Below are 144179 nucleotides of genomic sequence, written 5' to 3' on the forward strand. Positions count from 1 at the left end.
AGCGTAGAAATCTGACGAAAGAGTGGGCTGTGCCCTTGATTGGAGGGAGCTCTTACATTCTTCTGAATAACTACATTTGTAGTGCAGTACACAGCAGCAGCAACAGTGTGGTGCTCTGGGTCTCCAGCTCTGCCTGGCAGACAAATCTCCAGCTCGCTGAACATCTGCAAGACAAATTTTTCATGCTCTTCTGTAAATGAATGCTGCCTAACTGCACCAGGAAAATGGGCACAGGGGATTATCTCTGCATTGCTATGAGTGGAGGGGCGCCTTGGGGCTTTAGATTGCAAGGTGGCAAGGAGCAAAAGCAGCCTTTGCAAATCGCCAAGGTAGGATCATGAGAGAAACATGTTATTGGTGTTTTGTGAACACGAGTGAAGAGAGTAGTTTGTTTAAATATATGCTGCTTCCAGTGAAATGGTTGGTGTGGACCTTATTGTGATGCTTGTTTGAATTTGCTAACGTTTTGCAGAGATTCTACAGGTGCTGATTATGTTTGTTTCAATAAAAAGGAATGATTACTTTCTGGTTAGCTTGCAAGTATTGCAAACATTTTCTTACATGTTAAAGGTTTGAAATTGTGAAATGATGTGTGCCTTTCAGCTCCTGTTTGATTCGCTTATGGTTTTGAATGCACTCAGCATATCGCAAAACTGAATCTCAGATTAGGAAATGCTGTTTCAGGCTTCTATTTATGATACTTTTTCTACTCTAGGCATAGAATAAATACAGCTTTATCATGAGAAAATGTTCTTACTATTTTGGGAATCCTGGAAAGCATTACACTGAGTTATCTCTGGTTTTGGAAAGTTATCCAGTCTTAGAAGCAGCTTTAATAGATGCCAAACATTCCCTCTTATATTTCATGAGCAACACTGAAAATTAATGGACTTTTCATAAATTACCTTCATGTATAAAATGAGAGCAAAGCAGACAGTAGACATTCAGAGTAAATAAAAAATGAGAATTGGTAACCTCAAGTTGCAAAAATAATAGTTAAAAAGTAGTTTTGTTAAAAATCAGTGCTCACTCCATTGCAACAGCTTCTCCACGGGGGCAACAATGAAGATTTGTCGTGATTATTAAGGCTTATGTAACTGCATGGGGCTGCATTCTGTTCTCCTAGACAAGAGGGACAAATTTTGTCCAGAGCTCCGAGGTCAGCAAAATACCACTGGTTGAAACGATACTGGGACTGATCATCATACAATGAATTCAGCCTTGTTAAACTGAGGGAGAGAGATTAAAACGTATCTTACCACCTCTTAGTATCTTGGTAATTTGGTACATTGAGTGTTAAGTTTTTTGTACTTTGATATAGTATTTTAGATCAGTAGTTTAGCTATTTAAGCTCTAACTTTCTTAAGCTGTCAATATATTTATTAATTAGTTACATTTAATTTACTGGATCAGTTAACTTTTCCACAAATCGCAGAAGCAGTAAGTCTACCTCATTTTATAAAAGAAGGTCCTTTTAGTTCCTCTGTCAAGAAAAGAACATCTTTCCCTTATTTTCAATGATTTCCAGCCCATCATATTAATCATATTCAGTAATAGAGCTATGATTTATTCAATGTATGTATCATCTTTTCTCATTACTGTTAAGGTTTTTGTTTGTTTTTATATTTTGAAAAACTTGAACATGTTTAAATTTTTTTCCTACCGATGGGCAACTGCTGCTTTGCAAGTAAAGCCACTGATAAGAGATGACAGTGGAATCCTGCCATCTAGTGAAAACTTGTAGCTAGAACTTAAAAAATTGTAAGTAACGGTAACAGGCAAGTGGCCTGGATTACATAAAACCAAAAGTAAAAAGCACAGTAGTTTGAACACAAGATTCTGATTAAGCTTTATTTTCCCTGATAAAAATGGGCTATTGGTTTGGTTTTTTTTTCATATTCGCATCCTAGACTGTGGCATCTAAGTCTGCGCTCTGTTTTACCACTAAAATTTGGGACTTGAGAACTAGATACATGGTAACAGTTTTGCCTTACTTCTAATGGGAAAATCCACCAGTAAAATAGCTCTAAATTCAGAAAAATAATAATATGTATTTTTTGGAAAAAATCAAAGAATCATGAGTTTGTTTTCTTGCAAATGAACCCAATCAAAAGGCCACGTAATACAATAGTTCAGAACACCCTTGGTAAGAGTACACGTGTATCAGCATATATAAGTGTTACAAGGATGGTGGATTGGGTGCGTTATGAGTTCCAGATCATTCACTTCTCCACGCTTAAGAGTTGGTCAGGATCAGTGAGATGTGAAAATTGACACTAGTATCTGGCTGAAAACCTGCAACTTAAGAGTTGACAGACCACAGCTTGCTTTGGGACTCACTTCTGTCGGCAGGCTTCGCCGTCCTCCCCGGGGAGCCTGGGCTCTCAGAGGCGCGCAGACGTGGGTCTCCAGGTCAGGCACCACCGGCAGGTTGAGGCACGGCGAGGTGGGGGGTCTGCAGCTACACTGTGTGTGACCTTTTCTGGGGAGAGGCAATGTTTTCAGCTTTTATTCTGTTATCTGTGAAAACTGAATCTAATAACTCATGAAAGAATGAAGAATTACCCAACTAGTGCATAGTAATTTTCCTACTGGCTCCAAAATCCAAAGGTTGTGTTTCCTAAACACAATAAAAAATCGCTTTGTTTTGTTTTGTTTTCAGTTCAAGGTTCACTTTTTCCACTGGTGCATACTAATGTACCTCCACGGAACCAGTGGGTTGTTGCCAATTTACACCAACCAAGATTTTGTCTGAAGTGTGTATTTCTGGTTTTGGTGTCTCTGCTCGCAGGAGCTGGGAAAGCTGCAGAGGGGTTGCTCGCCTGGTTGCCGACACAACCTGAGCACGGTGCACCCCTGGACTGCTGCAGAGGGAAGCGCACTCAGGCCCCGGTCGTGCGCAGAGCAGTGGTTGTGATACAGATCTAAAGGGGAGAGGGATGTGAAATGGAGGGAAATGAGATAATCCATGAAAATGTGGCAGGATACAAAAATCCCAAATTCACACTTCTCTACCCTTTTGATAAAGGAAACATACCGGTTTTAAAGCCAATGAAATCAGTCACTGCAGTTCACTGCCAGAAGCAACTTTTACCAGTTTGCTTTATGCTTTTTAAAATACTGTTTTACTACATTTATAAAAAAAATACGTAAAACCTCCCCCCATTGTTTGTTGCCTAGCTCTTAAAGCATATGTGCAAGTAGCATCCCCACTAAAATCAGTGAGAGTTTTGCCTGTAGTATGAAGTTTTGTCTTTCATTATCATGCAAAGTGTTAACAGAGAGATAGAGACAAATCTTTTGCCTTCCCAAGAAATATCTTGGTATTTTTTCTCACCAGCACATAAAATAGGAAACTTTCATCAGCAAATAATTTTACAACCATTAAATTAGAATCAAGACATTTCAGTAATTTGTTAGATGTGAGATTGCAACAAATGGATTTTTTTTTAAAGTATCATGAAGTATCATTTTGTCCATTTTTAACTCCTATTCAAAACATAAATTTTGAAAACATTTGACTCATTTTCTGTGGAGGCAAACAAACTGTTTAACACCCCTCCTCCTCCCAACCCTGGCTCCATACATGAACTTACTTTGTTATGTCCATTAACATAAAGATTTCATAAAAATGTATTTTAAGTTTAAAATAATTTGCATATTCTATATACTATTTGCATATTCTATATACTATCCACATATACCATAATGACTTTAAAAAAATCTACTTTAAATACTGTGTCAAAAGACATATTGTGCTAAGAAGGATATCCAATAAATGAACGTTATTTTTAAAAAAAAGATAATCAGGAGTATAAAGCTAAGGAAAACCGTGGTTGTATCAGTTGTGCTGTGTATGCACCATGACACTAAACCATGTCAGTATCGCACTGTAGGATAGCTTTCCCAAAGGAGGAGACGGTTGGGAAATCTCAGCACAGCGGTGACCCTAGATGGCTAAGAATTCAAGATATATAAGAGCAAAGTGACACGTGATGTCCTTTCTGTTTCCACTGTGAGATATATGAAAGAATGCTTTTTTAATGAGTATCATAGATTTTTCTCTTGTAAATCTCTTTGCAGTTTTTAATTTAAAATATATAAAAACTGTATGTACAAAATAATGAATGATTTTCTGGACCAGCATTTGAAAGAAAGTCCTGTGAGTTTTTGTACTAATACTTAACAATACGAGCTATGTTATATATAATGAAGCTATATGCTTTAAGAAGCATCTCTTCTGCAACAGGTAATTTCATGGAGTTGAACTACAGATGATTTAAATTTGTAATTCAACCATGATGTAACTCCATTAAATTATCTGGTTGCGATAGAGGCACATTATTCTCAGCATATTTGTTACCTACACCAAACAGCAATTTGATGAATTCATTGTTTGTATCCATCCAAGTCTTGCTAATTTAAGTTTGGGAACTTAAGCAAATAGTTCTAGTATTCAAGGGTGGTAAGTTCCATGACTCAGACCTCTAAGCACTTCCAAGGAAATTCAGTCCTCTTTTTCCTATCAGTATCCTAGAAGTAAAAATGAACAGATGCTTAAAAATCCATATGATCAGTTGTGTTGTAGGTTTTCACACTTGAGACATTGGGGAAACTAATGTTATTGAGACAAGGTGCCTCACTTGTTACTGAATTCAGATGACATCAGTTCTGGAAGTACTCTGGTCTATATGTAGTATATACAGAGATATTTCCACATACATACACCTCAGTAAGAAAGATATCTTCAAAGGGGATCATGTTGTCCTATTTTACACGTATGAAAGCATTCATCCTGACCTCTCCCTGATTCATCAGTGGCAGAACAATATGTAGTTGCCTATAGAGAAACAAACAGCGATTTTTTTTTTTAAAGTGCTGACAGATTTTATGTACTTCTTCAGCAACTTTTTTCAACTAAATTTTTTAGAAAAATAAAATAGTAATGTTTCCCTTCCTTTAATTTCTACCATGCCAGTTTGCCAGTGCATAACTACAATTACAATGCCTATCCTCTAAAATGTCAAGTTATTTGAAAGAACTTAATGGATATTTTGAAACTCTTAACAATGTGGTTTTGCACACTGAAAATTCTGCTCTACTACAGACATTTTCTTATGTCCAAACATGCCAAATATAATGCAATTTGCCATTGTTTTGTAAATGTTAACTATAGTGCTAATTAATCCTATGAAATACTTTGGTAATTCAGGGTTCAAATCCAAAGGCCTCAACTAGGCTTCATGCAAAACTTATACAGTTTGTGACTATTTTGCCAATTTCTGAAATAGATTGCTGCTGCTGCTGCACAGATAGTAGTTCTACCTTTGGCTCAGTAATGACATGTGACAACTGGCTGCCCGGTCATTTTAGACTTGTGCACTTGTCCATCAAAATGCTCAGATTTCAACTCAAGTCTCAGTTTCATCATTTTGGATTCATTGGAACCTGAAACTGAAAGTGAAACTCAAAGACTTGGGAACAACCTGAACCAACAGTGTGAAAAGTTGATGTCTGAATATGATTACTTAATGCTGGATGTATACAGAAGTGGGCTCTGTTGTGGTAGTTTGACTTTCTCCCTGCATTTATCTGAAATACTTGACACATGCAGAACAACCCCAAGCGGCCTTCATCAAGTTGACCTTTACACTTGGTCTAGTAGAAAAAATATAAAGGATAAGACATGTTAGCACAGTTGTGCTTTTGATCCTGAGGTAAGGCAAAGCATGTCACTGTCACATATAGGAGAGGTACGTTAGCACACCGTCGGTCCATCCGCAAAGTACATCAAAGCTGCTGGGTTTAAGGAAACTTTTTCAAGTTCCCGTCATTCTCTTACATTGTCACCATTGGCAAATGCTCACACTTCCAGGCAGAAAAACTAGGTTAGTAAAAGCTGAGATTCTGGTCACTACGTTCTAGTTGAGACATGATAAATATAGCTGTGTTATACCTGTGCTCCTAGCCCATTTCAGTGCTAAGTCACACAGATGAGTATAACCCATCAGTTGCTGAAGCAGTGGTTTTTTGCTCCCCTGCTTGCCTCTGCACTGATGGCCTAGGAGCACCATCCTCCCAGTAAGATGAAGGTAAGACACCATTCTGTGTTACCGATCATCTCCAGATGACATTAAAAGTCATCTTGGAGTTGGAGTTGGTGCTTTGGTGCTGTCTGCTTCTGAAAATACACTCATTAATGCATAGTGAAGTAGGACTAGGATCTTACTACACACTACTGTGTTTGAAATGAAGATGCTCAGCATGCTGTGTAAAGGCTCCATACTGAGCTAACATGACCCTGCTGGTATTTCCTTATTTGTATCAACTGACATTTTAAACAGAATTTGAATCCAACTTTATGCACTAGCAGTAGACAGAGCAAGCCATGTTTAAAACATGCTAGTTGAACTTTGGCAGCAAAGGAGGGGAGTCTAGAGTTAACCTACATGATTTAAACACAGCTTGCCTTACTTGGACTGCATTTAAAACTGTTTGTTTAAATTTGCGAGCTAATACATTTCCAAACATAGTTTGTCTTTGCAGCCTGGACAAACTCTTATTCTCAAATTCACTATTCAGACCATCTGACACAGCCAGTACTTGCTGATATTCAGAAAACCCTGTAAGGCGCATGTACGTATTCTTTCACATAAGGAGTTATGTGGAAAAATGTGGTTTTATCTATCTTTTCTGGAGATGATTTTGATTCCGTTATGAGCCTTGACCCAATTAACCATAACCATAACCAATACATTTTTGCACGTGTTTAGATGACATAGTTCAGCTTACTATTCTAAGTAAATGACAAAACTTCCATTGACAAACTGGGAAGAAGCCGGCCTTGTAGAGGTTAGGTTAATTTATTTTGCAAAACAAAGGAACAAGTGAAAGTTCCCAAAATCTACCTAAAATAGACCACTGCTAAATAACTTTGTTCCTGAAAATCTGCCATTGCTAGTTAGAAAAATAATGAGGAAAAAAAATTCATACACCTTTACCAGCAACGGTTTATATGTACTTCCAAAGGTGAGGGGTCCGCGTTTTCTAGTTTCAAACTTTTGCATTCCAGCTATTGTGCCAGTGGAAACGTTTAGTACTAAAGTCCCTTCTATTTGTTTAAAAACTGCAGGCTGAACTAGCACATGATTGTATACCCTGTTTTGGATGTACAGAACTACATACCAAGCTGGTTTTGGCATGCTTTCCACAGTATTTAGGCAAATACAAGCACGCTTTGGATACATGGTAGTATTCATTTGTGCTTGTTTCCAATAGATACTTTTTCCAACTCTCATGCTAGGAGAGTTTTCAATGGAACAGAATGAGCAACATAATTCACACTGATTTAAAATAAACAAACTAAAAAAACCGAACAGTGTATTCCTACTAAATTAGATTAGCTGCTTTGTATAGAGTGTTGCTTCATTTTTTAGTTTCTTTGCTAGAAACATTTAAAATACACTGCATGACATTATTATGTTTCATTGTTCTGTATTTTCTGCCATTGCATTCTTATTGTGAATGTGAATGTAATATTAAGACTTTTGGCCAAGTTCACATTAAAATATCACAACAGGAAATGTTGTTTACAAAGCCCTTTAGGATTGTGGCAGATCGTTTGAGAGGATACAGCTAGCAATTTATATGTATCATGGCTAAATACAGAACTCGGTGTTCTTCGTATTTACAGCCAAAATATTTAGAGCAGAAATTACTTTAAGGGACCATATTTCATGGGTTAAATGCTTAGCACTCTATAAAACGAGACTGATTTGCAGAGATAGCTTTAAGACGAACAGTTCTGTGCATGGAATTAACTGTGGACAAAAATGATAACATTTAGATTGCAACCAGTACTTACGAGCACTGATCGTTGGCTGGAACAAAACTGGCAGTAAAAAAACCCCCTGGATATCAGCTTGAAGGTTTTAAATTTCAGACCTAATGTACACAAGTTACACAGTGGATTTCTTTTTCCTTTTCTGTAATTTTTCCCATCTGTCCCATTTCATTAGAATCTGCAGTCCATAGTCAGTGTGGATGTTAGGATGAGACTAACACACATTTAGACTGAAACACTTCAGCGTGTACCAAAATCAAAGTGCTATTTTTTGGTTACCTGCCAATACAACATGGTGTTGAGCATGAAAGCCAAAAATCTTCAAAACACCTCAGCACCTTGCTCTCAGTGGGGTGCTAAGAACAGTGAAGAAGTGGCTGCTTTATTTGTTGCTTATGTGGAAGGTAAATTATTACAAAAACGTAGCCCTAAGCTCTCCAGAGCCAAGGGGCTTATACCCTGAGCTCTCTCTCATGTGCTGCAGTCTTGGGCACATCACAGAATCTTCTTTTCTCATTTAGCAGGGAAACGCTGTCTACAAGCCTTCTTTCTACTTCGACATAAATGTTATTTTGAATCCTTGAAGTTTCCTTCTTTGTTGATATCTCCTTCCTACATCTGGGATGGGGCGTCAAATGCATGGGTAACCTTTTGGTTCAAACGAGTTACATCATCCTCGACTGCAGAGCTGTAGGATCATTATTTTATAAACTTGCCTTTTTGTAAGTGTATTTCAGAAATACAGTCTCATTTGGGAAGCTGGATGCTTTGGTTTTTGTAAGCATGTTTTATATTACAATTGGTGAACTGGTGATGGTTCAAAACTATGAAGAAAGTAGATAAACTATGGTTTTCTATACTGCTGGTTTCATTTGATACGTTCTCTATAGCATAAACATGCCACGTATGGCATAAATTGCTATAATATTGAATTTCAAGAAAGTTTCTAAAATAAAGATAATGCAAGACAATCATATAACCATTGTGGCACTTTACAGTAACAGAAAGAAAAACAAATGGAATGACAGGGGAACTTTATTTCCCCTTCCTAGTACTCTCTGTCTAAAAGAAGGAGTATCAGGAACTGCTTGTTGTCTGCAGGCCAAGGTGACAAAGCCAAATCTTTGTTTTAAAAACCTAACAGTTGAAATTGCTACAAAGGAAGCCTTAACAAAGGAGTTACATTTTTTCCCATCAGTTCAATGGGAGCTTTGCCATTGACTTCAAAGGGCAAAGGACTGGACCTTAGTATGTATAATATAGTGCAGTTATTTAATTAGAAGCAGATATCATGAATAAAAATCCTCATTGGGAAGGGTGTAGCAGTTTTTGCTAGGGATCTACTTACTACAATTTTCTGTGTCTAGCAGAAGTCATTCCCATCAAAGGAACAAAAAAACCTTAGACTTTGGGGTATTCTGATAACACTGTTAAATACTGTAACTTTTTTCAAGTTATTTGGTCATTGCACATTTCATTTCCAATCTGTCTAGGAAGTCTTTGTAAGGACAAAGATACTTACTTGAAGACAATCAGTTTGCATATTTATAAGAGAGTGAAATGATTGCTAATAATAGGTACTAGACTGACATTACTAGAAACTAGAGGCCATTTATTACAAGACTGATAATGTATCAGTGTAAGCTAAGCAGAAAACGTAGACTGTGGACATATCTCTCAGTTGCAAATGTTTACTGGTTGAAGGGACTACTTGTAACTGCCCTCTTGCTTTCAACTCTGCAAACAGACAGGCTTGTGTTGGTTGAAATGAGCAGGTATTTCTTAAACAATTTTGATACCAGGGCTTTGCTAGTTCACCTCATTTTGCCGGAGAGCTCAGGGAACAATCATACAAGCAGCTCATCTATAGAAGATTTGAAGTGTAGTAACCTCCAGGTTAGGATAGGGAGGAGGAAAGAGAGAGGAGTGCCAAGCAGCTGTGGGTGGCAACCTTTGCAGCAGGCACAGCTGTGGCTGGACAAGTCAGACAGTAACTCCTTGTGTTGGCACACCCCTCTTCTTGTAGACGCATCTCCAACAGTTCAACTGACATCACTTTGGAAAGGCTCTAAGGGTCCTGCAAAAAAACCTGCTTTTCTTCCAGAAGAAAAGCATCTACATGGAGAATTGTGCAACAGTAATTACAATGGTTGTCTGTACCTGCATAATATCAGGTGTTTCCAAGATGTACTGCAATCAGCCATGAGTTTTATTAGCTTTACTCAACCACCACCACTAGTGCCCCTGAAGAGATCATCTCTCCATCTCTCTAAATCCTTGTCTTCTCTGCCAGAAATTCCTGCTCTGCTTTCTCTTATCATTCTCTTGGTAGTACTTTTATTTAAATACACAAGTCCAGCTACTTATTTAAGCATCACTTTCTGTGAATTCACTGAAAACGGGCGAACAATGCCTCAGACTTCAAACCCTGTTACTTTAGAACAGTGCCCATCACTTCCAGTGAACTTCCTTTGGACTGAAAGAAATACAGGAAACTTTCTGCTTTGCATGAACTCTCTCATTACAGAAATCTCTGAACTCCTAGAGCTTAACAGATGTGGCTGGAATAGACTGATCAGCATTTTGTTCCACAAATTACGTTTTCCTATTTTGCAGAGATCACTTCAAAGACTAGCTGCCATAAGCCACTGATTTAACTACAGAGGATGCATATGGAAATAATCTGAAAGGGATAAACAGCTTTATATATTATCATATATTCACAATGATCTTCCCACACACTGAAATAATACTTGCAGTATGGATAGTGTAAGACCTGCTTATAAAATTCTTCAAATTAGAAGAAAAATATCATTAAGCGTGGATGTTTTAAGCAAATTCTAACATGTAATACTATTTAATGCCTAAGGTCCTTACAGAGGAGCAGCTGTTTGATATCCTTCACTGAGAAAAGCCCAAAGTTTCAGAATTGTTGGCTTTCCAAAACACTTGATAAGTAGGAAATTAGAATGGTTTCACCTAAATCCTCAGTCAGTGGAATAAGTATGTTATGCTAGTCACTCTAAAACAAGCCATTCACAAACTTGGAGTGTTTTGTTACAATAATACATAATAAAATTATACTATTGTTTTATGAAACAAAATGTTAGTTTCAAAGTGTTATCTCATGGTATCCATCCTGACAGCCAAAGTTAGTCTTTAGATGTGCTGTGCATGTTTAGGAGTATCTAGGGGAAGATACTAGTCATTAAACTGAACTGGAAATCACAAGTAGAACACTGGTTCCTTTCAAGCTCGCAAATCCCTTTGCTAAGTGAATTAGCAGTGTGCTTTTAAGTCCAGACTGAATAATCACCTTTTCATGATACTGACATATTGATTATCACCCGGTGGTGTTCTTATTCACAATCCCCAAAATCATAGGTAAGTGAATGTAGACAGTTACACCTGTGGAGAAATTTTGGTTGCTAGCTTTAATGTTTTCTTATTGAAGCTGCTAAGTATTGTTCAGCTCAGTACCTCCCAGACCAAATAATTTCCAAGTGTAGAATTAATGCCTTCAAGATAAATATGTATATAAAACAAGTCAAGAATCACATAATATCAAATTAATCAAAATCATAGTATCAAAGTAATCATTCCAAATCTTCCTTTCACTTCTATTTATTATTCCCTGCATACAAATAGAATGTAATCCCCTTAAGGAGGGCTCCATAAATTTATACTAGGGTTTGATTTGTGGTTTTATAACACTATAATTAGGACACATTTTGATCTTTAAAAAACTAAGTAAAAAGGAGTATTTCAGAAGGCCTTAAGAAAGAGGCAGTCATAATCCTTTAAAGAGAAAACAGAAAAATATTTCTGCACCTATTTTACACCGTATTATGAACATTCAGTAGTAATATTACACATGACTATTGAATACAGGTAGTGAAATAATAATAAAAAAGAGCATAAAAACCCATTATATCAGACCTCAGCTTCTTCCAGCCCAATCTGACAATAGCCAGAGCAGACAGGACTGGGAGCCCTGGAGATACAAGAAGTCTCCCAGGTCTTGTATCCAATTTAAACCAAATTTTGAGCTATATTAAAATGATGTTTTTTCTAAATTCCTTATTATCCTGCTTTTCCTTTCTCCGCCCTCACTTTCAGTCATGACTTCAGTCAGTAATATTAGCTCTTCTAAAACCAGGTTATTTTACTAATCTGATGAAGGATAGAGTCCCATGAAATACACCAAAACCAAATCCAAGAATGCATCCTTGAACAGCTCGGGTGTTGGAAAGCTACCTGAGTTCTGCAGCTTGAGCCCATTTTCACTCGAATAATTTTAAATTAACAGATCAGTACAGGTGTGATCCAACTCATTTTTCCATGACTGAATCTTTAGTTGAAAGGCCTTGATTCATTTTCCGGATCAGCAGGATAATGTTACCAAAAGATTTCTGATTTCATGGCACAATTTGTGACTATAAAAAGGATTTGACTTTAAAACCTCTTGTCATTCTACAAAAGCAAAAATTTCCCAAACTCTCAGAGTGACAGTTTTGTTCCTCTACATTTACAGGAACAGTGACAACCAATCCAGTGAATCTAAATGTAGTGAGAGGACCATGAATGCCTCTTTTTCTACACTGGCAAGAACAGTACAAAGGGTACGATAATTAAGCCCGAGGAGATAGTTATCTTTGCGGCCTGTCATTTTTTTTAGTGTTGCTACATGAACAAACGGAGCACTGAAATGCATGGCCTGAGAACAATGGTGCCCAACCCCGTACCAGCCTTCTGGGTCATTCACTTCTTGTTTGCTTCCAGGCCTGATTTGCATAAGAGGCCTGGAAAAGTTGCAGAGACTGGGAATTAGCACAAAGTGATATTGGGCACTAATTGACTCAAGCAAAAACTAAAGATGCATTGGTCTGTTCAAATCGGGCTTGAATTCAGGCCTTCTGGATTGCTGCATCATCCAGCTCTGAAGAATTAAACCCTGGCATGGTTCATCAGCCGCTGGGTCGTGGGATAAAAATAGGAAGGCAGCAATGGGATCATGTTTTAGCACAGTCTTAGCTGAAACTGAAAAGGGTGGGAAAGAACCCTTCCTCTTATGAAAAATATTTTCTTTCCAGGTAATCTAGGCAACAGCATGGCAATCGAGCTCACCTAAAATGACAGCCAAACCAAGTCTTTCCCCAAAACCTTTTACTGCTCTAGACGCAAACATTTTTTTTTTTTTTTAAAGGCTGGAAAATATTCATTGTTCCATGTTTATGCGCAGGTGTGTTCTGTCAAGAACAAGGAACACAAATTATTTCAGTGACTGGATCAATCATGCTGGATGCACCCACAGTGACAATCATAGCTGTGGGAGTTACCTATGGCTTCAGTCCTGTTGCAGTGCCTCTTGCCTGTCTGTTAGCCAACTAAAAAGCTTCTTCCAACAGGTTTCCATCAGGTCATTATGAATAAGCCTTCAAATGAGACTTGTGCTGTCTGGCATCAACAGTTTCCGATGAGCATAATATTTTTAGTAATCCACGGATTGTGGGACTGAGTTTAATATCTGGAGAAGATCTCTGGTCCGCACGTGGTTGAAATACTGTGTGAATAGGTTTCTTTGTGATTGCCAGTCCCTTTTATATTGTAGGACTCTTGTATATTGTTCTCCTTACTGGGAGAGGAAACGATACGCTACAAAGTCCTCTCTGGTTTTATAGTTTCGTGGTATTATGGAAAGCAGCATTCTCCCTTGGGGATTCACATAATCTCATGTTATACCTGTATGTCACTTAAAGCAAAACTTACACATTGGCCCAAGTGAGTTTAGTTTCATTTAAAAGCTTCCTTGAACTTTTTTGATTTCTTTAGTTTTACATTTGTAAGATACTCTCAGGCCAGATGGTATTTACGGGTTTCATTCTGGCTATTTCACTTGGCTCCCTTAGCCCTTGTGTACCTCTTGTACCTCCATCATTTTAACACAGTCAGTCACAATCGAAACCAGTATCTCAAATACAGGTCCTGCCACAACTGCACTTGACTGGTCAGAAATATATCTGTATGACTGCTTTGCTTGGACTGAACACACAGCTAAGGAGCATTTAAGGCAAAATCCTCTCAGCAGCAAGCCCCAACTCCATCCGTCAGCTAATATTGGTTATTGTGAAGCAAGTATGTGTCTGGTGTCTGTCAGATCTGCTGAGGTTGTCCTTGTTGAAACATCCCTTCCATCTCTGGACCCCTCTTCTTTTTAATGCAGAAAGCTTTGCTGCACTCCTGTGGTGTCGGTCACGGATCAACACTTTCGCAGAGTAAAATACCCATGCAATGCGTGTGGAATACGGGGTGGGGGGCACGAGGGGAGAAGTTGGCCTTGGTCTCCTCTTTCTTCTCACAAATTACAGTAATCTCTGGCATCAAGGCTTCTTTCTTCAGGCACAGAGGATGAGAGAAAGTTTACTTCAATGTGCAGATTTCTGGTTTCTTCCATGCAAAAAGAAAAGAACTGGAAAGCAATCCCCTCTGATACAGTGACATTAAAATGCTCTTGCTCTGTGTTTTCTTTAAATTAATTATTAGGCTTAAGTTAATAAGAAAAAGGTAAGTTTCAGGGCAAAATAATATAGAGAAAAGGAAACTGGACACTGATTCTGACACTGAATTTAATTTATGAAGGTGCTGACCTGTGACATCTGTTTAAAGACTACGCAATCCTTAAAAAGTGTGCTTCCCAGCGAAACTTGAGAAGATACTAGCAGTTCGTATAACAGGACCTCTCCCTCAAAATTATATTAGTAAGAGAGGTGTCAGCAAAGTTTAAATCTTCTGAGGCAATCTGAGACAGATTATCTTCTTTTAGTGAAAAGAAGCACTGTACATTTCTACATTCAGTTGCTTAAAATGCCACTCTTGATCTTCAGTTGATTTTTAAATGACTTCTTACATCACAAGTATGCTGAAATTTGTGTTTGACTGTAAAGGTTTCTTAAACAGACAGCTATAAACAGTGCCATGAGACAAGGAGCTACACCACCCATCAATTTCCAATGTATATAGTAATGTGAATCATAGGGAAGCACTTGCTCGGGAAACAAATACAAAATCACAGAACTGATCCATATAAATGTCTTTTCAGTTCATAGCTGTGCCTTCACAAGTTCCTCCTAGCCTCTACTCCCTTTATTTGGTGCTTGGCATTTGGAAGAGTGCCACAGCTCAGGGCTGACTTTGCCATGACCACAGGTTTCCTGACACTCGGTCGAACAATCGTTCATGAATACCATGCTGTCATATTGTCAGATCTTCCTTCCGATTATTTTTTCTTTCATGAATAAGCTCTGAAAGCAGCACAATGCACACGAAAGGAGAGGACGGAGTGATTTCCATTTCCTCCTCTGCTCACGTCTCATGTTTTTAAGCTAGTATTTGACCTTTTTTGGGAGTTGACGCACTTTCCATAGATCTAAAGGGAAATACTACATGGAGGATTTTGGTTTTGTAGCTGCCAGAGCCTTAATTGCAGAAGTACTTACAAAAAGTGCCTCTTAACTCTGTACAAGCTACAGTTGTTTGTTGCTTTCTCATGTCGTAAAGGCAGTGCTCACTCTAAAAATCAAGTAACGAAGATCTGGCACAGTTTTGGATTTATACATACTAAGGTTACTGGGAGGTTCCATATGGCCATAACAATGCAACCGAGTTAGACGCATCATTTAATAGTTGAAAAATATGCAGGATATCTTGTAGCAAAGTTGGAGCAACAGTAGCCACACAAAATGAAAAGGAATGCTCTTGTCCTAAACTAATATAACTAGGGCTGTCAAAAACTTTCTATGACTATGTTGGGGTGAAATGTTCTGATGGCAAGTAGGTATTTTATAGCCACATGTTAATCTTCTTGAATGGGATGAGTTATTAAATTAAATCCTTAAAATGAATAGCCCTTTTATGTGCGCTTATATTTTCCAGATGTTTGATACAGTCAAGATTATCCTGTTCATTTGCATGTGCTTGTTTCTTTTGTTGTTATTTTTAGAAAATTCTTTAAAACTTACTATTATTCTAACATCTGAATAAGATTTGAAAATCTTTTTTTAGTCCCATAGCATTTTTGAATTATCTTTCTTAATCCTTATTTCTATTATTAATAGTTTTGGAAGAAGAGACAAAAGAACAGAAGCCTATCATGACTTCAGGTTCTAACATTTATTTCAATAACACTGTATAGAATAGGCCATACCTCTGTGGCATAACTTTCCAGAAGCTGATGGAGCTATGCTGGAAGAACTAGTGCATTTTCAGCAATGCTCAGGGGGAACAGAAAAAGGTTACATGGAAGAACATGACTGTAATTTGGGGTAACACAGTATTCTTCGGAACTATCATACTCTCATAGAGGGTTTCAGATCTTTAAGTTTACAAAATATGAAAGTTTGATAGCAGCAAAATCCAGGACTTAATTTCAACTAATTAAGCCAGTAGGATTTTGTCCTAGGTTTTGTCCCTGCTAATTGACTTTAACATTTACATGGAAGTTTAGTGAAATTATAATGCACAGTAACTATGACGTCTTTAAAAAACACAAAGCTTTTTACGTGTCCTCTTCCAATATAAAAATATCTAAGGTACCAACGCTTTCACACTTCAGTTCCTTGTCTTCAGGAAATGGAGATGTACCCATACATCTACCATGTGTGACTAGCTGATTGGTAGACCACAGCTGACTGACATACCGCATTTGTGAGCTATGCATCACTTAATGGAATTAGCAACAGCGGTGATACTTGTCTGTCATAATTTAGTAGTCCGTTTTTATAAAAATTACATCTATGCTAAAACTGAAAACTGTGCATCAAATGTAAATAATACCACTTTAAATTGTGATTTCGTTTTTCAAGGCCCTTCCTTCTTGACAGAAAGTTAATGCTGTGCGTTCAGTATGTGGCCATGTCCCTGCTGAGTCAGCCCCTGACTAATCCTAGCAAGAAATGTGTACCTGGGAGTTCTGACCACTTGCAGTAATTTCACTTTTTAAAAATCCCTTTGCAGAAGAGAGACTACTTCTAGTGTCCCAACCAAATTCCAACTTGTGCCTACGGTCTGATCACATTAGTTACCCTGTATCCCTTTCCTCTTTGAAAGTTTTGTTAGGAAAATATTACTTTATCTCCTAGAAGGCACACATAGGGGTGCTCTTGCTATAGGATTGCTGCATTTCATGAATGTGTGGGCTGCTGCCTTCTGGGTATATAACTGCATCCTTGACTTAGCCAACATGACTTAAAGGTGGCACAGATTTTGGCCAAAGGTCATTAAAGTACTTCAGAATCTATCTGGGATGAGAGATGCCATATTATGCTTGGGTTAGCACATAATAATAATACTGCAGAGGAAGATAATTAAATAAAATCATAGAAAATGTATGCCAAAGATCTGCTTGAAACAATACTCGTTTCTTATATTAAGAATTGTTAAAAATGGCAGCATTAAAAAACAACTGGCTCTTTCCCAAGCTATGTGCCATTTGGATTTCCTTAAAAATTCAATCTTTACAGCTTCTGAATAATGCAACCATTGTAATTCAAGGACGCTCCCCTGCTGGTTTTGATTAATTTATTTTAACAACACAGAAGAGGTCTTCTGTAGCTCCTCTGGTAATATAAATCCGTGTTACAAAGAATTCTGTTGTCTCCACCTCTCTAATAAACTATAGTGTCAGGGGTTCAGAGCTAAATGGATGGCAATACAACTTAAACAATTCATCTCTGCTTTTGCATCTGAATTTAGTATCAGGGGTTTTTCCCCTTCAACCCTTAGCTAGTGTATAACTATTCTTATTTCCCATCTAAGTAACACATCCAGTGAAATATTTTGATTTGTATGCAATAACACCCATTTTACACATTTAAAATTAGTATCTTGAAAAAAACTTACCTATAGTTGGGTATCTTAAAAAAAACCATAAAATAACCATGGCTATCTGGCCAACTTTTTAAAATTAATTGTGAGTCTCATGACATGCTATTTTCCTTACAGTACCAGATACTTAAATCTGGTTCTTACCTGAGTTACAGCTTTCATTAAAATTAGAATATGTTTCTGGATATTCTGGATTGCAAAGTGATCCTACCCACAGGAGGAAAAAAACAAGTAATTCCAAGTTTTTAATCTTTAAATCTTTTTTCATGTGGTACTAGAGAAATTGTTACTTACTAGTTGCAGGGCTAATGGAAGAAGCTTGGAAGGCCCGCAGTCTGAGAACAAAAAGGAGAGTGAGGGCACCTAAATACCTATTACAGTTTCTATGGACGGAAATTAAAACAACAGTGGTTTTCAGAGGTTACAGAAATTGTCACAGTGATGTGTGACATGTAGGTATTTTCCCAAATTCTAAGAACATGTGAATACTCTAGCATTCAAGCAGTACGATGAATTTTGGGAATCATACAGCACTTTAATAGAAATTGCTGTGTTAGCTCACATACAATTACATACTCTTGAACTGTTTTCATTCCACATAAATATTAAATACTTCTTTGTTTAAACTAATTTATTTAAAATATTGAGTAAAATGAAGTTAAACCATTTCCAAGCTGTTTCTTACAGATTTCTGGTAAACTAGCTGCTTGTTTGATGTCACATGTAATTTCAACACTACCCCTATGCGTGAGTGTATATACAGATGCTTTAGGCTAACATTAAACAATGTTCTATAGCTATGAATGTTTTTGTACTCCAAATAAAGTAGGTAGTGTTTTTATAACTATCAATTCTTGGGTTATGGAGAATGTCTTCAAATAGAAATGGAAAGAGGTTTATCATTACAAACAGGTCTCATTCCCTTAAAAGGAAGTTGTTTCTTTTTTCTTCTGCTTCTTTGGAGAACTGGCTACAAACTGGGAATGGTTATTGTATGACTCATTTGAGAAGAATAGCTACAGTGTAAAAAGTTCAGAAAGGATTTTAATAAAACCAAACCCAATTATCTTCTTTTTTGGGCACAATAAGGATAGTTTTAAAGAGAAAAATATCAATTTTTTCAGAATGCTGTAAATCAACATAATACCATAGTGTTTTAAAGGGAAGGGGGAAAAGGTCAGGAAAGAATAAAACATTTACCCCTCGTTTCAGTTCTATAGAAAAGACAGAAGTCTCCTTTCATAAGCAAACTTTACATTTCCTTTATTCTGGTCTGGCCTGGAAGTGAGCTCCTGCACCCACCAGTGCAAATCACTGACTGCCAAAAACACACAACAAACTTGGGAATCATCACTCACTTAGCTACGCACAGATAACGTGACTTTTCTACTGCACCCCATGTACTTCAGCTACTTGGGAATTCCTCAGAACCCCAACACTGTAAGTCAAACTGTTCACAATAATAAAATTATTTCAAATAAAACAACATTAATGACATAAGCAGCCATGCTGTGGCCATTAGAGACTGCAAACGCTACAAGTAAATATTACTGTATTATTCCCTGTGTCGCTTTCCCCACAATGGCTTAAAGGATACAGTAGGAAAGGTAGGACAGAAAAAGGCCCTTTCCAACTTGAATTTCTGTTATTGTTTATGATTCAGCATTTGAAACTTCTGGCATAACATAAGGACCTAAAAGAGCTTCTAGCTTTTGCTCACTGTGCCATTCAAAGGGGAGGCTGATCAGAAAGTAGGAGGCAGTATTCAGGTAATCATTGTATCCTTTCGTTACAACCCCTGTCTTAGTTTTTACAATGCTATATATGAAACCAGGTCTCCAACATGCCACTTAAAGTTCTGCTTTTCTGTGTGCTGCAACACTCAAGTGTCCTGTATTTCATTTACAGAAGGGAGAGAAGCCGGTGTTATGTCTCACAAAGCTAAGTTTTAATAGGGTTTATGATTGTTAGCATTAGGAATATGCATAGAAAAAGTGCATGCTAGCTGGGGTATGTATTTTCAAGATGCAGTAGCTGGGTGAGGGATGCTGACTGTTTAGCAAGTGTTCCATGCAAACGCAAATCTTTTTTAAGTTCAGCACTAGCTGTTTACATATTGCTACTCTAGCAAGAGAAGTTTGTACACAGCACCATGAACTATAAGAATCTGCTATGTAATCCTCCCTTTAAATAGCTAAGTGCTTAGATGTTTTTTTTATCTAAACCCCAAGCAATAGGGTCAGGATATTCTATTTATTGTGACAGTCAAACACAGTTTGATAGTTAAAGATCTGCTGAGCAGTCTGTAATAGTTTTTGTAAGAATATGTCTATTTAAAGTGTGTGAGATTAGAAGGGCAACCATGCTAATCATCGCATGTGGCTGCCAAAATTCTGTAGAAACCATCTGGAGGGAAACACAGTATACTGAAAAACATTATTTCGCCTTAAAGTTATAGGCCACCCTAAAGGAATAAAATTTCATGGGATAAGTAAGTAGCTTCAGATCAAGACACTTCTTCCTGTGCAGTCCAAAGAATACTATGCAGAAAGGATTTACAGTTATACCACTGTAAACAAAGACAATAATTCTTCTTCAGTCACAACACAAAGGTGTTAATATTTTTAAAGATTTTTATTTACTTTGTCCTTAGCGCACATATATTGTAAAGGAATTTGCTGCATTCATCACTTGTAGTCGAGGCATATTCTGTGTTCCCTTAAATATCAAACAACTATTATGTGGCTTCATTTTGATGTGAAAGTGCATGTCCAATATTGGCCATTTATATAAATTAAAGTCTCCAAAAGTGCTAGTAAGATTTTTTTTTTTTTTTTTAATTTCTCATGCTTGTAGCACTATGGAACTTTTCCCTGCGTGTTCCTCCTAAGACTGCTCCAACTGAGACTGAAGTTAATGGAAGGCGACCAAGTGATTTCAATGGGAGTTTCACATTTGGAAAGCAAAAACAGGACAGTATTTTGGCAAGACTGTCCATGTATCTGAATCCCTGTTCCTACGAAGTTTACAGGAAAATGCTGAACATTTCCAATTGTCATTAGACTAACTGCATTTGAATCTTCTTCTGAATATATGTAGAATATCCTGCAGTCTTCAAAGCTAAATTTTAAGAGAAAAAATGCTTCAGAGCCCTCTCCACCCTCCTTCTACGTTGCTAATGTTTGATCAGTTGAGAGTGTCCCGGCCAAACAAGGTTCACGGATGTATCACAAGCACTCAGCTTTTGCAAACCCAAGAATCTTGCATAACTTCAGGTGACTCTATGCTTTACAGTATAGCTCAGGCTTTACACTATACTGTAAAGGAGGACATGCACTGCTGATGCTTTATGATGTACCTTTGATGATGAGAGATTTACAGTTGCAGCCATAATTTACCATTGCAGTAGATTGTGGATAGACAGAATTTTAGAATTTGGATATTTTTAATGGATTTTTAAAAAATATATTTTGTAGATCTCTCATTTTAAAAAATGTTATGGGTGAAAGTGTTATTGCTGCCACTACTGTCCCACAGTGCTGTTCAGCGTGGGGACCTACTAAACATGTCGGGGCAATGAGGGCAATTGGGAGGGGAGGGCAAGGGGTCCTGCTGCTGGGAATGGGAGGTCAGGTGGGACAGGAGGCTCCTCTTTGCCTATCTAGTGCTCTGCCTGATAGCAAGGGGAGTGATATTGCAAAAGAGTGCAAAAGAGAGTCTGTGCTTCTTTTAAAGGCCTATCCTGGACCTGGTTGCCAGGGAGCTGCAGGAGGGAGAAGGCTGGCAGCAGACAGGGAAATCATTCAGTTGAATTCAATTACAGTGCATCAGTAGAACTAAGTGAACTATTAAAATAAACAGGCCCCCTAAATCAGAAATGGGTATGACCATACAAATTGGAGTCTTCACAGATTTGCTTTACAGTATATCGAGTTACTAGTGCTGTCTAACATGAGCCACTGCATTGCACAGTTGCAAACGTGCTCAGGACATGATTATGTTTAGGGTTGCACACGTGGCGTTGGCCCACCTTGGCCCCTCTGACATTGGTCATTTTTCAGGATCCATAGCAGGCAGCGATGCAGCAAGGCACTAATTTCCTACAGAGACTGAGGAGCTGCCACCTTAATTTGTGGATGAAAGGAAAACAGAAGCAACAACATGAGAGAATAGGACTGCGAGCAAAGCCTTCCTTCCCTCTTCTGCTGAGGACTCCTGCTGAACACCTGCAGAGAAGGCAATGGTTGCTCTAGAAGAGCAAAGACCAAACCATTGGCCAGGATATAACCCTAATTGAGCAGAAATAACCCAACAGTCTACTAATACCTTCAGATATCCTGGATCATTTTTCCTCTAAGTGGTAACTAATTGATTTAATGAGAAAGACTTCCTTGTTTAAAAGGAAGCATCCTCAGCATTTCCTGAAGACTGTAGATTTAATTTGTTCAGCAGTAGTACAGGTATTCATCAGCAAGTAAATACCTGATTTTAACTTAGAACAGGCATTGCACTTCATACTAAAGCCAGAGAAGGAAGAAACTGGGTATAAGTGACAAAGTACTGCTTGTAATTGAGACGAGTGGGTTTTATGAACAATGTAGGAGTATATTTTCCTTCTACTTAGACATCTTTTGTTTGACAGGAAATTTTGTAGATAGCTACATCTGAGTGAAAAATCACAGTGAAAAAATGTATTGATACATGAGAATAGTTAAGAGAAGGTCATGTATTGCAAGAGATTGGTACGTCATATATTCAGAATAATACAGTGTCCTACAGAGACAACATAGATACTTATTAGTGTTGAATAAAAATGTACCTTGTTTTTTGGGTGGTATTCTGGAATTACAATTTCCTGCTTAATAAAAAGAATAATAAATATAACGCAAGTGAATGAAGAGAACTGAAGGAAACAAGCTTCTCAAAAAGGTTCGCGCAGGAAGCAGCAAATATTTTATATCTGGAGAAGAAGACTCCAAAGAAAGTGCAGTGACAGTCTATAAAAAATGTTACCTCAAACTGTTCTGGAATTTGCAGTTGAGTTCCCCTTTCCTTCAAAGGTTCAAAATGACAAGTTTTTGCAAAGCAGAGTTCTCAAAATTTGTAAAAGGCTAATGGTTTGGTTTATAGTTTTCCCAGTGCAAAGCAAATGACTGGCAGAGGTCAAACATACAATTTGAAAGTTAAGTCCTATTCCCTAGTCCCTTTCCTGTTGCTGCCTCCTCTTAGTGCTCCATTCTACAGTTTTCTGAGTTCTCCTATGCATTATTTAGCAGCTTCAGCTCATAGCAACACAAAATTACACACAGCACCAGCAGAACTCCAACTTAACACTTCCATTTAGAAAAGTAATAAAAATGGTCCTAAGCTTTCAGTATGTATTTCAGGATGCTTGAGAACAAACTACAGGTGAGAATACTTCTGTTAGTTCAAATTAATAAATATAAATGTGCTCTTAAAACAGGTTCCATTCTAAAATGTGAATTTCTACACACAGGTTAACATCCTGCTGGGATTTAAACCAATCATTATGGAAGAAAACCTAACAGCTAATTCTGCTGGGGGAAAATATCCACACTTACAAGTTAGAATGTTCTTTTGCTTGCTTTTTTGCAATCATAAGCAGCAACTGAAAATGTTTGAAAGTTTTTTTTTTTTTTTTTTTTTCTCCAAGTAACCTTTTTTTGTTATGGACCCGTGGTGCTGACAAATACCTAATTCTTGCCAGGAGCCAAAATACTAAATGTCAATCTAGTCCATGTTTGACAGTACACGTGCAAGATATGGCCACATCTGTAAACCACCATTTTTTAGCATGCTCCTTAGAATTTCTCTAATTAAAACTGCAAGAGAAAGCGTGGCTAGTTTCAAACCTTATTGTATAACTCCAGTAATTACTTCTAAAAAAAATAGCCTGATATGTAGAACAAGAGTGACAATAGGTACTAATAATCAAAGTGTATGACAAGTTGTGTACCCCCAAAGAGCTAAAGATGGAGTCCAAACCAAAAAGTCAGAAATCATATTCAAGCTTCCTATCTCGATGCATTTCAGACTTTTGCAATATGGGTGGAATGCCTGTAAAATTTTGCAATTACAGATTTTGAGGTGTTTGGATGCCAAATTCTTAGCCTGGGCCCAGGACTGTTCCAGCAAACTCTTCTTAGAAACCTGTTTAGCTTTTGTATTGATGTGATCAGCAGAACTGATTCATGGCAATGGAGTTATGCTGAAGAGCTCCAGTGGAAGAGCTGGTTCCAGTGACTGTTGCAGCAGATAGAAAGAGCTGACGAGGGGTAGGGACAAGTTAAGAGTCCACACAGAATAGTCCCATTTAGCATTACAGTCCAGGATCTAAACTTATGAGTCAGATACAGCTTTTTCTGGAAATATCTATGAGCTTGGGTTTCCATCTACTGCTTTTTACCTGCACACCTGCCTTTCATCACATCTGAGATACTAAGCGGATCAGTTCTGAACACAATTTGCAGTCAGAGCCTCATCTAGTCTCTCACCTTTCCCTTGTCCCTCCCCAGGCTCTAACACCTGTAATATGCTGCTCCGATTTCCTTCTGCAGAGGGACATGAGCATACAACTTCTGTCCTTGAATAATCAACTTCTAAATAATCTTTGTCTAAAAATCTGTCTTCAAACATCTTGCATTGCTTAGGCTAAGCTACCTCCTGAAGTGGGTGTTCCCCTACTTTCTTCTACTCTCCCCTTGTCTTTTTGGTGCTTTTCCTCTATCCTTCCACATATACCAAATACCTGTGGTGTTAGGGTCCTCTTTTTGGCAATTTCTACGACGTGGAACAGCTCTATTGTGCTTCCCCCCTGTTTACTTTACTGGCATATACACACCTTTCCTAGCATTTCTCATTCCTTCATCTGTCACATGTTTTAAGGAAAATAACCGAACAGGCATATTTGAAAGAAAGTGTTCTGGGTAAAGGTACTAGAAGTCATGTTATGCGATGAAGACTACAGTTCTCTCTGGGATTGTAAGGATTATCAAACATGGAAGAACAGTAATTTAAATGTATTAACCTCCTTGCTACAAATACTGTGTGCACAAGAAGATATAAATGATAATGACAGTAGATTAAACTAGGTTCACAAGCCTTCAAACATACTCAGTATGACATTCTTTTTCATTTATGCAGCTGAGCAAGTTTACTTCAGCCAGCGGGTGGGGGGTCTAAGAAAACTATTTGGACTGCAAAACAAGAACACATCTGTACAGTTGAGATAGCTTTGAAGATATGCCAAATTTGTTTTGGGATTTTTGTGGTGTTTTTTTTTTTTTTTTTAATAAGCTTAAGGCTTTTCTAAAAGAAATCCAATATCAATTCTACCCCTCACACCAAAAATAAACCCCAAATGAAAACAGCATCAGGAACAGTCATGTAAGCATTTTTATGGCTCAATACATAAACTGCTTAACCATTCAAGTCACAAAATAGTACGGTCTATGCATGAAAAATTGAATGGAATTAGTTTATGCATTATGCATTCAAACAACCATCACCCAAACACATCTTTGAAAGCGTTGATATGAAATACAGAAGTATAGTTGCCAATTGCTAGCGAAAATCACCTATAGGTGTTTGCAAATAGCAATATCCAATTACAGTATGCTTCAGTATTTAACTAGGCTTGGCAGGGAGAAGTAAAAACAAAAACATACTCATACCCTGGCAATCTACAGCACGTTGAATTCTACAGCATTAACCGATGTAACCATCTTCTCCTATTTAGGAAATTTTTTTGTCTAGATTTCTTTGTTTGGGTCCGATAATGTAACTGCAAGCTGATCCAAAATGACAGTAAGCTTCATTCCAAGTGCAGTATGAGAATGCAGTCACAGATGCTACTTCACTGCTTGTCCATTAGGAAGATTGTAAAGGGCCTGTTAGACTCTTAAAAACAGCAGTCTATTGGCAGCTACCTGTCAGACAGAACTTGCTACTATTACTGATTTACTACATTTGTACACAAAATAGTAATGTACATAAATTTCAAGACAGTGACTCACATTCTCATACAACATACATGTTCTAAGCATGCAGTTTGGAAGGGCTGGATTGTATTCAATGCTCTGGGGGAAAAAAAGTTACAATTCCTCCCGTGCAGCTAATTTTGGAAACCAAGAGACCCCAGATGTGCTCTGCAGTGTTTTATACGCTTGTATCAAGAACATTACGCTACTTGGTACAAGTCAGGCCTGTGCTGTCCCATGACATAGGACACTGGCTTTCATACACCCAGAGCATCCATGGTGCACACTGAAGTGAAAACAGTTTAGACAAGATGCCTAGCACTAGCAGCGTCATTCCTACCAAAGAGCAAACACTCAGACATGGCTGGGGCTTCCTCAACAGTGTACATGATAGCCCCCTTACAATGGTAAATAAGTGGAAACACTGGGAAGATGTCTTCCACTTTCTTTCTATTTTCTCTGTGTCCCACATTACATAAATGTAAATGTTCGATTTTAAAATATTAGAGATTCAGATTCAAATGAACCTAAATGTGTCATTATCTTTTGGCCACATATAGATATTTGTTCTCCCTTCTCCCTTTTTCTGATCTTCTGCCTTCATCACAAAATCTTTCGTGTCAACAGAGCTAACTGGAAACTTCAGGCTTCCAGTTCTCTCTCAAAACTCGCATTTGAATCTCACAAGGATGCAATGGGTAAAGCACATAGAAATTTCTTTACGAAGACCCACTGGTAGCTCTGCTGTTAGTTCTCCCATGGTCACTGTAAGGGAGACTGCTCCTGTCCCTGTGGAACAATCCAACAATCCTCTTTCACAAGTAACTGGACACCGTAGAGTTTGGCGGAGGCATTACACGGAGGTCTGTCATATGTTATTGCAGTCTTATCTTTGAGCTTTTTTCCCTTGGATGAGTTTATTTTTTCAATCCTAACACAATTTTGATATAATTTTTGGCCAAAAAACAAGGCTAGTTTTATGCCAGAACAGCCTAGTATAATGTGTCAGAACCTATTTTCATCTGCTTATTTAAGTCTTCCAGAACAACATTTTAGCCCTTCCCACCGTACAGAACTATGCCTACCTTGAATGGTTTGTTTATTCATACCCAGGATAGCTAGGCAACAAGTTGGCAACAACTACCCATGACCTGGTAAAACTGCATTGTATTAAGCTGTACATGTCCAACGTTTTTTTATTTCAGAAGATGAAATTAAATGCAAAATCTAAACCAAACCCATGAATTTGGGGGTTCTAATGTTATCTTAATCTCTTTTTTCAAAAAATTAGTACCGCTACCACCCAGCATCACTGATGGAAACAATGGTAGCTTTAAGTTCTGATCCAAATCCTGCAGACCCTTGGCATACCTAACTCATATATGCTTCTTTTACTATCAACTGAAGATTCAGTTGTGATTAACCTTTTCTACTCCCTATTCGAATACATAGAGAGCAATGCACTATGACCTACCAGCCACCTAAAATGAGCTCTTTGCCAGTGGAAGTTTGTGGTACCCGATGAGCCATGGCTCTGCATAGGGGGTCTAGCATATTACAAAGCCAGGCACATCGTGGAGCCCCACAGTGTGAAGTCTGTCAGGCCGTGCAGTTCAGTGTAAGTTTGGTTCATCTGCCCCTGTATCACAGTCCTGGAACTGGGAGTACTGGGGAGCACAACGGAGGGATACAGGAGCCGCTCGGACACGTTGAGTTAGGTGGAACCAGATTCCTTAGCCCAAGCTCAGTGCTGTTGCTGCAGACAGCAGAGGCAAGGAGGACGCTGCAGCCAACTTCAGGAGCAGGGTGAAGTGGATATCACAGGGAACAGATCTTGCCAATTTTTTCAAGTATGGCTTGGCTACAGAACTGTTGGAAATCATTACCGTATAATATATTAGATGTGCTTGAACAAGTTAAATTTCTTGTTTTCTTGGACAATGAAATGATCTTCCTTCTTTAATGTACTATAAATTACTGTAAAATAGAAATTGAGATATTCTGTTGATATGTGGGTTCTCTTTCTGCTTTTGTTTGGTTTGGTTGTTATGCCTGGTTTCTAACAAAGCATAACTTTCAGCCCACATTCATGTCAGCAATGGCCTTATTTGAAACAGCAATTCTTCTCAAGGTGCCTCGCAGGGTGATGACCCTTAATTCCAGACATCCCAGATTTGATTAAAGCCACATGAAACGAGTTCATCTTTGTAACCCTGCACTAGGATATTGCCTGCTTTCCTCAAACACACAAAAAGACTTTACTAAGACAACACTAACTCATCTTTATGTTGGTCACATTTTCTTAAACTCTGTCTCTCTATCACAGTTCAAGCCCCAAACCAGGTACAGAATTGTGAAGTACACTAGCAGCTAGATCAAAAACAAGACCAAGAATGAAGTATGGAGCACCACATATATCCCTTCAAGAAACAGCCCTTTTGTGTGACATTTGTTCTATCTATATATGTATTCTATCTATACATTTTTTAAGAAAAACAGAAAAATCCTAGCATTTATAAATAAAGTGAGAGTCTCAGTGTCTCAGAAGTAGTGAATGTCCACTTTGCTCTTTCTTGGTTTACTTCATACATGAGACCATCCTACAGAGGAGACAGCATGGAGCCTGTGTAAAGCTTTGTCTGACTAGCGACTTGTGAGTTAGGCAAGAAGGAACCTTTCAGTGTCGTCTCTGTAAAAGCAGACATCTTCCTCTGCTCTCCCACAACATCAAAAATATGTGCTGTCAACAAGGACAATTATTACAATCACAAGCATTCCTCCCGAATGAGGAGCAGAGTCGTTTTTGTTTTAAATCCAAGAACAAACCCATCTTTTCCTATAAGATGAGATCTCCCGCTCTCTTCCTCTTCAGAATTAAACTGCCTTTTATCTTCCCTGGGGTTATAAGGAGATGAAATCATATACTTCAAGTCAGTGGCTATTCCTATACCTCACAAAAGTAGCTGGCTAGAAGGGAGAGGAGGGGAAAAAAAAAGGAATAGAGAATGCAAAAGCAAAACCACAGAGCTCTTTGGGGAATTGGACAAGTCATTAAAAAAAAAAAAAAAAAAAAAAAAACAAAAGAAAAAAAGAAGGCAACACAAAACTGCCACCACTATTAACTGTACAATCATTAAAGAGGAACTGTGGGAAACTACTCCGGATTTATTACCCATTTTAAGACAAGATCAACCAATATCATACAGGGCTGTTCAACATAAGACAACTATGGCCCTAGCCACATTATCATAGTGATACAGAGCACCTAAACCCAAACAAAACATGATCCTCTGTGAATTCTCTTTCCCTGGAGGTGAGCACTACCTTCATTACTGCTGTTTTCTTCTTGTTTAGAGGTCAAAAGAAATCTTGTTGGTTTGGTCCCTGTCTTGCTGTCTCAGGCTTTCACATATAGTTTATTAAAAGTTGGTAAGATCTTTAATGATCATAGTTTTGCAATTCCCATTTAAATTCCCAACCCCCTTTTCCTTCCTTCTAAAGCAGCTGCTCTGATCAAATACAGGCCCTGTATTGATTCACGTTTCTGAAATCCCACTGGAGATGACTCAATCCAATGGGATACTCATGAAAACTGATTAATAATGATAGCTTTACTTTTCATATCCACATTGACCTCTTTTTATCCATCTTTCCTCATCCTGGGGGAAAAAAAGTCCTACCTAGCACTTAACTTCTTACCAGATAAAGAAATCAAGCATTTTCAAAGTTCAAAGTGTCAGCAGATCCACAACTCCATCATAGAATTGTCACTGTTCAGTACTTTCAAGAAGATTCCAGAGTGAGTATAAAACATGTGCAAGTGATCCTCCAATATGATAATATCTAATTTATTATAGTTGCTCTTTCTGGCTTCTAGTTAGCAAACTAATGCTGAATGCTATTTTCTTACTTGAGAGGGCCACATACTGTCATGTGCTTTTCTGACTTTCACAGTAGATATCCATTGGTGATTACTTGCAATAATAATCCACTTCCAAACCAGTGTAGATTAATTACAGCATATAGAGTAAAATCTCAGGTTCTGAATGTATTAAGCACGGCCACAGAATTTATCTTAAACTCCACCCCGCCCCCCCCAACCTGTCAGACACGGAGGTCTTTTCTTTAAAGAAGAAGATGCAGAAAGAATTGATAAATTGATAAAACACAAACCAAAACAGAGATTTTCTGATTTATCTTCTGTCCATAAACAGGTGTATGTTTTCTCAAGGTTGTCAAGTGCTAATTATCCCCAAGGCTAAAAGCAAATTCGTCATATAACAAATCCTAAGTATAATGCGGCCACTACAGTTACAATACAGTGTATAAAATCAGTTGATCCTCTCATAGTTCAAATTCTAGCTGGAAAAACACTTCTGTTCATTGAATTATGAGCCAGGAACCGATTATGAGCCCTGCAAAGCAATTCAATCTTACTAGTTTTCCATCAGTGTAAAGAGCTTGCAACCTTGCCTGAATGTTAAATTCTAGATTTAAAAAAAAGTAAAAAACACTTTAAAACCAGAAAAGTAATTTAATACTGTTTTTAAAATTATGGTTTCACTTTCTGTAGGAAGCAAATGTTCCTGTGGGGATCACCTGAAGGAACACCAAATCCCCGTAATAGACTTTAGTACTGCATTTCATATAGTAGTGCAAACCTTTTCATAAATAAGCAAGCTAGGAGAACCTTAGCTCAGTCTCAAATGGGCCTGAAATTGCTTAGTTGTTTCTTCAGTTTTCATGTGGAACCAAGTGAAACAGAGAAATTTCAATTGAATTTTGCAAGGAGATTTGGTTTAGTTCATTCAAATTCAATGTGAATTTCCAAGCATATAAGCTGTTTACATGGTGTTGTGGTTTAGCCCCAGCCAGCGACTCAGCACCACGCAGCCGCTCGCTTACTCCCCCTACCCCGATGGGATGGGGAAGAGAATTGGAGGAGTAAGAGTGAGAAACACTCCTGGGTTGAGATAAGAACAGTTTAATAATTGAAATAAAGTTAAATAGTAATGATAATAATAACAATATAATAATGATAATAACAATAATAATATACAAAGCAAGTGATGCACAATGCAATTGCTCACCACCCGACGACCGATACCCAGACAGTCCCCGAGCAGCGATCGCTGCACCCCAGCCAACCCCCCCCCAGTTTCTATACTGAGTATGATGCCATATGGTATGGAATGGCCCTTTGGTCAGTTTGGATCAGCTATTCTGGCTGTGCCCCCTCCCAGTTTTCTTGTGTACCTGGCAGAGCATGGGAAGCTGAAAAGTCCTTGACTGGCATAAGCAGTACTTAGCAACAACTAAAAACATCAGCGTGTTATCAGCATTCTTCTCCTGCTAAATCCAAAACACAGCACTATGCCTGCTGCTAGGAAGAAAATTAACTCTATCCCAGCCGAAACCAGGACACATGGACATATACAGAGAAAGCAAAACTTAAGTTTTCGCAGCCGTGCCTGTGACTTTGAAGCATGAAAATATAAAAGCTATGTACTTAGGAGTTCATAATTAAATGAAGGACAAGTATCATATCTACCTTCCTCTTCTAAACATCTGTAGAAGATAGAGCTACTAGTATTAATTTATCATCATGCCTGATTTCTTAAACATTAGCATTAGTTATGTTTATAGAACAAGCATCTTTGCACAGCAAAATTCTACAACAGCAATTGTAGAATATAGATACAACAATATATGTGCATGTACTGTGGAAATATAAATAAGCAATCAACAAAACACAGAGTATTATGCTGTGCATATGTATATGAGAGACCAGGTTTCTCAAAAATTGGTGGAAGTTTTGTTTTTCAGATCTTTTGGGGCTGAATCTAGAACTCATACATACTGATTCCTATCTACCTTCTCAGCCAGAAGTAGCATATGGCATGCACTAACAATAGTCATAAGCCAGCAGAGTGCTCAAGCACAGAATTTGTATAAATATACAAGCACTAATTAACACAAAGGCTATCTGCTTAGAATTAGATTCATGCTGATATAGTTGGCTGAACCACAGCACATATAACTGTCAGCTAGTACACAATTACATTCCTGTGAACACAGTGAAACATAAAATAGAGCCAACAAAAGTCAAAATCTCTTTATATGGATTCTGTTGCCACAAAACTGAACGATTTCATATGACTATATGAGACCCTACAACTTAAAGCCAGCTGTATTTATTATACCAGTCCAAGGAGCACATCCTCTCAGCATCTAAAACACACGTCTCTTTTTTTGTCTTTTGCAAGAGAATCATAACTTGAGCTCTAAATTTATTCTGCTGAAGTGATTTCAAGTGTTAAACTTCCGTATACACTAAAGAAAGAACAGGACAGAATAAAAAGTACACAACCGCCTCACACAGACCATTGGGGAAATGCTGAGTCCCAGTGACAACAACGGAAAAGGCAGGTTTCTGCAGTTAAAATCTGGAGCCAGTCAGGTACAGATGCTTTGTTACCACTGCCATGAGTTTAGGTTTCAATTCATAGGATTTAGAAATGGAGATGTGGAAAAAATAAACCATAAAGAATCACAATGGTTATTTCACATAGAGTATTCATCAGAACAACAGCAGGAAGGCTGGATCATCTCTCTTTAATGTTCAGAGATGCATTCATGTACAGAGCTCCATGCCACAAAACAATATATTTCTTTAGGAGAGTGTGCAACTTAACATAACCTCAGCTGCTTCTCTCTCTCACTTTCAATTTACAGTTTCTTTAGGAAATTATAAGCTTACGTTTACTTTCTCCTGTCCTTCTGGGCCCAGTCCTGAAGTCTAAATTGGTCAGCTTAATGTGGCAACTTTTCATTTTGCATGTCCCACAGAACTTGCTAATCACCCAGACAGGTTCTAAACACCAAGTCCCTTGCAGTTTTGCCTGCAGAAGCATCTGGGGAAAAATCAGTGACTTACAAAGGAAGTTCTGAGAAGGTCAGAGGTGAATGAACATGCAGAATTGCAAAACTGTTCTTGTCTAGCAGCTAATTGGGGTCTAGAAAGGAAATTTATAATAGGGATTGCAGTTAGATCTAGGTGTTGACCCTCTTTTCCACCTGTGCATAAGCACTGAAGCAGATGATTGCATGGCATTACTACTTTCTCTGTGGGAACCACAACCTTTCTTTTGTCAATATAATATAGGATCGAGCCCTGGGTCATCTCACTCCTTCCTGTCTTCAGCAAAGGGGCAGTGACGTTGCTGATCTTTCTGGACTAGGAACCTCAAAGCAAGCCTTGCTTTTACCAGTACTAGGAGGCAGTAAACAGCCAGTAAATTTAGCAGAAGAGCTAAAGCAGAAGAGCTCTGCCCCCACAGCTATTTTAGCATAACTGTGCCAGTGGATATCTCCAAGTTTCTCTGTAGCACAGTGGCACCTTCTGTGAGGTGCTCAAACCATGCCACTGAAAGAAATTTTAGGACAGTACAGTGACATCTATATTGGGGTTTCCTAGTGTGCTTACTGCAAGGAGGAAACATGCTTTTTTTTTTTTTAGTAATCTTATCCAAAATGATTATGCCAGCAACATTTTTTGTGCAGACTTAGTCCAAGCTAGAATAAATCAACTACCTAGAGACTCCGTGCTCAGAGACCTGGCAGTCATTTTCTCCCACCTTCTAGACCACACGTAGACATGACTGTTTTCTTTTTTTGTTTCTAGGAGACATAGGTTAAAACAATTAAAAAAAGATAACATGTTGAATATGCAAACAGATAACAAGGTATCTTGGGAATGAATGTACCTACATAAAAGATAAACATGGAAAAAGAGGAAAATAGAGCTGAGTGAAGAACTTTCTAGCAGCAGGAGACTGTAGTGAGTAGGTAAAAATGATATAATGCTGCTAAAAGGGTAAGAGTTAATAACCTTAGCCTTGCACAGGGAACTGTGGTTCACCATCAGAGAAGAAGAGAGATAAAAAACCTGAGTCTCATTAAACTTTAAAAGTGTAATGTAGATGTAAAGCATTAAAAATTATTGCCTTAATCTTATACACGTATCACTTTCTACAGAGTTCAGCTAGTGATTTTACATCAAAGAGAACTAGAATCAAGCCTGCTGTCTGGCAGCCTGGTGTCTGGCTGAGTTTTAGTTCCTTGTGGATTTATATGAGTGCTACATCCCAGATCTGGGCCGGTATGGTCTGGTTGCCAATCATAAGTTTATCTTTTACAGTAGTGATGATGGAAACTCGAAGGCCTGGAGCCTGAGCTGAAGCTCAGAAGTCCCTTGCACACACAAACTGTCAGGCACTGCTGAGGATATAAATCTGCACAATCCCTTCAGAGGATCTTACAGCGCTGCTGTTTCTAATGCTGAATACCAAAAGGGCAGAGTTACATATGAAAATGCAGGCAACAAGTAATGTTAACTACAATTGTTTTAGCATAGAAAATTATGAGAATAGAAGCTTATACAAAAGTTTGGAAAGAAGAGTTTTTAGTCTCTAAACAGAATGTGAAACTGCTGTATACAGGGCGGATTCTGTTCCCATTGTAGCCACTGCAAGCTTTTGCCCATTTGCATGTTTATTGATATCTGATTTATCTGGAGAAGAAAAAAAAAAACCAACAAAAACTCACTAGTGAGCTAATGAGGACTTTTGTACACAACGACTTTCAAGTTTTCCAACTTGCTTTACTCCTTGACATGATTTACAGATTCACCTCCTGCTGTTTAGCTTTAGTGCACCACGAGGAACAAGGCTTCCAAACAACCCGAATCCCATTTGTTTGCATCATATTTAGACACCAGTTTCCTGGGAATCTTCTTTCTCTTGTCCAATTTCCCACTTCACTAAACGTTGTCCAAGTACTACTGAGATGCATCCAGTACAATTTTCCTACTGAAAAAATATTTTATCGGTTTGCACAACTATTTTCAATTTCTTGTGGAGAGTATTATGGATAGTAAACAGTAAGTCCCACTCTCTCACAGCAGAATATGAGTAATTCTGATTGGAATTAGTATGTATTTTTATAGCCAGCTTTGGAAGAATCAGCACTGAGTCAGGTCCAATTATAAGCAGATTTGTTGGAAGCATTTTCTTTTCAGCAACAATCATAGTCATCTGAAAATGTGCGTGGGTGTCCATGCATTTGTATTTTTCTATACTTACTTTGGAGAGGAACTCTCCCTGATAGCTTTAAGCAGTGATAAGCAGGCAAAAAAGTAAACAAATATCTTTATCATCAGGGTAAGTTGCCTATTTGAGACTAGGGAGATCCCAATGTGTTCCCTGATAACAGAATGACAAAGGACAGGTAGCGCTGCTAAGGCCATCCACTATAATTATAGAATTTTAAACTATGTATTCAATACCTAGTCTGTTTACACATAACAAAAGAAGGTATTTGAGGGCAAAATACAGTCTAAGGAAAAAATAACTAACTTCACCGTTAAATAAAAACAACAATCCAACCTGTTTAAAACAGCCAATGTAGGTTCACCTAAAAGGTGGTATCCCCATTCTTTGGGAAAAAGGAATAATCGGAAAAATGATCTGTTAAATCTATTTTATTTGGACATTCCAGGAAACGAAGAAATTCATATTAATAACATCCTTTGTAAAAAAGAAAAGCTACAGGCCATGAGGCACATGGGGTTGAAGTGACTGTAAGTTTATATTTTAGGATAATGCTCTCCAAAGACTTTTCGAACATTTCCTTGCTTGGCTTTTGTACAGTGAGTATGCTGTGAGATTTCAGGCTGACCTTTAGCTTTTGGAAATGCTAAAGTCTGTGCCTGCAGAACAAGCCTGCACATTTCAGCTAAACAGAAGCAGGAAAAACAGGGAGGAATGTTTTGTTATGGGGTTGGCTCATTTCTTTTAAACAGAGGAAATACTGCTGATTCAACAAAATATAGCTAGAGATGCCTTAAGTGGAAAGTAAGGGAAATGTTTGACTGGCAAGCAAAATCTAAGGAAAGGGACATTTTTCTATAGATGGTTGACAATGGTTGCCATTACACAGATGGTAAGCGAAAAGATATTTCTTTTGCTTTGCCTTTTCTTGGGTTTCTACATTGCATATAGCTTCCACAGCCAATGCCTCTTCCAGCTGCATCTCAAATCCAGCTTATTATCCTTTACATCCTAACACTCTGTCATAAATTCCTGATGAGGGAATGGGGTAAGAGGTCTCATTTACTTACTGGGTGCAATCTGCTATGGAGGAGCACATAACATGCAAGAAAACTGTCTGTAGGATCATCATGATGATTGCCAAGCTCCCTGCCGGAACTGCACTTGCAATTCGTCTCTCTCAGGCTGTACTGAGAGATAGAAAGGGACAATACGTGCCTTTTGCCCTTCTTTAATCATCTCCTTATCTGCAGAAAAGATGGTGGGATGTCTGCCAATGTCCTAATCAATATTAATCTTATCTAAGGAAAAAAAACCACAACTAACAGTCATTTCCATATGAGTAAGTAAGCAAGCTCAATCCTCTCTTGAGTTCTCACAAGTCTACTTAAAACTCTACTAAAATTAGAATTTGTCCTTTTTAATTCATCACAACCCCAATAGCTTAGGCTGAGACAATGCCAGTGGTTTTCAGACCTACTTTTCCCAGTAGACTGTTTTAAGGGACTTTCATACTGGGAAATATAACTAATGTCTTGTTTGTTCTCATATCTGGCTTGGGACAGCAGAGTTCCAAAAGAAACACATGAGTTATTTGTTTATGTTAAGATATAGCCCTGCTCTAAGATGTCATCTCGTTTCTGACTTCTCCCATAAATTTAGTTCACTCAGAACCAGATGCTTCTTATTCAGAGTGATTAATTTTAAGAAAACTTACTAACTGTGTTTAAGATTTCTCACTTCATCTGAGTGTGAAAACAGCCAAGAATGAGATGCAGAGCGCAAATGTTGTTCCAGAAGAAAATAGAATAATTTTTCAGTTCACAACCTGAAGAACTCACTCGCAGCTCTTCTAAGCTGTAGGGTACTGACTACTGTAGGGTAGTCAAAACTGGCTTGACTTCTCATATTTCCTTTGAACATTGCTGAAATAATTTATAATTAAAAATTCTTAATACTTTGAATGGAAAAGTTTCTGCATACCAAATTACTCCACGTTTGATGATAGGGTGACTGCTTTCATGACATGGCTCTTGTAACTTAATCATTTGCTTCTGCAAGGCTAGGATATGTGCGTGCTGCATGTAGGGATGGATGGAAAAAAAATGAGATGCCATTATCCTCATGCCTTCCCCATTTCCCACAGAAATAAAGAACAAAGCTAGCACCCTTTCCTACACCTTTAAAATTTTCCTCCACGGTGGAAAATCATTTCTAGAAGGAACTCCAGTGACAGCTATGCTAGGAACTGCAGAGTTACAGAGGGTATAGGCAACCTCTTTAGATAGTAATTGTTTTTTGTAATACACAGTGTTTGAGACTGGAATAATTTTCTGAGCTGAAGTTGAACAATAGGGTGTGGAGAGAGGAGCTTGAAAATCTCACCTAAATCATCTAGCCTAGAATTTGGTTTAAAAGCACTCCTCCCCTCCCCACCCCCCACGTTGCTGAGTAAAAACAGGTCTTGCAAAATGACTGAATAATTGCCATTTTGTACATAAGGGGAGGCTTGGCAAGAAACAAAGGTATTTGCAGAAAGTCAGGTGGCTGGCATGGGTCATCATGAATTTTGAGTTACAGAAAAATGAGCAGCAGGGGCATAGAAGAAACAAGTCTAAGGGCCTTGAACCTGATGGAGATCATTAACAGTAACAGTCAGAAGTAGCGAGCTCCAGTGCCTTGTGTGCGTTCAACTTAGTTGATGATTTCCTCATCTTCTTCAGAATGTGAATTTGAGCAGATGAACCTTATGAAGACTATGTAATCATACAGCATAGCATGTGTTCAGGTATTTCCTATTTTTGTAATGTACCATAAGGCAAGGAGTAATTCAGAATAATCACAGAGCAAGATGATTCTCTGATAAGGACAGATAATTAGGGTCTTCTGAAGGTGATACCACTGAATGCGAAGCTACTATCATGCCCAGAGGGAGAGAAGAAATTGCCTAGAAAGGGGAGAAAAAAAAAAAAAATGCTGTCAGAATTGTCCAGGAAACTGAGTTTCCATTCCAATACTTTTTTTTTTTTTTCTGTATCTTCAAGTGTGAGTAGTTTCAGCTTTTATGCATCATGTTTGAAACTGCTGCAGTCTTTGTAATGACAACTGACATAATTAAGCCAACTTCATCTAAGTAAGCTGGCTATCTAAGTAAGAATGATTTCTACTTGGTTTATTACAAGAGATTTTGAGAAGACATTTTAATAACAAATATCCAGCTGGACTACAAGCAGATGCTAAAAGACGGTGTGGTGCCTTGTAAGAATGTATCTTGTATGTAGCAAATTCTCCCCCTCCCTTGCTGTTATATGCTATGCTGCTTCTAAATACATGGATTCTGTTACTTTTCCCTAACAGGAGTTTAAGGAAAACTTGGAGAACAGAGCTGGATGAAGCATAAATCTCTACGTTAGTCGTAACTAATTGGAGGGAAAGAATTTAGCACTTCATGGTCCACAGGTATCTGTATATACTTGAGGCGCAGTACATAACATGCCCAAACTTACTCCTCAGAGCTGAAGCTATAGTTTATACAACGCAATGACTACCTACAAGTATCATTAGTCTTTTAGAAAATCTCATGCCATTTTGGTACTAGACAGTCTAAATAGGAAGCCGGTGCTGCTGTTGTGACACAATGCTTCTCAGAGCAAGTCTAGAGGCAGTAGCTGATCAAGTGAATAGACAGCAGTGCTAAATGAAATAGTTAATGACCTTGCATTACCCATGGCAGGAAGCATTTTGGTTACTTCTTACATCTCACTGCATAAATACAGTAACAAGAAGAGCCTTCCCAAAAGTTTTTTTGTGTGTGCCTGTTTTCTCCTCAATATTTCAGTCTTGATCTGCTCTTTTAGTGTGTAGGGCTTCTTCAATAGAGATGACTCATAATGCTGAAGTATTCTCCAAATGCAAGGTGAACAAGCATCTGCAGGGGATTAGGCTGACGTCAAAATCACTCCAGATTCTTTATATTAGATATGAACTTGGGTCAGGAAAGAAATGAAGCGCTTGCTCATTGAATCATTTTACCACTTAACTCATCTTAGCCATACTTTAGAAGGTAATTATATTCCCAATAGCAAAAGTGATCTGAAATCAATTTTGCTAGATGAGTCCAGATGAAAAGTACTGATAAAGGCACTGGGAGGTATGTGAGTCTTATTTTTCATAACCAGACCTTGTTATAGTCACCAACAGGCTTGCTAATGCAAGTGGAGTAATCTTGTCAAGATGACTGCAGAATCCTCTCTAGCACAGAATATAGCTTCCTGCATTGAACGAAAAAGAATGGGAGAGATCACACAATACACTTTCTTCTGTGGCTGCTGCCCTCTTCTGTAAAATCAGTCTGGACCTTACGGAGTCTAAGGAGCTCTGTGCTAAGTTATTCTAGAAAGGAATGCATTTATCTTGTTATGCTATTTTCTCAGACACAGAGGTAAAGTGGTCCTGCTTCGGCTGTCATTTTCAAGGATTCATGTTATAGGCACTCTTTCTCTCAAAAATATGTCTAAGACGAAACAAGGCTGTGTTTAGAGTGCAATTCAAGACATGTTTGTACAGGCCTTTTCAGTTAGTGTGGCACCTACAGATTGGGTAAGGTCCTGTAGATTATTTAGGTTATTTAGATGCTTGCTAACTAGATGTGTGGAGCTGCTTGCACCTTGAGAGATTACGTACTCCACTGATTTGAGCCAAAACCACCCCATATCTACCAACTACACTTATGACCTCTTGCAAGTGGATTTTGTCAAAGCCTCAGTCATCATGAACTAGGACTTGTAGCCACAGTAAAAATTCATTTGAGAACCACTGAAAACCAGCTTCTAGCTGGTTTTAGCCTACAAAAAAGAACAAACAATTGCACCGCCTTCTTTATAATAGTTTCCTGCTGTGAAGAGGTTAAGTCCTCCCTCCCATCTCTATAGTTGTTTCTTTTTATTTTTCCTCCAAAAGAGAAAGACTGAATACACTAAATTCCTCCACAGCTTCCTCATAGGTCATGCTTTCTAACTCTTTTAGCATACTTGCTGATCTCCTTTGGACCCTTTCCAACTTGCCCACATCTTTCTGAATTTGACAGAGTACCCACAGCACCAAATAAAGATGAATAATTACCTCCGATGTTCTACAGATTGAGCTATCCTATTAATATGTCCCAGGATCATGTTCCCCTCCGTCCTTAAGGAAAAAAACCGAACAGGCAACAATGTATTTTTTGTGTCCTCAGTACTACTTTCCCCAAGTTTTAATTTTGGCCTTATCTCCCTTTCTTTTTCCCTTTGTTTCTCTGTTCCCTTTTGCAACATAGCAAGACAATAGCTAAAAATTCATAGGATAGTTTTAAACTACATATGCAGGGTAGCAAACAGTACTCTGGTCTGCAAGTAACAGTTACTAAAAAAATAATCATAGTTTATCTAATTGTGCCTGTATTGGGTCTATTAAGTTAAAAAAATCATCATGATACCTACACAGATTTGTAACTTACTTTGCGTGTGCCCTACAGTGGCCATTTCTGATAGGGAACGACTAGGAAGTGTGATTGTAAGGAAAGAAAATAATAATTTTCCTATGATCAGACATTTTTATTTTTCTGTGTAGTGGACTCACTGCCCTCTACTGCTTGAGATGAGAGAAAAGCCATTAGGGAACAACTTAACTTCTCTCAACAAGCCAACCGTAACATAACCTGACTTGGAAAACCTGTAATAAGAAAATAGTCATCTCACCTGCTTCTTAAGGAGAATGAAACTTTGCACTAGCAGTAAAGCTTTCCATTAAAATAACACACAATTAGAGTGAAGGTCTTTGTTATTATCTCATTAAAGTAAAATGTTTGAACTACATTATACTGCTTTGTACAAAGGGCACAGTATGTGTGTGCACCCAAGCAACAGGAGTAAAAAAAATCAGTAATTATCAAGAAACTGAGACATGTAGAGTCTTGGATCTTCACTAACATTTAATGTTTAAAACCCCACCCTGGCTTCAGACCTAATAGTAAATTAAGATCTAGTCAATACATTCATTTGATGAAACATGGGTGTTTACTTAAGGTGCAATGTGTCATCTTTGACTGTAAGTTCTTCAAAACTCACTAAAATAGTGTAATATCTCACCTTACTATAAGGTAATATTACTTGAGGTTAAATGGCAATATCGAATTCCACCATCCTATTTTTAATACGTAAGGTAGCTTGTTCAAAGGCATATTTGGGCCTTCTGGTGGTGATCGACGTGATATATAGATCCAGATTTCAGAAGTGCAAGCAGCTTTTGAACTGTGTTTCGTATACAGGGGGATTGTCAGCACAGCATAGACTGTACTGAAAAAAACATGTGACATATAAATATTTGATGTATATGAGATGTAATGGCATAATGTAATGGTACTTAGGTGATTGAGCTCATGAGAAGTACAACAACAATAACAAGGGCAGTAACAAGGTGAAAATGGCAAGTATATTTTTATCTCAAGATAGCAGCTGGTGACAATATCATCACGCCTATTCCAATAGCTTAATTTCACATTGCAAATATGCAAATCCCAATTCAACAGCTTGTTGAGCACTTCTCGCTCAGTTCAAAATATACTAGTATCATGCTGCAGCTTGAGATGTTCTGGGGATCACAGTAACTTGCCAAGAGAAACTGATGAGGAAGAGAGGCAGCTAACACCAGCCAATTAATAATCCTCAGGAAGCACTCTACACTGAGAGTTGGTTTTGTGCATTTTTTGTGAAAAAATATTTCATTTTAAGCAACTATCATACACTGTATTCTATAAGAGTCCTCACTGATGCTACTTCTTAAGCAGCCACGTTCAGACTGTATTTGGAATACTGTCTTTACTTACTCAAATTGAATGCTCCCCATTCCCTGCTAGGTAGCTATCAGTCTTTCCTCCCTCTCCAGATACTGTTTTTACCATCTTAGTAAAATGCATGGCCTCTTTCCTAGACATTACTCTGTGTCTTAGCTGTACATGTGGCTGGTGAATGACAGTTTCAGCTGTTTTCATCATCACTATCAGCTACTCCAACTACTTTCTATTTTGACACAAGACCTCCTAAAGAGACCAGTCGAGATCAGTTCTTGTGCCCCGTCAGTTACAACATACATGTAGTTTGCATCCAGACCTCTAACACAGAAATCTATATACTGACACTTTAAAAAAAAAAAAAAAAATTATTATCATACACAGTGACCCTATTGTAGCCAAGGCCACCATGGCCATGATCACCTACACACAACCATTATTACTGTGGTGGTCTCAAAGACATATAGAGGAAACTCCCCACCCTGAGGGTTGTGCCACACAGACAGTAGCCAGCTACTTCTGCCGACACACTACTGAATGGTTTCTAACGTAGTTCTCAGAATAAAAAAGATCTTCCACAATGTGAGGAAATTTTGATGCCCTGTCCAAACATTTAGTATCTGCATGGCTGAACATGAACGTGAACTCTTCAGTAAAATCTCAGAGCAATGTCTCCTGTGTGTGTACAGTTCTGATGTTAGTTTTTCTTTAAAGGAATATGACCACCATATTAAAAAGAAAAGAATGGTTGCCATACTTAAAAAACCCACACCAACTTTATAAAGCTAGACATAAAAGTTAAGCTAGTTAAAGTACAATTTTAATAGTGTCAGCTATGGTTTTATATATATGCTTTATGATAATCCCATATAATTTTTATCATAATTTTTTCCATATCAGAGGAAAGCAAGAATAGTGGGGTGAAAGGCCAACAAATTCCCATGTTTACCTGGTGTTCATTATATATGATGTTTACACATACAGCTTTAATGACAAACACACATGATCACATACAAACACACATTACCAAAAGGAAGTCATTAACAGTAATATTGAAGTCAGACATTGGAGGGGAGACAGGTGGGGAAAAAATAATCCAGGATACAAACCCCAAAGACTCTTCTGCTCTTCTTGAAAGAAATTTTCATACTATTCAAGAAATTATCAGAAATCTTTATTCAGAAATCTTTATTTAGTCTGAGACAAGAATTTTGCAAGGACGAACACTTGGTAAGTGAAAGGGAGCTGTTACAGTCTGGTTGCAGCGAGGCTACCAAGTATAAGATGCTCGAGTAACACACTTATAAGGCTGGCCTCATAAAAACTGAGCAGTCTTCCTTGATACTGGGGCTAGCTAATTCAGAGCAACTGTGGAAAGTTTTGAGCTTCACCTTTCTGGGCAACAGGATATACACAACTCCTGCTGGGGACTGTATACTGACCACCACCCTTGGGGTTTTTTCCTTTTTTTTTTTTAAGTGCTTGTCTGCCCACATTACATTGTTCCCACCATTCTAGTATCTTAAATATCATAATATTGAATAAATAATAAAAGAATTATTAGCATTGCCTAGAGAGTTGCTTTTTCCAAACTTCGAAGTATTCTAACAGAAAAATAATTATTTAGCATTTTCCCGCAGTCTCATTTCTTTTACCCAGTTTGTTTCACTTCTTGTTTTGGACTCTCAGAACAAGCACTATGGCAAATATGTTTCTAAAACAGCTACACAAAAGGACTCCAGGGTTAGTAATATTTTTATAAATATTTTGGAAGTTAGTAGCTTTTCAAACAAATCTTTATCCCTAACTAAATTCAGGTTTATACACACACACTACACAGCTGTTTTCTGTAACGTTATGCATTTTGTGCTGCTGAGTTAACCTTCAGCTATTTAGAGGAGGCCTGATGAAATCATTGTACGATCACGACTTACAGACTGATGGTGTTTGTTTACAGCATAATGGTGTTGCTTAATCTTATTTGTCTCCTACAGCAGCATTTCAGTAAGAAGATGCTGCTTTTCTGAGAGTCTTAAAAAACAGCTTGGCCTTTCCACCACCCTCACTATATCCTTTAAAGACTTTTTTCCTTTTAATTTGCAGAATATGTTGTTGTCTGGCATGACTGGAGGATACTGTGCACTGAAAACAGAAGTATGCTTATCTAGAGGTGCATGAGATAGACATTAGAATTAAGTTAAAGAAGAAAATTGCAGAGTCCATTTCTAATGGTATTCAATCAAATTTTGAAGTTAACCTAAGATAAGAGTTTGCAAATAAAATAGAAAGATAAGCCAATTTGAATGATCAAATGTGTATCCTTGTACTCACCATTTTAGATGATCAATTGATGATGACTAAAATTTCAGGTCTGAAGTCATGTCTCCTTGGTTTTCAGCTCTTTCAACTCTTTTCTTCAACACACCCAGCCGATGTCAGGGAAAAAGCTCAAGTGATGCAAGTTTATATACCTTGCTGTAAACAAACAAAAAGAGAGCTTACCTCAATTAAGACTTCCCTTTCTCTGGTCCAAAAGTTAACCTTGGAGCTTATAGTCCTTTATTATTGCTTTGGACTAGACATCTGTATATTATTGTATTTGTATTTACATTTTACAGATGGAAACACTGTATGTAATAGATTTATGTCATTATTAAACAGTTAGTGTTGATCAAATAGAAGTTTTTACTTATTTAGCAGTTACCAGTTCTAATCTCCCCCTCTACAACAGCTAACAAAATGAAAACGAATGCAAGTGCAGAACAGTATCTTACAAGTAGAGCATGAAACTTGCAGTGGAAATCACACTGAGAAAGTTAACTGAGAATACATTAAGACAACTGACTGCCCAGATGTACAACATTTTAACAAATGTCTTTTCAATACCATAAAATTGCTATGTTTATTAATAAAACCAACAAGGATAAAGTTCATTGCCATCTGAATGCATAGCCAGGAAAAGTCAGAATTAACCTCTAAAACCTCAACCAGTTACTTGTTCAGGAAACAGCATAGAGATATGTTTAATCCCAGAAGGAAACTGTTCAGGAACCGGGGAGAGGCAGCCTGGGATTCCTGCCTGAGACAGCTGCAAAGTGGATCAAATTAGGAGCATGTCTTTGCTGCAGAGTAAACCAGCAGCATTGATGACATTTAGGAAGGAAGAGGGGACTGCCATGGGAAGATTTCTTGGGTGCTTTCTCAGTGAGGCAAGGGGAGGTATAGAGGCACTTCAAAGGAGAGAGGGAGAAGAAAGTTTCAGCTCAAAGCAGAGTTAGTTGCTTTGACACAGACTGGGAAGGATGAGGAGCTGTTTTTTGTGGTGCTACTCCAGGAATGAACATGACATTGCAAAAGGCCTTTAGCAGAACCATATTGTAGCATTGTGACCGAGTTCCTTAAGTTTATCATGACTAATCCCTTACAATTCCTGCAATTACCTTAAATATTTTTACAGCTGGTGTCCGGCTCCTAGATGTTCTAATGACAAAGTTAACAGCACACTGTTCTGGCACATTTACACCAAAAAAAGCACTCAAGTTCTTGCCCATTTGCCACTATGGGGCAGTGTTGCTTTGTTTAAAAGTGCGGGGAACTGGTACAGTTCACCTCCCCCTCTTCAGCTAACAGATCTCTTTCTAATTTATTTCCTTTAGGTGAAGTCCCTGTACTTACAACACAACAAATGCCCACAATGCCAGCAGTGCCATGCAATTGTTGTGTTCCTGCCCTATATTCAAAAGCAGTATAGTTAGTATATAAAGCTGATTTCACCAATAAGTCTGCAAAGGTACCCACGTGCACAATAGTTTGGCTAGAGCAGTAGTTCCCCAAAATACTCGAACTGCTTCTCGTACTTTTAATAATAAGCCAGGACTAGTCTGTCAGTATTCTAGTCAGACTAGTATTCAAAAGCATTCTAAATGCACATTTCAACGTCAAGAATTTTTTTTCTTCTGAATAACAAACATCAAAGTAGAGCGCATTATTTCTCCTGTTATTCCTGGTTCAGTGTGTTGGGTGGATGAAGGCATTTCCCTAGTTCAGACTATTTGGCAATTGCTGCCTGCGCTTCTGCTTTGCCACCAACTAGTCTGCCCTGTCTTATCTTCTGCAGGACACAAGACTGCTGTCTTTCCTTATATTACTGGAATGCAGACATCACTTCCAGTTGCTGTGTTTTTTCACCCCTAATCCAGATAGTCTAGCTGTTCATAATTTTATTCACCTGAAGCCAAACAGGTTATGTCACAGCTAGCTAGACAATATAAAAACAGAAGTAGAAACCAAAGACAAGTTAAGACCACCATCAGTCCAGTCCCACCTCCAATTTATAATTCATCGCAGGAGCTGTGTCAGACTACAGCAGAAACGGATCCAGTGTCCCTAATTTAGCTCTGTTACCTCATCTAGTCCTTACTCAAGCAAAACCATATTGGCTCCACCTGCTGTGCTAACACTGGCAACAGCTGCTAAAACCAACCTTACCTGAGCTGCCTCTGAAAGTTTGACCAGACCAGAAAGTCTCCCATGCTTCACAGACAAATTATTCCCTGGAAGCCAAACAGTTCCTCTTAAAACTGCAGAAGAATGACATTGAGAAAGTTAATTGAGAACACAGGTTTAACCAATTCTGTTCAGACCTTTTTCCTATCTATTCACACAAAAATAGGGATTAAGGGTAGCAGAGTTATGTCTTTGCTGGATGATTCTACGTGAGGAAAAAATAGGCTTCAGAAGAAGGCTCCCTAGCAAGCCAGCATTTCAGACACTTCTCTGTTCTTCTGCCATTAACTGTGAGGACTATTCTTAGCCCACCTGACCACTCTGTTTTTCTGCAGCACCCAACCAGTTTAGGTGCACTTTGTACTCTGGATAACTAAGAAAACTGTAATTGGAAAGACTGAATCTGTAACATCAAGTTTTACGTGGTTTCCCATGAAGGACATAACAGTAATTTGTTGGGTTTTCCCAGTGTTGTCACCTCTTAGGATACGAAGTTGTCTTTTGGCACCAGACTGCGCTTAGATCTCTTCCCTCTTGCATCATCACTTGTGATAAAGCGCCTTCTCTGATATTTTTAATAGCTAAAGCAATTGTTCCAAGGACTTGAGAGAAATTAGAACATTAAAAACCAAATACTGGGTATTCAGTTCTCATGTCAGTTCCCTCTCCCCCCAAAAGACATCCAAGTCAGAGTATCTTTGTGTTTTCCAGTTTTACGCAGAAATTTTCTCCCCCACTGAGTAACAAGTATTCTTATATATTATAAAAAAGTAATGGTCTCCCAGCACAGCCTTATATAGCTCTTTGAGTAGAATCTCTCTCTAAAAATAGAAATCTCTTTGACATTGAAGCTTCAGGCAGCATGGAAACTGTTGCATTTCAAGCTGAAGCTTTTGGAAAGTGCGCTCTGCATTTCCTTTACAAGTGTCCCACAAATGTGCAAAATGCACAACCTGTCCTGTCATGAACTTTGAGCAAAGGAGATTTTGTTTGCAGCCAGTGCTGTTGTAGCAATAGCTTCTTAGAAAGAAGCAATGAAAAAAGAATGCAGCACTAGCAAAAGGTGCCGGATTTTCAGCTTTGCAAAAATAACACCCTTTCTTTCCCCCCCCCGCCGCCCTTGTACATGACCGCCAGCCTTTCCCAGACTGCCTGACTGGGCAAGGTACTCCGAGTTAAGCCCAACACTTGCACGGAGGACAGAAGGACAGATGAAAACAAGCAAACAGAAATCTCGCACATCAGTTCTCAGGCAGACATTCCTCTTGGGAATACACAGAAAGGAAGGGGCAGGGGAAAACTGAAATCCTCTTGGTCCAGCTTTTGAAGATGCTGACAACTTGCTCTTACTAAAGTCAGGGACAGAAAAAAACCAGCTCTGCCAGTATGCCTGAATTGGAGACTGTAAGAATAGGAGGTCTAATTCTGCAGAGCACTAAGGCCAGGGGTATTAAACAGAGCTCAGCACCTCTGTGTCAGACTTGCTCAGACACAACTGCACACGGGAAACAGCCACAGATGGACTGCTGACATGGGAGCCAGAAATCTGGCTCAGCTTCCACAGCTACATCTGAGGAAAACAGCGTTTCCTCAGTGTTCTCACTACAACTATCCATTTGCTGTGCCAAAAAAGCTATTCTTCCATCACTGTAATACTCCCCGGCAGCACATTTAACATGAAATTGAAAGTGCTGTTATTTCCAAATTAACAAATACAAGTGAGTACTGATCTTAAAATCTGAATGAGGAGACGGGTATATGATTCTAGCCTACCTTGAGAGAGGATCTTTCAGCCTTGAGTTCCAGAGCAAGTCTCATGCTCTACTTGCAAGATACTTCATTTTTACTCTGGTTGGCCCCACACTGGAATTCTGATACATAGCCTTACACAGTATTTTATTTAAGAGCTGAAAGGCAGCTCATGAATACTAATCTCCATGTCAATTTTATGAAACACACACAAATTGACAAATGGGTTCAAGGATTGGCTACACAAGAAAGGATTGAGGGGGTGACAAAGTAAATCTTTGCAATAGACATGTTTATTCCTACTTATTTTATAATTATGTTTGGTTAAAGCCATTTCAGACTAAGCCACTGAAAAAGAAGGAAGAATTTTATGTGGCAGTTTGCAATCAATTCAACTATGACCATTTTAAAGCGTGAACAAATTAAACTAAGGTAAATTCTGAATATATTCTAAGCCTAAAAGAAATCAAGACTCAGATAAGGAAATCTCTATGGCAGATTATGGGCTTTAATTGTTTGATTAAAAGCACAGTTCTAAATAACTTGCTCAGTGTTGTTATCAGGAGAGTGGCAAAGACCACAGAGGGAATACTTTTGTCTCCTAGTTCCCTGAAGGCTTCGGAAACATCTCTTGAGAGTCTCCGGCCACCATTTTCGCCCTGATTAGGGCCTCCAGCACAAGCACAGAAACCTTGTCTCTTCTGTTGGGAGAGCAAACCAGAAGTAGACCACTGACATCCCCTGGTAGGCATGGTTATCCTTGGTGCACACCCACCCTCTAAGCCATCGTTGCTGCTTTCCTGGCCAGCTTTATTTGGGCCACCAGGGAGAGGTGAGGCTGCTGAACATCCAAATTCCCCGAGGAGTCACAAAAAAGGAGCTGTCCAGGACAGCAGCCAGGCAACACTGGAAGGCCTCTACGTGAACATACGTACTGGTGTTCACAAAACATTCAGCCGCTTTGGCAGAACTTCCTTTTCTAAACACTGAGATGGGTTGGCCTGATATTGCCCTCAGTTTTAAAAGGTTGTTTCAAAACATCACACCCTCAGCGTGAGGGATTCTAAGTAAATTAGCTGATATAGATTGAGTTTGCATGCTTTTTGTGCTTATTTGCTTGTTCAAATAGTGAGTCGTGGGAAATTTGTCTGAAACTCTGTTTCATGGATAAAGCCATTAGCCAATACAAATTTGTCCATAAACTGTCTAAGATAGAGGAATTGGGCAAGTAAAGAAATGTCAGGGAATAGTGAAATTTGGGTGAAACAGTGAAATAGCCAATTCTGAGATTTGGTCAGCAGAGAACTTTCCAGGGAAGTAGAGAAGCTTGAGTCTAGCTGACTTATTTTGAGAAGTGAAAGAAATAGAAATAGTTCAAAAGAGAACAATATGGTGGAGTTTAATGTGAAATCATGGTAAATAAAGCTACCGGGTTTCACAGACGAACATTTTCTTTAGCCTAACTATAAGTTTTGTCTAGTTGAACAGTGCAGCTAAAGATGACTGCAAGCAATGGGAGCTGGAACTCAGTCCCTGTACTGAGCTCTCAGCTGAGTTTGGGCCACTGTTTGATTTGTACTTCTCCAATGACTTGGAGCTTTGTGCTTTCCTTTGAAGATTAGGCATTGACCACTTTCTTTGTGAGTAATACAATAACTGTTTAATGTATACTATCTAGATGCTGCACTTACCAGATGTTTGTGTTATTTGGTTTCTTTGAACAATCCGATTCATTTGTGCTAATGCAGTCCCAAAAGCCCCGCTCCCCTGTAATTTGAGATCTGGCCTAATTGTGCTGAGCGTTGTACACACAGAAAGCTCTCATAATAAACACAGTGCCACTGCTTTCTCCATTGGAAGTGAGGCAAAGCTTCTAGTTACCTCTTCATGATCCTTCGGGTGTTGACTGAATTGCTGCCTCAGCAGTGAGGCAAGTAGCAAGAAATACATTGGGCACACATTTCAGTATAACCTTGACATCATTGACAGTGATAGCTACAGCCCTCACTGAAACAGAAACCTGCAAGACGGCATTTGTTTCTTCTTGCTGCCTTTGCTATTCCTTTTGAGAGGATGATCATATGCCATGCTTGTATATTTGCAAACTCATGACATAATGTTAAGGGATTGTCATAAACAATACCATTTCAGGGAATGGACTGAGGAGACTGAGTAACGATTTCATTTTAACTGTCACTGGAGTAGTTTTGCTCTAAGGATTAAATGTGTCTTCTCTTATCCAGATCTGTAACGAGAACCCTCCCTCCCTCCTTTCCCTCTCTGCCTGTTCCCCGTCCCCCCCACTTCAAGAGAATTTGGGCAGATGACCAATGGAGTGAAAATGAGACCGGGGAGCCACACAGGACAGAGTAATTGATACAGGATATGAAGCTAGGAATGAGTGGGTTTGACAAAGTGTACGCTACTAGCCGAGTGGCTCATTTGCCTGCTAGTAGGATGTATTTATAGCCTGCACGTCACTAATTAAGAAGCTAGCCACCCCCCACCCCCCCGCCACCCCAAGAAACCCCCACACCCCTTGTGTCGTTCCCCCCCCCTCCCCAAACATTGCTTAGTCTGAAAGGCAGGTCACAGGCCAAAATGTCAAACTACACAAACATGCTTTGGACTCAACTGAGGAAAGTACAAAGACCTCCAGCAAACTCTTTTCCTCCAAACTCACCACTCTCCCACCAAGACAGAAAGATTTTCACATCTCAGTACCGTCCTTATCACAGCGCTGGGTAACTTTCCAGCTGGTAATAGAGTCTATTCTCTTATTCAAACAGACTCTCCTCTCTCAGCAAGGGAGACACCAAAAGATGGTCTGAAGCTCCCAGTGATGTTCCGAGGATGATGCTCTGGTCTGTGCCGAAGGGCAGCCAAAAGTTGTCCTAGCAGAAAACTGTGAACTCGGCCTAATGGCTCTGCATGCTCTGTAACCAGTCACAGCTGGGACTTGCAAATCCGCCTCAAATGTCATTGATAAACAACTTCTCAGAAGTTAGTTAATCCTAGATTATGTAGCTTATTTTACAGACCTGAGGTACAGGAAAACTAGCTGCAGCTCAAACTCACAAGCCCGCCTCAGTTCTCCTGAAACAAACCTCAGGACAACTCCAAACTTCACAAAAGCCCAGAGCAGTCCAGGCAAAGCAAGGAACCACCTATTAAACTTGGGACCCATTTAATGATGGCTTGCTCAGTGTGAACACTGCTCTGCTCTCCTGTCCCTTTGCCCAGAATTATAGGAGTGAGAAGAAATGAGTAGCACCGAAACCCTCAAACTCCCCTCAAGTTAGAACTCAAACCAAACGAGTCCTTAACTTGGCAACAATTCTGCCTTAACCAGAGGCAGTTAGTCAGCCTCAGCATTGACCACAGTGTCTGTGCTAGTGCCAACAGCAGCCTTGGCTCTGGAGCCTATAACCCCATCTCCAGTCAAGACTGAGGGATTGCCCATCCAACCTCCAGCATGGATAAATAAGCCAGAGCAAATTTTATCCTAACTGATTTCACAGCTTAAAATTACAAATTATTAGCCAAAATAGCACAGCCTGGATCCACACACTTGTCCTCCCATTATCGTAGTTTCCACTATTGAAATGCAGCGAACAGTAAGCACGCTTACTAACCCCACATTAGGCCCTAGGGCTCTGCCAGTATAACCCACTCCAAGAATGGTGTTTATTTGCCAGCTGACGTCCTTACTCATCACAGCAAAAACGCCCGAGTTTGGGCTGTTCCTCCAAGCCTGGTCTGAGTCTGGAACCTCAGTTCCACACAGCCACCTGTAACTGAAAATGGTGTCCATATCAGCACCTTTCACACATGACAGTGCTGCAAAAGCAGTAAGAGCTTTTGCTCTTCAAGTTACATCAGCAAGTTTGGAAAGTGGTCTCAACAGGCATCTGCACAGCTAATGTTGATTTTCATTAAGTCAGAACATGGCGCTCTGCGTCAGAAGCCTAGAAAAGTCAAGCAACGTGTCAGTGTTTTGAAAGGATAAACACAAGTAATTCTATGTTCTGATATCAGCTCTGACTAAATTAATGGAAGAGTCAGTATGGTGACTCAAAGAATCAGGAATATGCAATTAATGATTACGGAATATTGCGTATTTGAGTTCTTTCCCAACAAGATTAACTCTGTCAGGGAAAATTGTAATCACATTGAAGTAACATGCTTTTTCTAAAGGACATGCTTTGGCACCACAGATTTTGTCTGAGAAATTTAAACCAGCTCATCCCTAAACCACTTAACAGTATGTATTCAGTTTGTTCTAGTTTACAGTTAAAGCCATATGAATGTATTTTACAGCTGAAGACAGTCTCCTGATTCCAGCACCCCACCCTCTGTTTCTGCCTCCTCTCTTTCCCTCCATTTGCCTCCAAGGACCTGCAACTCCTCTTCCTAGAGAATGGCAGTTGCTGGCATGGTTCAGGCATATCTGTTCAATATCTTCCTTATACAGTTATCCCACTTTCTAGTTCTGCAGCTAGCCCACACATCTTTGTTTTACAGCACTGCATGATGTGATACAAACTCAACAGAACGGACTAAAATATACTTCATATCATGTATCTCACAGTTAAACAAAGAGGAAGCATATGGCCACTTTTTCCTCCTTCCCTCTCATTTATAGGGAGGAACAGAAAAAGAACCCAGTCTTTTTTTTTTCTTTTCTTTTTAAGAAACAGAATTGCAGGTCTGAAAGTGCTTAAGTTTTTAGTTACTTCTCACATACCTGTGCTGCTTTCTACCAGCGGCCACAAGTCTAGGCTAGAAATGCTGTTCTCTTTGCAACAGTGTGCATATACCCTGTTATTATCTCAGCACCACCAGAAGATAAGTACTTCCAGATGGCAGTTTTTGCTTTTTACCTTTCACTTACCTGTCCTTTGATTGCAATTTTGGTATAAGAAATGTGCCACTTTTGCTACTGGAAACACCTAGCGCACGGTCTTAAGACTGTACTAATAGTGCAAGTATATAGCAGTTCCACTGCTGTATCAGTGACAAGATTTCAGCCCAAGATGAGGCAGTGGATATGCTTACCACAAGGACTGTCTATTGTAGTACTTCCAATGTTGCCTCAAACTGTTCAGTAGCAGATAATACAGACATTTTTATTTATTCTCCCTTAACCATCATAGAAATTCTTTTCTTCAGGCTGTAAGCTGTACTGTAGTTAAAAGACTTTTGATGTTACCTATATACGAAAGCACTCAGTAAAGATGCATTCTTTTCTCAATCCCAAAGAAGCATTGACAATTCAATTATCTCTCTGCACAGGGGGCAGTAGGACAGAAGAAATGAAAACGTAGCTACAATGTTCATGGCAAGATCAAAGTTGGTTAGGATTTAAAAATAAGCCAGGAAGCATAAAGCCAGTCACTATTCAAGCAGGGCAAGAAAAAAAGGGGAATGGAAATAGAGCAGACAATGCACAGCCACACTACTGAGAGGCAACAGCATCATTCCTCTCCTTGTTACATGTTCACCAATTCACCAGCAGCACTAGGAAAAAAGAATATTAGCACAACATTTTAGTTTTGACACATCAGCTACAAGTATGCAGTAGCACACCCCAAAAAGGATAATCCATAGCCAGGCTATACACTAGATGTGTGCACAATGAATAACACACTTTAAGTGCTGTACCCAAGCTCACTATTGGGAAATTTGCTGCATCGCCAGCATACCAGATCAATATTTCAGAGGTCATTATCTCATCCCTTCTTCAGCTGCTAACTTTGGATTTCTGCCAGAGAAAGGCAACCGCTAGCAAGATGATACACTAGTACATTAGGCAAAGCTTTTGGGAATTTGAGCAGGCTTTTCTTTTCACTGAGATCAGTCTGCTCTCTGGTTCCAAATGGCACAAGTGCTCCATCAATATATAAATGGTGAAACATGTTCTTTAACCCTCCCGCAACATTATGTATAAGAAGATGTACCAAACTGCATTTGTTGAATATACTCTGAAGAGCACATTACAGGAAGGAGGAGACACAGTTACCAAACTGAACCAGTGCACTCAAGAAGTGCGATTTCACATGTACAGCACAACAGGAGGACTGATGGGAGACAGAGTTAAACAATAAGTGAACCAGTAACTAGATGGTACCATCACCCCTCTCCAAAAATGTCCCATGAACTTTTACATGAGTAAACCATGATTAAAGTTTTGCTTTAGCTGTGAGTTGGCAAGTAAAGCCAGAGCCTTTCAGGCAACTAGACCAGTGGGTTTTAAAGTTAAAAAGTACCTTCACTTTACATAGCTTAACACCCCGTATCACATATTTTGAAATAAACTACCATAATATTATACCACTGTTCAACTTTTCTAATGATGATCTTGGTGATAATCAATGGCAGCACTCCCATGAACTCAAAGAGTAACATGCTACCTCGCCTTCTGGAAAGACTTTTTAGATTTAATCCAACAGTTCAAGAATTGCATCAGACACTAAAGAACATTAAGTAACAAAAATATGTCTGAACATATTAGAGAGATCAAAGGAGAAATGAGTTAATGTTGTATTTTCTCATTTTAAAGCCCATTTAGAAATATAATTAGCTTTACAGACAGACATGAAAGCCATTTCTACACAGTGGATGCGTCTAGGAGCCTTCCCTTAAGACCAGAAGCAGAAAAGACTGCGCTGAACCTTAAGACCAGAAGCAGAAAAGACTGCGCTGAACTGCCAAATTCCCACTATCATTATCCTGCCACTGGGAGAATCTGGTGACAGGAAATATTTCTGTGCTTATCTTGCAAGCCAAAGATACTTCGTTATTCAAAGCTTCTGCTCAGGAAAAGCATTCAGGAGATAGCTTAGAAGCATATTTGTTCAACCCAATTAATTAACAGACATTTGCATGGTCTCATTAGTCTTACTGTGCAAATTCTACATACAGTCCCCAAAGAATGGGACACAGTGACTTTAAAGGTAAAATACAGAAAACTGTATTTTACTGTAGTTATACTATCTGTATGTATACTAGCTAAACTCACAGCACTCCATCTTTGCATCCAACATGCTCTAGGGGCAAGGCTCCTTCTTGCATGCTCATACATTCAGAGGAGCTAGGGAGGGGTTGGATCTCACACTCCTGATGAATTTGCCCTGTTTGAAGGTTTTACATTGCGGCTTTTACTGTGACTGAGTCTGAAGGAAACTAGCTTGTCTGGTGGAGAAATTCAGTACGGAGGGGTTGGGAACTGGTATCAGCTTGATGCAGACTCATCTCCAGGCAGCACAGACGCAAATAGCTTGGGCCACACCATGCAGTGGACTCATACTCAAATAGAGGCATGGCTAATGAAAACAGACTAGAATTCAGTATACCAGCTCTAAATAGGCCCTTTATAAGAGTAAAATGTACAGCCATCAAGAATTTTAGGAGTCTGTATACAGAATACTCCAGGTAAGTCATCCCACTCAAACTCCAGTCTATGACATGGCGTTATCTCAATAGTATATAACCCAGCTTGCTTAAAATTTAATCCCTAAGCTTCAGCTCTGGCCTGCCAAAAATGCTGGGCCTTCAGTTTAGACCAGAACCTGTTTTTTCTAATGAATTTATGTGGACACAAAGCCCAGACTGGAGTTCTAGGCAAGAACATTTCCTAATTACACGGTTTTGAAAACTCCTCAAGAAACTCCTCAACTATGCTACCATTACTCAGTTAAATCTCTGAGTGGCTCAAATTCCCTTTCTGAAGATCTGACGACTCTTTCCTGTTTGCTCATCTCTATCTTTCTATCTACTGACAACTACTTTCTCTTTATATACACATTCAAAGAGAAAACTAAGAACACAAAGGTCATTCAGTTTTCCTCATGTACGGGCACAAAGTCTGATAACCAACTGCAGCTTGCCCTGTTTTGTTACCCTGGCATGTGGACTGGGAAAATGAAATACTTTCTGACCTTAGATTTTCCCAGCTGTCCATCTGAGGCATGTCATGATCTCCAATATTCGTGTGTCACCAATCACCTTCACAAAAACAGTATTAAAGAGATGAATTTTAGACAAATGTAGTTGTAAGGTTCAAACCATTGTTCAAAGTATGTGGAAGAGCTGGCAAGGTAGTAGCTCTGAAGACCTTTGCTTTCTTGCTAAAGACAGCATTGTTATTCTGGAGTTAGAATAGGAGTTGCATGTTAACCATGTAACAGAAAGCTATTATGCATTAAATCTGCCTATACAACAGATAAACTGTTATATGTGTGCTAATTCCATGTGCTTGAAAACCCAGAGTGAGCTCAAGAGCTGAATGGCATGTTCATATAGACATTAATAACACACAAGTACATGCTAACTTCAACAAGCCTAGATTTATCAACCAGTAAAACAAGTAGTCTAACTTTATTATGGGTTTAGTAGGTTTTTTAGGGGTGGTGGTGCCTTTTTTCTTCAGATTCCCTCACTATTTTAAGCATACAGCCTACAAGTTGCACTCATGACTTAGCTTCCAAACCATGATGCACGTCAAAGCATCTTACATAGAGTTGTTCCAGCAAAGGCCTTGATTCCTTGTACAAAAAAGGATCTACAGGCTGATTGACAGGCCATATCTTTGTTTCCAGAGGTGTTGATTTAAAGCTGGAAACTGACAGTTTGTTTTCAGATAGAGCTGACAAAACATAGACATTTAAAACTATAAATATAATTTTAAATAGTGGCAGGTTAGAGATGGAAGGCAAAGACTGGATCCTTATGGACTGGAAAGGTCACAAAAAGGTTTGTGTCATGACTAGTTTTTGATAGATGGCTGCATAGCCAGAGAACAGAGAATTCATATCTGAATTTCTGGATGGGTACTAGTATCTATATGAAGTCCATGCAAAGCAGAAACGGGTCACCTTTTCCGTAAGACTTGTGTTTATACAGCCCATGAAGCTATGACTTGTGATGGCAAAGCTTGGGGATGGGGAAGAAAGTGTGAAGATGGAAATACATTTGGATGTTCTCACTGTAAACCAGAGTTTAAAAAAACAAAAAGAAGGGATGTGAGTTTGTCACTGCGTCACGTCTATTGATTATGTGGCTATGGAGTACCTCACACACATCCCACCAACCTGCCTGGGAAGGTTCAGAACATTGTCGGTGGAAGGGCTGGTGCTCTGGACTGCAGAGCACTGGCAAATGCTGGTTTGCACTAAGTTGTGAGCTGAGACCCAGGATTTTGACTTAGCAAGATCAGTGTTTACCAGCCTGAAGTCTCTGAGCTATTTAAAGGATCTACAGAGATCCCTAAAAAACCCAAACACATTATGAGGTAGCCTTAACTTACTGTACAGATGTTAAAAACCAAAAAGCTTACTAACTGAAGGTTACTTTTTTCTCTAAAGGACTCGTGCATGCATAAACATCGTAAAACAAGGCCCTAGAGCCTCAATTTACAAACTCTGCCTGAATTCAGTTCATTTGTAACTTCATTTTAATTCCCTAATTTCATACAACTAAAACCAGTAATACACTAACAATTGTGCCACTCAGTGCTTCTGCTTCCTGCTCATAATAAAGCATTGTACATTGTTAATTTTATTAGAGTGACAGATAACTTTTAAATATATTTAAATACATTTACTAGCCACTGCCTTTGCTGTAGGGTTTATAATAGAAGAGATGAAGTGCCTTTTTTTGTTTGTTTCTTTAAATACTGTCTACAGGAAACACTGATCTTTGATCCCTGATCCTGAACTTCATGACTAACACCTACTTTTCCAATTAATTGGAAAAGTAATTTCTGGAAAGTATGAGCTAATGCATGATAAAATCAAACTAAGTATAGATTACATTAACTTATTTATGCTGGCCTTAAACATAGTTAAGAGAAACATGTTAACTAACTAGATTTATTGCAGCAACTATCAGGCAGGCCTTTAACTGTGGCAATACTATGTTGTACTTAAAGTTAAGTGGCAAAGCTGAGTTCCCCATACACTCTATGTACTTCCACATGTAGTACTATCTGCCACTTTGTCAGCAAGCAGAATACAACTTTGTGTAATTGCTTAGATTTTGGATCACTTCATCACTGGCCCTGTCTTTTGAATCACTTTGAATCACCACCTCTTTTACAGCCAAGACTAGGTCATATTCATCAGTTGACTTCTTTGTTATTTCTAGTATATAGCCCATTTAACTTGGATTTTCAATTTAATTTTACCTTCTGTTAAAGTTAAGATATCTGATTGTATCCGGAAAGTTTTAGATTCAGAAACATCAGATCTGTATTCAGGGTGTCAAATGTTAGAATTATAAGTTGTTTCTTTTCGGGAAACTAATACTTATGAAAAGAGTGCATCAAACACTTGTTGCTTTAAAACTAGTATGAACAAAGAAAGAGGCAGTGTCTCCACACTCCCCCTTTCCTGCATACCAATACCTATTATCTCTGCTTCTTTCCCCTTTTTAGATCTCGGACAATACAATTCAATAGTTGTATCTAAGAAACCACACATCCTTTCTATGCTCAGACCTGTGCTTTTTCCAACAGTAAAGGAATTGGTATTTCTGGAAAACTAAAAACCCTGTTGTAACAGTCATTTCATTCACAAGATACTTCTGTACCCAGAAACAGTTCTCTACACAAATAGACAAAACTGATACTTGTGCTTACAAGTGTGAAACAACGTACTGACTCCAAGTGAGAAGCTTTAACTGTGCTTACTGCCTAGTTGCATATTCCCGCCTCAAACTAGTGTAAGGATCACATGCCATAACCTGGGGAAAGAAAAAAAACAAAAAGCCTTTAGAAACCTCCTCATACTAATAAACCACTAATGGTTACTCAGTTACCTGCCAGACATCCCCTGAGGAGAGATACTAAAATCTTTATGTTACATGCAGAAAGTCATATAAAGTGGAAGGCAGATAGAACCTGCTTATAGGACAAAAAAAAATATTACACAATTTCTGTATATTTTTTTCTAAACAGAAAATAGGTCGCCACTTTTGTTGGGAAAAATTCAAAAGACCTCAACACCAGGCACATTTAAACAAAGCTACTCTATTAGTTAATGGTGAGACTGCAGTGACTATACAAACTATATGGGTTGTAATCCCAAGATTACAGTTAATGATTATTTTATTTAAAAAGGACTATTTAATAGATATTTCTTAAACACATCTGCATTATTGATGATGGCAAGACATCTAAGGGCACAGTTTGCTACTGTAGTAAAAAATACTGCTTTAAAAGCTGGCTAGTTGTTGGGTCTGGGACAGCAACCTTAAATTGGAAATCATTATTCAACAGGGGCATAACAGTAGTCAAAGGACATATCCTTGTTAAGCACCCTTCACCTTTTGTTACTGATGTTTAATCACCAGTCTAAAAGAAACACGAAGTCACTGCTGGTAAAGTTTGCAGCTGACATAACTAAAGTAGTAAACCATAATGAAGACAGACAACTGATCTACAGAAATCTCACTTGCCTGGCAAGCCGTGCTATTTTGGGCAACATGTTTCATCATAACAAAACACAAGGCCAGCAATCAAAGACTCAAGACTAACACTGAGGACTTACACATGTAAATAAGGTTCACTAAAACCAGCTTCAAGCCTTGAGGGCCGTACAACAGTTCAGCAGAGGCTTCAGGAGTCAGATAGGATATTCAACTGAATAGGCTCTTCCAGAGGTGACCCCTCAATAAAAGAAACGGCTCTGGATGAACAAGGAACCTTAAATAGCAGGGAAGTGTATTTCCACTACATCCAGTGGCAATATTTTCTGTTCTGTTGTCTGAAAGCTGCTGGAAAACTGAAAAAGGATCAGTAAATAGCTCTGAGAATAACTCATGGTTTGGAAAGCTTGCTTTGAGATGAGAATATCGCTGTAAAAGTATATGTATATCTTAAAGCCACAGAATTCTTTCTTTAATAGATAAAGGTTTAGGCTAAACAGATTACATTTATGCTCAGATTGCTCATTCTTTCAGATTGGTTGCTCAGTCAGGCTGAGCAATCATTGAGCCTGATTGCTCAGTCAGGTTACATCTGAAACGCCCCAGATACAGGTGCGTACTCCTAGCAGCACACCAGAATAAGATTAAGATATACATCATCCTTCCCAAAACTCACTGGTAGAAGCAAGACTATGAAATATCCTACTAATCTCTTAGTTACGCAATTGGAGAACCAGGACTGCAGAGTGTCCTCAAGTCCATTTGCTATGCTTTAAACTACAACTCATTGACCTTGTTATCAGGTTCAACATACCTCAACTCTCTGATCTGCTTATTATAGGGCTCAGACACACAACCAAGATCATCAGCTGGTAAGCTGAGCCCCAGTTGCTGTCTGTGCATCCAATTGCAGCCACAACAAGTAACAGGTGCATCTACTTCAGCTTCTTAGCTTCATCTGGTTTACACTTTTTGAAGCAAGTTTCCCTAATATCCTGATTTACTGTGTGTTGTTTCATAGCATGGAACGGTTTTTGGGTTGTACGAACTAAACTGCTTCCAGATTAAATCAAAGGAGCAGATCTAATACCTGCTACCTGGCAAGGAGTCTCCAGGTGACAGAATGAGACTAGAGCTAATTTAAAGTAAAAACACTACAGCATACACGGCATGAAGGCTGGGCACTCAGCGTTAGCTTTCTCTACAAAACCCCTCCTTTGCCCCACGCTAGCATAAGCACAGCCACTGTCTACCCCTCCATTTATTCATCTTTCACTGGTTAAGAAATTGACTGAAATAGCCATGTGCTGCAGGCACCCATGACTATTCCAGCCCCAGCAGCATCCCGCAGCTACCACCAACCCACAGTAAGTACTACTCTGCACTTTCCTCCCCACATACCTGTGCCTTTGGGATGCGATCTCTCACCGGCACATCACAGCACTCAGACCTTACTCACTCACAGTTTCCAGCCCAAGTCTTTACAGACCCTCCTGACGAGCTTCTGGACAGCCCCCAGTCCCTTGTTGCAGCAGCTGCTTGTGAGTAGGTGCCAGGTGAGGGCTGAGGAGCCCTCCACCACCCCTCGTGGCCTTCTGTCCCAGGGAGCAGTGCTGCTGCTGCTGCCGCTGCCGCTGCCGCTGCCGCTGCTGCTTGCACAGGTTCGTGCTGTGCTGCTCACAGCCGGGTCCTGGCTCCTCCACGGTGCTCAGATAACGGCGAGCATCCAGGCTAAGTTCTTCACAAAGGAAGTTTCCCCTAAGATTAACATTTCTGTGGATATGAGGAATTGCTCAGCACTTGACATTTTAAGCAGAAAGGGGCACTCCTGATAGTGGGAAATTCGGGATACGAGAGTAATCCAGGAACAAAAAGAAATCCCGTACTTCAGGTAAATTGTCCAAGTAATCCAGCACTGTTCTTCACAGCCTCTAGCAACAGCGATCTAAACACCTGAAATTAGAGAGTATTACAACAAATGGCTTGAAATAACCTGAAGCCTTTATGTACAACTATTTATATACAACACTTTAATACTGTTAAAAATTCAGAAATCTAAAACTCCTTATGGGCAGAGCATGCACAGCATTGACTAAGGTCAGTACTGCTGCAATGCCAATACACCTTGTACAACGATTTCCTTAAAACTTTTGGAATTCAGAGTAAATATTTCCACTGCCATTTCATTGGAAATTTTGTGACTGGAAGAAAACCAAAGGATTTTAATGAGCGCGTGATATATAACTTGAATAATAAAAAGGAAGAGTCCTGACTGAGGGGGAGCAGAAAAGCAATACAGGCAGCACCAGGGGAAGAAGTGGGCTAAAGCTCTTCAACATACTCCAGGAGCAGCTGGTGCCTTGACAGGTTCAGCACTAACAGTACAGGCCCAGCTTCGCTGTGTTACACTGGTATTGCAAGTATTGAAAAACTAAGAAAATCTTTACAAAAGTATTTTTCTAGTAGTGAGATCCCATTCAAAATTTTACAGGAAAAAACACTTTTCCTTCCTAAAGAAAACTCCAGCCCAAAGCAGACAGGAGAAACGAGTAACTGAGGAAGCCTGGGCTGCACTACAAGGCAAGAGCAAGCACTAGTTTTGGAAGAATCTTGTCTGCTTTACAACCAAGTATGCCTTGCTTTAAGTTCCCAAGAACTGGATAGAGGTTTCTTACTGTTCCCTGTGTGACCGAGTTGTATTTCTGCTAACAAAGGCAGCTTTTGTTTCCCAGTGGGCTCGTCAAAGGCTTTCTGCCAAAACTTCCTTTGAGAGAAAACTGTCCACTAAACAGATATTTTACCAGGAAGATCCTGCTTTCCACAAATCTTCTTGGGATTTTGTTGTTGTTGTTGTTGTTCTTTTTTTGTTCTTTTTTTTTTCCCCCAGAAATCTGAAAAGTTTTGGTTTACATGAATAAATTATTTGTTCATTTTTGTGGGTTCCAGTGAAGACAAATAAACAAAACCAGAAACAATTACAGCTTGCCTGGCAAGGCAGTCTACATATTGCTGAGTAACCTGGTGATAGCCTGAGGCTAAAATAACACAAAAGATGATGGTATATTTCTACCCTAGCAGCACCGTGCTATAATTTACTATACATCCTGCCCTTGCTCATTTTTTGTCAGTGCTCTCTCCTCCATTTTACTCCCCCAACAGAAACACTGAAAAACAAGGATAATACTGAGGTGATTTTAGATAGACATTGTTCAAATTTGGGAGGCAGAGGTGCCTCTGGGGGAGGCTGGGAAAAAGGCTGACATACAGTCAGGAGAACCATTAATATGTACAGCATGTGCAGTGTGATCCTGCAATGGCAAAATCATGTTAAAGGTTTGATTTATGTAGATAAACCTGGAAATATCATACTGACAGGAAATTTGCTCTGATGTGTGTATGAACTGAAATGCTACCAGAGAGTGAGGTATAGCGACCTACAGCAATTTCTTTCCTGAGTGACCAGTCAAAGAAGGGGCTGATTTTTTGTACAAAGGTCCAGATATCTCACAGTTGTGATCTTTCACAATTCACAAGGCAGCAAAACGGACTGAGAGGCCCCTTCAAGAACTTTAAAAGGAAATTCAATGCCCTTGTCTATTTTCTTTGAATGCTACCAAGGAATCTGTTTATAAAATTATGAAACTGGTTGAGCTCTCTAGCAATTCATGTAGACCTATTAACATGGTACATTTGTACTTTTGCTTTTTGACAGAAATCACTGAAGTTATGGAATGGGTAACAGCTTCTCTCCTGAGAGAGACGTAATGGTAATCTATGACAGAACTGACCCCAAATTCTCAGACACTTACTAAAGAAACAGAAACAAGTTTTCTTCTCACAGTCTAGGTATCACATTATGTTATTTCAGAGTTCACATGTTGCTATAATTGCTGTTTACATGTTTATTGAAAAAGACTCACTCTAAATTCTTCCTAGCATCCACATTAAATATTTACTTGTAAAATTTTAATAGCATACCCTCCTAGCTAAAAAAAAAAAAAAAAAAAACTAAACCCAAATCCTAGCGCATATATGAAGCAAAACATTCTAAACACTGTGTAAACTGTAATTTTTTCCTAAAGTACAAGAATGTTTATGCTCTTCCCTAAGGCGAGAGAAACAGAGCAGCATACCACTCCATATTTGTAAATGGGAACTCTGCAAGGTAGAAACCTGCTTCTGTATGCAGCAGGCTTCTGTTTCTTCACTGCTCTAAAAGCCTTAATATGACATATGGGTATGTATAAATTGAAACAACAAAGATACATGGCCCCGCTGCAGAAAAACGTGCAGTCTCACTCTTTATTCCACATATCATCCTGACTTCAAGAAACCTTTCAAAATTGCCTCCAGAAATGCATCTTAGGTACCAGACCAGTGGCCTAATAGTATACTGGGGATAATTCCAGGGGTCTGTGGGACAGTTGCACCCTCAAATCTGATGTATATCAGAAGTAACTTTCCTAGAGTCAGTGGGGACTAACTCTGCTGCTGTGAGTGTGGTAGAACTATACTACTTTACAATTTTTCAAGAAAATGCTCTGAGAATTAATAAGGATAACATATCAAATCCACCAACTGAGTATTGTATAGAGCCAAAGTACTCACACCAACAGGTAGAAGACTGAGAGCAAAGAACCCAAGGACAGCCCTTTTATGTGTAAGTGTCATTCTAAAATAGAGTCCTGCAAGCATCCTGGTTAATATAACACACTGTTTGCCAAATATGTACTTCAAAAATAGCAGTCAACTGTATGGCATACCTTGAGCAGTGTTAAAGCTGTCTAGGTTTTGTTATACAAAGACTATGATAAGTTATAACATGCTGCCAGTGGAAAAAGAAGCGAAACACAAAAACCCAAGCTGCATAAGATTCTTGAATGAGTACTTAATGGGGAAGGTTAAACCATAACAGGCATGTCTTAACTTTAATAAATCAGGGCACTTACTCAGATGACTAAACATGGATTTAGGATCTCCAGCGATTCAGATGTTTATAGTTTGGCAAATAAACCTACAGCTGGGCATCTAAGGAAAAGTGTCCAGTATACCAGAAGTCTGTATACCTACAGCTCTTAACAGCATGTAGATGTTGACATTCTGCCCAGAGGAGCCTGAAGTTATACACTCTTCTTTTAAAATCCTGGCATAGATTTCAGCTCTGGTAGTCTTTCATTTGGGGAGAAACTAGTAAGATTTTTTGCATTTCTGCTAAACTCTGATCAATTGATTGTTGTCCCAAAATGCTATGTCTTCCTTTTTTTAAAAACAAATTCCAGCCTGTCTGACATCTAGCTCACAAGCTCAGCAAAGCAAAAGTTTTTGTGTTTGTTAATAGTGGCCAGAACAGTATTAACCTCAACTGGGACGTTATTAATTTGTGGTACCAGAAATTTATCATCAATAATACTGTTCCTTTTTCTTTTGCACAGACAAAAGTTGAGGACACGGTTGCTGCTGTTTTCAAATGAACACTAATCGTGCAATTTGGAATTTGTTTTTGACTCATTGTAGGTTCGCAGCAAGAGCAAAGCAGCTAAGGCTGGACTGTGTGAGGGAGATGAGGTGGTGTCTATCAATGGCAAGCCTTGTGGAGACTTAACCTATGCTGAAGTTATCGTTCTAATGGAAAGCCTGACTGATGTCCTGCAGATGCTTATCAAGAGGTACAGGAATGCTCAGAATGCTTTGGTGCGATTCTGTTCAGTGAACCACATGGAAAATGCTGGTTTTGAATACACTCATTTTGCAGACATATACTGTGAGCTTCTGATAGTCCTCTTATTTAAGTCTGTAAGTCTGCTTGTCTGTGTGGAAAAGGGAGGGAAGACAGTATTTGATCTGAAGAAATTAATGTATATAATTCAAACAGTGCATTTCAGGCACAGAATTAAGAGTAAGGTCTCCAAATGTAATGATTTTATTTCTTATTAAGTATTCTTAACACTTACAAGGTGTCCACTACTATATCTGCATACTGCAGAGTCTTAAGTTCATTTATTCTCTCCACCCCTTTGAAGTAGTGAAGTGTTGTTATTCCCCACAGATAGGGAAGTGAGGCTTACAAAAAGCAAAGGCTGTATAGATGGAGAAAGTGTGTTACACAGATATGCCTTGATGATGACATGGCAAATGGTCTTCTTGGGTGGCAAAATGTGTTAGTAGTCAGGAGGGGGAGAGGGTCTGGAAATCCTGAATTCTATTTCTGTAGCTGTTAACACTTCACTAGATGAGGTGGGGCAAGTCACAGCTCTCTGGGTCTCAGCTTCTCCATTTCTAAAATAGTGCTGGTGAATTTCAGTTTTCTTTGAAAATGCTTTGAGCTTCTTAGAGTAGAGAACCTTCATGTAAATTTGCAAGCAAGCCAGCATTGCTGCTCACTGCACGTCAGTCTATTCTAATGACTGTTCTGTAATTGTCATCAGCATAATGCATGCAATCTTGAGTTCAGAACCACCTACAGTAAGCACATTCTCCCCAGACTTTGTGAATTCAGACAAGATGAACCCTGAATTGCCTTCAGTGTGGGTAAGAGGAAGAAGAAAAGGCCTGAAACTTCCACACTCTCTGTAAGGAATTATGGCTCCCCCCTGAGCTACTGCAGTTCCCTGTGTCTGCTCTCCCACAGGCAGGACCAGGAGCACAGAAGGGGTCAGGTTCATCACAAGACCTAACAGAGCAGTGTCACTGGAAAGGCCAAAAGGACTCTGGTGCAAAAAAGGCACTTGTCTCTGGTTAACAGCAATGTCTAAACAGCATGTGAAATTCCTCTGTGGTTTCAGCAACCTGCGCAAAGGAACTTTCTTAAAGTGTCTCATAGTTCAAAGTTACAATCTGCCTTCAAAACAAGATGCTCTCAAGGAGTATTCATTTTATTTATAACAGACATTTTGCATGGCCTGTCTGTGCATGTTGTCTTGGGCTGAGTAATGGATCAATGTGATGAGATCAGGGGAACAGTGATAGCTGAGGATTACAGCTTACCTTCTCCACAATGCATAGCTCTTTTTTCTGGTCCAGCAGCATACCATTTGAATGGTCCTCATGTGAAACCTGCATTCTTATGTTTTTAATTCATGACTACTGGAACAGCACTTGTAAAAATGGTATTTGTGGCTGACCAGCTGTCATCTTTGCAGCCATAGAAATAGCTCCATATGCCTTGGCTCCTGCCTGTTGCTGCTCTAAAACTGATATCTCAGTTGGTCTGAAGGCCACAGTACGCTCCAGCTGAAAGTGCAGCACATCTTCCATTCACTCCATTGCTCCTGCTTGAATGTATGGTGAACTGCAAGACATCCTGAAAATCAGAACCAAAACAGAGTGCTTAGACAACATAATTCAGTGTCTCATGGAATGAAGCTGTGTCTGCTAGAAATTTTAAGAAAATTGCAGTTGCTCAACACTCTGAAAGTGACTAAAATGTTCTAAAGGAATTCACCGTGAGAATCTTTGCATTTCTTCTCATCAGCTCATCTCCCCCAACTCCCAGCCCCTACTGTCAGCATCTTCCAGGGTATGGGAGAATAAACCAAAACACTTCTCTTCCCCTGCCATCTCCTTTGTGGAGAGTAGCCCTCTCAGCACTACCACCAGGATTTTTCAGGAAGTGTCTTAGCATCCTCTGAGAGCAATGAGAAGCAAATCCTTCCTTTTCTGAGCAGCCACTTTTTAGCAGCCATCTCAAGAAAACGCTGGAAATCATGAGGAAAGAATAAGGCCTAATTAAAGTGGTATTCCAATGGTGAACTTTACATCCAAGCATCTTTCGCTGGCAGGGGAGAATATTTCTCCTTGGGAAGCTTCTGACTGCTGCTGAACTATTTGCATGAAGGATGAGATTTTCATAGGCATTCATTGTTGGCCTAATTCTGCTCTTACGAAGCTTACTGGGAGAAAAACTAGGCTTTTAAAGTAGTTTTTAAAAGGTTACTTGGCCTTTGATGTCTACAAAAAGTTTTCCCAATCCCCTGTAAACCACAGTCAGTTACTGACCAGCAGCACCCACAAAATCTTCAGTTTATAGGATCAGAGGAAAGAGACACCCTGCAGGGCAGGCACTCTCCAGATGCCATGTCGGGGAGCATCTTACTGACCTTCCCGACAAATGCTGAACAGATGTATCCGGGAAACATCAAGAGTGGGGACAGAAACAGAAACGCTAGCCTGCCCTTTTCACTTCAGTGTGAGCAACTCTTGGGCTACTGTTGTGTCTAGAAAGAACATTTCTAGGGGGAAATAGGGAATGTGCTACGTGCATACCAAAATGAAATGCACCATGTAGGGAGTAAAACATGACTCTGAGACAAACCCTGCCATGCTGACTCCATGAGTTCTGCTTCCTTCCTGGAATTACACCAGGGGTGTTGTTCCTGGTGTGAGCTGGAAAGACGCGAAACAAAAATAATATTTTCACAAAACAGAATCTTAAGTGACAAAAAAAGGGATCAGACCCAGTATTCTGCCTCTTGACGCATGGATACACATTTAGGTCTATATAGAGTAGAAGTATATCCATAAGTAGTACGGGCCTTTTAAGGTGTAAACCTTTCTCTCTCACACATACACACAATCAGTCAGCTACCAATAAAGGCTAACATTTAGCTGGCCCAGCCCCCAGTCTCATATCTTACAAGGAAATGTTTATGGATTTCTGTAATTTATCTGTACTTAAGAGCAGTACAATTGATCATCCAAATAGCATAACCCGATGGAATCCAGCAGCACTGACAAGGAGGTCCCTAAATTAAAATCTGTCTGAGCTTTATGTAGCTCCATATGTGGTTTAATGGCTGTTAGACATTTTGTGCTATTTGAGGCAGACCCAAACTGCTACAAACAGTATGCTGCATGGCTAGAAAAGCAAGTGATATTGAAGTTTCTTCAGTGCACTGACAGATGTATTTCTTCTGTTGCTTCTTCCAGCCTTTCTTTGTAGGGGGTTCCAAAGTTTCAGAATACCTGGGACCTGCTTTTGATTTCAGAAATCTCCATAATACTTGATATTAATACTTTACTGAGGGTACATACCGCTTCCCTCATTCGAAAAAGTGTTTTGCTACCTTCTAGTCAACAGAAAGCCTTAATAACATGCTGCAGTCTTGCTGTACAGAAGAGGTTTCTTCTCAAATTAATAGCAGTCAGTATGGCCCAGAGTACTGAAAGAAGAAGCTAGAGAGTGCACTACAAGTCCTAACACCAGTAAAACAGCCTGAGTGGGCCAGGGGAATGAATAGTTTAAAAAAGGGAGCTACAGTGAACTATATAGTAGGCTTCAGGAAGTCAAAGTAACATTTGCCAGTTAGAAATATATATTTTTTAATAGCTAGGAAATATTGTATGGGTTCACTACCCTTTTTCACCGATCACTGGAATAGGCCCAGAATGTTTTAATTGTTCCCTGATATATAAGGATGATGATCCTCACAGGAATTCTTTGAATGTGTGTTTTAAGTATTCATTCCCCTCCCTCTGGTCCTCATCCAGTACTAATCTATTCCTTAGAGAGTAAACTATTTGGGACAGGAACTGTATGTGAGGATGGTGCCTAAACCAGTTGCAGTAGTAGCCACAGAGCCAAAAATTAACCACTCTTCTGGTGTCATGCAGAGTAAATTTTCTCATGCACATGTGAAATATGAAGTATTGTCCCAGAAGTCTCAGCAGCATTTGTCTGGAAACACTGTAACAGAAATGTGTCTGTGAAAGCATACTGATGTTAGGAATGATATAATTCAACATTGCAGAAGGATGGTAGTAGGATCATAGTTCTACCACAGTAGTGTAATTTCCCTCTTACTGAACTGTTAAGTTGACGAATTTTGAAAGATACAAAGACACTTCAATTTAAGACCTCTACATTCTCGGAAAGTTCTTCGACTTAAATGGACCTGCTAGCAGGTACCACAATGAATATAGGGGAAAAAATACTATACAGAAATTGCTTTTGTAACTGTACTTACAATTGCTGTGCTTACAGCAGCTTAATTTCTTGAATTACTCGTTTATGTATGTGCAGATCCTCCAATGGAATAAATGAAACCTTGAGTGCTGAAAGAGAAAATGGAAAGCACGATAACATAAAAAATGAGGACTACAGGGAGACTACTACACTGCAAATTAACACAGCGAAAGAGGTACCCCATGGAGATTTATGCATCACAGAGATATACAGTGAGACTCACCAGGGAACAGGAGAAAGCAACATACACTTTTCTGAAACAAAACAAGAGACCACACAAAGCCACAGAATTACTCCTAAAGTGATAGGCACCTCCAAAGTGCTCATGACAGATGAGGCTGCTTTCAGAGGGAAGACAGAAGAAAGAAGGCCAGGTACTATGGTTGAGCTGCAGTTGTCCCTCTCAAATGACACGCACAAGGGCACCAATGCTCCTGCTGTGACTCTCTTAGGGGCAGAAAAATGCACCCCTTCAGGAACAGGACCCAGTGTACAACAAGACAGGACTAGCCCTGTAGTCGCAATTCCCCTGGGCGTGAAAGAGGGCAACGTCCAGTGGTCAAGCAAAGTAGTCCAGTTTTCCAGTGGCAAAGAGGTCAAGAGGATCCAAGGTGCAGCTCCATCTCTCCCCAGGGTGGAAGTGATCCTAGACTGTTCAGACAGGGAGAAGGAAGCGCCCAGGTCTCTAGCTGAAAGGGGGTGTGTTGATTCTCAAGTAGAAGGAGGGCAGTCAGAAGCACCTCCTTCCCTCCACTCCTTTGCAATCTCATCAGAAGGCACAGAGCGGGGAGAAGACGACCAGCACTCGGAAAGGGATCACAGACCTCTCAAGCACAGGGCGAGGCACGCAAGTAAGTATGTCCCATCTAATCACTTGCACTGCCTGAGGGTATCTTTTGTAACTTTAAACGTAATTTCAGAATTTAGACTGCATTAGAAAAAAAATGTTTAGAGTTTTTTTCTGCAGTTTTCTAACTTTCCCTCTGTCTTTTTCTTTTAAACGACGTTTCTGTTCTTGCTTTATATATTTTTTCAGGGTAATACAACGCTCCTGGTGATGAGCCAAGAGTATACCCATGCCTTAACTGTGCGGAATAACTTTGCTTAGTAGACTTCCACTTTGAAATTAACTCACAACTTTGTCTAACTAAAAATACTTACATGTCCAAAAAGGGCTGAATTCCGCTGGTCTTCTAATGTATATTCAGAGGCAATCTGTAGAATATTAACAAAAAAAGCAAGTTGCTTGCACATGTCGAAGTGAATCCTGTGGATTTCTCCTTTTATAGCAAAAACTTTGTGTTGTCATTTGCATCATCTAAAATCAAAGCCATGCCACTGCTCTTAAAAGTTAATAAAAAAGGCTAGTAGAAAAGCTTGGTGTTGCCTGCAGAAGAGATTTTGACAGACACCAGCATGTGTATAACTGTTACATGATCCTTTCAGTTTTGTCAGTCTTCTCCAGACTGTAAAGTGAACATGCTATTTCTTCTGACTCCCATACCCAGAGGTCAGCTTCAAAATGTGTCCAAGAAGTTCACAAGAAAGTAAACTTGCAACTGGATCCAATATTAATTAACCGAGTGTAGATATGTATTATTTATTTATGTGTCTATTTATTTATTGACTATTTTATTCATTTGGGACCTTTCTATCGGTTGCTTGCTCTTTCCCAACAATGTTAAGAATCCTGTCTGGGGATTTAGCAGCAGTATGTCAAAGGTGCTTGAATGTGTGCAGTGATATACTGTAGCAACAAGCTATTTCACATGCAGTGTTGGAATTAGTCTGCTAACCCACTGCTAATTCCTCTGTAAGCATATTTTTAGCATGATAACCATTTGTATCTTATTGGCAAGTGGATTAAGCAGTTACTTATGCCTAAGTGTCTGTATGCAATCCACATATTTTTGGCATATTAAATGAAGCATAAAAGAAAAGTGCACATGCTTTACATTTTGGCTGCGAAGTTAGAACCAACTGTGGGGCTGTGCCTGTCTTAGAGAATTACTTGCAGTGCCTCTCTAATAAGGCAAAAGTACAAAGAATGAACTACATATTACATGATAAACTCTGCTCTAAGGTAGGACATAGATTTGGTCCTTTCCCCATCTCAACTACGACAATCTCAATTCCTTCTAATCTAGTGGCAGGTCATTATCCTTAGGAACCACTGATTTAATCTATAAAAATGTTTGCTTTTATTATTATTATTATTTGTAAAATCCTATCTACACATTAGAACAAACAAGTTGCCAAGCACAGGGGAATAATCTGTGTGCAGCAAATACTATGTGTGTTTTTTGTAGAATTAGAAGTTATAATGCAGCATTTAAGTCTAAACTAGAGAATAACATTTATTATAGGTGTTTGATCTCTTTAGCAGAAATTTTCTCTGTAAATAGTAATCAGATTATATGTACCTGAGCAGGTAACATTTCTTCTGCCATCTTTTGAAACTATTGATTAAGTAACTACTCAGATGAATTAAGAAAAAGCACACTAGCAAAATGAAAAGTTTCAATTCTTTCTTGCCACAGAACTGTACGGGTACTTGCTGAATCCTCTTCCTAGAAAAACACTCAATGCTGATGCAAGTAGCTTATTTGAAAGTGTAGAACTTACATCCTGAAGGGCAACCATTTCTGTTTGCAGAGGCACTCTAACACTGAAGCCCATACTTTTGGAAAATGTCTTCAGTGAGTATCGTAAGCATTTGGACTGTCAAAGGACTGAGCCAAGGATTTTGTGATTTGGCCCTCTCAAAACAAAATATTACAAATTGCTGGTTCAGATGCCATGCTCTTTTCTCTTTTATAGGTTCTTTAGGGAACCATTGGTCCAGTCACGCTGTCATCTGGCATAATGGCAAAACTCCAATTGTCTTTAATAGGAAAAGTATCAGACTCCATGTACTGACATGGCTAAAGGGATCATTAATAGAAAATACAGCACATGGCTTTATTTATACTAGCAAAAAGATACTAAATAATTTACTGTTTTGTTTTCACGTATCAGAGGCACAGTTTTTGCTTTTGAAATTAAGTGGAAAGGGACCATTGATTTAGGCAGGAACGGCTTTAAATTCTAGCTTTTTTAAACAAAGAAGCTACTGAGGCTGTCATTCATGAGATGTGGCGGTAGAATATAAGGAAGGGAAAGAAAGAGGAACACCACCTGACTGGCGTTGCCCCATGAGGCCTATGCTCCATGTCACATAACGAGGAAGCAGTCATGCTAATGTACAGTGCATCTATCAGCTTTACAGCTGCATCTATTCCTGTTCCACATGACTTGATGAAAATCAGTAATTTATGCTTTAAGGAATATGTATTATTGATACATACTAGCGAATACTCTTGAGAAGTTAGTTGAGCCTCCTCCATTCAGTTCTTAAATGTGTATTCATTCTTGCCACATTTTCAAAATAAATATTCTGGAGCTGTTATATCCTGTACAGTTTCGGATTATGTTTCAGGCAAGTAAAGCCTGTTAAAAGAATGAAACCTGCTTTCATTGAGTACCACAGCCAAACTCTGATGTCTTCCAAGGGGCTGAAAGTTAATGCTAATGGTTTCTGTGTATGCCTTTTTGGATGTATACCTGCTTTTAAATAGCTGATACATAGAAGCATACCGACTTTTATCAACTATACACATTTTGTAATGCATATGAGTAAAATAAACACATAAATGGCACAAGCTGCTGCCACCGTCAGACAGAATACACTCAGCTTCCCTTGGTCTCAGAGGGTAAGCAGTCATGGGCCCGGCTGGCTGGGAATGTCTGCTGTAAGCCTAGGAACTGTGGTCAAACACTTGGTAAATACCAGACCACAGAAACTGAATACATGAGAAAATATCATCTGCCTGTTGCTCCTGAGATTATTTATGGGAATAAAAATTGCGAACGCTAGAAATAAAGACACATGTAACGTTCCTGTTGAACTAAGAAAGTCCTAAAGAAAGTGACGTAGCCTTTGAACTCGCATGGGTGTGACTCTAATGAATGCTGGGTATTTACAACACAGTTGATATTGTGGGAAAAGCTTAAGTATAATGACCTCTCCAAGCAAAAGAAAATAAATGTTTTAACAGGGGGGCAGGGGACAGTGGGTAAATTTCAGTATAGATAAATGCAGAACTATTTGTTATTAGTCTCCTTGTATTTTTCTGGGCTGCATGCAATTAAGCGTGTACTTCAATTCTTTCCAAAGGGCTCCGGAGAAGTGAGAGTCTGTCAGAGAAGCAAGTCAAAGAAGCCAAATCTAAATGTAAAAGTATTGCATTGCTGCTGACAGCAGCTCCCAATCCCAATTCCAAGGGGGTGTTGATGTTCAAGAAGCGTCGTCAAAGGGCAAGGAAATATACTTTAGTTAGCTACGGTACTGGGGAGTTAGAACGTGACGAAGACGAGGGTGAAGAAGGTGAAGGTGAAGGTGAAGAGGGGGACAAAGAAAACACTTTTGAAGTGAGTTTGCTTGCAACAAGTGAGTCAGAAATAGATGAAGATTTCTTCTCTGACATTGACAACGACGGTAAGATTGTGACATTTGACTGGGACAGTGGTCTGCTTGAGGTTGAAAAGAAGACAAAAAGTGGAGACGAGATGCAGACGCTTCCAGAGAGCACAGGTAAAGGGGCCCTCATGTTTGCCAAGAGACGGCAGAGGATGGATCAGATCACAGCTGAGCAAGAGGAGATGAAGGCACGCACAGTGCATACAGAGGAGCGAAGGGAAGCCACCATGTCAGAGAACTTCCAGAAAGTAAGCTCTTCAGTCTATCAAACAAAGGAGGAAGAAATGTCAAGACACCAGACCTGTGTGAGCAAAAGCTACATAGATATGAGCCAGAATCATAGCAAAACGGTACAACAAAATGGCTTTGGCTTAGCACCAGACACAAACCTGTCTTTCCAGTCCTCTGCAGCTCAAAAAGCTGCATCTTTGAATAAAACAGCTAAACCCTTCCCTTCTGGGGTTCAAAACCGAGCAGCTGCACCATTTTCACCCACAAGAAATGTCACCAGTCCTCTTTCAGATATACCAGCACCACCTCCTTACTGCTCTATCAGCCCACCACCTGAGGCTTTATACAGACCTGTTTCAGCTCATGTAGCCAGCAGAGCTGCCCCAACGGCGTGGTCACCCACCGAGCCAACAGAACGCATAGCATCCAGAGATGAAAGGATTGCGGTGCCAGCCAAAAGAACTGGGATACTGCAAGAGGCAAAGAGAAGAAGCACTTCAAAACCTATGTTCACTTTCAAAGAAGCACCCAAAGTAAGTCCTAATCCTGCCCTGTTGTCCCTTGTGCACAATGCAGAGGGCAAAAAAGGTACTGGAGCTGGTTTTGAGTCAGGACCTGAAGAAGACTACCTCAGTTTGGGAGCAGAAGCTTGCAATTTCATGCAGACTCAAGCATCTAAACAAAAGGCCCCTCCTCCTGTTGCTCCAAAGCCTTCAGTCAAGGTCTCTCCTACTGCTGGTACTCCAGTTTCACCAGTCTGGTCACCTCCAGCTGTAGCTTCTAACAAGACTCCTTCTTTCCCAGCACCAGCCTCGCCTCAGGCAGCATATCCTGCACCACTCAAATTTCCACAGCACCCTCACTCTCCTGCCCATCCCCCAAGTACTCTCAACCTAGCTGGTCCTTTCAAAGGGCCTCAGGCAACCCTAGCGAGTCCAAACCATACACCCAAGACAACACCAGTCACACCAAGCGCTGGAGGAACAAAGCCACCCTTTGAGATGCCACCAGCTATGAGTGGAAAAGGAGCACAGTTATTTGCCAGAAGGCACTCTCGAATGGAGAAGTATGTGGTAGATTCAGAGACTGTGCAGGCAAACATGGCGCGAGCCTCATCTCCAACTCCATCTTTACCAGCTTCTTGGAAATACTCATCTAATGTCCGAGCACCTCCACCTGTTGCTTATAATCCCATCCACTGCCCATCTTATCCTCCTGCTGCTACCAAGCCCTCCTCTAAATCCACTGCTGTTACCAAAAATACAAAAAGAAAACCTAAGAAAGGTCTCAATGCTTTGGATATTATGAAACATCAACCTTATCAACTCGATGCATCTTTATTTACTTTTCAACCTCCTAGTACTAAGGAAAGCCTTGCTATTAAGCAGACATCGAAGTTGTCCACTTCAAAGCAAGCTCTACCTTTAAGACCACCTAGTGCTGGCTCTCCTACCACTGCCCGGGCATCATCAGTGTACTCTGTGCCAGCCTACAGTTCACAAGCTTCCTTCCAGTCAAATGCCTCTATCCCAGTAAATGAATCACATTCACCTACAGGCTACTCCGCATTTTCTAAGCCAGAAACCACCACATCTTCTTTGTTTACTGCTCCGAGGCCAAAATTTTCAGCAAAGAAAGCTGGTGTCACTGCACAGGTGTGGAAGCCATCAATTATTGAAGAGTAAACCTTATAGCTGAAACTTAGTGTCCATTTTGCTTGCAATCACTTGTTTGCAGTGGTAACCTGGCATGGAAACAGTGCCAATAGTATTCCTTAGCTTACTTAATAACGTCAGATGTATCACCTCAAATCTGGGTCCAAAATATTTGAACTTTTTTAAGGAATGAAAATAGATAAAAATTTTAGCACATTTATGCATATTATCAGATGATTTGTACACATAACATCCTGAAGTGAACAGATACCATTGTTTTAAGTAAGCAGGACACTAGGTTTTTGCTTTAGGACTACTAAAAGAGAAACAACAGTAAGCAATATTCCTGGTATGTCAAATTAATAGAGAAGAGTTTTCTTTCTGCTCCCCTCCCCAACTACGTTCTAATGACCTAGGGATTTGAGGGCTTTTTTTTTTAAAGAAGTGCCTTATTAAATGATATTAATAGTAATATGTATTACTAACATAGCATAAAACAGGTACAGTATTAGACTCTGACTGATCACTAGCAGAATACAACTGGATAGACCTTTGGCCTGCACAGAGCCCCACTGAATTCAGTCAGAATCTGTCCTGGCTCAAAGGTCCATCCACAGGAATCTGGTTGATCAGCCAGGGGCTTAGTTTGTAAGCTATGTGGATCAGCTGTGATCCAAAATCATGAATTGCCTCTGTGATTTCACAGAGAATGTCCTATAAGAGATGCTGGAGTGTTCTGAAGACTAAAAGAGGTGGGAAGACAGCTGGAAAAATTGTTAAAGATTTCCCATTTTGGGGAAATTTGACATCCCAAGCGCAAACATATTTTTAGCCAAACTTTGCCTTGAATCCAGCAAGTAAGATAGAAGCCAGTAAATCAAAAATATTGAACAGTCAGAGAGGTGAGCTGGGTTTTGCAGCTGCAATGTAATGCAATAGTTTCTTGTGAAAGCACAGTGATTGAGAACTGAAGGGACACATGTATTCAAGAGTACTGATTCTTGCAACCAGAGTAGTATATGCCACAGAAATTAGCATTTAATGGTAAATCATAAATATGACCATGTCTTCCTATTGGTCTCTCATACACATTTTATTATTTTCACTTGGGGCTTTACAGTGCTGCTTCTCACTTTAAATCTTTTTACTCTGGTCTTATACTTTCACCTTTTACTTGTCGTATTGGGGACTAAGTATTGAAATACTGCTACTGTAGAAAATTCTTAAGAATCTGTGGTCTTGAAACCTACTGTATGATACTGCAGTGAATACACAATCTTGCTGAAATCAAGAGGTATATTTGAATAGTTTAGCATGTTTTTCAGTAAGCAGTCCTGTTAAAATCAGTGGTGCTAGGTCTGAAACAAGGTGTTGTTTTACACAACTAAGGGTATCAAAATCCATCCCAAGTGCAAAGCTCAAGATTGAAGCATCACTCTGTGAATAAAGGTGGCAGAATCTGTAGAAATATTTTTTTAAACTACCAACCAGCTAGCTACAGACCAGATTATGGATTTTTTATATCATAGGGGTTTTAATAGAACTATCTATCTTGATGGAGAAAACATTCCCCAGTATGAACAAAATCTCCTTAGGTTGATCCCATGATGGTAATTCAAACTGCAGTCAAACTTGAGAAGAATGCATTTGGTTGTACATGCAGAAAGCAGACTGCAATCGAAGTCTGATCGAGCCAATATCCTTTGAATTTTAGACCTCCAAAATCCTACTGTCCCCTTTAAATTTTGGATTGGGATACTGACTGTATTAGAAGAAAATGACCAAGTGACCCATCTCCCTCTTAAAATTCAGCAGAATAATGGGAAATTTTGAAAAAAAAATAGTTTGGAAAACTCAAGAAAGAATTACACTGCATTTACCTGGAAACAGAAAGTAGCAATATTTTAATCCTTTGGAGATCTCCCTTCTATCTGTTTTCCACTGTCAATATCTGTATTTTTCTTCTATCATTAAACTTGTCCCTTTCCTCTCTGCCTGTTTGGGTTTCTTTCCTTTGGTTTGGTTTCTATTTTTCTGTTTCACTTACATGTACAGACTGACAGTATATTTTAGGGGAAAACTGTTTTCTATGCTATCCTGTTAATATGAAATCTCCTTCCTCCAATCACCTCCCCTTCTCTTCCCTCTCCACTTACCCCTTTCCCTTTCCCTTTCCCTTTCCCTTTCCCTTCCCTTCCCTTCCCTTCCCTCCCCTTCCCCCCCCTTCCCCTTCCCCTTCTCCTTTCCCTTCCCTCCCCTTCCCCTTCCCCTTCCTCTTCTCCTTTCCCTTTCCTCCCTCCTTCCTTCCCCTCTAGTAAAAGTTTTATCTGAAGTTACATATACTATTTTAGGTAGAAGTACTAGTATCTACTTGGAATAAAGATACCCTATCAAAGATAAGTAGTGCTGCTAGAGAAATCCAATCAGCCTCATATTGCCTTACACGTTTTTACTTACAGTCTCCTCCTGTAAAATACATCTGTAAATTATAATCACACTTCTGTACTTGTTCACCCTACCACCCCAAGAATATTTCCTTAATGAGGAGATTTTTAGCAATTTTGTACTTCCACCACAAGTGTTGATGTTGATGCATCTGGCTACTAACAAGATACAGCAGCTTACACAGCACGGCCACCCATTCATATCAGGCTCAGGTCAGTAACTTTTGGAATTCATCACCAGCTACTGCGTATCCTGTGTGAAATATGTGAATTACTGAAATCTAACTTCTAGGTTTATATATGCCCACATGGCATAGCGCTTCCAAGTAAGAAATAATAAGAATAATTATTCTAATTATCAGCAGAAGTAACAGGAGGTAAAGCTGGGATATATTCTCATCCAAAGGAAATCAGGTCTCCAGAAAAACAGAAGTCAAGTTAATAGGAGCTAGAGGAGAGCTACGGACTGAAACAGAACATTTCAGTTTCCTGAGTCATCCGTCTAGAACTAAATTCACCTGAAAGACAGAAATGCATAATTGTAATCTTTAAAATCATTTTGCTATTTCTTTCATTTTCAGCACAACCCAAAAGTTCACTTAGGAAGTCAACTAAATCATATGCATGTTTACAGCAATAAGCAAAAAGTCAGCTTCTGTGATAGCAATATAAAACATAGCTACTAGCCTGTCTTCTCTTTACTTTGTCCAAAAGAAAAGAAAGTTAATCTCTGCTGAAAATTTGGATTTTGATCACATTTGGATTTTTTGCTGTTATTCAAATACAAGTATTTCATATGGCCTATAGCAATGACAGAAGGATTTCTTAAAGCACCAATAAAAGTTAAAAGCAAAAGCCCCAGTGACACTAGTCCTCTTAACTCAGCTAAGATCTTTTGAAAATCCCATTCAAAGTCCAACTCTGAATTCAATTTCATATATGCACATCATTCTACATGCGTAGTCCTTGGATCCAACTTGGCTTCAAAACTCCTGTTACTAATCAGGTAAGTCTGTAATTCTTATTAATATTTCAGAAGACTAGCCTAATTGAAGTAACATTTTTATCCAAAATGTAATCTCCTGTGAAGCAGATATTTAGAGGAAAGTTGAGCTGTCCATTGTCATGGGTCCAAATTAAAAGCTAATGATGATGTCAAACATAGCTGAGATGTCAACAAAATGAATGGTTTGTGTACAGAGGAACCATCTGAAATTTCACTTTGAAAGGGCAGTGTGCTTTTGGAAATGTTTTTTGTTAAAAAGCTATTATTATTTTAATGTAATATGACAAAGCTACCAAGATGAAATTGTTATGTTTACTATGTAAGCGTATTTAACAGTGAATTTTAGGCCACCCCTAATAACAATACTTCCAGTGTGTTCACGTTAAAAGAGGAATTTAAGTGTTTTATGTTGTTTTTAGCACATTTAATTACAGAACATACTGGAGGTATTATACTGCACCAGTTTGGATCTCACATTCTAGACAGCCTTTTCATGAAAACAGCTACCTCAGTCAAGGGTTTCTATACTTTCAATTTCTGATTCAGTTATAAACCTCGTTATAAAACCTGAATTGAAAACTTGGTTTGGAGATGAGTAGCTTTTAGACCAAAAGTTAAAACTTTTGTTGCAAAAATAAAAGACAAAATTTAGTTCTTGAACAAAGAACTGCTTAACTTCTCCCCCCTTCTCTAGGGGAACCATGTTCCTGCTCAGCAAAAGATAACATATTATGAAACAAAGATATTTCAATGAATTTTTTCTGTAGGAACATTTACAGAGTAAACATTACCGTCTCTTACAAGTAAGCCTCATTCTTTTGCTTTCTTCTCTGTTACGGAAGAAATAATTTTGCCACTGTCCTAAGACATGTGACAATATCCAGTGACAATAAGCTGCTTGGTTCCAAAAGCACCTGGCTGATGGCATGGGACTTCTTTATAATACATTCATATCAAGACTTGCAGCAAGGAATGCCCAGTTCTCTTCTGGACGCACTGACAATTCACTGTGAGATCAAGCCAATGTCATTTTGAGATCAGCCGTCAAGAGGAGGTTTCAGTTAAGCCTGAAGTCTTCTTGCAGTGACCCTAATTTTATGTACCTTTTTTTAAAAATTTGTTTTTTATACCTAATTTTATTTTATATGAGACATTCAAGAGTAGAGACACAAAATCAGCCCTAAAACTGCCATGACCCATTTTGCTGTCACCACAGCAATCAGGTGGCAATGAGTTTATTTTCTTTTTGGCAGAGTACTGTTATTATTCACACTAAAGCAAATGTTCCGAATTCACACAAATTTGTATTTAAAGTAAAGAAATACTAAGAGGTTGAGGTATCAGCAGGCTCCAGAAATTAGGAAGTGAGGGGCCAGTGTGTGGTTCAGACAGGAAAATGAGTGCTAGGTGGCAAAGCAGCAATTTTGAGAGAAAAAACTACCAGGATTAGAGGCGGCCAAGCAGTGGGGAGAAAACTCCAGGAAAAAAGCAGAGACTGCACAGGATAAAATACCTATCACAGGATCATGAAGTACTGAAGGTACAAGAGAAGAAAACAATCAGCAAGAAGGGTTTAATTATTCTGCACAGAGATGGCTATTTCCAGCCTTTTGTTGAAATTTTCTAGAATATTCTTGGATGACACAGTGCTCACATCACTGGGCATGATTTTTTTCCCCTCTACTATTTACAAAAAGATACTGTGAAAGAACCAAAATGCTAACACCCAGCAAAAAGAAAAAAAGTGAGCTTTAAAAAAAAAGCAGGCCATATCAATCGACTATTGCTCTGAGTGACAACAGATCTACAAACATATTATCCTAGATAGGTCCTATACAGGAGAGTTGCTAAAGGTGAACCCTGATAAAAGATTATAAGCAATGATAAAGAGCACTTGACACCAGATGATGTGCTCTGGGAGGAGCACTGTTTATCAAGTATCCAGGCCAACACCTCAACAAAGGACCAGCCTTACCACCACGCTCTGCTGCTGCAGCATCTCTGCGGGGAATCCTCTGTACACTACGGGTAGGGAAACACCAGTGAAATGACAGCAGGACAGCAGTCTTGTTAACTAACAATTAGCAAAACCTTTCTCCTCTCTTTTTCCAGGATCCTTTTCCAGATTTCCTAGCTTTAAGAATAAAAACCAATTGGTTCTAAAAAGATCCACTCTTCCAGTCTTGCCTTTTTAACAAAACATGATACAACTTCTTTTGCCTGAAGTCAAACACCCAGGATTCCACTGACCGCTTTGGCACTTCGGCATGGCAAGTGCAAATCTTCATTACACACCTTGGCATAATGTTATTTTATAATGAGTCTACTCAGCTTGAAATAGAAATGTTATGCCAAGAAGAAACTTGACAAGATCTTCAAAAACCTGTGGATTCAGAAGCTTTGAATTACTCACTGCTGATAGATTTCTTGGGAAAATATGTGAGTGATAATTTCATAGCAACCTTGGTGGCACCGTCAGAACTTCATAGCACCCATGGCAATGGCTGTTCCTACTTAATAGTAAACATTACCTTTGCCTGTGATTACGTAAGGGAGGAGCTGGAATCAAGAGCTATGTTTGACAAGTGCTTTTCAGGCCGGTTGCTTACTATAGAAAGCACTTTAGGTTTTTTATCAAATGGTTTACAAAGCAGGAAAAATCCTGAAGCTCAGTGAAATACTGTGTTGGAAGGATCTCTACAGAAGTGGACTTGAACTCTTCCTTTGCAAGCTACGACTAACCATATGATGGTATTTCCACGATTTTAACATTTGCTTCCCTGACTAAGGCAGGCAAAGACTTTATATAGCATGCTATAATCGTCTCCTGTTATCCTCCGCAGTTTTCAAAGGAAAAAATCTATTCCAGTTTGTAATGATCTTGACAAACTGTTTTTAATCTCAGTGCATGTGAAACCTGCACAAACTTATGTGGTAGTATGTTATAATACCTGCACATTCCCTTAGGCTGAGGAAACAGCTATGAGAAAAATAACTTCCTGAACCATGCTTACAGATTGACTACCTGGATGAAGGCTTCCTGTATGGGGTAATCAATATAACAATAGTGTTTTCAAACAAGAATCCTTGATTCTTTTGTATGCCTTTAAGATAGACATCTTAGAACAGAGAGTCCCCTCATAATTCCAGGCAACTGAAAGATAAGCTGCTATGAAAGTAACCAGGTCTTTTCTAAATAGGCATAAAGACTAAACTGTTGAACAGATGGAGTGTTTCTCTTGATGTTTCCATCCATATCTGAAACAATAGATTTTAACTGATATAAGAAATGCACAACAAACAGAAGAACAGGAGGAACATTACAGAAATAAAATACACTCCCAACCGCTGTAACACATGTTGGATTACAAAGGGTGACATGGAGCACAACACTCATTGATTTCAGCATGAGCTTTAACTGACTGCAAAGCAAAGAATTCACTACATTTATATTAGAAGCAACTTTCCATATAGTAACAACCTAGTTTTTTTCCCAAAAAAGGTCAATAACTGCTAGTGATTTTTATTTTGATCTGTGAGAACGCTACTTCTCACTGTGCAGGTTGTTGTTGGTACATGGCTTTATACTGTGAGGAAAAGCAAAACATGGGCATCTGGGTACATTTAGTTTTCTTCCTAGAGTCTTGGTAATTTTCCCACATCAGGCCTATAACTTAAAAGTGGAACCTAAGCAGGTGACAAGAAAACCTCAAGATCTGCCTGCAGTTTCGTTTTCTTTGGTTAAGTAAACAGTTTTAGATATGCACAGGTATTTCTGCCAGTCCTGGCCATGCTACCTGAATATCTTCTATGAACCAAAAACTGAGCTGTTTCTTCAGAAAATGTTTCCACACACTTCCTTCCTGCTTGTTTGGCTGATTTCAGAAAGTGCAGAGGTGTGACAGATGAGAAAAATAATTTCATGATGGCATTCCATTAAAAATTCAAAAGATTACACAAAATGAGAGGCAGCAACATAACTTTTTATGGTGATGTAAATCTGCACCTGCACTGTACTCTGCTGCACAGCTGTGAGCATTTCAGATGTACAAAACGATAAACTTTTCTCATCCTAAGATTACTTTCAGAGAGGCATTTTGGTAGAGAAACTTGACAGACTTGGTACTGCTACAGGAACAGTACTGAAGTAAGCAGCTGACACTATGTATACATAATTATGAAAAAACAATGTTAAACACCACTGTTTGGATTGCAAAATGAGGCACTTGGAATTAATGTTGCCTGTATCAGCTTAATCCAACCCCCTTGGGTGTTTTTGTGGCCAAAACATCTGTATTCACATCATCATCTGCTGTTTTTTTCTGCAGGACTTCAGACTCAATTCAGGGCATGGAATGGTACTGCTCATCTGATGATTAGCTTTTTACTGTTTTTTTTTGACATTGTTCCGTGCTTAGCACCATTCCTTACTTAATGTACACTCTTCAAAGTGTGCTCTTCATGCAGAATTATTTCTTCATAGATTTTTTTTGTTAGTATCCAAGTCATTCAGAAGCCATAGTTCATTTTTACAGTATTGCATTCTACAAATGAGTAAATAATGCATGAAGCGTACAGCACTGATACTAGGACACTCAGTAGCCTTGGGTGTCCACTTCAAGACACTTAGCATCTTCAGAGTCCAGCAGCATACGAACTAGTTACTATATCAAGGTATGTGATCCTTAACATCAGTCTGTGGGTGTTAACAGATCACAGGCCTCCAGGCGGAAGCCCAGAAAGGGCATACTCAGTGAAAGCACCTTTTGCACAATATAGTCCTTTGCTATATAATCCTAGTATTTCCTAAACGAAGCCCTGAAATGGCACCGGATGGGGCAGAAGTCCTGAAATTTAATCAAAATGCATATGTACTAGGCAATGATGCTTGCATTTCATAGCTTTTGAATACTTGACCTTCCAACTTCACTAGCATTGCTTCAAGGTAGCTTTGTGCATTTAAGACCCAAGGGTTTTCTAAGAACAACAAACCAAACCCCAGAATACCATCATGTAGCATACTGTAACCAACAGGGTCCTCCAGCACGGCTTGGACCACCACAGATGACTGCCACCATGCCGCTACAGTAATGGGCAGCAAATGCATGTTGACGTCCTGCCTGTGAATCAGCACTGGGAGGATGGCACAGAATTCCAACGGGGCTTCACAGTCTTCTGACAGCAGAGAGACTGTGGAAGGACAAACTCCACCCCTTTGGGGAAGAAATTTCCCTGGAACTCTGGAGGAAAACATACAGTAGTGGGCACAGGTTCTTTTTCCTAAATGTACCTTCTTTGCCCCATTTCTTCATCTTTTTCTTTTCCTGGTCTCCTCATCGTAGCCTCATTGCGAGCTACACAGGTCAATTTTCCATTCCTTAAGCTTCTCATCCAAGCTTAGGATCCTTGGCCATCAGGTTCTAGTCTCATCATTCTCCAACCCAGTGCTGAATACAGATTTTCCTTCTGTATCAAGTATTACCAGCTCCTGGTTTTGCTTTGTCCAGTATCTCCTCTGTCCTTCCATTGCCTGTTTCTTCTACCCTGTCGAAAGTCTGCTTCTTGCCCCCCTGCATTCAAATCAGACGTTCTCCCCTTCGAGGCTGCTTGGGCCCAGACAGGAGATGCTGGGCTCTGTCAAGGGGCAGCTGTGCTCTGCAACGCATCTAAGTCCTGGTCAGTGAGTGTGCAGCCTCAGGTCTGGACCCGATGGTGGGGAGAGACACAGGTATGCACCACACGCCTGCATGCACTACCTTTTTGTGAATGAAAACCCAACTGTGCAGCCAGCGCAGGAGCTGTGGAACACCCCAGTGACTCCTCCAGCCTGGGGGGGGGGGCGGGGGGTGTGCGGTGCACGTAGCCTGCAGTTTAGACAGGCAGGGAAAGCACAAGGACAGTCTCCTTGTTCTCCTGTGGGGTGTCCAAAGACACCACAGCCTACAGCAGCTTAGACCTGTAGATTAGCAATGAATAAACAATGAATAAAATCCTAAACAATGAATAAAATCCTCCTGCCTAACAGAATATTATCACTGCTAACAGAGTTCTCAGGAACTAGCTGTAAAAAGCAAGGTGCTCCCATTGAGCCTATATAAGGCGCTCAGCTTGAATATCCATAGGCAAGTTTGCATGGAAATATGAAACACTTCAGATACAGGTATTAGTCTCAAACCAGTTCTAAAGCATGTAGTGGTACCACTTTTCAAGGAAAAGGAGGCTAGAATTTTTTGTCATTGACATGTTATTTTTCCCTACTCTCACTCTTTGAAATGGTTGAACTATATAGGTTCATGTGGTTGAAATGCATCTGACATGGTTGGATCATTTGGGATGAAGTAAATACGAGAAAACCAAACTAACACTGAAAATTTCAGTTTGAAAGATTTGATAAGAAAATTATAAGGAACTGGATAATTTATCTTTTAGTTTGGACATGTTCAGCAACAATAGTACCACCACCTTCAAGTATTACCATACAATTAATATTTATTTTCTTTGATTTTAGAAAAAAATATCATTACTCTTTACTTTCTATCAACTTAAAACCCTTTCATACAAAATAGCAAGGTCAGAAACTAGGACCAACTTTTCACTTGTTTTTCAAATGTTCACTCACAAGGCTTCACCTTCCAAGACCTTCCTCTAATCTGCGTAACAGAAAAGTCCAGAAGGTGGCAGCAAATATTCTTCCTTACAAGACATAAACTGTCTATTCCAAGGAAAGCTAAGAGGCCTATGGCTAAAAAAGTTTCAGCCATTTGCTTTTTATAGGTGTAACTGTATTGTATTTTGATAATCGTATACGGATAAAGATTAAATGATATGGAAAGCACTGATTTTCTTTCATTTACACAAGTGCAAACTGAGCTAACTGAATAACTAATTTATGACAAGGTTAGCAGCACTCTTATGTTTCTTTTCCACGCAGGCATTTTGCAGTAGTGAAAGCCTAATTCTAATATCTCACTTTTCTCTTCTACCATTACTTGACAACTAAAAAAGACTTTATTGTCAAAAGCAGAATTTGTCACAAAGCTTATGTAAGATGGTTGACAGTAACTGTTTCATTAGTTTGTATAGTAACGATGAAAACAAGAGTATTCTCACCTGAAATAATATCACAGTTATAACCAATCTAAACTTAGAACAAATTAGGTTCCACTTGTAAAACTCCCTACAAATTTTTGAAAGCAAGCCCTGACAAGACAGCTTTGAGGAAGTTAGGATCAGACATGAACTCTGTGATTCTAATCTATTACTAGTCTCAGTGCAGCCGCTGACAAGGCTTTAATTGTTAGACAGGTAAGATTCCCTGCCTCTCCAGCCATTACGATCCCCGTTAACCAAAATGCTGCATTCCAATTTTAGCCTGCTATAAATTATTTCCAGAGTTGCAAATAAATATGATTTTTCCATTTTATTTCAAAATTTTTGGTATTTGTATTGTAAAATAGCTGTAGCATTTGCTCAAGAGCTGGCAGCATTTCAGAGAGAAATTATTTTTTCATTACATAAAGTTTAAATTGTATATGGTTTGGGATGAAAAAAACTATAATAAGATTAACAATATGTCTTCTATACACAGTTCAGTTTAAAGATCTGAAGTGCTTGTTTTATGTTTAAAAAAATGGGAAGAAGGAAAGAATTAAAAGGCATAAAAATCAAGTATTACTTATTTTGTCCTGCCACTTTCTCAGTGGTTTGGTGTCTAACTGCAGTAGCCATTACAAGGCCATAGAAAGTAAAATGAGAAATGCATCACTCTGGGCTTTTTATAAAGGCAGAGTCATTTTTTGAGACAGTACAATTGTTTTATCTACTTCCTCCTCCTTTGTCCCCTTTTTGTGTAAACATTAGCCAGGCGCCAATGTTAACTCAGATTTGAACATGCTTTGATATGGGATTAAGGACCAGGACTATAATGAACAGACAAAACCAAAACTGCCTTAATGACTTAGACACCTAGGTCTAAGGTTTGAAGTGACTTAATCAGGTGGGAGTCTACGTTGCAGAGCGTTTCACTGAGACATGGACTATTAAAGAGTCCAACCTACTTCTGAAAATAGAACTTGACTTTTTTTGAAAATTTAATATATGTCTCCTTAACTGGTGAAAAGGCAGTTTCAGCATGTAAACAAATGAACAGTTTTTACTTATTAGGGAGATGTGCCACCTAAGACAGAAAAACAGTTATTGTGAAATCACATCACTAAGTAGTATTTTGCATTCCCATTTGGTTTGTAAAATGAAAAATATCTTTCTGACTCTTGCCTTTAAAATTTGCACTATTTTATGAAACTTAGTATTGCTCTTTTTGTCTTTCAGCTTTTCATAGCTATCAAGAAATTAGAAATAGCAGTAAGTTCCAAATAACTGATTTTTCTGGACTATCGATTTAGATATTATTGAATCAGAGGCAGACATTCACACTCCTTCAACTTACATTAAACAGATCTATATGTGCACACACCTTTTATAAGTACTGTGTTTACATTCATTTACTGAAATAGTTTCTTTTGGAAGTAATATTACATTCATTTTAGTTTATATTAATACACAGCTTATAAATATCAAAGATGCCTGTGGTACAATAAATGTTTGCTTCATTGACCAGTTTATAAATAGTCTGCATTTTTAAATCAGTGTTAACCTAGACCTAAAGTTTAATCCGTTTGCGTAGACACCCGAGCAGTCAGCAGCTGCTGTTAGGATTCTATGATTGCAACGGACAGCTCTGAACTGTCTTTCCTCTTCTTGACACCCAAGAACCACTTTCCCTTCAATAACTATTGTAGAAAAGATCTTTCCCTCTGAAAAAGTTCACACGAGGCAGTGGAAAAGGACAAATTAATCACTGTATAGGGTTCTCATTTGTTTTGCAGCATAGTATTTGAGTGCTAGTACAGTATTATAATGAATGTTTTACAACAAGATTACAGTAACACAATATGTGATAATGTAATAATTCTGGTAGCATATCACTCTTCTTTCCCTTCTCCCTCCATTTCTGGGAAGAAGAATGGAAAATCTCTACCATTTTTATGATCTCCTTGTAGCTTAAGAAAGACGGAGGGTAGAATAATTATTCTCTATTTGCACTTCGTATTTCCCACTGTCTCACCTACGATCTGGGGTTTGCGCATTCTTTTTAGCACATGCTTGTCAAAAGATGTATCTCCAAGAATTAAATATGAAGAGAAAATAACAGAAAGTATCACTACTCTGGCTGCTGCTGTCCAGTAAATGAATGATGAATTCTAGTGACTAAATGTTGCCTTAATTCCAATGTTTGTGTTTGTTAGTTTGAAGGGGCTGAACACCAAAGTAGTGATAGAAATCAATACAGGAATATAAAATACAGATCTGCTTTGAATTTAGAAATGTTCAGACCTAGATTTTCAGTCTAGGAACACCACTATCAATAATGAAAATTAACAGCAATTGAAAACAAGGCAATATTGATCATCTCCCAGTTCCTGAATTTGAGGTACACTTATATTTTAGCAAAATCATGCTTTTCTACAGGTGCTTCAAACCTGTTTACCACAGAGTGTGAAAAAATGTGTGATAATGTATATTCTGAAGGCAAAGATTATTCAATTTCAGAATAAAGCTGGGGTAGATAGAAATATTCTATTTTGAAACTCAATAAATTATTGCAAAAGTATGTCACTATGCAATGTACAAAAATCTGCTGCGCAGGGTGCTGTTGGATCACTTTTATTACAACAGACACTACCATAACAATCTTAGCAGTCACTAGGCTCCCATTAGGTGAAGATATGGAGAAACTTTAATCATTCTTGACAGTATATAACTTCATCTATGGGAAAAGAAGTTCTGTATCTTCTTTTATTCACTTACCTTCCAAATGGATAATTCTTGGTTTTTATATGCTACCATCTTAGAGTACTCAGTTGGGATCTGTCTATATGTGATGATCTGATCAGCCACATTTTAATGTTTGATCTACTCAAGGTTTAAGTGAGGATTGTCAAAAATTAACAGAGCTAAGTTGCCCAAAATTAAGTATTTTTTTCTGAATAGGCATAGAACCTCATGAAAATTTGCCTAAGTATGTTGGGGGTAGGATTAATAAAGTTGGGGAGTTTCCTCTCTGGAACTGCAAACTGGGAACAGCTGGTCATAGCTAAGAGGTGAAAGGATAGTCTTGTTATAAAGCATTAGTTGTGAAACTTGTCAAAACTCTCATTACATAACCTCTGTGTGTCATGCCACACTTTTTAAGAGATTCAGACCAAGCACCACCAAACTGACTGAAAACAATGAAATCAGTGGTCTCTTTCTCAGTTTCCACCTCTCATACACCAGACTGATATTAAAACATATCTTAAAAGCCTGTGTGAAGCAGAGTTCTTCTAAGTTTCTTAAATGTGTCAAGATCCTGTGACAGAAAAGCCTATAAAGCATGACATTTGTATGTGAATCTTTGCTAGAGAAGCTACACCTTGTATGATCAGATACCTATTGGCTGGTATCTAGATCATGCTCACAGTATTTTAAGTTTTGAAGCTAATCAGGAAAAGTAACACAGGCCAATGCTGTTTGAATGAAATTCTAGCAAAGACTCTGGCAAAAGAGCCTGGAATTTCACACCAGATTTCAGAATTAAAAGCATTTAAACCTCAGGATATGAATCAATGGATGTAAATCAATGAGTTTAGGAACCACATGTATAGAGACTACTTGGTAAGAACAACGTAATTTGTCTCTGTAACACAAAGAACATGTCTGGCTTGGGGAAAAGGCCGTACCTGTTTCGTACACTGCCAAATGACTGTCGCAGCAGAACCTTCTCATGAACGCAGTTTCTGTTTCAAAGTGCTGCATTACTAAGAAGATTAGGATTTGTCAAATATGAATGGAGTGCTCCTATAAATGGGTCGGAATGTACTGAAATTTTGAGGGCATTGCCTTTTAAAGAAGCCAGGTTAAGCAGCGTCATGTAAGGGTATTAAGTGAATGACTGCATTAACGTCTAACTTTTTGTGTTCATTTTTGTGCACTGAAAAGTGAAAACTAGGATAAGTCTAATAATTTTAGAGTAAGAAGTGCCTTCCTTAAAAGGAGATTGCCAAAGATATATTCTCGGACAGATGTCCTAGACAGAGCCTGTTACCAAATAACTGAGGCTGTGCCTGCATGTTAGAAAGAATCTCGTAAACACACTCAGAACTGTCACAACATGACTTCCTTTTTCATTATGAAGAATGGTCTTTTCAGAACAAGGCACGCTAGCTAAGTAGTGGAAAAGCTGCACAGTTGCTAACGTAATTGTACCTTTTCAGTAAAAGCCTGTTTTCGGTCTGTTTACTTTCCTCAAAAATTCAGTTTGCTCTGTCTTTGTTCCTGTTTCTTTTTCTGTCTCCTTTTTAATACCTCCTCTCTTTCCACTAAATTAAAGCATTAAAAAGTACGATAGACATAAAAAGGGATTGCCAGGATGTCATGTGCTTTCAGGGTCTGTTGTTCCAGTTTGGAAGTGAAGAGAAGGGGCTTCCTTTTTTGTTGTTTAATAACTGTAACTATACTTGGTATTTTGTTTTCCTAGGAAAGACGCAGTGGACGCTCATTGTCACTTCCTGGGAGACCTTCATTCATTTCTCGAGCCATGTCTCCTACTTCTCCTCTTGTATTTCAGCCTGCCCCTGATTACTTCAGCAAGCCAGACACAGCAGCCGACAGGCCTGGCAAGAGACTGACTCCCTGGGAAGCAGCGGCAAGATCCCCCCTTGGCCTAGTGGATGAAGCTTTTGGGCCCCAAAACATGCAGGAATCCATTGCTGCTAACGTAGTATCAGCTGCTCGCAGGAAAACACTTCCTGAGCCCCCAGATGAATGGAAACAAAAAGTTTCTTACGAGCCTCCAGTCCCAAGCGGTAGTGTAGCCGTATTAGGAGGGAAGCAATCGGGTATTCTGCCACCCCCCAAAAGCGCCCTGTCTGCCCCAAGTGCCACCACGCAGGCTGGCTCTCAGCTGCAGTATGCTTACCACAGTCAATGGTCCAGAACAGATCCTGATATCACGTCCATGGATTCCAGGTCTGACTATTGCTTGTCAACAGCTGATTCAAACTACAATCCACAGCCAAGGGGATGGAGGCGTCCGACATGAGCAGCTGAAGGGCCTGGCATATTTTCCCTTCTTCCAGCTTTCCAAGCCTTAGATTTGAGTTGGAGAAGGAAAGTTTCTTGCTGGCCTGACGGTCTCTGAACTAAAGAAATGAGGAGGCAAAATTGAATGGAGCACAGTTTTGACATAACCGAAGGGCTAGCAGCCTCTAGAATAGACTCAGTTTTACACCTAACCTAAGATTGTCCTGTTCATCAAAAGGCAAAAATACACGTTTCTTGGGGTGAGGGGCGGGATGAAAGTGGGGCAACCAATGTGCCTGATACAAAAATCTCGAAAGGATGTAGATGGAGACAGTACAAGTGCTTGCAGTTAAGTTAATGTGAAAAAAAAGAAGTAAAATAAGGGCATTTAAAGGTAAGAAGTATTTACAGGATCTTGTAGGTTTTCTGGGTATGTTCGACATCTGAATTCCCAGGTACTAGATATAACCAGACTTGGGGAAGTTCCAATGGACATGGAACACTTGGAAGCACTGGCTTACTTGCCATGTGTTTTCTTTACTGCATTTTTAAAATGAGCTAAGAAAGTAAATAAATGAATATTTTTACTGTGTCAGCAGTTAAAATACATTTGTGGTCATGGCACCTGAATCCCTACAACATGTAGATATATGTAACCTTATGCAGTCATCCATTTCAGATGGATTTCAAGACAGTTTCGATGAAGTTTTATATATTGAAATTATTCAAATAATCTAAACACAACAGGAAGAAAGGTGTTATTAACAGAGATCAGTACGATGATACTTGTACAACAAAAAGGATGAAGAAAGTATTTAGAGTGTATTTAAACTGGATTGCAAGTTAATTTTGTAATAAACTATCGAACAAGTCAGAGGCTGAACAGCCTTTATTTCTCTGTGAAATGCACTACTTGCTGAACATTTCCTGCTACAGTGTCTGGTAATCTGACTGGCTGGGCAGTTATTCTTTGTATCTAGGTAGCTCAATGTTTAGAAAGCTTTTGATTTGTATTCTCAGTTTGGAAGACATAGAGAAGTTGTTTAGCAAGAACAGTATCTGTTCTACATAGAAATTGGCATGTGAAAGAGGGTTTATGACATGTGTTACGTGGTATGAGTCTAGTACGAGTAGCAAATATTTGGACGGTTGGTTACAATTAAACTATCTTGATGGATCTGAAGAGGTGGTAAATAATTTTTGCTGGTGATACATATCTTGCATTTGCAGTTTATTTAAACAATAGAAATATGTGGCTAAAAACATATGTATTCCAAGCTTATTGGGTAGTTTAGATGTTGTTAAAGCATTAAATGAATACCCCAAGTTTTACAAAGTGCTCTGCATCCTCCTCATTTTGTGGGGCATTCTTCAAGGGTCTGTCAAGCACAGCCAACTAAAATTACTGCAGAAGCACTGTTAACTATCCTTAGTTTCAATAAGGTTGTCAGCTGTGAGCAAAGTGGTTAGATTAGAAAGGACTAAAATATATGCACAGTAAGAAAGAATAAGTTACAAAATATTCCCTTCTGCAAAGAATTTTCCATTATAGCAATTATAAAATATAATTGGTATAAAGGAAGGAGGAAAATTAAACTTAGGCTCAGTTGAGCTGGAATTTCCCATAAGAGCAAATAATTACATGAAAAAATATACCCTTAATGAGTTTAAGTCAGCAGTAATTCTCTAGTCAAACAAAAGTCTCCCTGAAATCAACTGATCCTTTTGATCAAGTAGGAAATGAAGACATGGGAGTTGTAAACTTTAAACTAGAATCATATTGCTGTATCACCTTACAAATTTATTTCACAAATTATGACTTTGTAAAGAAAAGATGATTTAGAAAAATTACAAGAACAAGGCTGCCATGATATGCTTTGCACCTCAGAGCCATGCACGCACATAATCAGTAATCCTGCCACACAGGCAAAAATAGATTTTTCTCTGCAGATTCCCATAATGTCCTCTTTTATCCCAACTGGGAATACTCCCACTGAAACCAATGGGACTGTGGTAGTCCCATTAGCCTTAAGGGCTTGTCTTAGGATCAAGGCCTATCTCCCTGGAAGTACGTGTCAAGTTTTCACTTAATTCCAGTGAGATTATAATTCAATGTGAAATTCAGTGAAGTTTATAATTCAAAGTCATCAAGTCCTTAACTATTCAATAAATACTAGAGCACGTGTATTTCACAGAAGACCTACATTCTGAAAATTATACAATGCTTACATATTTTTGCTGAACTGTGGTCCATATCACCATAGTAAAATGATTCCCCGTATCCAAGTCAAGCTCAGGTTTCTGTTTTGAACTTTCACGTTGTTAAACTGGAAACCAGATTAATGAGTTTGCAGTAAGCTATATTTTTACCCTATAAAATTATTTTAATTCTCAGAACCAGATACCTAACTTTTGAATTCTCATTGAAACTAACGTCGTGCATTCTAAGGTCATACATGTAGCATAAGGAAATGCGTGCTTAATTTTAAGGTACATGCAATTAAAAATTGCCAAAAGTATTTTTAAATTTTGATATTACAAAAAAAGTTATGATACAAAGTGATATTAAAAATAATTTAATGCTGTGATCACATAGCAATACAGAAAACATACTCTAGGATCAAGCTCTAACATCCCCCGCCCCGCCAAATATGCAACAAACATGGAAGAATGGCAGAATCAGAGTTTCACACACAGAATCACTGACTTTCTGTCAATGTCCCAAGAAGAACAAAGCATAGCCATATAATTTTCTTCTATTCACAAGAAGGAATTAATCCTTAAGTACTTCTGTGAACATGAGAATTACCAACATTGAGTTTCATGTGGCTTCGTATCTTACCATAGATTAACTTGGGTGTTTAATAGGATTTACTAGCTCTCTTTCCAATATGCATTCTCTCATATCTAATAAGGAATGAGTTCACACGGCAGCATTTCCCTCAATAGCAACATTGGTAAGTGTATCCGTCCTCTACCCAGCCATCTATTTTTACAAGGTCTGTGGGCAATGGATTGTCTTTGAGATCTATTCCACTGCCACATAGAAATGAAACAAATACACATTTTCAAAGTTATTAATGGGAGGATAGGCATACACACAGGCATGCAGACAGATCACATAGCCTTGTTTACAAAGGAAATCAGGCTAAAACCATACTGAGACAACATACTGATTTCAATGGAAGCAGCAGGCCCGGACTACTAAATGAAATATTAATGCATACAGAGCTTTCTGAAGAACCACATGGCATTTTTCACTTTCTGTTCTTCACCCCATTCCTCCACTAGCAAAGCAGCTTTCTATCAAATAGCTGTGACTGTTGTGCGTGAGTTCTGAATATATTAATGCAAGTATTTCTTACATTTGTTTTTGAATGCACAGATCTGCTCAGTAAATGTGAGGAAAAAATTTTCTTGGTATTTTAAATACATCGGTTTTGTGTTCACTCTCAGAGGTGTCTCTGTTAACATGCAGAGTATTTGAATACACAATATAATTGAAAATTTAGTTTCTTTAGTTATGCTAGACGATGATGTTCACAACTCTTGTTCGTAATTGTTTTCATTTTGATTTGCTTTAACACAACCAAATATCTATTCACATCGCATTTCTGCCTAGTAGCAAAAGACTGTATTATCTTTATAAAAGGCTTTTCACTTCCAAAGACTTTTTGTTCACTGCAAAGGACACTTTATTTGAGAGTGCATGCCAGAGATGTAAATTGTATCATTTAATAAAGTGATTTAACCAATCAGATGAGAAACACAATTTTGTTTTCCCTAAATTCTTGTCTGTTTGTTTAAATAATCTGAACCCAAGTAAAGCCTAATCTCTTTTTTCTGCACCATTTTTAGATTCACTGACTTCGCCTTTCAGTGACCTCATGCTGACATGAGGTTCTAGAAGCTTAAATCAACATCAGGTCAAATGGCAACTTGTCAAATTCAGTAGAATTTAATTTTCATACTGACTAAGCAGAGAAAGGAAATGCAGTGAAGCACAAGCTACCAAGGTAAACTAATATGGTCAGAGCAGTTTTTATTTGAACATTTTCATCCCCACCATAAAAACCTGCAGCTAACATCTACTTACTATAATTACTTGTCTACCTTACGTGCATCTAAACCTCTTTTTAGTTCCTGTAGGTTTGTTCACAAGGGCTGCATTGCCATATTCTCTTATTGTTTATTCTTAATTGAAACGTACTATTTAAAGAAGAAATAAATATCGAAAATAAATTGTGGACCCAGTCTTTACACTATTCAGGCTATTTTGGTGAATAGCTCTTAAGGAAATGAGGACAGCATGTACAATCTATCTGTGAAAAGCCAGATCAAATTTTCACTATTTCTGTGAAATGAATAACAAAGCAGTTTTTGCGTTCGTAAAGCAAGCAGGATTTTGCCCCCAATACAAGAAAAATGATTGATGCATGTAAAACTTGGGGAACTGATAAAGCTTGACAAAAGCATTTTAATAGCTTTGTTCTACAAAGGGTTTACAAGGTTATAAAGGACTCGGTATTATTCCTTTTCATGCTTACATTTTCATTCTTCTTTTGTAAGTTCTTAAATACGTCAAGAAGAAAGAAAGCGTAAGCCAGATTCACAGTTTAACGTAACTCCCTTGAGTTCAGTAATTTGCAACAGATTAAAAATCTCACCGCATAGGCGAACAGTCATTGGTTTTGTATGATGTTTTACCCTCCAGAGAACGTACTTCGGGTTTCTTAAAATGCCCTAGATTTTCTGGTGCATTCATCAACATTTAAGAGCATTTAAAATGACTACAGTGTGGCAGACTGCTCAATTACTGAATGTGAGTCTGACGGAATGAATATTTGGTGTAATGAGTAATTTTAAGTCCAGAAAGGCAGGCGGATGTTTCCAGGCTAGCATCCGGTTTTCCTCAAATTGAACATTAGTGCTTTTACATTGTTCACTGGCTATATTACCGGATTTTAAAAAAAAGTCTTGTGTTGCTGCTGAGTCAGAAACAGCAGTCAATATGCTGTAAAATGTTTGGTGGTTGTTCACACATCTTCAATCCTAAAAAAAAGGAGTCAACTATTTTGTGTTCAAAACAAAATGATCCCAGGAGTGTTTGTGTGCATGCACACCTCAGATGGGGCTTTTTTCTGGAGAAAGAAAGGTAATGGTTAATCAACAGACGTTAACGGAGAACTAGGAGAACATATTGTGCTGCAGTACAGTCCAAATACAGCTGGAAGGTTACAATACAAGTGACACAAATACAGAAAAGGTGGTGTTGATAAACCCCTAGCTACTAATAATACCTAGTTCTATTTTCATCTTTAAAATAAATCAAAACCTGAGGATAATTTTGTCCAAATAGTGCAGAGGTTCATGACTTATTATTTCCCTATAGATAAACAAACCTAAGGAAAGACAGAGTAATTGCAGGAAAAATAATTTTGTATGTTGTAAACAATAATTTTAAGCAGGCTGTAGACAAGCAGAATTTTCCCAAGGCAAAAAATGGAAAATAAGAAGCTTTACAGCATTCAGAATCAGAATAACAGATGCACTGGTATCTTTTTCCAGCATGGACAACCTCACGGGACTATGGCAGTTATAAAACAATTGCCACTTTTCAATATTATTAACAATTTGCTAAGCCATCTTAGTTTTAGTCAGTCACTTCCTGTTATTAATGGATGCACTCAGAAAATCAGTAATTTTTGGAAAACAAGAATCAACGTGAAGTCAGCATATGCTCAACTCTACAGTATTTCTAATAATTTTTTTCTAACAGAAAAGCTTATAAGCATAAGCAGCACATACCATTTTTGATCAGGTGCTCATCAGCTCTGATTTTCAGGTCTGTTCAAGACAGTTAATATTTGCAGTTAAATGCAAATCTCTTGCCTATTAAATAGTTTGCATATTGGAACACAGAGCTTAAATTGAAGCTCTCTGGTGAATTATTTGCATGCATAGAATAGTCTCAAGATGCCATTTTTTTTAAAAGACGAGAAACAAATAGATAACTTTTCTAGTTTCCAAGAAATTCCCCACTATGGATCCACATAATTTCACGTTTTATGTGAAAGTTCAAAATTATTTTCTCCACTATTTCTGTGGAGTTCTCCTCCATTCTTTACTTCCTCTGGCAGTTTAAAACTCCAAGAGATTTTACATGTCGTAGTAAAATAAAATAAAAAGGTCAGTGTAGAACTGGATAAATTTACCTACTGAATAGGAATGCCCTGAGAAAAAAATGCAGTTCACAGAAACAACAAGAACAGAACAAAGCAACAAAAATCCCTTGACCACATGGAGCAAAATCCTGATCCCAGCTAAGTCAATGGGAGCTTTACTAATTTACCACTTATGTCAGCAGGGCAAGGATTTCACCTCACATAGAAATGTGCAGGACCACAAAACAAAACATGTCATGAATTCACAAGCACTGAACTAGTGTCAGCAGTCCTGTAGTATTTTGAAGCCTGTAGTTTTACAAAATGTGATGGAGAAAATAATAAGAGGCATTAATCAGATTTTCTAACGTCATCTTCTGCTGGGAACTTGCCCTTTTCAATGTGCAGAAGTACGGATAGTTATCTCGGTTGCACCTCTACTGAAGCTCATGTTACTGTCTTGGCCCCCTGTGTAATCAATGTGGAGAGGCATTCTTAAAAAGAAATTAAGTCCGTCCCCAAATAAATGCCTAATATAGGCAGACTGAATGCTAAGTCTACAGGATATTTGGACAGATTAGGATCAAAGAGTTTTTGACAGTGTGGAGAGTGCTGGAAGATGGGTGATTATACACCTCCCTCTCTCTCTCTCTCTGCATGTACAGGTATCTCTTCAGCACAAGTATTGCAAAATCTTTGGCATGTAAATTATTTTTTAAAAAGGCTGAAGCTATTAGAGGAAGTGAAATTTTAATTTTGGTCACATTAGGATAAGTACATGGTTAAGTTACAAGCAACTTTTCATTAAGCCAGATAGTAAAATAAAAAGGTAACCTAGCAAACAAAGAAACAGAATACATGCCTCTGTTTCTGGACCTGAGGTGGTTTTTGTGTTATAGTATATCCTGGTACAATGAATTCTGAGAGGACTTAATAGCTCTGAAACCATGCTGCCTGGATGTGCAATGCCAGCTCGGTCTCAGAAGCTATATAATCATGCTAATGCACTGCTGCACCTGAATTTGCACCTCATCTAGCCAGACTTGATCTGGTATGAGAAATGGAGTCCCGGGACCCCAGACACATAGTTGTGCCACTCCAAATTCATCTAAGTTTGCAGAGGTCAGATTGGATAGTTCTGTACTTGTGATATGATCATCAACAAACCAGATAATCCATCCAAGGATAGGGAAGAGATGATTGTTGTTATTTTGGTAGCCATAAAGATCTTTAGATCTACTTTAGGTAGGTGCTTTTTCAAAATCGACATGAAGGTTTCTCAAAGGAACAGATGATTAGTCATCTCTTCCTGTGTTTTAATAAGCTGGTGTTTACCCTGGCAGAATTAGATACAGATCACTCTGTTTTGGATCTGTATTACTGGAGTTAGTTGTGACTCCTCTGTACTTAACCTCAAAAGAATAGCAATATAAATACAGGCTTGGATGGCAGCTGGTAGACATTCAGACGGATAAGATTCAGACAGTAGCAACAGTAGCTTTATTTTTTCTGGCGACCTTTATAATAGTTTCTACTCCTTTGAACGCTCTGCCATACGCTGTGTGCCAGAGGGCAGAGAACATGAAAGTGCTTTAGGACTAAGTTCACAACTACAGTGAGGATTAAGGGCATTTCCAAGGCACACTGTAACTTTTTTCCCAGATATTAATTTGACTGTTTGTGTCTTACTTTGATATTTATTACGCGCCCCTGTTTTAAATTTTTGGCATTATTCATGATCTCCCTTTCAGACACTACAGTGTGTATGAGATGCATAGGGGAAGATCCTGAAGTGCCCAACTACTGACAAAGCAATTGGCTTTTTCCAAATTCAAATTCCTGAAGAAATGTTTGGTGTATTCCTTCAGTGTCCAACTCTCAAGCCCAAAACAAGATGAGCACTTTAAGTAAGTCAGTGCTCTCCAACAGAGGGCAATGGTACACAAACCATATAAGCTAAAATACTATATGCTCTCCCTGACAAGGCCTCTATTTCAACAGAGAAGATACAGTACAGTTAAAGGAGATCAGTCTGGACACCAGACGCCAAACAATGGAATTACCAGCTAGCTCACATATATGCTGCAGCAGAAGTAGAACTCAAATGCCGTAAAACTTTACAGTTTGAGCTAAGTAAGGTGATACAGGAGGTATTCATATAGCACTATTTAATGACTACCACATAGACACTAGCTAATTATTCCTGACCTCAACACCATGAGGTGGATAGATGCCATTATCTCATTTTACAAATGGAAGAAAATACGACAATGAAAGAACACGTGACTTGCCCAAGGCTGTGGAGACAATAGTAACGATGGACTTCAACGCAGGCATTCCTGGCTCTTACCTTCACCTATAATCCACTAACTATTTATAGTAGTAGTGCATACTTAACAACCAGCACAATTACACTCTTACAGCTCAGAAAAGAAACAGCAAGGAAGCTCCAAATCCTTTGAAGAAACAATCTAGTAATTCAAGAGACTGATTAAGTTATAGCCCAGTCTGCCAGACAAAATTCACCAAATTCTATGACAGAGAATGTAAGGCTTTGGAATTGTTTACTGATAGTAACCATAGCAGAGTGAATAGGGATTAACCTCAAAGGGCAGCGGAAGGATTAGTTAAACTAATCAGAAGAAATAAAAGGGGAGTCTGCATTTGTCTTATAATGGAAGCACCTGTCCTCTCCCATGTCACCAGTTTAGTCTCACTTAAAGTCTACAATAAAGCAAACAAAACACATCCAAATTAACAGAATCTTTGAGTTTCCCCATGAGCCACTGCCAATCATCACTGACAATGTCTTCAGTCTTAAATAATTAAGGCTCAGATGGTCTTGATGATGTCTGTTACTAAGGAGCACATGGTTTTTTGTATCTACCTTAGCAGTAATGTAAAATATACACTCAGCTGCTACCAAGGTGCTCAACCGTGCCACTAAGGGAAAAGAATAGCACAGCCATATTCAAAGGCACCAAATGAAGGCATGTTTGTCAGAAGTCTCTTCCATTAACCTGGGGAGGTGACATACGTGAAAAATTATGTCACTGTAGATGGTGTAAGAGTTTCTCTTGTGACTCCTTGAAAACTGCTTTAATAAGAAGTTGCATGATTAATTAAAAAATGAGTGAGTAAAACTTGTCAAACTTGCCCTTCTTTCTCAGCAAAGCAGAGTTAACAGTTAACCTCTGCTTCGAAGCAGGTGGCATAATAATAAATGTAGATAAAAGCAGTTTGCTGGCAGAGTATTTTTATAAACAAAAAGCTTAAAGAAAAAAAATATGTTCTAATGAATTAGCAATGCTAATTCCTGGAAACAGAAATCTTCTGGCAAAAAGAGAAAATGGAAAATGGAAAACAACACACCCATTGCTAATGAATCTTCCTTAAAAGTGAAGTAGCAAGGAACACCCTTAGGATAACTAACAAGTGTATAGTAAGTTTATGTGAATACATGTCCACAAACTCCAGCCACTGCAGACACAATATAAAATATCAGCCATTTCCGTTCAAGGTACTAAGAGTAAGTGGCACAACACAGACTGGAGAAAGAGAAGGAAGTTGGCATAATTAAAATATATTAAGTGGACTGTCAAAAATTATGCAGACTTTGGTGTTTCCAGCTTCCTTGCCATGCACGCCCAAGTTATCTTCCACTTCCAAATAGGATAATGACAGTATTATATAGCTGTTTATTTTAATTTCATTTCTAACAGTAAATACAATACAGGGAAAAAAGCAAAAACATTTTATCTGTCCCCCCTAACATATCGCTCCTCCATGCCTCTTCTTTCCTATGGCTACAGATCATGGCTATTTGTTCTAAATCAAATATCATAGCATCAAGAGAAGTATTTCCTTAGGAAAAAAACTTTCAGCTTTTGTATTTATGTGTGTACTCTCCATATTATACATATTTTTTTTTTCCTAGTGAAATGACGTTGCAGAATAGCATCTGTCAGAGTTCAGATGAAAGGGAGTCCACATTTCTGGGGAAATAAGCTTTACACTACTAGTTCTCCATTCAAAAAAGCCCTAAGTCCTGCACCAGTGACTTCTATTCTTGAAGTTTCAGACCTTTGCATTCAATAGCTTCTTGTTCCTTTTAGTTCTGTTCACTATTCTAAGCAAAAGAGGAATTTGAAAAAGTAAATAATCTGCAAATGCTGGCAGTTTCTATTTGATTTGACAGAGAAGGCATATGACAGTGTTGGTACAGCAAGTGTTACTCCACTGGGCACAATGCCCACATTCAGTGTAGCTAAAGTAATGGAGAAATTACTCAGTAAAGTAAAACACACATGTACAATTCCATGATGCATTCCCATATAGTGTAAGGAGTTTTAATTCCACATCTGTAGGATATCAAGACCGCGAATGGAAAATATCTATGGCATGGTTGGACTCTTGTAAAGTGGAAAATATGAGATGCTAGGAGTTTTGTTTTCTGTTAATCATCTAACAAGCCCATTAGTCATGGAATGTTTCTAAACTAAGTGAATCTGTGAAGAAAGAAATAAGAGCAACAACATTAAGAGGGAATAAAGCATGTTTCAAGAGTGAAATATTCCTTCACCTATTTTAAAATATTTCCTCTTGCAGCCATCTAAGCAAAGATGGAACTATGGATCAAAATTTCATCTCTGATTCTCCATGTTTAAGTGTTATGTACTTGAATTCATGACTATTTGGACGCAGTAAATTAATTTTTATGAGAAAAATTAAAGGGGCAGACTGATCATGGTATAATCTGGATATAGTAATCCAGCAAGTATTCCAATGCTGTTGCTCATACTTGGTAAAGAATCGTATCCAACCTATTGTACACCTTCCAAAACTACTGTAGAATATGTACTTACTATGGTAATCTGCTCCCTGGGGGATCTCTTGTCCATGACTCTAATAACAGCTAAAGGAAAAATTGGAAGAAATGCCAAGAATGAATCACAAACTTAGAAACTATCCCCAAAACAACTGCACAGTAGTACAGTAGATGTGCTCTACACAATGAAAACTACTGCAATATTTTGCATTTCATAGGGGTCGAACTGAAAGGTATATTTGGGGGGTATAATATAGTAAAACTTCTTCAGTTGTGATGTGTTACAGTTTTAAAGTTTATACTTGCTTAAGCTAATGATATAGTATTCAATTTCATCTAATGAGATTAGGTATTGACAAGCAGACCTTTTTAAAGTTGTTTGAGAACAATGTTAAAACTTTTGAAAGATAAGGTCGTGACACATCTTGATGAGACTGCAACAAAGAAATGGTACTTCTAATTCAGTACTTTTATGCTAACTTTACAAAAGGAACATCTGCTCAACTACAGGCTTTCTACATTTCAGCCATGAAGTATTCCAATTAACTTAGACATTAATGGGATCACCAGGAAATACACAATCACTGGAAATTTCACAAAGTAGAACAGCAGCATCACCAGTACCAATTAGTGAAAATTCACTAAAGATGGTTGCTAATGATTTGCACCGCTAACTGAGTGCAGAAATTGGTTCCCTACATGTGAGATAGGAAAAAAAGAGCCCAAATATGATTTTTTTTTTTTTAATGGTGACAACAATAGCGTTGAATCTTTTTCAAGTTGGGCTTTAGTTTCTGAAAGAAGAATCTCCATTTTCACGTGGAGACCACTTTGGTGGTGGGCAAAAAGCTTATCTTTTTCCTCAGCAAAATTAGCTGTGACAAGACAGAAACTCTTAAGCTTCTTTGATAATGAAAACACCAAATGGAGAGCAAGTTCAGCCAGACTATAACTTAAAAAATGGGGTCTACATCTCATTTCTGATTCTGGGAAAAAAACACAAAACCAGCTTCTGTGCTAATACTGAGTCTGCCTATGCAAAAAGACTTTGGGAAGAACCTTCACAAATGCCAGAGGTAGACTTAGAGCTTTAGAAGTGTCACCTTACTAGTAAAAAGTCATACTGCTACTTTATTAAGCAAATAGTCTCTGAAAGCTTTTAAAACACATCCAGGTGTCTCTGCTTCACAAGCCTGGATGTTAACTGACAATACCTGTAACATCAGCAAATGTTGCATGATTACAAAAGGAACATCACTTGCTTTGGTCATATGATTGTCAGCTGAAGACGACCAGAAAGTTTATTTAGATGACTTCTTAATTTCTGCTACCTCCACTACGTAAGGATTTAATTTCTCACCACAAAATTGAAGCGGTCAGCAGAAAGGCTTGATTCTTAAGTACTTCATCACCTGTATGAAATTAACCTATTTTGCCCTAAAATTTCCAGTCTTTTTTGTACTGTGTATTTATTTTCCAAAATATAACACGTGCTCTTCCACAAGACCAATGCAAATTCATCTCTCTTCAGAGGCCAAATAAGAAACTCATTTTCCATGCACAATTATTCCTGAATTCACTTCTTACATATACTTCAAAAGAAAATTCAATCTGTCCTGAGGGTGAATTTTCCTCAGATCTCTTCACTGAAGAAAACTGACCTCTAGATACAGGATCTGTTCCCTGAGGATCATCTGCAACCAGCCTTTAACTTGCTATCTCAGTCTTCCCAAACAGTGTCCTGAATAAAAAGAAATAGACAGTTACTGAAAAATGTCGGTCCCAGTTTGTGGTTTTGTAACCAGTAATCTCTGTTTCAAAAGTCCTTTTACCCAGTATCACATTGTGAAGTCTAAAAATAACCTAGCCTCTATATTTACAGTGTTGGATAAGTCACTAAATCCATGTTCAAAGCATGTAAATAAAAATGACTTAATTTTCAGAAGCGCTGGGACCCGAAAACAGTAAAATACATAAATGCCCATCATGTCTTAAAATCAGCGACTGTTTTGTGGCCTGAATATGGTGCTGCATATGTAATTTTAGACATCTAGATTTTAAATGCTTTCTAAAACCAGTCTCAATAAAGTCAGTGACAATCTTAAACACGAATTTAGAGGCCCGCTGTTTTTTCTCAGTTGTATAGGTGCTTTCTTTACAGTGCTGCTTTTCCAGCCAAAGTGTTTTCAGATGGAAATATGACACAATAGGCTGTAGGATTCAATATTACGATTAAGACTCAACTGCAGGTCTCCCTGCAATGAATGCACGCAGTTTCCATTGACATTCAAAGAAGCTATGCATGTGCTAAAAGGGAAATCTTATTTGGCAAGTGACACTACCACACAGCATTGCAATCCACTGAGTACAGAGACAAATCCTGGTTTCATACTTTTGCAGTAGCAAAGCCCCCATTAGCTGACACTCCCTCCCCTGAACCAATCGTGTATATATACTTGTTTTGATTTAAATATGTTCCTGTGCAGGAAGGGCAGCAGAGGGTAATTTATTTTCACAGAAAAAGATGAGCAGCTATAATGATTAATGGGAACGTAATTTTCATAACACTGGGATACTAAAAAGAGAAAGAAATGTGGGACAAGTTATGTAATGTGTACTTACTGAAATATGCTGCATGTCTCTGAAAGGAGACACGATCCTGCTCTCTCTGGAGCGAACAGGAGCTTTGCCACTGAGGGAGACCTCAGCTGCTTTAAATCCCAAATCGATTTCCCCTAACTTATTCTAATTTACAGTAAAATATTCTTGTGAGTATAGCATCAGGGATATGTTAAGGAAGAAGAATTAAGAACTACTACACCCAACACCAGCATATCCACTGCACGACATATTCCCACCTCATAAAGAACAGTATCATCCCTGTGACACTTAGGCCTCAAACTCGGTGATACCAATGAGTACAAGAGCTGTCTTGCCCGAAACGACTCAGGATAAAGCAAGGTTAACACAGTTACGCTGCGTCAGGGCAAAGTCTCCAGACTTTGAGACATCAGTCTGAATCACTTACAAATAGCAACTGTACCCAGACAAACAAGCGTCTTGGGAAGAAACCAGTTACCCAGGATGACACTTCTCTTGGAACTGTGCTAAAGTTGCCAGGATAGACTCACTTCAATCCAAGGGATCACTACGCATGCTCACAACATTTTTACTCAGGGCAGCAGGAGTACCACATCATTTCTCCATTTTTCTTGTAAAATACGATTAGGTACCTGGTCATAGGCACTCATGCACATGTCAAGAAACAGGATTTTTAGCTCAGGTCTACTAATCACCGGGGTCACCTTTCAAACCTGTGTTACAGCCTACACAGTGACTTAAGAAAGGGATGCCAAATTATCCGAATCCTTTCTACTACAGGCTGCAACGCAGCAAGGAGAACAGCCTCTCGCAGGGTGATGTTCTTCATCCTTCCTCTGTCATGGCAGCGTGGAAAGAGGGGCTTCAGCGCTGTGACCCTGGTGAGGGGCTGTGGGAGCACAGGCAGGCCGAGACGGAGAAAGCCGTCTCTCAGTGACACAGCACTTGCAGATCGTTTCACTGCTGCATGAAGGAGGGAATTGGAATTGGAGACACTGTGCTTGGCGGTAGCGTAGCTCTTGTTCGTCCCTGAAGTCTGTAGCAAAGCTACAGTCTGAATCCCATTTAGGGGACACAGACAGTGGTACGTGCTTGGAGAGAAGTTGGGTACCTCCCATGAAATTGGACCGTGGTAGATGTATTGGATGCCCCGTTTCCTCACCACACACGAGTTACCACCCAGGCCAGAGGAGGCAGAACTTGAACCTACAGCTTAACCTTCTGCATCTCACAACTTTAACCCCTACAACACTGGCAACAAGCACCAACAGAACAAAAATGTTTGTTTTACTAGCCAAGAAGGAAATTTAAGTTACATGGCACAGCCCTAAATTCTGGGAGTAAATCTGTTAGTATTTTTTACGTCAGATACTTCCACTACAAAAGACACAACAAGCAACTCCCACAACTCAAAAAGCCTATAAACCCTACAGATCTACTATGCTTACAACATGGTGCATCCCCTTGGTGAGATATCTAGCTGACCCTTAACCAGTACAACAGCAGAAAACATTTAGAAAATATTCTTACAAAGTGCATTTGGAAAACATGTCAGCTATGAATTAATTTATTTACTACATTTATGAAATTAATTTTATCTACTTTGTCCTACTATGCTTGGACCTGTTTTAAGGGAAAATAAGGAATATCTGATGAAAAAATAACAAGAACTTCCAGTAGCTGCTACATTAGTTATCATCAATTCTTCTGGTAGAATGTTTGCCAATATATATCACATTTGTATTTAAGCTGTGTATTTGTGATATGGCATACCAGGTGGTTGTGAAGCTGCAAGACTGTACTATGATCTGGTTTCCGTATTTCTAGTGCTGGGAAGCATTCGGTCAAGGATTAATCATAAAACAGATGGAAGAGACATTTTTTATTAGCAAAAAAAGAACTTGTTACTTTCCTCAAGGGAAAATAGCAAAATGTTCTTCAGTTAATGGTTATAATAAAGTGGATGCTGCTACATTCTAGGGCCTTGTGAAAGTAGTAATTAGAAGTTATGTTAGATTATATTCTTCATGCAGATAAAAGAATCTGCCTGGAACATAAATAAACCAAAAGAAGAAAATTCTACTTCAGAGGATGATGGCCTCTGGATACAGTTTATAATTATATTAAGGGGCACATTCTCCTTTCTGGGAGAATTCAATCGGCTTAAAAAACTACATCAATAAAAAATATACCCAAAGAAGTTTACACCCCAGTAAGTTTATCAGCTGGGGGAAAGAATTAGGGCAAGTGATAAATGAAACCTGAGATTCTAAAGGAATATTGACATTGGTTGTCAAACCAGAAGTCCACTGAAGTACTACGCAGAGGTCCCAGGCAAGATGATAAACTGTACAGAGTACCAAACAATGGAGGAAGAAACTGAAATAATACTGAACACCTGGTTTTAGCAAAATAGTAAATAAAAATGGAGACATCTAGATGTAAGACTACTGACTACAATTTTCTTATAATAAACTATTTTTCTTGCAACAGTTTTAGACTGCTTGTTTTTCTTCATTGATAGGCTGTACGAGATGGCTTTCCAATATGGCTTGCTTCTTTTATTTGTATCATCTCTATTCATCTCTTTTATTGTCTCTTATAGAAAATGTGCTTGCTTTATATATTTGTTTCAGGAAAAAGTGTTTAAAATAATTGAAACACATCAGCAATAAAACAGTTACTGTGTTAACCTTCTGTCGAGCGCTTCTTGCCGGATGGTAACGGTTACCATGAAGTATTAGTATCAGCCACAGAAATGTTTTCACAGCAGGGCCACCTATGGCCGCCAGCCAGGCTGCCTGTTTTTGAAGCAAGTCAAAATGTTGATAACTGTTCTCTTTCTCAAGGGTGGGAAAAAAAGGAAGCACTGAAGTATAAAGTAAGCTTTTCCACCTTATTTGTACCGGGGTTTTTATACAAGGGTGTTTTCCTGCCAACTTTTTCCTAAGAAAACATTTGGCCACCTGATTCCCTTTTTTTTTTGATTGACTATTTCCTGCCAACACAGTTCCTGTGAGTGTCTGCAACAGTCTTCCTACTTAGCCACAACTCCATCTCAACTTCTCTGCCTTTACACTCAGGTGATATTCTCAGGTTGGCAGTTTTTACTTTTAGTTTAAAATTATTTCAGCATGAAAAGCTATGTAAGCCATACTTAACACAGGAGTGATATTGCTCATGCTTGGATGTAAGAAAAATAGTTCAAATACTCTTCTTTCTGTTCAAATTTGTTTCTAGCTCTACAAGCTTTAATTTTGTCCTGCAGACCACCTTTCCGCTAAAGCGTTCTTGAATTTGTGCTTCGATTAGTCCAGTCTTGCTTTGGAACTGTAACCCCCTAGCAATCAGTAGACCAAGTATGTATAAAATTGAACTGGTGTTTACTGGTAGGATCAGAAGTTTATTTTTCTTTAAACCACAAATTATTTTCCTTACTTATTATTCTCAGCTTTGTTTACCTGTGTTTACCATTTTAAGGCTGATTTTTAAGTGGTGGAATTTTGCCTCTTCTATGTTTACTTTTAAGACTTCATACTGTCCTGACTTAAAAACAAACCTATGAACTGTAAACCACGTATAAAGACACTTGCCCTGCTCATAACAAAAGTCTTCTTGTCTTCTCTGAGTTAGTTCCAAACAAGCAAATTTACAGAAGTTGGAGCAACATTTTAAGCCTGGTGACTGAGTTCAGAGTTGGTTGTTGAGAGAAGCTTTTAAAACACATTCTAGATAAATTTTATCAGACACAGGTTGAGGAACCCTTAGGAGATGCAGAACAGCTTAGTCGGTGGAGCTCCTTCAAAGTTAGACTGTGAAACTGGAGACAACGTTCGACCCGAACACCTCTGTGGCTGAGTCTGCACTGGTGGTGCTGATCACGATGGCACGGCTATAATGCATGTGGTAGCCATGCCAGACTTTGGTCCTATTTCTACTCTCACAAACAGGAGCTGTACTCAGCTAACTTTTCTGGAGACTCCTCTGATTCTCAGTAGTTTAAGGGAGAAAGAAGCCACATGCAAAGTTTTTGTCATCCAATGGCATTTCAGTGACTGTCTCCTAACTCCTACTGAAAAGCGTCACTGGGAGTAATCGCCAAGCTTGTAGGTGCCTTAGCATATATGAAGGCGGCAAGTATTTTTTCTCCAAGTCAGGACTGACAAAGAACAGCAAAGCAGAGCCAGGAAAGCAATGCTGTTAAGATTCCAGGATTTAATCTCAAGTTTCAAAACATTTCTTTTCAATTTCCAGCTCCTGCATTCACAAGAATCTCAGCTTCCTATCAGTTTCTTTTCAGAAAACTGAAAGGACGCCTGAAGTGCATGTCAGACAAAAAATAGTATATACCTTCCCCGCAATGCAGTTAAAAACACACAGTATTTAGAAACCATTGTCCAGACTGTGGATCTTAATTCTGAATGGTTGGATTTGTCAATACAAAGCTAGGAAAACAAGTATGAAATTAATCAGTGGATCTAATAGCATCAATGGAGCTCAAAAAAATCAGATATATGTTAAGGTTTGGGTTGGATCTGCATCTTCAAATACTTTAAAAAACATACTACATACTTTACAATTATGAAAAATATTTTGGACTAAAATGTCCCCCTTCACCTTCAGAAACAAAAGCCCCAAGATACTCTGCCAATTTGATGTTTGGCACTCTTCAGCAAACAGAAGAAGTTCAACACCTTGGCAGAATGTTAAGTTTACAGTCTTTTCATTGAAATAATTTTTCTTTTGGAATGCTTCCTTGTAAAAGCACAGTATCAGCATCAAAGCTAACAAAATAAAATTGTCAGGTATCTGAATCCTTTAGTGAAGGCATCTAAATAGATATGGAGAAAGAAGTTAGAATTAAATGCAGTACCAAAAGGACTTATTTTCAAACAAACATCGACCTGCCAAACAGATATACATGTCATGCAACATTTAAAAAGCGAGGCTTCTCTCCTTAAGAGCCCCTTATGCAGGCATAATACATGCTTGTGACACTGTGTCAATTACATTTAATGTTGTTAAAAGTAGTGAGAAGGCTTGAATCCTTTTGATGAAAGAAAAAACCCAAGCAGTATGTCAGCCTCACAGTGCAGTGGACCACCCACAGAAATGAATGAGTTCTCAACTAGTGATCATCAGAAAATGCACATACTAAATTAAAGCTTCCTGGCCAGCTGCTGGCTCTCATTAAGTCTTTGACAGTACAGGCTGTGCTTGTGGCCTTAGCTCTTGGGATTAAATCGGGCTCTCAGCTTTGTGTTTTCTCAAAATGACAGCCTTTCAACTCTCAAAGACTGGAAATAAAGCATGAAAGTGTGAGACAGCTATAGGTGATAAATCTTGAGAAGTCACCCCTAATCTGTTGTTCCTGTAGCCCAAACTACAACCATCCCCGCAGTTCTGCAGCATCCCTGGGGCTGCTGGGGCAATCGTACCACTCTCAGTGAGGAGCAGGGGCAATATTGTGCCTCCAGGAAAAAATGAAGCTCTGCTCCATCACCACCTCTGCACAGAAAATGTATTTTTAATATGCCTGTCCTAAATGAAGAAGAGTCCCACAGCATGGAAAAAATGCTGTTGAAGAAATCCTCCTTGCTTCTTGACCTATTATTATGGATTATTTAACTTCAGCCAAATACAGACCACAGTCTCCAACAAGTTACAACTATCAAACCATGCATTTCAGTGAGGAGAAGTATTATTTAAGACATGGCAATCTAGGATGATTAAGCCAGTCTGTGAGCCTGTGAACAAGGGCAACATTTATCTGTCGTCTTCCTCTAGGTCATTTTATGTTACAGACAAGGCAGTTAAAACAGGAGGCCTTGTTTTTGGTAGGGTGGGGGGTTTTTTTTGGCAAGATTTCTATGTAAATTGTTACTAGATGTGATGTGGCAAACATAAATCCTACAAAATAAACTGTCCCATTTTCTTTAAAAAAACTTGAGGATAATGAGAATACTAAATCATAGAATGTATTCCTATGGATGCCAGAAAAACAATGATAGTCTTTGGACCCTGAACAGAAGGACAACAATAACGATATTTTGAAAAGTCTATCAACTACATTACACATTAATGAATACATTACATCAATACCTCAAATGTATTGGTCTCTTGCCACTCTGTCCAACATAGCTACAGAGAAACTACCAATCCAGCACAGAACTGCAATGAAAATACTTCCTTTTTCAGCTGCAAAAATAATGACTTTTTTTCCCCCCTAAGCAAAACTTAAAACTGGACAGATTCACAAAAATGTTTTTTTCCACGCTTTTCATAGGCAGGGAAGTATATTCCACACAACTCTACAATTTTTTTGTTATTCAAACAAATTCAAATTTAGAAGTGAAAACAGGGAACCCTGTACTGCCTCTGTCAGAATGCAAGAAGTATTTTGTGAAAATTTTTAACAGTAATAGGACTTTGTTTCATTTGCAATGCATGTGGGAGGTTTAGGTTAGCTCAACTTCAGAATTTAAGTAAAAGCAGGATTATAGGTCTATCTTCTTCAGGATTTATCTTTTACAAAGACATAACAAACCTCCATGCTATTGTCAAGAAAAGCATTCATTCCGTTAGATCATGATAAATTTGTGAGAAACATGTCTGCAATTTTCCTGAAGGCGAGAGAACTGACAAAGAAAATTGTTCAATGCATTAGAGGCAAAAATACCAGTTGGAAAGCTCTGTGACAGAAAATGTGACAGGTGTCTTTAAGATTTTGTTTTAGCAAATATATTAAAGTACAGGCTTTCTTTAGCAACTTGTTGCTTGACAAATGGAACAAGCTTTTTCCTAATGCCAGCCTTTACTTACATTTATTTCTTTGTTATATACACATCATCTAACTTTAGCACAAACCAAACATGTCCTATACATAATGAAAGTCTATTGTGAGGTAAATCTGGCTACAACCATTTTCTGCTTGTCTGTGTTTAAAAAAATTAACAGTTTTATTGTGACTACCACTGAACTTAAGCACTGCAAAGGAAGAGAGTGGAACTTTTCCTCGGGAGGGAAACTCCTGCATCCCTTTTTTTTGCAGTAATTTATTGACCTCCACGTCTGTAAGGACCAGTTTCATTTAAAAAAGCAACTGTCGGCAGTTTACCTCTACCTAATTTATGCTTTGTCTCCAGCCAGGTACTTCACAGTAACAGTTATACCTGTAAATAGGTGTCTGAAGCTAAGATGGATACGGAATATAGAAACATCAGTTAAGTCATTAACTGAGCAGCGACTTTGTTATTGTGTAGTAACTACAACCCCCTTTTTTACAAACAGACATATCTAACCCCTGAAGCTCTTGATTTCATTCATATTGTGAATAAGACATTACACATATATTAATACATATTTATATATTTATTATATATAATTAAATAATTTTAATTTTATATACGTATTTTAATATTTATTTATAGAATATATATTTATAAAGTGTATTCATATTATTTTAAAATAAATTATATTAAATAATTATATATATATTTAATACCCTAAATAGTTCATTGATTTAAATTCATGGCATAAAATGAAGCACATATGGCAGTCACAGTCTCAGGATGAATTTAAGCACCTGCTAAGAACTAAGGCATTATTCAGCGCTTAAATTGCCTCTAGTCTTGCTTGAGAGAAAATACAATACAATACAATACAATAACTCATTCTCTTCCAAGAGAAGAGAAGAGAAGAGAAGAGAAGAGAAGAGAAGAGAAGAGAAGAGAAGAGAAGAGAAGAGAAGAGAAGAGAAGAGAAGAGAAGAGAAGAGAAGAGAAGAGAAGAGAAGAGAAGAGAAGAGAAGAGAAGAGAAGAGAAGAGAAGAGAAGAGAGAAGAGGAGAGAAGCACAAAAAAGGACAGGACAGAAAAGGAAAGAAAATGAGGGAGAAATAAGTTACAGAAGTGGCCGACTGTATGTAGTTCAGGCTTTTTCCACTTGCTAGCCTGGGCCTCCTTTCTGGTCAATTATGCAATTCAGAGGAAGCAGTGTGGTGGGAAAGATCCCACAAAGTGCTGGAAAGGACAATACCAAAAGGAAACCTCTTTCTTGGTTAAACAAAAATGACCTAAAGGAAGAAGACAGGTAAATGTTGTCCTTGCTCGCAGGCTGACTTAATCACCCTAGTTTGCCACTAGCTAAATAATACTTCTCATTGAAATGCAAGGCTCGATTTTGTTATGATGTTGCATGGTACTGTAATTCTTTCACCTTCCTTAACATTTACCCATTATTATGGATGTTCTATTAGTCATGTATATGTATGAACAATGTTTTAGCAACTTGGTATATTTTATGGGGTCCTGAACTTCTTTGACCATTATAAAAGAAAGTAGCATTTGACAGGATCAGTTCTAGTTTTGCAGCCATGACAGTTGAACATTCTTTATTCCAACTGCAATGACATATGCTTATTTCTATTTCAGTTAATGGCAAACTCTTGACACGCTAGTAAAGAGTAAATTAAACTCTGGGATAGTCATTCTACAAAGTTTTTTAAAGTTCAACTGCTAAATGATAAAATATACAGGTAAAAATATCTGTCAGTAAAGTTTCAGGTTATGTCATCTGTAAGTTGCCATCACCGCTTTTTTCTTTGGAATAAAATATAATTTTGAAGTTCAACACCACAATAAGTGACAACACATAAAATAGAAAATTGTTTCCAAATAAACAAAAGTACTAAAAACATTCTTAAAACTCTGCTCAGAAGCACTTTGCTGAACTGCAGATATCGCCATAAACATTTGGACCTGTATACAAATATCACAAATAACTAGGCTGAATTCACAAAACTTCCAAACATCTCAGTGTTTGTGTGCACATTTTTTCCTCAGGGCCACCAAATGCAACACCTGATATTCTTATGGTATCTCCATTATTCAGATATTAAAATATTTAGTTATACAAAATCAGAAGCAGGTCCTGGATGCATCAGTGAAAGCAACTGTGTGTGCAACTGAAATCTGTGACTTCAGTGATTTCAGTCACTGAAATCCGTGACTGTCCCTTTTGTGAAGGCTGAACAGGAGCTCCTAGTGCTGGAAATAAAACTGCAAAAATAGAAGCTAATTCCAGTATCAATTCCTACAAAAAGCAAACCACAAATCTAATAGGTTAACTGGTGGGCTTGTTAAATAATGATTAGTCCTATCTAGGGGTATCTGTTTTCATGTGAATTATACACAACTTAAGGCTGAAAGTGAAATCTAAAGCCATCAACTTCATAGCCATGCTTGGAGGCAAGACCAGTATGTCTAAACTACCTGCTTTTAAAAATTGCCAAGGACATTCTTTCCACAACATCACTAAGTGTTCTGGTCCAGCGCCAGCTATCGTCCAAGAAAGAAAGTTCTTAATACGTTGTCTATACTTCTGATATAAAATAAGCTGATAGCTTCTCACTCCAAACTTTGTGAACAAGATCGGAGTCTAGATTACAGACTCATTTTACATGTGAAGAGATTGCTATCATGACTCGCCTCCTTCTTGTCTTTGCTAAGCCAAACAAACTAAATTCTTTCACTCTTTCCTCACAGGTAATACTCCTTAGCATGTGTTGCCTGGATTTTATTCAGTTCTTGATATCTTTATACCTTTCTCAAAGCCGATCAAAATATTCCAGCTCCTCAGTGTTGGTAAAATGAGATTATCTTCCTTTTGATATTCTGTTCACAAAGCTCAAAATATTTCCCTTTTTTTGTACTGCATTAGTGAATAATATTTATTTTGTGATCCAATATAATTCTTCTGCCATATTGTTTTTGGCAGTTATTCCTTAGTTTCTTTCCGTGCAATTGATTGTTCCTTTTTATGTGCAACTACTTTGCATTTTATTTCTTAATTTTAGTGATGCTGAACTACTACAACAATTGTTCAGTGTAATTTTGAATGGTAATTTTACCATTCTCAGGAGCTTGCAGTCATCCAGAAATAACCATTGGCTGAATTGCACATGCTGTTCCAATAGTGTAAAAGCACAATTTATCTTACTAGTGTATTTTTTACTCTATCACATAATTAGTTAATGGCAAATGGAATAGACTAAACACAGGACTATACCATTTGGGATGCCTCTTGATATTTCCTCCTGGATCAAAAATTTAAGTTTAAAGACAAGTTCAGTGTCAATCAGTCGAATGCCCACTTTACAATTTCATTTGGATGTGGTTTTACTGAATTGCATTTGATTTATTATTTTTTTTAGTTCAACAAGTTAATTTAACATTTAAATTCTTCCCTACAGATTGCTTGTAATTTTCCTAGGTTGGCATTTAATTGACATTCTCTACTTCATTACTGAAGTTATTAATGAAAATACTGAGTAGCATGAACCCTTGACAGACTCTCCTGCAATCCCACTTGACAGCTTGGTGGTGAACCACTGAGAACAGCCTTAGCCTTCAGTACAATCAGTAAGATTCAACCAAGACTTTGACCATGCTTGCTGGTACTGTGGAAAGTGGCTGATCCAAGCACAAAAACTAGAAAAGAATTACCAGTGAGTAACAGCAGCAGGTAAATTCTGATAGTGAGAATTAAAATGAACACCTCTTTCGGGCAGAGATGTCTAGGAGTTCAGCAAAATGTTTTGCAAAGCTAAGCCTAGGAATAGAAAGCTTGAGGAAAAAGTAATGCAGACATTTTAAACAGGCAGACTTTTAGGACATTGTACCAAGCACATACATTTTATCTGTCTCAGAGTGCTTCCTGCTTGAAAAGTTATGCACATTGTGTTGGTGTATTTTATTACTCTACAGATTCCACTTACAGTCAGAATTCCTTTCTCCTGTCATATCAGAAGCAAGCAATTTTCTGACCAATCCTCCAAGCCAAATAAGCCCATAATTTTCCATAAGAACAAGAAACTTCCTAGAACAAACGCAAATCCAAATCAGATATACAAAAACTTCATCTTGCTTTTACTGCCCCATAATTCAGCTAGCTGCAATCAGACAGGAGGGTAAGGGGGGAATGTTTCCTTCTACCCCTGTTTCTTTCTGTCCCAAGCTGGTTGCCGTCATGAAATATCTGTGCTCTACATATCACATATTTCTTTGATAAACTGATACAACAGTACCTTGGAATGCTGAATATTACTAAGTTTCAAATTACTGCAGGTTTCTGTTCCTAATGCACAAAGAAAATTAAGAGATTTTGAGTAACAGTTTGCACGGCGTGTGTTTGTTGAGCAAGTACTCCTACCACATACAATACTGAAAAATTTCTCATTTCTTTTTCAGAACAGACTTTGTATATCAGCCATCTGCCACTGACTTTAGCCATCAGCTACTATTGAAGCATGGTTTCATCTTTCACTAAAGGATTAGCCCATGCCATTCTCATCTGATATAGTCTTGCCCATCCATATATTTAACACCTTATTTTTAAATGTCTCTTTCCTGGTTATAATACGGAGATTATTATTCTCAGAGGCGATGAGGAGATGATCTGTATGAGTATGAGGGGAGCATGCCATTAAATCTTCCAATAAGCTCTGAAAGGGATATAAACTCTCTTTGTTGTCGGTGCAGTTGAATCTTTTCTGTTCTCTTCTTTCGCCAGGAAGATATGAGTAGCTGGAGTGTTTGATGCTATATATAACTAGTTGATGTCAGCTGGATGCCAATCCCTTTGAAGAGGATCAGCCCCCAGTTTGTCTCGGTACTAGGTACCATGCAGATCCAAGCACAAGGGTAGAAACCATCCTGGACCAGGCAGGTCATCCCCATGCATAACTAACTCCTGAAGCTTCAACTAAAGGGTTGACACCGCTTTTTTCTGCACAACAAAACAGTAGGGTAAGTGTATTGTTTCCTGAAATATTTTGACATTGTCTGTCCTACAAACTGTCATATAAAAGACGTTTATGTAACCTCTTGACTCTGCAATTAAAAAGATGTTTATTTTTTTACTTAGTCAGAAATGCGCTTTCTTGAAAGATGCCAGAGCATCTCATTTAGTTCCTCAAATTCGTTAGTAGATTAAGAAATGTCAAAATGTAACATTTCTGAAATCATAAACCACGATGTAATTAAAATATTAGTTATTAATTTACATCTTTTAATATAATGTGTAGATGTGAGAAGGCCTAGACCACTGACACTGATTTTGCTACAGAATTTATGTAGCCAACTCAAAGTCCATTCCTTCGAATTTTCTACCCATCCGAACATGACCTAGCACCTGTCTGCAAGCAAGAACTGCCAGTGCATTTTGCACCATTAGAAGTGCAGTATTTCTAAATCAGAAATAACTAACTTCACTATTCAGCCATTCTAAACAGGCTATTAGAAATTAAAGTTGGCTGAATTGTGCGAGCTGGCTCAACAATGTAAAAATGTGTTGTTTTTTTTCAGCAAGGAAAAATCGTATCAGAAAATCACAATGTTATCACATTCTGCCATGGTCAAAGAGAGGAAACAACAAGCATCAGCCATTATGGATGAAATACACAGAAATGGTATAGCGCTGAACCCAGCTTACTGTATATGCAATGTCCTCTAGCCCTCCCTAATACATTTTTTTAATCATAGAGTTTAACTCTCTTACAGCTTTGTCTCTGGGTGTTTTGCCATAAATAATCTTGTGGGAGTATCATGCTGCCTATGGTAACTAATCCTTTTGTAGTTGCCTCTTTTCATTTGAAAGCTATTTTCAGATGAACAACTGCTGTGGAGGAATGAAGTAATCTAACAGCTGATGTACATTCTGCTAGGATAGCCTTTCAGAATATTATTTGGGGATAATAACATGACTTAAATCCATTTCAAAAGGCTATCATCTAAGAAACATGATGATGTGTACCCTCTTTTTTTGCTATATGAATGATAAAAAATTTTGAAACAAATGTTTACATCTCTGTTCCTTCCTCTCAAACTTTATCTTTGTAACTAACAAATTTTACTAGCATTTGGCAATTCTCTCTAATGCACAGCCGCCAATTAATCTTATATGGAGAAATCTTCTGTTGTTGCACTGATGAGAATGCAGACACTTATGAGAAGGTAGTTTGGGTAATGGCTTTAAACTGCAAGAGAGTAGATTTAGATTAGATACAAGGAAGAAATTCTTCACTATGAGGGGGTGAGGCACTGGAACAGGTTGCCCGGAGAACCTGTGGATGCCCCATCCCTGGAAGCGTTCAAGGCCAGGTGGGATGGAGCTTTGAGCAACCTGGCCTAGTGGAAGGTGTCCCTGCCCATGGCAGGGGGAGAGGAGCTAGGTGATCTTTAAGGTCCCTTCCAACCCAAACCATTCCATGATTCTATGATGCTATGATTTTTCTAAAACAGCTTCTTAAAATTACGCTTCTAGTGTGACACCTTAAGAAGCAATTAACTCAGTTAGGAATACAAATTTGCTTGGCTTTCATTAGGTATGGGCTGGATGCTTTTGGAGATCCTTCCAATCCTCCCCCATGAAGCCTTTTTTACCATCTATGTAAAAGTGATAAGCACCCCACAAGCCTCACTAAAAAAACAGGGAGCTCCATTAATATTTAGAATTTATGAAGATTATACCACTCACAGAGGATAAAACACTGAACATTAAATTCCAATATTGAAAATTTTTCTTGTGGGCTTTTGCTCCAAAGAATTTAGGGATGGTTTCTGTACTCACTCACTGACCATTGTGATTGCAGGAAGAGTAGGATAAGCAACATAAGGTTTTTAGAAAAAGAAGTTACGAGTTTCAGTGCCTGGTCCTAGTCCTTCTTATATTTCCATAGTCTTTTTCTGTAATTTCTATTCCTAAGCAAATACCTCTTTCCTCTTTCCATTCTCCACTGAACACACACTTAACTTGGAAAGCCAGTCTGCCCTTACAGATTTCATTACAACTCCAGGGTTTTTTTTGTATTGTAAACCCAAGTACTGTATGTGCCTGAAATATCAGCTATCAGCTCTTCAGGGCAAAAAAAAAGGTCTTTCATATATTTGTTTGGAACCAGGCACTTCACATGGTAAATGTTGCTACTATTCATAGCAATACTAATAAATCTACCATACAGTCCTTGAAACCATTGGAGTTATTGGATAATCTGTGCTGATGCTTGGCATTTGCCTCACATAATCTGTCCTTTTTATTATTTACGCATTATCAGATTTGCTGTCAAGTTTAGATTCATACGCATAGATATGACAGCTTATCCTACAAGATATGCTGTAATATGTGGCCACTGAAGGCAATACTAACTCTTTAAGTGTATATTCCACTTTTGCATCTTCTTTGGATGCCTGGGATATTTAATGTTAAAAAAAATATGAAATTTCATGAAATGGGTGTGATAAGAGTCTGAAATTTATAACTGTACAGGCTCAGTGAAACCAGTTAAGAAACAGAAGGACAATCAAAGCTGAATCACACAAAGCATACACTAGTTCTTTGGGACCAAATCTGAACAATTCTTGGAAAAATCAAGGAGAAATATGGTTTTTAAATTACTAAATTCAGCTCTAATAACGTTTGACATTTTATTTTCCCCTTAATTGTTGACTGAACAAGCTTAACCTGAGATCTGGAGGGTGAACTGCTGTCTTCCTGGGTTTTGCATCGGTATTAGTAACAAAGGTCCTGCACCTGGTAATTACGTACAAATTAAACGTACTGTTTCAGCCCGTCTCACAGACCCGTGAAACTCCCCACTGTTAACAGAGGTAAACAGTAACAGAAGATTCTGTAGCGCAAGCCCCAGTAGCCTGGAATGACACACAGAAAGCATAACTACTGCATTTTTCTTTCAGCCCCTTTGTATTATAATGCTTTCAGGTAAACAAATTCCTTGTTAAAAGATTTTCATAGCAGAAAATGTTGTTGATAAGATATAAAATCAGCCAAGTTTTTATGAGTGTCTCAAAGATTACCAACCTCTGGGCAAGACTGTTAATGACTGAAAGTCCACATCTCCTGTTGGCTTGTGGGACATGACTTTGTGTTTTAGAGAAGTTCGACACATCACAAAATGCTGCAGGAATAAACACTAACTGTAAATGCTCTTATGGTCTCAGAAGAGAGAGACTGTAGTAGTAAATCAGCGTGTGGATGTAGTGATCTCCCCAACCTCTTGGTTCTTTACTGGCAGACTTGGACTAATCATAACATTTCTAAGGCTACTTGGTAGAGCTAAACATGTCTGTAAATACATATGTTTAGGGAAGCCCTTGGAGTTCATCAGGTTAGCTTTCAGTTACAGTTAAATCTCATGTCCAGTTCTATACTACTTCTTAAACGCATTCTTCAGTAGCTACCTGATTATGTTTCATGATATAGTTAAAAAAAAATCTTATGTCTGATACAACAACAAATATACTATCTGATATTCTTTATTAAAATTTATAATCCAGATTAAGGTATTTAGAAGATTGTAAACTGAAGGATTAAAGGGGGATTGGGCAGTGAATGCAGGAGGAACTATATAAATCATATTTATATACAGTCTGTTATGATTTTAAGCACAGGACAGGAAGGACTTGACGGGAACAAATTAAGAAATGAAGCTAAAAGGTTAAGATTAGGATTAAACTGTGAATTAAACTTCCACTATTAATTTTCAATGTCCATTTATGACATTGATGTTCTCTTTCTATCATCCTCTAAATGTCCTCCTTTTCCCAATCTTTATCACCTTTTCTGCACCAACACTGAAACAATCCCTAGACACATCATAAAACTAGACAGATGATTAGATTTTAGTTGGCAAGGGATTCAAGTGAACTTCACACTTATGTTTTTGGGATGCTGCCTGGATACACAATAGTACACAACTGTGGGTTACAAAGTACCTTGGAGCCTTCAGTTAACATTAACAAGAACAGTACATATGTAAGGGAACAGCAAGGCCCAAAATAGTTAACATCCAGCGTGTCCCAGAATACTGAGTGGTTTGGACAGAGATCTGCAATCACCTCAGCACCTCAGTCTCTGAGGATGGACATACTACCCACTCTGTGTGCAATAAAGAAAAGCGTTTTCTATGTGAAAATGTTGCTGACTTGAGGGGTAATTTCTTACTAATATAAAACCATCCAACAGTCCATACCCCTGGAGTAATCGTAAGAAATGACAAAATCAAAATATGATTTGTGGATCTAAATTTCAGGCCACAGGCCAGTAACTACTGTGCTTATCTCAACCACAGAGCCAAAAAACCACCACTATCTGTCACTGATATGGCTACACTGGGCAAGCTGAGTCATTTTCTTCCACGTTAAGAACTCTCTGTTTTGTAGTTACCTCTTAAATAACAGGAGGGTGTTAGGATTCTTTGTGCATACTATTTTTAAAGCAGAAGTGCATGCTCTGGCCCATGGTACAGTTAGCTTGCTCTTGCTCCGGTTAAATCTATTGCAAACATTCAATTGAAATCCGTAGGAACAGCAGTGGATCAACAGTGATGCACTCCAGGGCCCACAGACTTGTTTGATTTACTACATGGAAAACTCTTGTCTATACAGCTTTGGCTAAATATTTAATATACCTGTCTCAATTAAGTTTTCCTAAACGTCAGCAAATCACACTTATGTTTTTCCAACATAAAGTTACTAGGAGACATATGCCATGTTGAACATTCCATTTACTCAAAATGAAGCTCTGCGTATGCAATATTAACTTTGACATTAGGTACCTTCTGCAGCTAATTAATCTGTAATGTTAATTTTAAACTGGGTGTCCTGTGTGCTTACTCTGGAAGCAAGATACAGCGTCTTACATATAATTTGCTTTCATTTAATTTTAATGCATTAAAATATATGTCAAAGTTCAGAATTTTAAATCCTGTAGACCATAAGAACATGTAAAGAATAGAATGTCTTATTATCAAAGAAATAACAGAATGTGACTTTAAGTAAGTGGATCAAAGAAACAGACAAGACCATTGATATCATCCTCAAAGCACACTGCATCTTCCTATTTTTCTTCCTGAAGTTTATGAACAACTGAGAACAATTTCAATTAATAAAATGATAAAGTAAGTGGCAATAGGAATTATTTTCTTTAAAATTCTGGTTTTACTATGCGATCCAATTATTGTTATATTTGTTAAATTCTACAACCTTCTAAGCAGAAATAAATTACAGTTTGTTCAGTGTTGAAGTTACTGTAGTCTAAGGTTTAAGCTTTATCTATACGTTGAGGACATCTAGTGAAAGAGTTCACTTACTAAGCAACAGCTTGCTCATAGCCACCGGTATCCCAGTTTCCAGAACATTACCACAAAGATGACCAGTAGAGTTTCTGATATTCAGAGTTCTCCATTTACAGTCCAAATTGATCTCCCCTTCCACTGCTTATGCATTTTCATTTTCAAATGGCCCAGGAGGTCACTGAAGACAAAGAAGGAATTTTTCCCAAGCAGTGAATAAAGTAACATTGCACTTAGTACTTCAGTTTCCTCTTAGAGAGAATTAAAAAGAAAATGTTCTGAATATATCAGTTCCTAGAAGCATTTTGTAATTCTTCATTAGGGCTCTCATTTTCAACACCTTGAGCTTTATTTTGAAAGCTCTTTAAAAATAGTTAAAAAATACTATTTAATACAGACTTCCGAATGCAAACTTTTCTTAAAGTGCAAAACATGCTCTGGATTTTGAAAGCAAGCAGAATATTAAAGAAAAATTGAAAAAAAATGTTTATAAGCAATAAGAAACTGGTAGGTACGTTTAAAAGGGGTTACTTACTCATCTCTCCAATGCAGGGCCCACAAAGCTAACTGAAGATTTGATGTGGGAACACTGGGGTCAGATGGAATTTTGTTCCTTGTTTCAGCAGAAGCCAGTTTTTACCAGTCTGCTATTAAGATGGTGTGTAGGACATTATAGATCTGATTTTGATAACGGCTGAATGCCATTCAGATGAAGTAAATTTGGAGCTTGATGTGCTTAGCATCTTCAAAAAAACAGGTTTGTGGTGTTCCATACTCTGCTCCAAAATTTTGGAAGAATGATTAATTTCACTAACACTGTATGAAGCTATGTCATGTGTTAGATAAGTTGTTGGATGTGTTGTTAGATATGTTGTTGGATTTCAAGTGTAGGGTATGCAATATCAGGCATTTAAGAAAAACAGAGGTATGTATTTATCCATTGTATTGCAGTCTCACCCAGCTTAAACCTTGGAAAAAAGGTCAGCACCCCCAGAGATATCATGGTAGAGGAACTATCAACACTCAGCAACAGAGGTGCAAGACTCTTCAAGAGACGTCAGCGGAGATCTGACAAATACACATATGAAAACTATCATTATGTAGCAAACAAGCCAAGAAATGTGAGTATTTTGTAATAACTTATTAATGAAACACAGTGAGACTAGCTTGGCGTTCCCTTGGTGATCATGATACACATTGTGCATGATTTATTTGTAGCTTCAGGAAGAATAATACTGTACTAGAATGAGGCTAACATGAAGTGAGCCATTTCTATTTTATTGAGCTCCTATAGACAAATAAAAAATCTGAAAGCCTTAATATGTAAGGACATCAGATTCAAATCATTCCCATTCAAATCTGATTCAGGTTACTAGTGATCAGAGTTCTCATCCTGTAACAATTGGCTCGTTGACTACTGAAAATTAACTAGTTAATGTGAAAATGAACTAGTTAATGATATTCAAAAGGTTGGAAGAAACAAGTCTGTTTCATGCAACCAGTATTTTTATTAAAATAGGTTGGTGGTCTCAACATGGTTCTCAGGCAGCAAAATGATTCCCACAACTGGCACTAACACAATTCTGGTCTGCCTGTCTCAACAGGGAGAAAAAGGATGGAGCTTGTCACTGACAGACAATTATTCTTTGAACTAGTCCTTCAGGAATTGGGTTAAAGCATTAGCGATACCCTGGGAATCCTCATGGCAGGAACTAAATGCAGCTGGCATTTGTCTCATATGTGGCCTTTGCAAAATATTTAAACCTTTTGCTTAACCTCTGAAAATAGGGACAACAACATTCATAAATTTTACCTAGCTCTCCAACATGCTGCGAGGTTTTAATTATTTGAACACGGATACTCTATACCCAGACTAATACAGCACACAAGCAGCCCCTCTAATTCCAGTATTGCATTAAATTCTGCTTCTCAGCTACATGTATGCATCCCCACTGATTTCAGATACAAAGATACGCGACTAAAGAAGCAGAATTTGTCCCGGTACTTTTAAGCTGCTTTGAAGACGAAAAGGAATACGTGCTACAGAAGTTAATTATTATCAATTAACCTAGGAAATATTTCTTGTGGAACAGCAATTCTCTTTCCCTGAAGCTTTTACAACTAATAATTGCATAGGTGGCGCTATGATTGTGTTTGCATCCAACCCCTACAGAATCCATACGAAGACTTTGACTCAATTCTTCTTTAATCTTCACTGGGGATAAGAAAAATAGTAAGAAAAATAGTAACTATAGGTAAGGTATTATTGTGATAATATAAAATTTGTATCGGTACAAACAGGAAACAATTAATTTATTAATCACAACAGCAAAGCACCAAAGGGCTTACTCATGTTATGTTCAATTTTACTAAAGAAAATACATACGCACTTGTAAATTAATCAGAAACAATAAAATGAATGTGATTTGTTCACTCTAAGGAAACATGTCTAATTGCATCTCAGAAGGAGGCTTTGGGAGCAGACAATAAAAGAGGTATTTGCAATTTACCATTGTCCATGCTAACCAAAATGTTGAGGAATCTCACAACAGAGAGGCTATTATTGGAGCTGAGTTCACTATTTCCAGTATCACAGCTGAAATCTCTAAAATACTTTTCTTCCCTTCTAGAAGAAGGAATTCACTATGCTTTGTTGACTGTAAAGGTAAATACATTTGTAATTCTGTGACCTTTACATTTCCCATACAAAAAAGTAACTTTACTTGGGAAGAAAATTATGCCTTAATATTCCATGACATAGAAGAAAAAATTTTACTTTTCTTTTTTTTATGGTGCAGATATTGCGAACTTCTTTGGTCACTTACTCAACAGAAATTAAACTACACAGGGATCAGATGGGATCATGTTTCAGTTTTGATAAATCTGCCTTTTTAAAATAAATCTGCACAAAAGAAATCCCATATAAAAAATCTGAATGACTTTACTGAACACCCAAAACTATTATTGAACACTATTATTTAGAAGCCCATCTATGAATACTGTCCCCAATTTCTCCCTCTATTGAGTATTAGAAGCTACACAGATAAATTCTGAGCACACCACCATCAATCTCGTCAGAATTTCTGTATCCAGTTCCATGCTTTTGCTATAGGGTCTGACAGGTCAGTTCCCCTCTAGCCTACCTCTTCCCACAAAAACACATAGAGTGCACATGCTGCACAGTCAGTATGACATCCTGACGTGAAAAAATTATGCCTCTCTGGTTTCGGTTCCCTTCCCTTAAATGCCTGTTTAGCCACCACTGGTATCATCTTCATCATCTTTATGATTCTGCCTGCCTAAATTAATCTTTCTAACATGCTTCAGGATGGCTAGAAAACATACTGCCCTGATCTTTTTTTTTTTGTTTCAAGTTTAAACAAGTATTTGTTTGCTTTCCTACTTTAAGAAACTCTTACTCTAAACCAGTCTATATTTAAATTGCCTTTAGCCTATGTGTCATAGCTAAAATAAGATACTGACTTCTTACGAGACTCTAATTCTATATTTATGCAACAATGATTAAGCCTTTGGATGTTTCCTTAGATCCGATGACCCGATAGGAGGGTGGAAAATAACAGCATATCACGAATCTCCAGAAAGTGTCCTGCACTGAAGTTCTTTCTACCACAAATAAAGGAAAACAAAATCCCAAACAAAAGCAATTCAACAAATGCAGTGAATTTGCAACTGATATGGGAAGAGACACTTTGAAGAATCAGTGCTTTGAAACTCAAATGGCTCAAACTTGCCAGCTTTCTTGAATCTCTGGGTAGCAAGAGTGCTCTGTCTGGCCACGTAACGGCGTCTAGTGATCCATGGGACGCATTTTATGGGCCCCCCTGCCAAAGTGACCAGATCTACTCTTTGCTGTGAACCACACAGCCCACATGCACAGGTAGATTTTGTGGTGATTGGTGTAAGCAGCAGATGGGATGAACTCTCTTCGTAGACTGCATACCAAGATTTAAATATCCAAAATTTAGGAAAAAGATCACACAACTCAGCTGGATGGTTATAAGGCTTTAGGAGTCTTGTTGACCTAGCTCACATCACCTCCAATCCTTTCAATAAAGCATTCACACACTTGTAATAGACATTTAAAATTGTGCTGGAATATCATTCTTAACACTGAAAAATTATTCTTTTTGCTTACATAGGCAATGTAAGAGGGTTGTGAAACTGTTTCATCTTCTGGCCAACAGGCAGAAAATCCTGGGGAGTGCTGCCTAGCAAACAGGGTACCAAACAGCAGGACAGCGTGCCTTCGGATGGTGTGCCCGGGATCTCAGATCTGGGCTCTCAACTGGAGTATGACTCCAACCCTCAACAGAGAATCACAAAGGGGGTTTTTTGCCTGTGCTGTCAATGATATTTATTTCTATTTGAATGCAGCGTGGAGAGCCCATACCGAGTGTTAGAATGGACGGCCTCAGTGTGGACGGAATTCCCCAGCATGCCCCAATGACACCTCCCAATACACCTGATCCCCGGAGCCCACCACACCCTGACAACATTGCCCCAGGTAATATATGAGTTTACAGACATTAAATATGTTTAGTTCTCATTTCACAGCAGAGGAAGGACCTCTTCATAAAACACCATCTTCAACAAGAATTTTTTAATGGACTTACTATTAGAAATCGACAAATCTGAGTCAGGTAACTAATCAGAATCTCACACAGAAGTGTTAAATGGTGCTCTTCAGTTGCTTCTGTTCATTTTTAAAGATTTGATATGCCTTTTGTACTACTTCTCCCTAAACTGAAAACATGCATTAATATCAAGAAAGACTGCTCCTATATTTACTGGTCTTATAAACATCGAGAAACAGATCCTCAGATTTAAAACCAGATTAATATATTGATTTTGCATTGCCAAACCTTTGTTTCTAATATGCAACAGACTGCTCAACAGTCTGAAAGTTATCCATTGTAGTTTAATTACCCATAAATGTAAATCTGAAGTCACTAGCTAGAAGTTTAGCTAGAAACCTTTACAGAGGAAAAAGGAATTTGCATCTGGCTGCATAAACTGTTCTTTTTTAAGTCCTTAACTGTGAGGGTACTGTTGTCTTTATTTAAAGCAGTGAGCTACAAGAATGCCTTATTTTGTATTCTTTAAAGCCCAGAGAAGGCTAATTTGTTTTAATTAATTTATTCAGTGATATAGCCCTTCTTCCTGTTTATGAATTATCCATGAGCAGACTGTGGTTTTTACAAATTCATTCTTTGTTCAGAATTACTCAATGCATGTTTTGTGCAGACCTTTTCCAGTCTATGTAAACTAGGTCAAGGCTACTCTGTTAGCGACTGCTAAGGCTCTGTGCATCCATTGGTCAAATACAATGCAAACAGAGGTAATTTCCATTGCTAAGACATGATAGAAATCTTCAAGCCTTTCTTCAGGCAAAAAAGGTCTGGCAAAAGAACTAGATAGTAAACCACAAGGGTTTTTTAAGTTTACAGAAGGAAACAGCATTAATTTAAAAAGATAGATGCAGCGGGAGGATAAAAGGGTAGAATAAATTTCCCTTGTTTTTCAAATAGATAGTGTAACTCATATAACTGGATAATCCCTTGCTGGTTTTAATTCTTCAAATTGTACATTAACGTCTGGCTTCCTCCCCCCCATTCATTCCCTCCCTTATTGTACTTGGCTTTAGAAGAAATCACACTGAATACGGAACTTTATTTATTTAGTAAAATTCTGATCAGAGCCTATTTCTCAGATGACTATGCAGAGAAAACAACTGATTTGTCACTTTTTCAGATGATGAAAAGGACGAGAGAACCAAGTAGGTAGGACATTTTAAAGCATCTAAGGCAGAGGCACAGACAAAAAACTCCACTATAATGGCGGTGATCCTAACTCCTTTTAATACTTTTGGAAAATTTCACCCAAAGACTATAGAATTATCTTAGTTTTAACCAAAAGTCTGTTTTTAAAATCTTTTTGTTAATTCAACCCAAGGGTTGTGTAGCTATAGTCTGTTTTCAAACAAATGCTTATAATGATAGAAACAAATTTATATAAAACTAAAATAAACTTAGCCTCAGAAGAGGGTGGAATACATTGAAGCAGTTATCTAAAAGGCTATGAATTCCCGCTGCCAGCTTTCTGTGTCTGTGTAGCTTTGGCCAGGTGACTTGTTTCGATTGTTCATTTTACCTAACTGTGAAATGATGGTATGTTACTTCCCACTTACAGAAGACGGTGGTAAGGAAGCAGAAAACGCAAAGTATTATTATGGTTTTGCCTTGATCGCCTTGCAGGATATTCTGGACCACTGAAAGAAATTCCTCCTGAAAAGTTCAACACTACTTCTGTGCCAAAGTATTATCAGTCTCCCTGGATAGAAGCCATTAGGGATGATCCAGAGCTGCTGGAAGCTTTATATCCTAAACTTTTTAAACCTGAAGCAAAGCCAGAACTTCCTGACTACAGGAGCTTTAACAGGTAATTCTGAATGGACACTGAATTTTACAGTGCAGAGAAAAATTACTATGAAATGAAATGTTTCCACCAGCTGTAAAAAAACCTACCACCTGTGTTTACAAATATATGCATAAACATGAACAGGCACACAGACTACAAGTGGCAAATGAGAGCATTAAGGAGGAAACTAGCCTCTCTCTAAAGTATGGACCCAAAATTAAATTGTAGAACCAGGAATGTAAGATGAATTGTTGAAAATACTGAAAGAAAGAAAGAAATAATCAGAATTCAGGGTACTCAATAAATGAGAATCATGGGTTACAGCAATGTTTCAAACTCCTTTCAGTATTTCTGTTGTTGCCTTCAGTAGGTACGGGATCGTGAGATCTATCAGGGAAACTCTCAGTCAAAACTTTGTTTGTAAGCTGTATAATGCAAACCACTCTTTTTTAAAAATACAACCCACGTGGCTTGTTTTTAGGCAACGGTAGTACAATGAACTTTATCCTTCAATCACTCCCTCACACCAAATAGTTAGCCGATTGCGTATTTTATTGCATTTAACACTTCTTATATCTTCGACAACCTTCAGTAACAAACTAACAGATAAAACATTACAGACCTAAAAAACATTTAAAGTAGAATGGGATCTGAGAGTGAAGTTATTTACATAGTAACTGGTATACTAGTATCTAGTAAGGCTTTCAGTGGAACTTCTAGATAATGGACAATATTGGGTTTTGAGCTATTTTGAAAGTTTTAAAACACATTCTTACTTATGTCTTTTGCTTTCATTCATACCATTCACACTATCTTTATTTATTGAAGTTATGGACAATTTTTCCCTAAATAACTCCTGCTGAGTTCCAGACAGCTGAGCCAAACCAAAACTCTTCCTCAAAACGCCAGACAGCGATCTATTGAAAAAGAAAATGGCTCATGGCAATATAAACTTAGAGGAAAATACCACAAACATCACTTGTGTTCCTGCCATTGAGGTGGGCCTCAACTATGAGTGCAAGGACTGAAAAATTACGCAATTCAACATCACAACTGGCACTGCAGACACTACACTAATTCTGATTTCCTAAGAGCAATATACATCACCATGTTAATAATTAAGTCTGTGTGGCACACACTTCTCAGCAGACAAAATAGCAAATGGAAGTCAGAGAGATGTGCCACAGCTGCTAACATTGGAACAGTAACAGCACAGTTTATGCACTATGGTTATTGTAACCAAAAAAAAAAACCAAAACCACCTACCAACAAAAAAATGCCAAAGATATATACATACATGGAATAGAGACAGAATTAGTTCTCCCTCTCACAAGAGAGATTCTGAGTTCAGCATGTGAGTCCTTACTGTGAAAGGGCAGCATCAGACAGGGCACAGAGGCCCCATTAATAGGGATATGTGTCTTGAGATGGTATCTGATGGCTTCTTTGTGGATTTTTAGCTGCTCTGTGGTCCCATATTCTGTTAGTTGTCCTCTTTACAACACTAACTGTTTGGATTTCTTTCTATGAGGACTTTCTCTATGTACGACATGGCAGAACTGTGGCTCACCACAGTCTGAATTTCTTGAACATATGTACATTCATATAAGGGAAAGGTCAATATTCTCCCTTGTAACTGCCATAAAAACCTAAAACCTGGCACATAAATCCAGATCCAGACTGTGAAATTGGTAAATTCAAAACATAAGGCATATAAATATAATCCACCACAACTCTCCTTCTCATGGAAAAAAATCCACATCCAGAAGAATGTAAAAGGATGCCTGGTGGACCTAGAAAAGCTGTTACATACAGTATACTCAGATTTATGTTTTCTAGCAAGAAGGAGTAGATGCAAAAAGAAACTGGGAATTTGCAAAATTGAAATTCAAGATACTAGCCTCTTGGAGAGGATGTTACAGCCATGACTTAGGTGTCTACACTCCTAAAAATGCACAGGAGAGTGGGGTGTCTGATTATGGGATTCAAAATAGGCAGCACACTGCATGCCAAGCTAACCAACAGAAAACATTACAGCGAAGGCTAGATGTGACTTAAATGGCTCTTTTGCTAAGGCCATCAGCACCTAATTCTGTCTGCCTGTCTTCAGGGCAGGGCTAGATTAGGGTCTTCCTTTCCAAAAACAGAGCAGGGGTTACATGTATTCTTTTAAAATGCGTACAGACAATAAGGTTAATTTCTTGGGAAAGAACATTTTCATAGAATGTCGCCAGCCTGGATTTATTTCTACAGGAATGTCAAACTCTGAGTAGAGGTCTAACAACCTGGTTTCTGGCTCTTCCACGGAAGAGGTGGGAACACTCTTCATTTCCCTTATTAAGATCTGTGCCATAGTACAGAAAACAATAAACCTCTTTGGGCTAGAGGGAGTAAACATCTTTCTCTAGCTGAACAATATAGAAACTCACTTGGGGAAAGAGAAACCTGGGTCTACATCCGAGTTCCCAGATCTTTCAATGCACTTTCTTTAATTACTGCTTACAGTAAATTAAACAAACAGACTGAGGAACAGAAAACAGGACCTATACTTCTCTGCTATTAGGTGTGTGGCCTGATGTCTAGGCTAAGAGTCCTACTCTGTCTAATCCTTCTGTCTAATTTTTTATTTCTGGGTAGCATTTTTGCTGGAATACGATATATAAGCAGTTATGTCCACTCTTACAAAGAGATGTCCTCAGACTGAAGAGAATCCAAATCTCTTGCAGAACAGCTCCAGTCACAGACATACTAACTATTATCTGACACAGAGGTTCAACACTAACAGCCATGGATTTTGAGTGAAACTGCCATGATGTGCTATGTTGCTCAAAGTTTGCTGCAGTAACATATTATGTGTGTTTTCAAGCATGGAAGTTTAGGCAAAAGATTATTAGAGAATCACAGGTGAACTTTGGTGTAAGATAGGCGCAGCCGCCAGTATAGCTAAGATAAAGGCAGATCTGAGCATTTGTATAAGGAAAACATTAGGCATCTCAGGAATTTAGCAGCCTATGGGCTTTGCGCCTAAGGTGAGCTATCTCTCTGGACTTCTGTGTCTGGGTCCTACTAAGTTATTCTGTGCATCTAGGTCACAGCATCTTTGACTTCTTTAATTGCAGTCTTGGAGAGAAAGCAAATGATACTGTATGAAACAAAGTGTAATATAATGGCACCATTTTGTTATCAGTCAGGGTATCATTCATCGCTTTCTGTCACGCTTCATCATTTAATATAGTGCCATTATGTTTGTTCTCCTGCAAAACACTGGTACAGTCATCATTAGTCAGGAGGGGGTGTGGTTAGCAGTAAATGTGATGCACAGGACTCCCAAAGAAAATAGGCCTGAGATTCTTTCCAGTTCATTCAGCAGTATCTGTTAAAATGGTGCTCAGACTTTACAGGCCATATTCAGGTTCCTTTCAGCTTTCCTTTCCTTGTTACACAACAAACTGTAAAAGCAACACTTTAGCAGCTAGGGATGTCTGATGTGTTGGAACAGAAGCACACATGCACGGTTTAAACGTATATTCAGCACAAACCAGCATTCAGTTTTTTTTTTTTCTTCCACCACCAGCAACGAAGAGGTGACTCTGGACCCTGTAGCAGTGCAATTTTTGTAATAGTAGCAGAATCAAAACTAAGGAATTCATAGATGTCTAGTATGCATTTTATGCTGCAGGGATCTTGCAATGCTGGCAGCTCAATCAAGGAAGAAGCAGTGGCAGAAAATATCAAGCACTTTTACCTTCTGAGGCAGGGCTTTCTGTGAGGCAGCCAGTAATGGTTTAATAGAACATAGCACTAGACAGAGTGCATGATCAGAGAAATTGGGTTCTGAGGATCTCTGAATAGACCGTTCAGACCAGGCTACCCTTCCTCCTCCTGGATGAAAACTAATCTGCGCTAGCAGAGAAATGCTGTAGAACAGAGCCACGCCATCTGATTTCTCTTGGAGATTAATTCCTATTAGGATTGAAGAACTATTTACTGGTGAAAAGTCTTCTTGCCTCTTTTACCAGTGTAATCACCTGTGGGAAAGACAGCGTCAATCTACATTTGTTCAGGAGTTTGTAATACTAGTTAAATTAGCGCCTTTATTCCATCTGCTTTCTCGGAGCTGGATAAAATGTCAAAGGTAGGGTTATGAGTAAGATACAAAGCACGACATCTTACTCACATAAGACAAGCAAGTCTGACTAGTTCTGCCTCTCCTACCAGATAAATTCTTGCTCAGCTTTCTCAATTCCCAAAGACTACTGTTTCAAAAACACTACAGGAATCCAGTCCATCTGGACTGGGCTCTGTTTTTATTGATTAATGCATTCTGAACTCTATTGTAAAAATGCTGAGATCCAGAGCCTCAAAGGAATTTTGGGTGCTAACTTGATGTGAGATTAGTGGAAGCTGGGTGCTTAGCCAGATCCTTAGCACCTAAATACCTCTGTGAAATTGGCATTAGCTCTTGCACTAAGCTACCATGAAGCTCTGAGCATTTTGCAGGGTCAGGTTCTTTGCTCCTGTGCCTCTTTTTTGCACAGAATTAACAATAAGCAGAATGTTCTAAGAACAACCGTCCCATTTTAAAATGTGAAACTTACTCTTTTTGTAATTATGCAATTGACGGTGCTAATCCAATACAGTTAAAACATTTCTTCAGACTTCCCCAAATAATCAACTACAAGTTGTCTCCTATGTTGAGACAATATAATGTTCAGTAAGAAAGACTGCAGGGATAAAAAAAAAAGAAGCCTTGCTAAAACAACAGCTAAAAATAAACGTGGTTGTGCCTGCTTTGTTAAATCATACACCTACTTTTTAGGAATATGCAAAGTGAATATTAAACAATCTCTTACACTTCCTGGTGCCACTTCCTATGGCTCTGAACCAGCATTTCCGCCCTTATTATGAGCAATGACTACTAGAATTTTTTAGTCATGAGTTTTAGGCTTCTAGACAATGAATCAGAGCTCAAGTGATACAGTTGATGTGCACACAACACAGGTCATTACAACACAATGTTGTCAGACAAGTTATTGCTCACAAAAATATACTGCTGCTGTAAAGGAAAATCATCATCTATTAGCCAATTACTGTACTCTCCTTTACGTCGATCATCATGTGCTTCTGCCTAGCAGGCAGGAATGCATAATTCTCTGAGGCCAGACTTTGTATAGGAACTACATGGGGGTTTTTCCCACAAAAGATACTTGAATTTCCACAGAACACCCTCCTGTTACAGAAACATGATGTATTTAAAACCCAAGAATACTACAAAGAGGAAGTTTGACACTACAGAATAGTTCTGCATTTTATACAGCTATTACTGTTCTGCTCATATTGATTATCCCTTTGATTTACATATTGATGAGAATGAAATATTACAACAATGTGAGAACGTGTATCTTAATTAGAGCAGCAATTAAAACAATCTTTATTACCCTGTAAGATGTAGATCACTACATTCACTCTGTGCCAATTACCAAGCAATTATTTTTAATCAGTATCATACGGTATCCAATTTGACATTGTGACCCAGAAGACAGTTTCACAAGAAAAGCTTGATACCACAGGCACTTTGTATAAAGAATTTCCTTTGACCTCAAGAGAGTTTAATGCCTGGACTGGCTGCTGCTGCAAAATCTTGTCTTATCTTCATCTGAAAAACATTTTTAGAGCTTAATCCAAAGCAGCGCTCTTCTCAGTAAGTGTCGTCCCCAGAACTTTCATGATTTTTTATATCTTACAGGATTGACCCTTTGGAGTTAACACCACCCCCTTCAACAAATGCTGCTCGTACCAAAACTCAGTGAATTATCTGGGTAATGACGCAGCAGTACCATTTCTTTTAGGTCAAGGATTCATTTTTCTGAATTAATCCCTCTTTTTTTTGTTTGTACTGAATTCTCCTTAGGTTTTGTTTTATCTATACTTATCTTGCTGAAAATCCTAGTCAGATCTTCAAATGATCTCTTTTCATTTCTGTTGGTATTAATTTCTCTGGGCTTCTGCTATAATACCTGGAGCCACTGGAAATATATACCAGCAGATCTGTTGTGTTGTATCAAACACACAAAACCTACCAAGGCTGGTGAAATTCCATTTCAACACAAATTCATTTTCGCATGCCACTATGTATCTAGCTTTGCAGAAATCAGGTGCTCATGTGTAGCTTAAACATCTCTTAACTGGCCAGAATATATCCCAGCAAAGTTATGCAGCTGATCAAAATGCAGGGCACATACAATAGTCTGTTTGGTCACATTTGCTTATACAAAGGAGTCTGGAAAAAGTGACAGAAAAACTCAGTGGTTTTTTTTTTTGCAGCCTAGAAACCTGCAAATATAGAAGAATCAGGGGAGGTATTTGGAAATACTGTTGTTTTAAAATATTTGCAAATGTATGTACCAGTCAGTTCCTGCTTAGTATTTCTTATCTTTTAGATTCTCAGGCTTATCGCCTGAGGGAACATTTACATTTGAATAACACAAAAAATACTGGCCGAAGACTAGGGGCCAATTTCAGCCAGTGTTTCATGGTTTAGTTACACAAACATTTTCTTCAGAAACAAAGCTGGTATAAGAAGTCCTCGCCCATTCCCCTCCCTTCCAGAGCGTGTTGTCTTTGGCTGTTCCTTTCTGCTTCACATTACGCTTTACTGCCTCCTCATTTGTATTGCTACAATTGTTTGAGTGTAATGATATAAACCAGATTGCTGAAATAATTTGGATTTTAAAACGCTCCTTTGTTTTGAAGAGTCTTTGTTTAACCCAGAAGAGACCCAAGTTTATAGCACAACCCATATACATTCTAACTGGTACAACAACATGGTGCTGAAATATAGCATAGTGGGAGGAAGAAGCAACTGGGGATAGGAGAAAATGGCGTGAGAACCCTGAACTAATTACCTGCTAGAGAGAATGTGTCGAACTATGTTTTCAGATTTATCAACTTATCACCAACAAAATAAGTTTAGTAACTGTGACTCACCAATGACAAGCTTTTCTTGCAACATCTTTTTCCCTCGGCTTTTCCATCCATTTGAATTTTGCAGAAGGCTGAAGGCTTTATCTAAGGGAAAATAAATCGGATCTTAAAGAGAATTTCCCAGGAAAACAATCCGAATCCTTTTCCCAAAAGCTTGAAAATGTAAACAAGAAATTGTACCAAATCTGTATCATTAAAATAGCTTCTGTTCTTTTCAGCTCCTGGGAGGAATAGAAAACAGGTATTTTTAAAATCACGTTTTACTTTTATTTCTCTAATATCTACAGAGTTGCCACTCCCTTTGGTGGTTTTGAGAGAGCATCAAAGCTGGTTAAATTCAAGGTACCAGATTTTAATCTACTGATGCTAAATGATCCCAGATTCATGATCCTTGCAAACCCTCTTGCTACCAGAAGATCCTTCAATAGGACTCCTAAAGGATGGACATCCGAGAATATTCCTGTAGTGTTCATTCAGCCTTCGGATTCCAACACCGTTCCAGAAACAGAGGACCTGTGAGAGAAGCTGCACTCTACATCATACAAAATGCTGCAAGCTGCACATCCATGTATTTTTGGTCCAAATATTACTATAGGCTACTGGCAAAATTTTTCCATGGCAGCTGGAATATAAGTAATAATGCCTGATGCAGTGTCTCTTTTCTGGCACCTAGTTTCATCTGTAAACATAATATAAATAAAGTAATTTGGCAAACGTGACTGAGAAACTTCCTATTTGTGTTTACATGTTTTTCTTTTACTTCAGCGAAAACTACAATATTTCTAAAATCTTTGCTTGTCATTTAAGAACAAGTGTACTAAGGAACAAAAATGACACTTACTATCAAGAGATCTGATTTGATAGGTATACTGATTATGGTAAAACAACCGAGCAATACAACAATTGCACCCCGAGTACTGCCTGCTCTAGATAAGCTCTGACAAATCGACCTTTTTTCCCATCCCTGCTTTCAGCCAAAATTAAGAATTTGGTCATTACTTCAATGACAGCAAGTTTAGCCCATTTTCCTCCTTTCTGACTGTTAGCTTTAATTACGGACATCAATATCCATGTCACCTGGGTTTGTTGACAGAAAATGCAGTAAACCTGGCAATGGCAAAGATTATGTAGTGGTATGAAAAATCCTGGATAAGTCTAGAATGTTTGTGTTAATCACAACTAAAAAACCCACCAATCACTGGTTATGTCAAACATACCAAATTAGTATCACTAACCTATGTGACCACAACTGCTTTTGTTACTAGAAAGAAATTTCATACACATTTTCCCCTACAGCCATAGTATATACTGGGACTTAAAAGCATGCGAGTTTTCTTGCTCTTGATACGCTGGCAAGCTCTGAAATTTTAGAAATACAAGTATCAGACTCTTAGTAAGCATCTGTAACTACACAGGGGGCAGGCAAAAGTCAGTAAGAGGGTGCTGGTTTTCAGTGTCATTTTTCAGGTTACAACTACATTCTAGTAAGAGGCAAGCATCTGTTTAATAATTGCTTGTTTCTAAATGCTTTTGTGTTTCAGAAGTATCCAACATCTGCAGGTTGGATATTCTAATACACAGTTTGGTTTGTATGTGTTCTGAAACAGGGAACTTCGCTTCAACCAACAGGCCACTCTCATATATCCTAGATGCTTCTCCAGGGCACTATGGTCTCTAAACATGCATGCAACATCCAAGAAGTTTCTGGGTATCTCACATACTAATTTTTTCTTTAAATCAGAGTATTCATAAAATTTTGCAAGCTCTATGGTAACATGTTAATCAAATTTTATCTCAAAATGAAACCCACAGAAGATGAGGATGGTAAGCAAATAAAATAATGTTTTTCCAGATATTTTCCTTATTAATGGTTCTAGTGGCATTGAGCTACAAAAGTGAGTATTTCAGAAAGAACCTCAACATCTGGAGAAAAGAATGGTAGAATGAGATTTAAAGTGGAAAGATCAACAAAAAGTTTTGCCTATATTTTTGTGGCTGAAACTTGTGTCTGCAAAAATGGTTTCCACATTTCAAATCTGGTTTCAAGGCAGGAAGTTGGCAAAGGAAATTCTGTCATCTATTTTCTTTAATTTACTTTGTCACACAAACTGCACAAACAAATGTACAGGCCCTGAACAAATTTATGAAAGAAAAAAAAAACCATCAACCTCATTGACTGAGAACACTTCCCTAACAAGGGATTAGTTTGGGGACCTTAACAGTGCACATTGTACAACAGTTACATGGACAACAACAAAAATAAGAATTCTTCAAGGCGAAAAATGCAAAGGCTAAAGAAAAAAACTATAGTGAGGAGCAATGCAAACAAGTTCTGGAGGAATTTCTTTTTTAGGAGCCAGCATAAGCATTCCTAAGCCTATTTGATCAGAAATAGGAGAAAATAGGTGCACAGCATATACACAGCAAGGACTGTGAAGAAGGGATACATCACTTTTATTGTATACTCTGTAAAAATAACCTATACATGCAGAGCATGCCACCTTGCTTCTTACACAACACACATAATGGTAACTTTAGTTTCCTATACATCTATGGATCCACTGGTGCAGAATGGGTTCAGGAGGCTTAAGAAGTTTGAGAAGTACTGAGCCTGCTATGCATGTGTTCAGTTGATGGTCCAAATAACCACATGAGATGTGGCTGGAAATTACCAACAGTCCTTAAGTCCTCAAATTCTGTCTGCGACTTCTGAAATGAGCTGTGTCACAGCGAAACTGGTTAGCTCTAATTCAACACTCAGCTACAGTTATCAGCTGCAGCAGAAGAGTAAGAACTCTGTGCCTCCTGCTTTCCCAGCTCTGCTACCACAGAGCTACAGATACACGAGTAAATCAGGTGTGCCCAGATCCCTCTTTTTGGAACCGAGGCCAGCTGTCAGAGAAGAGTCTGCAGCCGTACTATTCGATCTTCCCATACTGGGTGGCTTTTCGCAAACTACCTATTGGGAACAGGCCCTTGACCACGCTAAACTCTTGAACCATGCTTGGGAACTGTTTGGGAGAGCGTTAATTGGCAGAAGCTAGGACTGCGCAATGCGCTAAGTATTCAACAGCACAGAGGATCGGTGCCAGTGTCCGGGAATGTTCCCTGGCTGCATCAGCCTAGATGTAGCCTTATTGTGCAAGTCCCCACTGCAATAAACAAATCTCTCTGCCAAAAAACAACTCCTTTGCCACAAAGGAAGATCTCGTGGTAAGGTTGGGAATTCAGAGATTCTCTATTAACTTCAATGGGTTCTAGCACCTGCATTTATTTTGTGAGACATTTATATGGCACTTGAAACATATCCTATAACTAGAGGAAAGGCTAGCTTTGGGTAACTAATGACAAAGAACTTCAGAGATCAAGATTTGTATTAATTTTTGTAGATGAAGAGGTGGCTCTGAAGTGAGAGAATAAAGGTTTCTTTAGTTATAGGTCTGGAAAGATCAACAAATACGTATTTTTAAAATTTCAGTGGTGCTCCTAAAAGCTTCTTTTACCTGTAAGGAATACAGCTGAAAGGATAGATAAAATGGAAAAACACATGAGCAACAGCTTTACACAAACATAAACAAAGGTATACAGATATGGTAGAAAATGTGCTTATAACTTCAAGAACACTTTATCACAAGACACTCGTTATTTGCTTCCAAAAGAGAAAGGGACTGAAGGGTATGATGAAAAGGCAGAAATGTGGTGGGAGTAAATACATAGTTTAAAATGTCTAGAAGTCTTTGTTCCCAAAGTTTTTTTGGCCTCATTTTCATTTACATTAAGGTACCCATTGCAGCAGTATAAAGGGAACTTCAAAATACTTCAAAATTCATTTAAATGTTTTCACTAAAAAGTGGTGAATTGAGAAAATAGATCTGCTATTTCCCAATCTATACAAAATACTGTGATTACAGTATGTAAAAAAGAAATAAGTGATGTACACTTCTGAGTAGCTCCATGAATATAAGTTTTTTTTAAAGACATATGCACCTTAAAACTGTTTTGACATGAAAAGCCAGAGTTCATGGCCTGTACTATCTGCACTGTTGAGGATAAACTGATATCAGCAGTAATAGTCATCAGAAGGAGTTCATATTTTAACCCTATACAGTTATGGCCTGAAACTACGCTTACTGGTGTCACTTATGACATTCCTATTTCACATACTTTGGTCAGACTCATAAAAATTATGTATTCATATTTCACTTTACTTAGCTAAGCTAATAGGCCAAACTACCCTAACATTTAAGTCCTTCACTGACAGCACTGGAATAATTTCAGGAGTATTACATACAGTAGATGATCTGAAATTTGTGCTTGAATCCAGCAGGCCACAATCTCTCTGACACTGATTTCTGATGATGGGCTATTTGCTTATGTCTGGTATAGGTACCTTTGCATGAATGGGGTAATAAAAACCCCATATGGTCTCTCTCCCAATTTCAACAAAGAAAATGCAGCTGATTTGTTTTCTGGTTGTTGTGTAATAGAGATTATGTGTCAGTACCAGGAAATGAACAATTCATGTTGTTAGTTTATTACTGTCCAGAAACATTTGTTTAGACCTGATCTTGTACTTTGGATGCATATCTTTAACTGTGTACTCAATTCTTAGACGTCTTAAATTTGTCAGCATGTCTTGGCTGCTTTCCCTCCTGCATAATCCATACAACTGACAATTGTGGAGACAAATTATTATTCTATTGTCTAAAAGTATCTCTGTGTTTTAATTAATTTAATATGCATTGTCTCAATCAGAAGCAGGAAAAACACACTGGAGATGGAATTCTGATCCCAGTGAAATCAAAGAAGGGTTTTGGCGCTGACATCTGCACAGACAGAATTTCACCATTCATGGCATTTATTGCATCTCAAATATGTATTTCTGATTGAAATTTATGCCACTACCAAAGCTACTATGTGTTCAGCATCAGAATGGATGTTTTGGATTATAGAGCTGGGCCTAACTACGTATACAGTTCATTTTGCATTGTACGTATGATGAAGTGCAAAGAACCCAAATAATGCCTCAGAAATACTCTGGGAAACTGCATGGAACTGGAGGGAAAAAAAGACACATATCTACTAAGCTCTCTTTAAAATTATTTTCAGACCAGCCATGAATAACCTGCACTCTGCTTCAGTTCTTAGATGGTTTTACTAATCTGCACAAAATATTCTGGGCCATACATAAGACAACAGGATAAAATACGCTTCTTGAAATACAGTAAAGCTGTGGAGCATAAAATCCCATGTATGTTAGATTTGAATTTCTGAATGTGGGGTCCATAAATTATTAGCAGTCTAGACAGAAATACCAGAAGATCCCCACAGGGCTGACGAGTCACATACTGCTGGCTCCTTCATTATTCCCAGAGGCTACATACTGTTCAAAACCAAATAAAGTGCTCTAAATTATTTGTAAGTAATATGTTTGCCACAGACCTGTTATGTAATTGGGTGTGACAATATAGATGATAAAAAATAGTTATAAAATGCAGTCAGCATACTGATTTAGTTTAAGAAACAAAAGTTGCATATAAAATACTCTTATTAAAAGGAAATTAAAGAGCAACTGAAAGGGTAAAATCCATTTGAAGAAATAATACATAATTTTAAAGAGCCTGCAGGCTAAGTGTTCAGAGTAAGTAAAAACTACTACAGAGCTCTAACCCTTCCCTCCAAAGAAGTTAGCATGGTTTAAGAGCAGAAGAGAGGAGACTCAGAAAACAAAAAGACAAAGAAAAGTTCTCTGCAAGGAAACAGTAATTAGACCATCTAAGCACAAATAAAGGAAGTTACGACAGAGGTCTCCACAAATGTTATGGAGAAGATGAGGAAAGAACAATAACACAGGAACAAACTCATTCTTAATAAAATGATAAGGAACCAACTTTAAAATTAAGAGAATAAATACATTTTCAAGAAATGCCTAGTTGTGGAACCTGGTGCTATAGGATGTTTTGGGTCAAAAACAATTAATAACTTCAAAAACAGGATTAAACAAATTAATGGTGGTAACTATGCCTATTATGGATAATGGCTACCATGTAATCTGAATCTGGGGCCTATCAGAATCATTTAGGTTGGAAAAGACGTTTAAGATCATCCATGCCAACCATTAACCTAACATTACCAAGTCCACCACTAAACCAATTAAGGGGAGAGTAGCAATTTCGTGTTTCCTGGCTTGGTGGCTGGATTATTTTTTAATGAAAGTAAAAACTAGGAATCTTAAATTAAGATTGGAAAGGATCTCTAAGATCATCATTCCAACCATCACCCCAACACCACCATGCCCACTAAACCATGTCCCAAAGTGCCACATCTGCCCGTTTTTTGAACGCTTCCAGGGATGGTGACTCCACCACCTCTCTGGGCAGCCTGTTCCAATGCCTGACTGCTCTTTCAGTGAAGAAATTTTTCCCAATATCCAATCTAAACCTCCCCTGACGCAGCTTCAGCCCATTTCCTCTCGTCCTATCGCTAACTACTTGGGAGAAGAGACCAACACCCACCTCGCTACACCCTCCTGTCAGGCAGTTGTAGAGCGCCATAAGGTCTCCCCTCAGCCTCCTCTTCTCCAGGCTGAACAACCCCAGCTCCCTCAGCCGCTCCTCATAAGGCCTGTGCTCCAGACCCTTCACCAGCTTCGTTGTCCTTCTCTGGACACACTCCAGCACCTCAATGTCTTTCCTGTAGTGAGGGGCCCAAAAATGGACACAGTATTCCACTGGAAAATAGAAAGTTGTGTGAGAAAGATCACCCTACATTTAGCTGATTTCTTTCTATAAATATCTTCTACTGGGCACTGTCAAAGATCGATAATAGATTAAAAGGATCTGGCAGCCCTATGAAATACTTTCTGGCTGTCTTCCAAAAATCATGTGTTAAAGTACCACAACAATTCTAGCAAGGGCTGTTAGTGCAGATGTTTATTAATTTACATCACAATACCCACTATGGGAGCAGTTAGAGGGAAGCCAATTTCCACATGTGAATGAGAACACTTAAAATGTAAGCTAGAACCAGAGAGAGCCAGGGTTAAAACCTCCCACACAGGGTATGGGTGCTGCAGGGAATATAAAAGCCTGACCTCAGCTATGCCTTTGGCAGGACTCCCGATCCTATGCAGCGAGACCTCACCCTCCTGCGTCCGCACTCGTTGTCTTCCACATGTCAAGTACGCGCCAGCTCACAGTATATCAAAGGAAGTTTTCAGCAAGTTAGGATTATTATACAAAGTTTAAGGAAAATGGATAAAAGAGAAAGGAAAGTTTCACTTTACTGATTAGAACACAAGAAAAGTCTTGGGGAAAAAAAAAGCCAAAAATCCAAGCTTTGTACCCAGGTCCATCACAGACTGGTTTTGGACACAACATACAAAATTTGTTCCTCAGTTTTTCCTATTAATAAAATAAAAATACTAATTCAGGCTGTATAAGTTTTTTGGGGGTTTTGGGGTTGTTTTTTTTTTTTTCCATTTAAAACAAGAAATTTCATGGTAAAAAAAAAAAGTAAAAAATGGGTTTACATGAGTACATACATAATATTCCAGGCTATGGTGCATAATGAATACAAGAACCATTACTAGTAGAATAACATTCTGCTTTCATTTTACTTGAAATAACAGATTTCATTCTACGGTGGACAGATTTTAACTGATAAAAGTATCAACAAATTACATTATCTGATGTGTTTAATTAGAAAGATGTAACTTTGAGTCCAAATAACTTCTTTCTTAGTTATTTTTGGCCAAAACTATGAACTAAATTCCAGATGAATTCACAAATATTTTGTTTTCAGATGGAAATTGCATTTCCTGTGAACAAACTATTCATCCAAAACACCTGGCCCAGCATTTGCAATACTTCCCTACTTCAGAGAGATTGTGAGACAAAGTTAAACAGCACCTGCAAAAGCCAGAGGATTTATAAGTCACTGTAAGAGTAAAAATAAGCCTGAATATTGTGAGCCAACTATTCCTGCAAAAGTAAATGGAGATTAAAATATTCGATGGAGTTTGTACAAAGAACAGCCTGAACTTTGCCAGTTCAGAACTGGCTGTACTCATTAACGCAGGAATGTGCTCAGGCTGCTCTGTGTGGAAGGTATAACTTAGAACTGGATTTCTCTGGAGTTCTGAAGGACATCTGGACAGACATCTTCCAAAAAAAAAAAAAAAAAAAAAAAAAAAAAGCAGCTTCAAATCTTCTCATAACATGACAGGACCCTTCTGCAAGAAAATACATCCAGTTCCTCTGATGTTGGAGCAGGAAAAGAATGGAGAAGGATTTAAAAGGCCAGCATAGGGAATGAGGAGATCTTAGGTGGCATATAGAGCAGCAGGCTAAGAATTCCCCTGGTGGGAAGGCAAACAGCCATGCAACAGTCTAGAGAGTATCGGTCTACTCCCTTTTCCTTTGTAAAGTTTCTCTGTAGAGCCAAGTTCCTCAAACTAGGCAAAATATTAACTTTAAACGGTAGTTACTGTAGTCATTACACTCCAGATTACTGAAAGATGACTATGCAAGATAACTAGAAATGACTATAAACAAACATTTGAGGCATGACAAGCTCTTCCTAGGCTGGCCTACTGTACGTCAAGAAGCCAAGTAAGGCTTAATTCTGGCAGCTGAGTTCTAGCAATATGTCATTCCTCAAGTTCTTAATGAGAACATTTTGACTATTTGCTGGCAAGGAAAAAAATAAGAACATGCTGTTCAAATAGGAAGGAGAA

General features: G+C 38.4%; 2 protein-coding genes across 2 annotated transcripts; both read left to right on the top strand.

Moving 5' to 3' along the window:
• The first annotated feature begins 200 nt into the window (after positions 1 to 200).
• SYNPO2 (synaptopodin 2) lies at positions 201 to 91298 on the top strand. Its single transcript, XM_075709625.1, has 5 exons — positions 201 to 329; positions 64858 to 65009; positions 69362 to 70155; positions 73521 to 75709; positions 90735 to 91298. The coding sequence occupies exons 1-5, from the start codon at positions 201 to 203 to the stop codon at positions 91296 to 91298; spliced, it is 3828 nt and encodes a 1275-aa protein (XP_075565740.1).
• A 25966-nt stretch (positions 91299 to 117264) lies between these two features.
• MYOZ2 (myozenin 2) lies at positions 117265 to 135961 on the top strand. The gene is made up of 5 exons (XM_009479211.2): positions 117265 to 117340; positions 122972 to 123141; positions 126416 to 126545; positions 128296 to 128479; positions 135730 to 135961. The coding sequence occupies exons 1-5, from the start codon at positions 117265 to 117267 to the stop codon at positions 135959 to 135961; spliced, it is 792 nt and encodes a 263-aa protein (XP_009477486.1).
• Positions 135962 to 144179: the final 8218 nt, after the last annotated feature.

The sequence above is a fragment of the Pelecanus crispus genome, chromosome 4 (assembly GCF_030463565.1).
Source record: "Pelecanus crispus isolate bPelCri1 chromosome 4, bPelCri1.pri, whole genome shotgun sequence".
NCBI lineage: Eukaryota > Metazoa > Chordata > Aves > Pelecaniformes > Pelecanidae > Pelecanus > Pelecanus crispus.

What these genes read in the sequence shown, in the direction of transcription:
- MYOZ2 (XM_009479211.2), top strand. Translation starts at nt 117,265, where the DNA reads ATGTTATCACATTCTGCCATGGTCAAAGAGAGGAAACAACAAGCATCA. An exon ending in GGATGAAATACACAGAAATG is followed by an intron (nt 117,341 to 122,971) that starts GTATAGCGCTGA and finishes ATTGTATTGCAG; the next exon opens with TCTCACCCAGCTTAAACCTT. An exon ending in TAGCAAACAAGCCAAGAAAT is followed by an intron (nt 123,142 to 126,415) that starts GTGAGTATTTTG and finishes ATTTGAATGCAG; the next exon opens with CGTGGAGAGCCCATACCGAG.
- SYNPO2 (XM_075709625.1), top strand. Translation starts at nt 201, where the DNA reads ATGCTGCCTAACTGCACCAGGAAAATGGGCACAGGGGATTATCTCTGC. An exon ending in AGCCTTTGCAAATCGCCAAG is followed by an intron (nt 330 to 64,857) that starts GTAGGATCATGA and finishes GACTCATTGTAG; the next exon opens with GTTCGCAGCAAGAGCAAAGC. An exon ending in CTGCAGATGCTTATCAAGAG is followed by an intron (nt 65,010 to 69,361) that starts GTACAGGAATGC and finishes ATGTATGTGCAG; the next exon opens with ATCCTCCAATGGAATAAATG.